At 40.1% G+C, this 116,867-nt stretch overlaps 2 protein-coding genes across 4 annotated transcripts; both read left to right on the top strand.

Annotated features, from left to right (window-relative positions):
* The first annotated feature begins 1,876 nt into the window (after positions 1-1,876).
* LOC116506146 (stimulated by retinoic acid gene 6 protein-like) lies at positions 1,877-37,016 on the top strand. The gene is given in 17 exon segments (XM_032213801.1): positions 1,877-1,896; positions 2,034-2,109; positions 2,988-3,088; positions 4,007-4,137; positions 11,423-11,543; positions 21,438-21,483; positions 23,029-23,154; positions 26,713-26,783; positions 27,786-27,897; positions 29,012-29,153; positions 33,318-33,393; positions 34,105-34,186; positions 35,721-35,931; positions 35,934-35,970; positions 36,856-36,905; positions 36,908-36,948; positions 36,951-37,016. Coding segments are annotated over 17 exon segments (1,509 nt in total).
* A 10,102-nt stretch (positions 37,017-47,118) lies between these two features.
* On the top strand, positions 47,119-111,626 carry LOC116505645 (stimulated by retinoic acid gene 6 protein-like). 3 transcript variants are annotated; one of them, XM_032212990.1, is made up of 13 exons: positions 47,119-47,574; positions 52,267-52,456; positions 62,711-62,789; positions 63,868-63,968; positions 65,941-66,071; positions 68,381-68,501; positions 74,338-74,386; positions 75,964-76,089; positions 89,123-89,193; positions 90,296-90,407; positions 96,562-96,637; positions 97,284-97,365; positions 107,645-107,725. In XM_032212990.1, exons 2-11 carry the CDS (start codon positions 52,332-52,334, stop codon positions 96,625-96,627), a joined length of 981 nt encoding a protein of 326 aa, XP_032068881.1. In that variant the 5' UTR covers positions 47,119-47,574; positions 52,267-52,331; the 3' UTR covers positions 96,628-96,637; positions 97,284-97,365; positions 107,645-107,725. The 3 variants fall into 3 exon arrangements, with proteins under 3 accessions (XP_032068881.1, XP_032068884.1, XP_032068883.1); XM_032212993.1 differs by lacking the exon at positions 52,267-52,456 and having other exon boundaries at positions 47,122-47,574; XM_032212992.1 differs by lacking the exons at positions 47,119-47,574; positions 52,267-52,456; positions 62,711-62,789; ... (4 more) ...; positions 75,964-76,089; positions 89,123-89,193 and adding exons at positions 107,503-107,551; positions 108,369-108,488; positions 109,435-109,598; positions 109,770-109,919; positions 111,064-111,626 and having other exon boundaries at positions 90,306-90,407; positions 107,645-107,762.
* Positions 111,627-116,867: the final 5,241 nt, after the last annotated feature.

Here is a 116,867-nt window from a genome sequence, read left to right on the forward strand (position 1 = left end):
CCATCCATCCATCCATCCATCCATCCATCCATCCATCCATCCATGAGTTGACCTGGACAGTGACCAATCAGTATAGATTTCTCTGAGTTACATTTCACCATACTATTTATGGGAAAGGCATTCTTTGACTGGCTCCTGGATGAAACTTGTCCAGTATGGTTGAATCTCTGGCATAGGTCTCATCTTTCTCAGAGCATCCAAACACCAGATCCACTGTAAAGTAGTGCCTCACTAGGGGACTATTATTATTAAGGTTGGTTTAGTCAGCCCAAGGCTTGGAATAAATTTCTAATAAATGAGTGTATGCTTATCATGGCAGCTATCTGATGAATAAATAGACCTTCCATGGACAACTATTTGTTGTTGTTATTTTTGTTGGTCATACAGTCAGATATTTAGACTGAAATTGATATTTGTGTCCACCTATTGAGTCCATCCCAAGGATCTGGGATAGGCAGATGCTGTTTGATGTATTAACACTATTGTCCCAGGATGTTCCAAGTAAGGCTGCATTTTGCAATTGACTGGTGTTGATTTTGTCAATGCTGATGGTGATCAAGTGGTCCTCCAGATGTTTAGGGATCGCACCCAGGGGATTCATGCTTTTTGCCACAGTAGTTCTATTTGCAAGTCTTAGTATTTTGTGATTTTCTCTAGTTCTTTCTCTTCTCTTCTGCTGATTCCAAGTAGTATAACATTTATTTTCTTATCAACAATTGTTAATTCTGTGGTGTCATGTGGCAGAGGTCTAATCAGAGGTGGTATTCAACAGGTTCTGACCAGTTCTGGAGAACCAATAGCGGAAATTTTGAGAAGTTCGAAGAACCGGTAAATACCACCCCTGACTGGCCCCACCCCATCTATTCTCTGCCTCCTGAGTCCCAGCTGATTGGGAGGAAATGGGGATTTTGCAGGAACCTTCCCCTGGAGTGGGGAGGGAATAGAGATTTTGCAGTATCCTTCCCCTGCCATTACCACCAAGCCACCCCCACAGAACTGGTAGTAAAATTTTTTGAATCCCATCACTGGTCTGAATGTTTGAATTCTAAAGACACAGAGCACTTTATCTTCTTCATTTACTATTTGTCTATTTTGTGGATCCACCAGTTTCCCCAAACCTCCTGAACTTGATGTTTCTAGTAGATTTTACTACATTTAAACCCAAACATTTGGCAATAAATAATTAGGTCATGATACTGCTTGTAGTCAGTTTGTGAAATTTTGTTGTTGCGACTGATCAAATTGTCAAATGTTTCATCTTTTTTACTTTACTACAAATGCAACATTTGCAGTTCTTTGTTACATGTTGAAATTTTGCCTTGAAGCAAACCTTTTTCTTGTGCCGCTAAAATAAAGCCTTTAGTTTCTTTCTTTAGCATTTTTCATCTGGATTTATAGCTTAGCTATGAAATGTGATGTTTAAATATGTTTCCAACCATAGCGTTTGGAGATCATGATTTATGGCTTAGTGTTGCATGTGACCTTTCAATAAACCACAGTAAAAATAAATCCAAAACTTGGCACAATATGAGAAACCAATTACTTTTCTTTTCTTTAGCTCTTTCCAATGGCATTGTCACATTTCAGTTTCTTGTGGTTTGAAGAAAAAATCATATGAAAATTATAGTGGAACCCTCTTCCCCCCCCTTTTTTTTTGCATTTTGTTTGTGGGCTGTTTAGGAACTAAACTGGTACTTTATTCTGTTTGGATATGTTCATCTTTTCAGATCTTCTGAGTATGCACTGGTTGTGGTCTTTTGGGGAATTTGGCCTTTGACACAAACTGTTTCAGTTCTTGAATTAAAGGAACTTGCATGCCCTTTTGTTCAGTGGCTGAATATTTCCTATACTTTTGTTCTATAATGTTATCGTTACTATGTATCCACTTCATGAACTGTAAATAAAGTAAAAATTATATTAAAATAAAATGTAAATTAAAATCTGGGGTTGCTTGTATATGAATAGCAGTTTATGTTTTAAAAATGAAACATACAAATAAAAATCTTGTATTTTTCATCATCTGTCTTTAACAGGAATAGCCAAATAAATGAGACTTGTAAAAGTTCAATTCAATCGGGCGTTTTTCTACATTATTCGCTGATTCCATCAGTAAGTAGACCAATAATCTGATAATCATTGACTACTTGGACTCTCCTGATTGATGAGTGCACCCTAAGATTCATTGGAGGAAGCCAATTTAGATGCATTTTCAAAGCTGGCAGCCTCTGGATGTGTAATCCACATGCAATTCCCATTATTCTCAGCAAAAAAGATCTGGCTGCAGATGAGAGGAGCTGTATTTTAATGAATGTCTATGTCTATTTATTTATTTGTATCCCACCTTTATTATTTTTATAAAAAACTCAAAATGGCCAACATATCCAATTCCCCCCCTCCTATTTTCCTCACAATGACAACCCTGTAAGGTGGGTTAGGCTGAGAAAGGGGAACTGGCCCTTTGCCAACCAGCTGGCTTTCATGGCTAAGGTAGGACTTGAACTCATGTCTTTTACATTTTAGCCTGGTGCCTTAACCACTTGATCTAACTGGCTCTCACATATGTAAGTACTGGATTGAAGATGGCTGCCTTTGGGATAAGGCAAAACTTGCATTTATCTACATGCTTCACTGGCCCAAGAACATGCTTACAAAAGCGCATATGGATGCTTGTGTTTACAAATGTGAAAAGCAGAGCTCTCCCACCCTACAGCAGGTGCAAGGGAAAAATGATAATTGATTTATCAAAGCCCTTAATTCTCTATCTATCCAAGGCACTAGGCAAGATAATACTTATTCTACTGGGTGGATCTGGAAGGAGATTTGCAGGATGACTACTTGCTCAGAATTCTGACCTAGTTTTGATTTACATTGGTTGGTGAAACATATAATCTCTGAATTGTTGGGTACCTTAATACTTTTTATATTGAAGATTTATTGATGCCTTCATTGTGGTTCATGATATACACTTTTTTTCCCTGTTCCTGCAGGTTGTCATCATTTTGATCCTGGCCTGTCTTGAAAAGAGAACAAAAAGATTTTGGTTTGATGACAAATGTCCCAAATGTCCAAGACACTGTGGGTTACTGATGTGAGTTGGACAATACTTGCTGGTCATTCCCAAGTAGCAGTTCTTTGGGGACTTGTAGCCTTTTGGAGGCAGAAACTGCAGCTGCCTAAGTATCCTTTAGGTCCTTGACATAAAAAAGAAAATGATTCAGCCAAATATCTCTTGCATATTTATATTTCGTGATGAAAAACAGTGTTAATTGTTCCAAAGCAGGCAATTTATTTATTTAGCATGGCATCGAAAGCAGGTAAAGAAAAAACACTTTCTAAGGCAATTGTGACCTCTAGTCTGACTCATCAATCCTAGTCAGATGGGAAGCCATCACTGGAACTGTAATCCAGCACATTTGAAGGACCATAGTACACATTGCTTGCACCCATTTACAGCACAAACAAGTGACAGAGACACTTTTTTCCTGCAGTGTCCCTGGATTGTTGCTTCATCCGATGTAAGATGAACTCCACTTTTTTGTTGCTGTACAAATTTTTAAACACAGTTTTCTTCCACATACCGATGCCATTCAACAAGAGCTTCAAGTTCCATAGAAACTGTTAAGCTTTGACTTCCTTTAACCTGGAGGGAAGGCAATAACTGGAGACAGAAACAATGGAGCTAAAATAAAGGTATAACAATTCAGTGTCCTTCGGACTCTCTGAGCTTGTTTATTTTCTTGCAGATATTTCATTACCCAAACTAGGTAACATCTTCAGTACCACTAGCCATGATGATGCTACCTAGTTTGGATAATGAAACATCTGCAAGAAAACAACCAAGGTCAGAGAGCACCTTCATTTCAACTCTGAGCTACAAATATTCAGCTATATTGGGATTAATAGTATCATGCCAGTGTAATTCTCTGCTAGTTCAAGATTGACTGGAAATTATTATACCTCTATAGTTTGGAAAGGATCTCAATGTCTTTTTTTCTTTATTTTACAGCCCAATGGACTCTGATGGCTCAATCAACAACCGATGGTCTTTGGGATTTGCATTTGGTGCTACTGCTGATAAAGTCATGTTTCTATTTCAGAAAGAGTACTTTCCAGAGGGACTTCCTGGATGGGCTAGAGGTAAAATTCATGATTAACAAGTGATAAGAGAGCATTAGAGAAACTCTGTCTCTTTGTATTCTCCCATTTTTTCTGTTTAGCTATTTTTCAGTCTAAGATTATCTTGCAGATAATTACGTAGTTTATTCAGGAGTATAGTGAGGGCTAGACTTTAGACCAGACATGATCTTCAAGTGGACAGATTATGAAGACAGTGGCAAATAGCTTCAGTTCAGCATTAGAGATATAATAAGAATAGGCAAAGCCTTCCCAGTATAAATACATAGCCATTTAAAATCCTCCTCCTTGAAACATTAAATATGTTTCAAGGAGATGCATTCTTATTTGTGACTGAAGATAAGGTCCGAACATCTCCAACATATCAAGCCATAGCTGTAAGCAAATAATATATAATTGGAGTGGCTTATGGGGTTCATGATAGGGAAATGCCAAAAATAGTGGGAAGAGTACATTACTTCTCCTTCTTAACTTTCCTTCTTTAAATTCCTCCTCCTAAAATAATGTTTCTTCTTTGCTGACTTTCAGGTTTAAAGCCTAATAGGCAATAATGATAGTAAAAGTAGAAAAAGACTTGTCAATTAAATATGTTTCATGGTGACTATATGGTTATGTTCATTGATTATGTCCTCTCGAATCATTTTTGACTCCCAAGTGATCACATACAGTAGATAGATCTTTTCTATGATGATCTGTCCCTAACTTGGTCTCTCAGGTCTCCCAACTGTGCACTCATCACCATTACGATCCTCTTTGCTACTGGTTGTCCTCTTATTCTCTTTCCTTCTATCTTTTCCAGCTTCTCTAAGAAGCTAGGTCTTTGCATAATGTGTCTGAAGTAGGATAATTTGAGCCTGGTCATTTGCACCTTGAATGTGAACTCGACATTTATTTGCTTGCTGATCTTTTTGCTGGCTTTCTTGTCTGTCTATGGTATTTGGTATTTTGGTATTTATTAGTATTTATAGGCTGTCCTTTTCCCTGAGGGGACTCAGGGTGGCTTACATAAAATGGGGAAGGGAAGGTACAGACAATAGACACAAAACAGTACATAAAAGTAAAAATAGTAAACAACATTCATTCATTATTCGGGTGGGGACAGATTATCTTTATCCCCAGGCCTGACGGGCTAGCCAGGTCTTAAGGGCTGTGCGGAAGGTCTGGACGGTGGTGAGGGTACGAATCTCCACGGGGAGATCGTTCCAAAGGGTCGGAGCTACTACTGAAAAGGCTCTCCTCCGTGTGGTTGCCAGTCGACACTGACTGGCAGATGGTACTCGAAGGAGGCCTAATCTATGCGATCTAATTGGTCGCAGGGAGGTAATTGGCAGGAGGCGGTCTCTCAAGTACGCAGATCCACTACCATGGAGGGCTTTATGAGTGACAAGTAGCACCTTGAAGCGCACCCGGAGATGAACAGGTAGCCAGCGCAGCTCGCGGAGGATAGGTGTTATGTGGGCGAACCGAGGTGCACCCACAATCACTCACGCGGCCGCGTTCTGGACTAGCTGAAGTCGCCAGATGCTCTTCAAGGGCAGCCCCATGTAGAGCACATTGCAGTATTCCAGCCTAGAGGTCACAAGGGCCCGAGTGACTGTTGTGAGGGCCTCCCGATTCAGGTAGGGTCGCAACTGGCGTACCAGGCGAACCTGGGCAAATGCCCCCCTGGTCACAGCCGTCAGATGGTGGTCGAAAGTCAGCTGTGAATCCAGGAGGACTCCCAAGTTGCGAACCCTCTCTGAGGGGTATAAAATTTGACCCCCCAGCCTGAGCGATGGAACACTGATCGAATTATTGGGAGGGAAACACAACAGCCACTCGGTCTTCTCCGGGTTGAGTACAAGCTTGTTAGCCCTCATCCAGTCCATAACGGCCTCAAGACCCCGGCTCATCACGTCCACCGCTTCATTGAGTTGGCACGGGGCGGACAGATACAACTGAGTATCGTCCGCATATTGATGGTATTTTATCCCGTGCCTCCGAATGATCTCACCCAGCGGTTTCATGTAGATGTTAAATAGTAGGGGGGATAAGACCGAACCCTGCGGCACCCCATATGTTAGGGGCCTAGGGGTCGATCTCTGCCCCCCCACTAACACCGACTGCGACCTGTCCGAGAGGTAGGAGGAGAACCACTGCAAAACAGTGCCTCCCACCCCCACCTCCCGCAGTCGTCGCAGAAGGATACCATGGTCGATGGTATCGAAAGCCGCCGAGAGGTCGAGGAGAACCAGGATGGAGGCATGGCCTCGGTCTCTGGCTCTCCAGAGATCATCGGTCAATGCGACCAAAGCGGTTTCTGTGCTTTAACCGGGTCTGAAGCCCGACTGGAAGGGGTCGAGATAACTTGCTTCCTCCAAGGACCGTTGGAGCTGGAAGGCCACCACCTTCTCGACAACCTTCCCTACAAAAGGGAGGTTGGAGACTGGTCGATAGTTGCTAAGAACAGCTGGATCCAGCTATGGTGTTCTAAGGAATTCTCTAATAGTCCACATATATTAGAACCCTATAAAAATGATCAAGGAGATTTGCAGAAGGCACAGGAAGTAAGATATAATTGTAGTCTCCTTTGCCTATGCACTAGCACTTTAAGGTACGTTTGGAGCAGAGAATTGCCCTCACACATAATGCTAATGTTTTTAACCATGTTTTCCTGAAGAAGTTTATTCAGCTAGTTCACCTATAATGTTAAGCTCTGCATCACATCAAGCCATAGATAAGCCATATTATGGTTTGGTGTATTATATGAATCTAAATGCTACTTGTCCATTGCATATGTTTATGAGTCTCAACTCCTTGTGCCAATATAATACCTTCCCATGTAACCAGATCACTATCAATAAAGTTTAGATGATCACTCCTTAGGGGGCTTGTAAGTTTATTAGGAACCCCCCACCCCCGGGTCCCAAAAGATTATGCAGGTTTTCAAGTGCTACAGAACTCTGCGTTGTTGTTGTTGTTAGTTGCGAAGTCGTGTGCAACCCATCATTGGGCAAGGTTCCTCCAGGCCTTCCTGTCCTCTACCATCCTCGGGAGTCCATTTAAGCTCATGCCTACTACTTCGGTGACTCCATCCAGCCACCTCATTCTCTGTCATCTCCTTCTTCTTTTGCCCTCTATTTTTCCCAGCATTAGGCTCTTCTCCAGTGAGTCCTTCCTTCTCATCTTCATCTGCCTTCTAAAGAGGAGTCAAAGTTGATCTCCTCTAGGACTGGAGGTTTGATCGCCTTGCAGTCCAAGGGATTCACAGGAGTCTTCTCCAGAACCATAGTTCAAAGGCCTCAGTTCTTTGGCGCTCAGCCTTTTTTATGGTCCAACTTTCACAGTCATGCATTGCAACTGGGAAAACCATAGCCTTGACTATACGAACTTTTGTTGGCAGGGTGATGTCTCTGCTTTTTAGTATGCTGTCTAGATTTGCCATAGCTTTCCTCCCCAGGAGCAAATGTCTTTTAATTTCTTGGCTGCAGTCCCCATTTGCAGTGATCTTGGAGTCCAGGAAAATAAAATTTTTCACTACCACCATTTCTTCCTCATCTATTTGCCAGGAACTGAGAGGGCCAGATGCCATGATCTTAGTTTTCTTAATGTTGAGTTTCAAGCCAACTTTTGCACTCTCCTTCTTCACTCATATCAAGAGGCTCTTTAGTTCCTCTTCGCTTTCTGCCATTAGAGTGGTATCATCTGTATATCTGACATTGTTGATATTTCTCCCAGCAATCTTAATTGCAACTTTTGATTCAATTAGCCCTACCTTTCTCATTATGTGCTCTGCACATAAGTTAAATAGGCAGGGTGACAGTATACAGCCTTTCTGGACTCCTTTCCCAATTTTGAACCAATCAATGGTTCCATGTCCAGTTCTCACTGTTGCTTCTTGATCCGCATATAGGTTTCTCAGGAGATAAATAAGATAGTCTGTTACTCCCATCTCTTTAAGAACTTGCCACAATTTGTTGTGATCCACATAATCAAAGACTTTAGCATAGTCAATGAAGCAGAAGTAGATGTTTTTCTGGAACTCCCTAGCTTTCTTCATGATCCAGAGAGAGAGAGAGAAATAGAAAGAGAGAGAAATACAGTAGAGAGGGAGAGAGAGAGTTAGTAGGTAGGTAGATAGATAGATAGATAGAGGGAGAGAGAGAGAGAGAGAGAGAGAGGGAGGGAGAGAGAGAGGAATACAGTAGGTAGGTAGGGAGAGAGTAGGTAGGTAGATGTTTCCAGGTGTATTTATCCATGTGCTGGAGAAGGAAATTGCTAACAGTCTCCAAAGTGAAGCATGGGAGGAGTCACAACTGGGTATTAACACTGGTTGCCCCGTGCCTGCTGCCGCTGTCAGCTGGAGGAGGAGGGCTACCTTTGGAGGCAAAGAACGAAGCATGTAGAACGCCCTTCTGTCACCGCGCTGTTGTCGCGGCGGTAGGGTCGTTTTTTTCTTAGCGCTTCGGACGCCGTGGATTTGCCTCCGCACTTATGTTGGTGCGGATAAGGGCATCACGGTTTTGTGGTGGAACCGGCTCTGCAACACTTCAAGGCAACAGTGTCCGACGAACATGACTTCTGGTCCTGACGGACAATGTGGCAGCCAAGGCCCACGTGAACAAGCAGGGGGGCACGTGTTCCAAGGCTCTCCAAGGCCTACGAGGCACGAGGACTCCAGGTTCCAAAGGGCATCACCGCGCACTCCACCAGAAGTGCTGCCACCTCAGCGGCCTGGGCCACCCAGGCCCCCATCGAGGAGATCTGCAGAGCTGCCGCCTGGTCCTTTCCCTTCATCAGGCACTACCAGCTGGATGCATACGCCTCCATGGAGGAGGCCTTCAGGAGGAGGGTTCTTCAGGGAGTCCTGGACTCTCGGGGGAGCTCAGGCCCAGTGATTCCCTCCCAAGGACATCTAGCTTTGGTATGTCCCAGTTGTGACTCCTCCCATGCCTCACTTCGGAGATTGTCAGTTGGTCTTACCTGAACTGCATGTCTCGAAGGTGGCGTGGGAGTAATCACTTCCCACCTGTTAGGGCACCCCGCACTAGAGGCCTGAGCTAGTTCAGTTTTGATCAGTCAGGGACCGAGCAGAAGGATGTGTGTGTGTGTTTCTCTGTCCCTTCCTTCCCATCGGTTAATCTGGGAAAGTCAGGAGGAGGAGTGGAGGTGTGGCCTCAAGATTTACCTCAGTCTCCGGGCAAAAGGGCTCTGTTAATACCCAGTTGTGAGTACTCCCACGCCACCTTCAAGATATGCAGTTCAGGTAAGAACAACTGAAAATCTGCAGCACCTAACTTTGTTTCTGCTGGCACAACATTTGATCAATGTAATTCTCATCAATCAGTTTTCCAAAAGGAAAAAAAAAGTTTTTGCTCTTTGCAAATCTCCCCAAAACGCCTGTTTTTTGCAGAAACAGGCCTGTTTCTTTTTTAAAAAGGCATGAATAGCCGGGGAGGAGGGGGCTTGCAGAGTGCTCCTTCAAAACAAGCAAAAAATGGCCCATTTTCCACAAAAACAGGCCTGTTTTTTGTCAAAAAAATTGCATGCCTACCCTTATGGAGGCTTATAGAGTGCTGCTGGGGGCTGGAGGGGGGAGATGGCCCATTTTTTGCTCATTTCTGCCCTCCCCAGCCCCCAGGAGCTCTCTGAAAGCCTCCGTAAGGGGATGCACAGCCATTTTGGTGAAGGGGGCAGGGCTTCGGGAGGCAAAAAATGCTGTATTCGATGTATAAGATGCACCCAGATTTTCAGCCTCTTTTTTGAGGAAAAATGTGTGTCTTATTGAAGAGACAGCGCCCGCAAGGATTGCGGGGGTCCCTTCAACCAGCGGTCCACTTTGCGATCCAATTCCTTAGACGGTTCCCCAATAAGACACAAAGGCTACTGTCTGGGCAAAGTGGCAAATTCTCTGTTCCTTCAGAGTGCCTTTTATTAGAAGAAAGCTAATTACATCGTCATCAGAAGGGAATGTATCAAAGGACATATATAATCAACAAATGGCACAAATAAACTAACAAAAGAGTTCACAGTATTCTACAAATCACATCCTGGCAAAAGGGAGGGCAGGAAGGGGAACAAAAGATTTACAGCTGAATGGCATTGAAAAGGAGATAGAGAGTTGTAAATCACAGCAGGGAGTAACAGGTTTTTGTTACATGAGGCTTGCAAAGTAAATTAGGTCAGAAAGATGTCTTTGGTGCGATGTTTCTCATTCCTGTGATAACAGATAAACACCCGGAATGAATCTTATCTGAAATTCCTTCAGGACTGTTTCTTTGATATGGCTATGGCAAATTTCCACTAGGATTCTTAATTCAGATAGCTTTTATTCTATCCTTTGATCCTAGCTAATTTACCTAGCCTGTTATGGACAGCCCTGGCTCCTACATCTTATACTCCAAAAAATATGGTAGTTTATACCTGCAACACTAAAATTATTTGTACCTTAAAGCTCATATCCAGTTGAAACCATATAACTAAGATAGCCATTTTAGATAGCCTGTGATGCAGATTTCTATGTCATATTTTTCAAGTTGTTGACTGTGCCAGACATGATACTCATTGAAAAAAGCGGGAATTACTGGAGAACATTATCTGGTTAAAAACATTTACTTATCATTTAAGGTTGTTCTTTGTTAAGTGGATCTGGTCTGATTAATAGTCAGCTTCAGTTCAAAATGGAAATATCACTCTGTCAAAAATGGAATGGTGATGATTGCTCTAGAGAAGTTCTCTTGAGGCTGAGATTAGAGAATGCGAAGTAAAGGTGATGGATATTAGCTACAGAACGCCAAATGCTACAGATCTCCTCCCCCTAGAGAAGTTTACACAAATCATCAACCTGTATACTTAAGACCAGCCCAATTTATATCTCCATAAGAACTTTATGACTATAACTTAACACTCTCCTCATACTGCTCATGATGAGATTTAGGAATATTCCTTAAGTGGCTTATTCTTCAGGCACTGGAGCCTTGAAACCACAGTGTATGATTTTTATGTTATCAGTGTTACAAAAATGTCTACTTTTACCTCATAAGCCCATTAACAAAATTCTCCTAGCGCACTGAGATTTCTTTTATTTGAAATATTTATTTTCTGACAAAAATACATAAGTTTCTCTAAATGATGCAAAAATGATTTTGTAGTCTATAACATTCAGCAACGTTTAAAGAGCTAATACTGTTGTTAACTCCATTGCCTTGTTGTTTCATATTGGTTGGTCAGTGCCTGTTATAAAAAAGTTTCTCAGTTATTCACTGTTCAACAATAGAATAAAGATATATTTATGTCTTTTCTTCTGCAGTATTTTGGATCCTCCTCATGGCTCTTGAAGTGGGCATCTCGTCATACCCTTTATTTGTCTGTCTTTTAACAAAATATAAAGTTGTAGGAACAGTCTTGGGATTTCTTTACACAGCAGCTTGGTAAGCAGAATTTTAATAAGACTCATGAATGAGAGTGAGTGGGGATCAATTCTTGATATACTTTACTTTATTGTCATTGTACGCATATACACAATATACACATACAACAAAATTCACATAACATCCAGAGACCAAGCCCAACACACATAATAATCTCCAAACACCCCCCCCCCCAAATTATCTGCCTCTAAACCACCCAAGCATCCACACAACAGACCAAGTAGTGCTGTCCAATAGCTCACTGATGGTGGCCCTTGAGTTCATTGTTGAGTGCAATTATAGCTGTGGGATAAAAGCTATTCAAAAGACATTTGTTAATTAATAGTTTTAATTGTTCTGTATCTTCTGCCAGAAGGCAACAGTCTAAAAAGAAAAATTACAATAAAGTGATACTATTTTTTCATACTAAAAATATTATCTAGAATTTCATACTAAAATATTATCTAGAAATAATAGATAATTTTCAGGCGAGTAGAACTGTGAACATTCTTCCAGATCATAACTTCCAGAAATAATCCCAATAAACTGTGAAGCAGAGATATTAAAGCATAGGTTAGCTTTTTAAAAAATTCAATAACTAAATTTCTAAATTTTACAAATTAGAGGGGGAAGGAAACCTTGAAATAAACAATTCTGAATCTCAGAATTTGATGTGAGCTTCAGAGTTGTTCTCAGTTTATAGTCGTTACAGATCTAAATATGCATAAGCTTTTTTTTATCTCAGCAAAATAACTGGAATAGATGGAACAACTATGCTGCTTTCTTGTTTGCTACAAAGGTAAAATCCTTAATGATTTATTTTAGAGACTTCCAGATCTACATTTTACTTTCCCTGCCCTGAAACCTGAGAATCACAGTGCCCCATTTTGGAGAATCAGCAAAGGGCAAACAGCTTTCAAGTTATGAACTAAACATTCATGGTGGGGGATGATGTAAGATAACCCTTTAAAGAGTCTAAGTTTTCTGATAGTCACACCTACCATTTTCTTTCCCTTTGCTCTTGAAGATAAGGAATCACCACATATTTAATCAACTTAAATTTGAGAAGCAAAGTCATCAGCACTTAATTTTTACAATAGTTACAATATGTACTTAACAAGAAGACAGGAAAAGGTATGGGGAATAAAAGCACTGGGCTAGAAAAAAGGAACCCATAAGTTCTAGTCTTCCTTAGGCATGGAGCCATTAGGGTAATTTTGGGCAAGTGACAATAGTTCAGTGCTACAGCATTATAGTAAATCACTTCCGAAAATATTGCTAAGAAAAGTTCATGGAATTGTCCACATAGTTGCCAGAAGGGAGGGAGAGAGATGGAGTGTGTGTGTGTACGGAAGGAAGGAAGGAAGGAAGGAAGGGAAGAAGGAAGGGAAGGGAGGGAGGGAGGGAAGGAAGGAAGGAAGGAAGGGAAGAAGGAAGGGAAGGGAGGGAGGGAAGGAAGGAAAGAAGGGAAGAAGGAAGGGAAGGAAGGAAGGAAGGAAGGAAGGAAGGAAGGAAGGAAGGAAGGAAGGAAAGAAGGAAGGAAGGAAGGAATAGATCCTCTAGATGTGGTCAAGTGAATAGCTTGCTGCTACGGTACTTAGAAGTCCTGCTATTAAATAGAATGAAGGCAATTGGGGCATTGTGGGTAACAAAGCCAATAGTTGAATGACATCTTAAATACAATTCATAAAATATATGGGCTAGTCCTATATGGTTAGGTTCTCCTCAAACTCATTTTCTTCTGGCTTGGCTGTGATATAGATCTGTGGTGTTTTTTTTCCTATTTATGGAACTCTTTATCTTCCCCCATGTCCTGCAGTCGGAATTTAGAACTCTGTAGTCAATTTCTCAATCTTTGAGTCTTTTGTTTGAATTTTCCTGCATATGTATTGTAAGGTCCTCGACTTGCGACTGGCCTTAAGTAATCGATTTACGACAGGCCGCAAGTCTTTGACCTATGACTGACAGCTCAGCAACCAAATCGCGCCTATTGGCTAAGACGCGCCAGGCTGGAAGCAGGCTTTTATTCTTGTTCTATTGGCTGCTGTGCTTTACAGTTCTTGTATAAATAGCTGTCAAGCAGAGCAGGGTGCTGAATTGTTTTGTAGTTACCTTGATCATTGTTCCGTTGCAATAAATGCTGTTCCTTTTACCTCAGCTAGTCTGTTGCCTTTCTGTCTGTCCAGACTTCTATATGTATTCTAAGCACTTTCCAATCTCTGGGTTCAAGCAAGTCTTTATTATTACTCTGTTTTTGATACACAAGCATGTAGTCACACTTTCTACATCTTCAACTATGGTTGCAGCTATTAGAAGACCTGACTGTAAAATTATGCTACCATATCACTATCACAATATTCAAGTATGCAGGAAGAATGACATCTTGGTAATCAAGACACTTAGTAGCTACCTGCCTAGTACTTCATTTGTTTTGCAAAAGGGTCAGAGAAGTACACATAGCACATATTGAAATGTGTGTGTGTGTGTGTGAGAGAGAGAGAGGGAGGGAGGGAGGGGAGAGAGAATTTTGCACATTACTAAGAGTTATTAAAGCAAGGAGTCATACACTCCTGATTTGGACTCCCATGTTATTTATCTAGAGAGACTACCAGTTGGCTCATAGTATCCCTGATGTCAGAGGACTTTAACAGTTGGGATGAGTAGTGAAAATGGTGTTGTGTGGAAGTGCCCCAAATCTATGTTTATAGGTGCAAATCTGCATGGCATGAATTTACACATTCTCCTCCGAGGTGGGTTCCGGCTGCCGCTACTGCTGGTTTGCTCAGCGATGGGCTGCGGGAATGCGTGCTATGCGCACATGTGCAGTACTATAAAAATTGCTTCTGCGCATGTGCAGAAGCAAAAAAAAAGATGGTGCTGCTATAGGTGCCGCCGATAGAACCAGTTCGGGGGCGTGGCAGGCCGAGTAGGCAGTACCTACTACCTACTCAGCCAAACTGGTCTGAACCGGTAGGAACCCACCTCTGATTCTCCTATGTTTATAACAAATATATACTGCCAATAAGAAAATCAAGATAGTTGCAGTGATCATATCCAAAGCATATTAATTATAACACAAATATCCAGATATTAGTAAATGATTTAGCAAATTGAATGGAATGTTTTAAGGAAAATGTTTTCTTTTTTTTCTTTTTTTTAGTTTTCACATAATATTTTTTATTTCCATTTCATTCTATACAATCACATGTTTACTGTGCATAACCGGAACATGTAACATTGAGTAATAAACACAGCCTTCACTTATATAGAAAATGCCCCCTACAATACAAACCCAATATACCACCTTGGCCCACCATACACCCTCTTTCAACCCCCTCCAACTTTCATTCTTCCTTCTTACATACCCCTCTACTACCTACTTCCCCTCCCCCTCTATCACTCCCTCTCTTCATCCATTCCCTCCCTTCCTTCTCCTCCTCCTCTCTCTCACCCTCTCCACCCTCCTTCTTCTTTCGCTCAACTCCTCCCTTCGGTTTACTTCTATTACCTTCCAATATATTCAGCTTGTTCTATTTTAACACTAACATTAAAAAGCCACAGTATACAAGGGCAATCATGTACTTTAGAATTTAACACATATTATATTTCCCCCCTCCCCCCTCCCCCCAGAACCCCACCTCCCTTCCCTCCCCCCAACTTCCCAGAGCTCATACACGGTATAACTTTTTAACAATCACAGTCTAAAATGTCTCTACATTGAGCTCAGCTTCTTACTGTTACCCAAATTTTAAACAATTAAGTTATTACTGATGTTAAGCATAAGCTATCTGGAGTTTCTTAGTCCCATATTTACTTTGTGTATAATCAATCCATTTTTTCCAGTCTCGTTTATATCTCTTGTTTGAATGTTCTTTGAGATATGCTGAAATTTTTGCCATTTCGGCTAAGTTTATAACTTTCAGAGTCCATTCTTGAATTGTAGGCAAGTCTTTCTTCTTCCAGTATTGCGCCACCAAGAGTCTTGCTGCCGTTATTAAGTACAGAACCAAATTAATCTCTGCTGCTGTAAAGTCAGTATATATACCTAGTAAAAACAGCTGAGGGGTGAATTTTATCCTTCTTTTGAAGATATTTTGCAAGATCCACCATATTTTTATCCAAAATGCCTTAACATTATGACATGTCCACCATATATGAAAATATGTAGCATCAAGAGAACCACATCTCCAGCATTTAGGCTGAACATTCGGATACATAGAGGCAAGCTTTTTGGGATCTAAATGCCATCTATAAAACATCTTGTAAAAATTTTCTCTCAGATTTTGTGCTTGTGTAAATTTTACATTTCTTACCCAAATTCTTTCCCATGTGTCCAGCATTATTGGTTCCTCAATATTCTGAGCCCATTTTATCATACAGTCTTTAATCAATTCCGTTTCTGAATCCATCTGTATTAATACATTATATATCCTCTTTATGTGCATTAAGCTTTGATCTCTTATTTGTTTAAACAAATTATCCTCAGCTTTTACAAAGCCAGTTTTTTGATCTATTTTCCACCTAGCCTGTAATTGGCCATACTGAAACCACGTTTGAACTACCTTCTCTTTTTTAAGTACCTCTAAAGTTTTTAATTGCAACACCCCTCTTTCAGTGATAAGGAGTTGTCTATATGTGGTTCTATCGTGTTTTTGTTCTATATTCATATTTTCAATTGCGTGTCTAGGAATTGCCCACATGGGCAATTTGTCACTTAGTTTGTGTTGATATTTTTTCCAGACCCGCAATAAAGCATTTCTTAAAATATGATTTTTAAAATTCTTATCCAATTTTTTGTTAAATAACAAGTAAGCATGCCAACCATATACCAAATCATGTCCCTCAATATTCAATATTCTGTCATTGGTTAAATGGATCCAATCACTAATTGCAGATAAGGCCACTGCATCATAATATAATTTTAAGTTAGGTAATTTCAATCCTCCTCTTTCATGTACATCTTGCATTATTTTCATCTTTACCCTCGGCTTCTTTCCTGCCCATACAAATTTGTTGATACCCTTCTGCCATTCTAAAAGATTCACATCTCTTTTGAGTATTGGTAACATTTGAAAAAGAAATAAAAATTTTGGTAAAATATTCATTTTCACTGCCGTTATCCTACCCAGCAAAGATAAATGCAGTTTCTCCCACCTTTTCATCTCCGTCTGTATACTATGCCAAAGTGGTTCATAATTATGCTTATATAATTTCCCATTTGAAATTAAAATATTAACTCCAAGATATTTAACTTTTTTAACTACCTCACATCCTAACATCGTTCCCAGTTCTTCCTTCTGTTTGGTATTCATATTTATAGCTAATATTTTGGTTTTTCCTAAATTAATTTTAAATCCAGAGACTTGACCATATTGATTAATCGTATTCATTAAGACCTTACTGGATTCCTGCGGTTGTTTCAAAATTATAACCAAGTCATTAGCAAAAGCGCGGACTCTGTATTCTTGCTGTCTGATCTTGATCCCTTTTAGAGCATCCAAGCCCCGTATCTTATTCAACAATACTTCCAAAGTTATAATAAACAATAGGGGGGACAAAGGACAGCCCTGTCTTGTACCTTTTTCTATTTGAAAGGAGTCTGTTAAACTTCCATTGACTATGATTTGGGCTTTTTGCTGCTGATATATTGCACCAACTGACTGTAAAAAGCCATCTCCTATCTGCATTTTTTGCAATATCTTCAACAAGAATTGCCAATTGACTCGATCAAAGGCTTTCTCAGCATCCAAAAATATGAATGCGGCAGGGATTTGATTGTTCTTTCCCAAGTATTCTAAAGCATTAATAATTAACCTAACATTGCTCTTCATCTGTCTGCCCTGTATAAAACCTGTTTGGTCGGTGTGTATCAGTTGTTGGATAACCACCATTAACCTATTTGCTAATATTTTAGTAAAAATTTTGTAATCTACATTAAGTAATGAAATACGTCTATAATTTTTCGGCTGAGTAAGATCTTGATCTTCTTTGGGTATCAACGATATGAACGCTGTCTTCCATGAAGGGGGCACTTTCCCTTCCGATTGAATTTTATTAAATAATTCTCTAAGAGGTTCTACCATTTCTAACTGTAAGTTTTTATAATAAACAGCCGTTAAGCCATCTGTACCTGGTGCTTTCCCTAGCTTTAGTTGTTTGATTACCTGCAGGATTTCCCCAGAGGTTATTGGTAGGTTCAACTTTTGCCTGTGTTCTTCTCTAACTAGGGGGATTTTCTCTTTATCTAAGTATTTATCTATGTCTAAACCCCTAATTTTGTCCCCTTTGTACAGTTCTGTATAAAATTCCCGAAATGCCTTTTGGATCTCTTCCTGTTGAAACACCTCCTTCCCTCTGTAACACAATTTGGATACATTTCGAGTTTTCCTTTTTTTCCTGATCTGATAAGCCAACCACCTGCCGGGTTTATTTGCATTGCAGAAAGTATTATGTTTAGCATATAATAAACTGGTGGCTACCTGGTCAGAAATCAGCATATCAAATTGAGATTTTAATATGGAAATTGCTTTCTTAGTTTTTGTATCACCTGGGTTCAGTGTTAATTCCAGCTCTTTCCCTTTAATTTCCTCTTCCAATTCTTTACGTTTTTGCCCTTGTTTATGCCTATGTATTTTGTTTATGTTTATCAATACTCCTCTCATATACGCTTTGCTTGCATCCCATACATAATCCATAGGTGTACCCTTATTCATGTTAAAAACAAAGTATTCAGATAACAATTTTTTACAATCATTGACATACTTTTCATATCTGAATAAATTTTCATTCAGCCTCCAAGACCTTCTTGCCTGAACTACCCTTCCCAGCTCCATCCAAACTGGGTTATGATCTGAAAGGACTCTCGCCGTAATCTTTGTCTTCTTCACCCTAGAAAGTAAATCATTAGTAATTAATATAAAATCAATCCTTGAAAAAGATTGATGTCTGTCTGAAAAGAAGGTAAAGTCATATTCTTCTGCATGCCTTTCACGCCAAACATCTCGCAGTTCGAAGTCGTCCATCATGTCAAAAAAGGATTTGGGTAACTTAGCTCGGAATTTAGTATTCGGGCGAGATGCCTTCTTATCTCTTTTGGTGTCAATCATGCCATTCCAGTCACCCAATAGTATACACGACTTAAAGTCCCACTGTACTAATTTAGCATGGAGATTTCTATAAAATCCATCTTGTTGTTGATTAGGAGCATAAATTCCCAAAAGCAATGTCTTTTTCCCTTCTAAGATTAAATCTAATGCGATATATCTTCCAAAGGGATCTGCTTCAATTAGCTCGGCTTTAATGTCTTTTCTTAAGTATACTACTATGCCATTTTTCTTTTCCATAGCAGAGGTCACAAAATGTTGACCAAATTTGGGGTTGATCAAATATTTTTGATCAGTTGATTTGATATGAGTTTCTTGCAAACAAATTATGTCGTTCTTAAACTGTTTGAGATAATGAAATATTTTCTTTCTCTTCTGTGGAGAGTTCAGTCCATTAACATTCCATGTCAAAATCTTAGTTGTCATTTTTGGTTCCCTGAAGCTTTTTTAGAGCCTCCCGCATGGCCTGTCTCACCTTTGGTCTGGCTCCTCCCACAGCTTCTGAGCTTGTTGCTGTAGCTCCTTGATCAATGGCCAGTGATTGTTGAGATTGTTGCGTTGTAGCTTGTTTTTCTGTTTGTCTGGTGGTCGTACGGTTAGGTCTTTGTTCCTTAACCCCTTGCACTTCCGGGAGGGAGAGATGATACGTTTTGTCTGGTAGTTGTGTAGTTTGCTGTTTCTCTTGTCCTGCTCGTGGTTTTTCTCCATATCCCGATGGTTCAGGGTGTCCCACCTTCAGAATCTTATGATAGAAATCTCGAGCTTTCCATACAGAGTTGAGACGATATCTTTGCTTGTCAAATGTAACTATAATACCAAACGGAGCATCCCATCTATACTGTATCTGACGCTTTCTGAGCTCTTCCACCAAAAAAGCATAATCTCTTCTGGCTCTTAGCATTTGAGGTGGTATCTCTTTCAAAACCATCAAATCCTGTCCGCCAATTTGAAGCTTGGTATTATAGGACTCTTGTAATATCGTATTTCTGGATTCTCTTGTAACAAAATATATTACCACGTCTTGAGAGAGTTGCTTTTGTTTTGCCGCCCAAGAATTAACAGAAAAATTTTGTCAATCTGCCAATCAAAATTGGATCCCGGTCTTCCCACCAGACAGTCAAAGGCCTCAGAAAACATCTGCTTTAAGTCCTCCTGTTTCTCTTCACACAGCCCCCTAACTCTTAATGCAAGTTCCATCTGCTTATACTGTATCATAATAATTTGTTTTTCAGCATTTTCAACTTTTTGTTCCACCTCTTCAGTTTTAGATGTCAAATTAGTTTTGGCTTCATTGAGAATCTCTAAGTTGTCTTCCATTCCAGAAACATATTCTGTGAGTACATCTACAATTCCCATCATATCATCATTCATTTTGGTAATCTTAGTATCAAATTTGTCATATAAGACTTTTATCTCATTGCTTATCTCCTTCCTTATTTCATCTCTGAACTCTCTGAGAGCTTCCAAATTCTGATCCCTTGATTCTCTGAACATTTCCAGCAAGAATTCTTTCGTTAGTACATCTCCACTAGGGGGCATAGAGGGTGAGGGCTGCGACTTTGTGCCAGGTATGGGAGACGTAGATCTCGGAATTAATTTCGCAGGGTTCATTTTTGATGCCATTATATCTTTGCCTTAATCACTTAATCAGATTTTGCTAAACCACTATGCCGTTTGGAGAAAAAGGAAAAAATCCTCCCTTTTTGCAGAAAGTTTTACGGAGGATTTCAAAAGGCTTGCATTACACCAAAACAGTTCAGCAAAACGAAACAAAAAGACAGAGAAAAACCCTGTTTGGAATGTCTCTGTGTCAACAAAGAGTCTTTGAGGGCTTTTAATTAGATAAGAGAGAATCTTCAAAGGAGTGAAGCTAATTAGATCATGGAAGGCTGCCAAGGAGTTAGAAATATACCATCATTGCAAATACGAAAGCTGGAAAATCGCCATCTTGAAAACAATTACACAAAAGAAACTTTATAACACTGAAGCTTGAGTTTTTCCTTAAAAAAAGCAAATAAAGTTCTCAAATATGAGCTCCGCTTGTGTTAATTTCATATAAAATAGTTTCAGAGCTTGTCCTAAGAGGGGGTTCTTTGGCCTTGTGCCGTGAATACAGCAGAGAAATCTGGCCGGAGGATGACTCAGCTTTGGTATCTCTCCCCCCCCCGTTTGCAGCAGAAAAAAAAAAGCTGCAAGCTTCAAGGAAAGTTCTTACCGGCTGGGCCCCTCTCTGCAATCTTCTTGTGTGAAGGTTGAGATATCTAAAGGATGTTTAATTAGATAACGGACCAGAAATCTGGGAGTGGCTCAATTAAGCCGCTGCCGACGGCCAAGTCCCTCCCCGGAAGTCCAAGGAAAATGTTTTCTGAGAACATGGGAAAATCAATGCAATAAACTATTAGCTCTTTCAGCATCTCCCTATTTTCTAAATTGCTGTAAAGATAGCAAGATCTAATGGGGGTGGGGATTAAGAGATGAAAGTTATATTGGAAGCATCTGCTAAGGAAGTCTTTAATGCAAGAACTTTACTATTGCCAATGAAGATCTGCATTCATGAAAGAATATCCTTTTCCAAACAGAACACTTCAATTGTATTAGAAGTTAATTCCTGAAATTTTCCAGTCAGATTTCACCAATAATATAAAAATTAAAGAAACGGTGGGAAAGTGATGAATGATTCTGATGTTAGATCTGATTTGAATTCAGTTCGTCAGAAATTTGGCTTAACAAGTAGTATAAATATGTATGTATGTAAGTATTCTATAGCTTCTACTGCCAATTTAGGAAACTAATAACTCCATATATTTTACAGGACAGTTGTTATGATCTTAGACATCATAGAGTGCCCTGAGTATGATGTAAGTATATATTTTTGACAATTATTACTGTTTTAGTATGGTGAAATTCCTTTTTTACTACCGGTTCTGTGGGTGTAGCTTGGTGGACGTGGCAGGGGAAGGATACTGCAAAATCCCCATTACCTCCCCACTCCCGGGGGAAGGATTTTGCAACATTCTCATTCCCACCGCACAACAGGTGAAGGATATTGTAAAAAAGTGATATTTGCTGGTTCTCCGGTCTATGCAAAATTTACATTCTCCAGAACCTGTCAGAACCTGCTGAACTTCACCCCTAAATTGCAGATTCACTTGAGGTGTACAGTGCATTAATCTAATGAAAGTTTAACTAGTCTGGTTAGCTGCTGGAAGAAAATTCCATGTGAGTTTTGAGCACCATGCACAAAAAATGTAAGTTAAGGTTACCCCTATAGAAAATCTATTGTGCTTTCTGTGCATGAGGAGCAAGTGACCAAACAAAAAGTACATGGATTCAGTATACTTAGAGAGGCAATAACATTGACAAAGTGGTAGAAAGTCATGAAATCTATCCCTGCAGGTGAGTTTTTGACAGGATTCAGCAAGTGAATGAGATCATAAATTCTGACTGAATTCCTGATACCAAACAACCATTAGTCAAATCCTCAGTGGCTAATAGTGAAGAACTTTTGATCTACATGAGTTGGATTACAACTTCCAACATCTATGTACCAGTAGTATGTCTTCTCTTACGTTGGCTGAAAGAAATGGGAGTTTTTAATCTAACCCTGGATTCAAGATTTGACAAAGCTGCTCCATATCCTTCCAGCATGTAAACCATAGCTGAGTTTACATAAAGACAGATCATTGGTCCATCTGCTTCCTATTATCTATGCTGACTGGCAGGATCTTTCCCATTAGACTATAACCATGATGGTGAACCTATGGCACGCATGCCAGAGGTGGCACATAGACCCCTCTCTGTGGGCACATGTACCATCGCCAGCTGGTCTTCTGGTTTCCAGCACACACATGCATGCCGGCCAGCTTGTCTTCACAGGCACCTGAGCACCAAAAAATGCCCCCCCAAACGGCCTGAAAATGGCCCCCAAACAGCCTGAAAAATGTCCTATTTCTTGGCCATTTTCTGGGCCAAAAACTGCCTGAAAATGGCCTGAAAACAGCCCCAAAAGTGCCAAAAAACAGGCATGTGCTCTGACCAGTTGGTCTTCGGGTTTCCGGTGCTCTGGCACACACAAAGACCAGCTGGCCAGCACTCATGCATGTGCCAGAAACCCAAAGACCACTGGTCAGCTTGTGCACCGGTCAGCTGGTCTGTGCATGCACACCCATTCCGGTTTGGGCACTTGATGCCAAAAAGATTCGCCATCACTGGTCTATAAGATTAGAATAAACTAGGCCTTTGTCACTTAATTGCGTCCTAAAGACCCAAGATTTCTGATATGAACTCATGATAAGCTTCAGCATTCACAATTAATTTACTGCATAAATTAAGTCAAATTTATACAGGGAAGGAAGAAGAGTGGATCATCTGCAACAGTTGATAATTCTGCTTTCCATGTATAGGCTGTGGGAAAACACCCTGGCATAATTGTGATGTGGCCATCCGTGCTGTTCCTGTTCCTTCTGCTAGGATGTTTTATTTTTAATTTTGTGAAAGCAGTGAGAAATTCATTTGTAAAGGAGCAAAATGTGAGTATTTACGTCAGCACTGATATCCTCTCTTTTAATAACTTCATTTAGTTTATTTGATTGTACTCCAATGAGATAAAAGTTCTTTAAACTTTGGTATTCAAACAATTGAATACCAAAGACAAAACTTGAAAAAGAATTGCAAAATAAGCAGAATATTAAATATTAAATCACTGATTTAAGAAATAAGAACATGTCTGGCAACCATATGCCTTTCCTACACACTATTTTAACCATTTAAAAGCAGTTAAAAATGTTGTTTCTACAACACTTTGAAAATGGAGATTATGCTACATCTGCCACATGTTTGGCTATTGGCTAGTTTCATTGTTTTTAATAAATGTTATTATGGCTTTATTTAGGCTTTATTAACTGTCTAGAGGAGTAGTGGTTAATTACCTGTTGTAAAGTTACCAATTTAACTAAAGTTAAAGTAATAAAAATTTCTCCTGCCTAAAATCAGTATTTTAAGGATAAAAATGGTCAAATTTGGTCAACAACTTCCACATTTTTGAAGATTTAATAGCTGACTTTCATAATCAGGTATCATCATGTCTTCTAAGATTTGACCATACTCCCCAATTCTTGACAGTTTCCCCAGCCTTATAGATCAGTGTTTCTCATGCTGACTGGAAAATTCTGGGAGTTGAAGTTCACATCAGAGATGGTATTCAGCAAGTTCTGACCAGTTCTGGAGAACTGGCAGCGGAAATTTTGAAAACCGGTAAATGCCACCTCTGACTGGCCCCGCTCCCATCTATTCTCTTCTTCCCAAGTCCCAGCTGATCAGGGGAAAATGGGGATTTTGCAGTAATCTTCCCCTGGGGTCGGGTGGGAATGGAGATTTTACAGTATCCTTCCCCTGCCATGCCCACCAAGCCATGCCTGCCAAACCATGCCACACCCACCAAGCCACGCCCACAGAACCAGCAGTAAAAAAAATTGAATCCCACACTGGTTCACATATCTTAATGTTGCCAAGCTTGGGAAACACTGCTGCAGACAATATAACCTACCCTAAGGAAAATTGGTGAGTCCATCTTGATTATATCTGATGGTTTTAAGATTTGCAAACCAATAAACCATTGTTTATTATAAAATGTGAATCATAAAAATGACCCTGAAATTAATAAGCCTTTTAATATATCAAACAGCCAATTTGGCCTAGTGATTAAAGTGCCAGGCTAGAAACTAAGAGACTGTGAGTTCATGATTTGCTTTAGGCATGAAAGCTGGCTGGGGGTCTCTGAGCCAGTCACTTTATCTCAGCCCACCCTGCTCACAATGTTGTAGGGAAAATAGGATGAGGAAGGAGTATTAGGCATGTTCACCACCTTAAGTTTTCATAAAAATAATAAAGGCAGGATATAAATAAATAAAAATAAAACTTTTCAATATTATAAGCTATTAATAGATAATCATATAGCAAGTAAGTATCAACATTAATCTCAGCGGAATAATTGGAGCATGGTGGCTCAAATGGTTGGGACACTGGGCATGTTAGCAAGCCTGCATTTAAGACTTGAGTGCTGCTGTGGGCAGGGCTGAGCGTTGTCCTTCACTCCAGCTCCTACTGGGGTCATGAAAAGAGTCGTGAACTGGGTGTCCCCAGGACAGTGGTGATGTCACTGGCTAATCCTTTCAACCCAGAAGTGCCTTTTGCACATGAGTGCAAAAGTTGAATAGTTTAAAAGAAAACATTGAAGTGCTTACGATTAAGTCTTGAAAGAATGTGTTTCAGTAACAAGTAGGTGCAAAGTTTTGCCATCGTGTGGTTGAAATATAAAATAATCTCAATCTTATAATCAATCATTACATTGATTATCTCTAAACAATAATAGCTCTATGCTTTTCTATCCTATGCTTACATTGCAAACATCATTGTAAGTATGCAAATGATAGGAATAAAGAAATATCTAGAATAATCAAGGGAATAATGCTTGTGTTAACCCATATTTTATATTTATATATTTATATAGTTATATTTTATAACAAGCATCAATAATAGCCTTGCGGCTAACTTAATCTATATCAAGCATGGGAAATAAGGAGTCCAGACAGTTAAATGAATTTATAAGCTTATTACAAGCTCAAGCTCTCTATAAGAATCTGAACTATTAACAAACCAAATTGGTGGTAGTAATCTGGCTGACCTCCTCCGCTCCTGCCTTTTCTCTGCCCTATGTATTCTTGGATCAGGTGCACCAGGCAGTTCCTCTTCCTCATCAATGATTGGCTCCAGCTGCATGTTTTCTCCACCAGAAGCCCCTGAGCTGTCCTGCTGAAAATGTGTTTGTGTCAAACCTCTCTCAGATGGCTGCTTGGAACCATTTACCAGCTCCCCTCTGGACATGCCTTTAACTGCTGACATCTGAAGAGCTAACTAGGGAAGCATCTGGGGAAGTCATTGCTTATAAGAGTCAATGGAGTTTAGGGTGAGGTAGACTTAAATCTCTCGTGGATATGAAGGGATTCAAGACCAATGATGCATTTGATGCTTCTTCCCTTGGGCACAGCCTGGTCATCTCCTACAATAAGTACACATTTTGCACTCAACAGTGTTCCCTGTTCATCTAATTGTAATAATCTTTTCCTGTGAAATTAATCCTTTTCTTTTGAGAGACCTTTTATCTAATTCTCCAGGCAACAAAGATTAATTAATTCCAGCTACTCTGAAATTGTTCCAGAACACTGGTCTTAATGTTGAGGCTGTATGCTGAAAAAAACTATCTTGAGGTACACCAGACTTAGTTTTCAAGGATTCGTCTTGGTGCACCCTGAAGTGCTGCCAATGCCCTTCTTAGGTTAGAAATTGAGATGCCCAAAATTGAAGTTAGGTTAATGTCAAATTACTGCTTAAAACTCCAGTTCTTCTCCTTCAGGTTACTACCATTAATAATGGCTGATGACCGCCACCTAAGCGGGAACAATCTCGTCAAACAAACACTGAGAACAATAGGGTTACCATCAAAATACATTGCATTGTTGAGACACCAACATGCCAAACATACAGTACATTCCTACAGAAACTGCAAATAGTCCTCACTTAACAACAATGCCCTAAGCAGATGGGCATAACAGATCGTAGCAAACACTGTGAAGCAGCAGAAAAGATGAGACACCAGTTATTGCAAGGGCTTCCACAGTTATAATCCAGTATTATCCATTCCATTGTTTTTATTAGGTGATATAATCACATCTAGAAACTTGTGGGTTCTTAAAAAGATCTCCACTCATTCTGTCCTTGATTTCCATTGCTGCCATCTTGGCTTTTGTTTTAAGGTCTACTTCCACGACACTTTCCTAAAGTCTCAGTTAAAAGCATAAGAAGTGTGTTAAATCCCTTGATATGCTCTGAATAACAATTCAACTAGGCACATTGCATTATTTGCAGTGGTCTAACCATGCAAATCTTTGTCCATTATATGCAGTAGCAGAAATATGGAATAATATTATGTGTCTAATTTGGGGGGGGGTCCCTTAAAATAAACACACATATATGCACATATGCTAGGTTTGTAATTCCTGATTTGTAAAGACACTTTATTTACAATATAGGAAAAAGATTCTTTTGTAGAAGAATACCAGTTGCAGTATGTTCAGCGGTTGCTGAAAAAGCCTGTGCTTGGGTGAGGAGACATTTTTTCTTTGATATATTCTGACAATTCTTTTTTCTTTTTTTCAGTACTAGGCTAATAGGCTTTTTTTGGTATTAGGCTAATACTAATATGAGCAAAATCCTAATATGAGCTCACATTCCATAAAATGATAAGTAAAGCATCTGGAATCTCATGAATCCCTAATGGTTAACCATGGCTTAAAGTTTGATTGAGTACAGCCATCAGATGCATGTATGCATGTGGGAATATGGACTGTACTGCTGAAAAGCTTACCCTAGAATAAACATGTTAACCTTTGAACCCTCAGGAGCCTCAGTAAAACCCATAATATCTTGCTGACAAAGTGTCATGTTTTGATGCTTTGATTCTTGGTGACATTCTGATGAAGAGAGAAATATTTTGACAATACTGTTTATAGGTAGTCCTCAATTAATGACAGCAATTGGGACTGGAATCATCACTGAGTCATGTTGTAAAACATGATATCATGTGATTGCATTGCTTAGCAACAACAATCCAGCACTCCTCGTTGCCAGCATTAAATTAGGTTATTAAGTGAGTCCCAAGTGGACCAAAATTAGACCAGCAGCAAATAACTGGTGTTGCTTTTGGTGGGATAGTGACTATGTAGGAGTGGCCTGTGAAGGGGACAATGTGAGTTACTTACCAGATCAACCTATAACCTTCCTACCAGCTTCCTCATTGACTTTGCTTGTGGGAAGCTGGCAGGAAAGTTCACAAATGGAGATAACTGTGCAAAAGTAGTTGGCCCGGGGGGGGGGGGGAGAGCATTGATTACCCATATCCTATTCATTGTTTTTGTTCTCATTCATAAATCCCCATCATCTACAATCCAGCCACATAGATGGATAAAGGCCCTCACAATAAGGGTTCTGTTCATAGAAGTAAGCAAAGTAATGACAAGAGTTTCAAATTTAGAGAAAGAAAAGGACATGCAAAGCAGCTGATTTTTTTTGTTACTTAAAACCCCTATATTTTATCTACCAACAGGAATCCCCAGAAAAACTGGTTTCAGAGAAAATTATATCAATGGGACCCCTACTTTAAATTCCCTGGCAGAATAATCAGCACAATTGTTGTTATGTTCCTATGTCTTTACATGGTAAGGCAGGGTCACGTGTGATGCTTTTTACAAGGAAGTCACTGCTGCTTTTCGTCCAATCAAATCACCTTTGAACTGAAAGCATTCTGGGGATCAGCTGTTATTTGTAGTCTAAAGAACAGGCATTGATTATTGAAGCTAAGCTGTAATGCATGCTACGTTTTGCACACTGAGCAAAATTCTAATATTTAATTTATCCCAAGTTATTGTTAATGTAGGCATATGAGAATATTACACTTTATTCTCTCCTCTTGTTCTTTTCAAGTGAAGCTATATGTTTATTCATGTGAATTGTACCTATTTTGACTCAAGGGTTTAACTGATTCTGGGAAAATACAATGGGACCTGCAACAAAAGCTGATGACAGGGCCCCCAACACCTTCATGTGCTCTTTGAAACATATATTTGAGACACACTCATGTGCAATTTAATTCCCTCTCACCAATTAGGCTTTAAAATAGAATATTTTCAAAGGCAACAGGATGAACTCCTGGAAATAGGAGAATGTAATTTATTAAAGGAAAGATCAATTAGAAATTAGTTTCTAGACAAATTCTCATATAGCTTTAATCTAGGATTGTTTTAGTTCAATGCATTGTATAACAATGTTGACAAATAGCATTGTAGTGCAATGCAATATATATATCCTCCCAGAAGCACAGACTCACTATGGGCAAATAATAGATGTAAATAATATGCTTGTTGATCAGAATGGTTGGCAGTTCGGCGGTTCAAATCCCTAACGCCGCATAGCGGAGTGAGCTCCCGTTACTTCTCCCAGCTTCTGCCAACCTAACAGTCCAAAAGCATGTAAAAATGCAAGTAGAAAAATCGGGATCACCTTGGTGGGATGATAACAGCATTCCTTGTGCCTTTGGTGTTTAGTCATGCTGGCCACATGACAATGGAGACCTCTTCAGACTTCGAATGTTGAGGGATTTAGCAAACAGATCTCCGCAATTTAAATTACTGTAAGTGTGAAGGTCTACAGGTCAATTGTGAATGCATTCTGAGCTAATGGGAGTCCCTAAAGGTATCTCTTATTATCTTATATTGTCCTATAATTTTCACTTCAGACTTTTTTATTCATCAATATCTTTCATTTCTCTCCCAGTTTATTGTGACAGAATATATTGTCATCAATTTATTAGTGACCGTGCTCAAAAAGATCTTTGAGTTCTTAAAAACAAATATTCCAGGTTCAGAAAATGAAACATGGATTCAAGGCTTTGAAGAGTTTATTCATATCTTTGAAGGTAAAGGCATAATATTTTGTGATATAACATTACTTTTTCATGGGTGGTATAGTGTACCAGTTGCATTGAAAAAGAGAATGACAAATTTCTAATAATGTTGTCCCTAAAGAAAAAAAACTGATATTGCTTGAAGAAGAAAAAAAACAACAGCCAGTAGCTCTTGTACATCCGTACTTTGTTTCCTTAATGGGAGGAGGAGCAGCTAGGTTGGAAAATGCCGTTTCTGAAGGGCTAGAACCTCAAATCTCTAAAATTGAACTTGAAGAAAAAAGAAACTTCTCCTTTGTGCAGAATCACCTTGCTTTTTGGAACCCAACATGGTTTGTTAAGTCGAATGAGGTAAAAGGAGAAGGCCACCATTTTTTAGTAGAGTAGAAAAATTGCTGTCATCCAATGACCTCTCAGGAGGAGATGTTATATTCTCCACTTGTCCTCCTTCCCAGAGGCTTCAGTTGATGAACAGGTAGACTATGTTACACAATCATTATTTCTAAGTGTGTGTGTTTTTGTATAAAATGTGAATGTCATACAAAACAACAAGTTCATAGTCCTATGCTCTGGTTAGAGATAGACAGCCCCCCAAATATAAGATAAATTAATCTCTTAAAAGTTTTCCCATCCAGATTTCCCACTGTATGAGCATTTTCAAGCTGGAAGATAGATGATGAATTCTTCTTTTCAATATTCATGGTATCAGGGAATTATTAAAATGTATATAGTATTTTAAGATGAATAGAACTTAAAAAGGTTGTGGGTGAAAGCAGGAAGATAGAGTATAGTATGAGATAATTACTCACTGGTACTAGAAATTTTTGCTGTTTAGGTGCAGCAATTAGGGTGATTTCTTTTTGTTCTTGCTAGATGACTAGCAAAAATCTCTCAATGTTCAAAAGAACTATTTCATTGGATTTCCTTCGTCTTTGAGGTAATAGTAAGGTGACCAGATTTTCAGATTGGTAAAGAGGGACACCATTGACCGGGGGGGGTGGGGTGTCTTGATTAAAAATTTTATATTTTGTCAAAAGGTCACCCCAGGACACTGAAACCAGCATAAATATGAATCTGTTGCCAAACAAAATTTTGATCACGTGACCATGAGGATGCTGCAATGGTCGCTAAGTGTGAAAAAATGGTCATCAGTCATTTTTTTGAATGCCATTGTAACTTTGGTCACTAAATGTTTCCCCCTCCTCGAGACACCTCACTTCTTCCTTCATTCCTCTTGCTTATCTACCTTCACCTTATCCGTCTTCTGCTCTTTCCCTCTCTTCCTTCTTTCTCCTTCCATCCTCTCTTCTTTCCTCACTCACTCCCTTCCTCCTTTTCTCTTCCTTCCTCCTTCCATTCTTTCAGCTTCATTTCTTTTGCCTATCTACCTTCTCTGTCTTTCTGCTCTTTCCATTTCTCTCTTCCTCTTCGCTTCTGTTCCTTCCTCCTTCCATCCTTAAACTTCCCTCCTTCCTGTTTCTTTGTTCTTCCTTCCTTCTGCCTATCTACCTTCACCTTCTGTGTCTTTCTGCTCTTTCCCTGTCTTCCCCTTTCCTTCCTCCCTCCCTTCTTTCCTTTCTAGTTCCATCTTTTCTTCTTTCCTCTCTCCCTCCCTTTTTCTTTCTTCCTTCCTTCCTCCTTCCTCTTGCCTATCAACTTCATCCTCTTTGTCTTTCTGCTCTTTCCCTCTCTTCCCCCTCTACCCCTTTTCTTCCTACCTCCGTCCCTCTTTTCTCCCTCCCTTCTTCTTTTTCTTCCTTTCTTCTTCCATCTTCCTCCTTCTCCTTCCATTCTTTCTCCTTCCATCCATCTTTTCTCCTTCCATCTTCTCCCCCACTCCCTTCTTCTTTTCCTTCCCCCCTCCCTCCCTCTTTCTCTCCTTCCCACTCCTTGCAACTGGTGGCGGCGAAATCGTAGTGATCGAAGGGTTTGATGGCTGGCATAATGAAGGTCTTCTTCATCTCCTTGACCTCCGCAGCGTCCCCCATTTTCCTCCCCTCCCCTCCCCCACCCACGGAGCCTCTTCCCCTCCCTTCCCTCCCCTTCCCCTACAAGGGATCTACATGGCTCTCCGGCCAGAGGGAGCCGTGGGAGGGGGGAGGGAACGGGCATCTGTCAAAACGCCGAATCCCATCTCGGCTCGGCTCGGCTGCGGCAGAAGCAGTGAGCGGGGGGGCGACGCTCCACTGGGAGTGACCTCTCTTTCCCCGCTGCATAGGGCTGTGGCGAAAGGGCTCAGGCGCCCAGTTTTCTCTCCCCCCTTCTCTCTCCTCGGGCGCTTTGTCTCGGTGCCCCAACGCTGAGCGTGGAATAGCGCAAAATAAGGGCCACTTCAGAAGGTTCCTCCGCCAGATCGTCTTCCCCGTGCTGCCCTCGCTCTGGGAAAGGAGCAGTGCTCCGGCGAGCCCTGAGAGATTCCCCTGTTCTCTTTCTCTCTCGCTCTCCCGGCCCTTCCAAGCCGAGGCGGCGGAGGCGGGAAGAGGAGTCCGAGTGGGAGGGAGGGAGGAAGGGGAGGCACCTGTCCTGCGGTGGGAAGCAAGGCGCCGCCAGCTGCTGGTGGCTCCTGTGCTGCGGTGGGAAGCGACTTGTGGTCACTGACCCGAGCTTCTGCCACTGCTGGCGGCGCCTGTGCTGCAGTGGGAAGCGACCATGAGTTGAAGGAAGGGAAGCAACCACGAGGGAAAGAAGGCAGCGGCAGGGGGATCCGCAGCTCGGTGGGCATCTCCTCGCGGGACAGAAATTGCTCTCTCTCGACGCCGCCCCATCCTGTGACTGCCACCATGGACGGGGACGAGGAGGAGGTGGAGGAAGAAGAAGAGGAGGAAGCGGGACGAATCCTTTTGAGCGGGGACGGGCGCGACCTGGGAGACACAGGGAAACTCCACAAAGGGGAAGACGGAGAGGAGGGCCATCTCCTCCCCCTAGTGCCTCCCGATTCCCACCGGTAACATTACTCACCAGTTAAGCAGCAAGCAAAAGACGAAATGAAATGGAGACTCGTGCAGCGTGCTAAGCTAAGCGGACTCCAGCCAATCAGTGAGCTGGCTGGGATGGAAAATTTTAAGCAAATAAAGGTAATAGAAATGGTAAGAGAGTAAGAATAATTCCCTGTTTTTAGCTTCACATGAAAACAGGGAAGGGAAGGCATGGTTTTGAATGGCTTTGATGATTAAAGATAGTTTCTGACCATTGTGTGTTCATAGTTACAATGGGCTTGGAAAAAGTGACTTGCAACCTGTACTCACAGTTATGTTATGACAGGTTGCAGAGTTCATAGTCATGAGATTGCAATTTGAGACCTTTTTTTTTGCCAATTTCTGCATCGACTCCTAGAGAATAAAGTGGGTGAAGAAGCTCTTGTCCATGCTTGATTCTGGGAAGCATTGATTGATCTTTCTGGGATTCAGAATATGGACTGATAGCCATGGAACTGACCAAAGACATCTTTTCTTATTGTTCAGGCCTTTCCTTATTCTAAAGTCACATTTATGTTGTAGTGTAGACCAGGAGTCACCAAACCAGTTTACATAAAGACTTGGGGACTTCAACTCCCAAAATTCTGCAGCCACCCATATTGTTAAAATTAAAGTTGCCAAGTTTGGAAACTCCTGGTATAGATAAACGAGAAGACATATAAAAACATTTACAACAGCATTTACATTTAATATGTTTGTTATATTAATATTCTGTCATTCTTTAAGAAGTAATTAGTGTTTTCTCCTTTTGACTTATTCCCCACACACTGTAATCACATGAAATAGATTGGTCTAGAGATGAGAGTAGGTCCATAGACACCAGTTTCTGCAGCTGAATTGGATTTGAATGTGCCCAGTTCTACCCCAATAGCTGACAAACCACATCTGACTAGCTAGAATTATTTAGAATGTCAGATATTTAGATCTACCCTAAACATTAGCATTGATGAATAAGCCTAGATCTATAACTAGATAATGAAAAACAAACATTATAACATTTCAAAATTCCGAAAAGATGCAGGCATTAGGAAATTAAAGAGTTTATGTCTCAATGTAAAAAGAAGAAACAAAGAGAAAAGAGATTAAATAATGTTTATAGGTTATTTGATAATATTGTATTTTACTTGACTATTCCTGACTATGGTGAGGAGTATTTGGAGGGAATCATCTCTGAATTAAGATTATGTTGTTTGTTTTATAGGAATTTGGATTGCTACTACTATTATTGCTTCTGTCACATGTTTTGGATATGTGTTTAACATCTTAGTCTGCTACAGGTACAGATATAGAAATCTTGTCTAGATGTAACATTGATGCTGTGATTAGATGATTGAAAATATCCAAGTCTCATTGGCCTGGATGCTGTTGCCAGGTTTTGTGGAAAGCCATAAATAGTACCATTATTCACACTGTTTTCCTTCTATTTACGAAGCTAATGGCATATCAGCATGCCTAATAGTGTATATTGGTGGGTGTGGGGAACACCATTATGAAATGGTGTTTTCATTCAACAACCAACCTTCACCTTCATGTTCTATGCAAAGTGTTTCATAATTGAAGCCTATTTGTTCAATTATACATTTTCTGTTAATCAGTAAATTTAGAATACATTTTATTTCTTATATTAATACATTTTTCAATGACCTGAAGAAGTAAAAAAAAGAAACATGCATTTTCTGCTTGGCACAAAATTTACACGATTCCCAAATGTTACTCATTTTTGATTAGTTTAGATTACTCATTCCTTTTGATTAGAATTCTGCCAATACTACCAAATACTGGTCTATTTCACATTCAGAACTTCTAGTTACCCTTATAGACTTCACTAAGTCTCCAATCTTTTAATACAAGTCATTCATGTTTTTGATTAATTGCTTTTTTATAGATATAAATAATTTTATGGAAGTGTTTGCATATGTGTATTTGTATATGTACATGTGTGCATCCATACATCTATGCATTTATATTTATATTTCTTTCCCTCCTAGAAAACATATTAAACTATTGAGGGCAGGCAAAAAGCACCTACTTGTGTCAGAATCTATGAAAGTGTCGTCTTCTCAAAGTGTGGTGAGTTTTCAGCACTCAAAAAAGAACTACTGATTGGGATTGTGGGATATAAGACAAAATATAGCATAAATAATTATAATGATCTTTTATTTAGGTTAAGCACTGGAAAATACGCATGGTAGAAAGCAAAGTAGTTTTTGAGATTAGCCAAAAATGTGGTAGTCATGGCCAAATCATGTTAATGTTTACATGTATAATGAGCAGGATGCACTGAGTTCAAAGACTAGCTCATAAAGTGCAAAGTGTAGCTCATAACCAGTGCAACTAATTTGATATGGAGGTGGTATTGCTGGAAAGCACTGTTTATCACCTGCTCTGCCAGAGTTTCAACCACTGCAATTTCTAGACCAAGTAATAATATAATTCTGAAGTTATCAGTCACTCATGCCAGATAGTTTTGATCCAAAAGGGGGCACATCAGGCATGGCTTTGATTTTTCCTGCAAGATCCTGAGCCACTTCTGGATGTGGACCCATGGGTGAATGTCCCCTGCTTATTTCGCCAAGAGAAAAGAACACACATCCCAGGATTGCAACACTGAAGGTTGTGATGGAGGTTTTTGGGATGTGTGTTTGTGCTGAGCTTGGGAAAAGCCTTCAGCATATCCCAGATTGCAAGGATCATTCATTTTTTTGGTGATCGGTAGGAAAATGGGAAGGAGGATTTTCTTGCCTGTCACCCTTTTCTCAAGCTCAGCACAGATGCACGTCCCAAAAACACTCCATCCAAGTCTTCAGCATTATAGTTCTGGGATGTGTGTCCTTTTCTCAAGCGACATTTGATCGCTTGAAAGGAACAGGCTGCACTTTGCTTCTAACATAAGCTCACACACTTGTTGTTGTGACTAAATTCTTAGGATGTTCAGTCTTTTCCAATACTTTTTAGGATGGAGAAATGGAGAAAACAAGACTGTTCGAGGAAATAAATGAAATGGCAGGCTTAACCCTGAAAAGAGGAAAGAATTGGATGAGTGCTTTTAGGCTTGGTGTAAAACTACAAATATGACAGGAATCTAAGAAGTGTACATTTTAAATTTGTTTGCCCTCCTCTGATACCAAGTCCCTTTCTTGTAATCAATTTAATAATAACCTATAATTAATAGATTGCTGCTGCTCTGTGTTTAACTGGTTTTCAAAACCAAACATTCTTGAGCCAAGATATCAGGATAATGTCAAGAACAAATACATGACAGGGCTATAGAAGAAGAGAAAACTAGCTTTCCTGCAGGGTGTCATTCATCCATATTTCGTTGGTCATCGTTCTCTTTTTGGGATTTCCTCTAATTTGAAATTTTATTTGGTAAAAATAAATGGGGTAGAAAGAAGTTGCATTTGAGGGTTCAGCATCTATTTTCTTCTCCCTCAGTCTGATCTAAGGCATTATGCTGACAGAATTGTTTTCTGTACTTATACAGATATAGTTCTGTAGTTATACAAATATAGCATGTAGATTTTCCTCGAAATATTGTATATTTTGTTTGTATGTTTGTGAATTCCTAACTGAGCTCTCCTATTCTTTTTACACCAACAGGTAGCACTGTCAAAGTTTATCTCTTTCCAATGCATACATAATGTGGGTATGTGAACACTGTCTTAAAAGGGTTGGAATAAGTTACTGGGGACTTCTAATTCTCCCTTTTGTTGACCAGTTGCAAATTTCTTTTCTAGGATACCTAATCATGCATTTGGTGCAGTGGTTATTTGGAATGATAGTTACGTATATTTTGATTTTACCTATGAAACATGGCAATGGATGGAGCTTTTAAACAAATGGGGAACTACAATGTAAGTGCCTGCAGTCACAATAACAGTTTGGTCTCCCTGCCTTTCAGAATTTACTAGGCTGAAAATGTGGGCATTATCCACATAATCGCCATGTTAAACATTATGAAGCCTAGAAGACAATCTGGCTGGTTGGGATTGGGGGAATTTAAGCAACTACTGCATCATCCCTCTCATTGCATGGATAAGAAGGAATTTATACATCCTCAAAAATATTTAGAGATCAGATAGTTCCTTGTTCCGCTGTTCTGATTACAGAAACATTTATAAGTCAGAAATGAGATGTTATATATTTGAAGTACCAATTTGTATGTTTGATACAGTGGTGGGTTGCAGGCGGTACGCCCCAGTACGGGTGCCTGCCGGAGCACTGGGTATCGTTGTGGTACAGTGCTCCAGAGGGCCCACCCGCCCGCCTGAGCTCCTTACCTGTATTTGAGCTCTTCGGCGCTTCTGCGCATGTGCACGGAGCAACACGGCACCTGCGTGACACTCCACCAAGTAGCTGGAGCATCGCAGAGTGCCTCGCAGAGGCATCACAAGAGGTAAGGATGCATGCATGTGCTGCGTGTACCGGTTGCAATGGGATCGGAACCCACCACTGGTTTGATAGGAAGAAACGCACAGTACAAACAAACACAAAAAACTGTGCCTGCATATGTAGTGCTATACTATGTTCATAGGATTTAATCTTTTTTTATACTTTTGAATTTGGAACTTGGATAGAATTGAATTACCAAGGAATTCATAATGATGAACATAAAAATTGGGATCCCAGAGTAAGAGGATGGTAGCAAAACACAATCCTTTCATATATATTGAAAATATATTGGTTTAGCTTGATTATAAAATGCAGTGTTGGTTTCTTCTTTGTTTTCTATCTCTCAGCCTGACATTTGTCATTGTCCTAGTGATCAAGAAGATACAAGTGCTTGCGGCGCCAGGTTTTTTCTCCAGCCGAAAATGTCACCGACTGAACAGTCCAAAAGCCTTTTGCACTTGATAACAGGTCAGTGCTAGAGTGTGATATGCCTACAGCTATTCTATGAATATAATTTCCTCCATTGCACGGCACCTGGGTTTGATAGGCATGGAAGCTTCCAGGTAAACATTTTTTAGCAGTGTCTTTTGGAAGGTATTATATAGTTCTGCAGGTTTTTACTTATTTTTAAAAACTGTTCAAAACAGATGTGAGATAAAGATGGGATGCGAAAAGTATTCATATTGAACAAATAAAAGCCTTATTTGGAAGCAATTACTCAGGGAAGCTAATCGAATTCACCTTCTAATTTTGCCGTTTGTTAGTCACTATGACTTGTTAGTCACTAGTCATTTTGGTGGGGAAAAGATCAATGGGAATAGGTTAAGTACAAAAATACAGGTTCAGAAGAACTATTTGGAATTTGTATTATGCTTTTAAGCTATAGAGAAAACAGGTTCAAATGCTTTTTTATGTTGAATATTGCATGAAGAAAACTAGGAAAGATTTAACAATATAAATTCTCCTCACTTCCTTTCTTCATCTAGTCTTATATCTTATTCTCCTGAAAATCTTTTAATATTGTGCCAATGTTGCAATTTATAGACTAATTTCAATTCAATGAAATATGTTTATGTGGTTTGCATTTATCTCTTGGTAACTGACTTGTGAATAATCTTATTCATTTTCTCATAGGCTCAGTAAAGTATTATAACTTTTACAAGTACAACTTATTATACTTCCTCAACTGAGCGCTAGGTAGAACTACTAAATTTTGGGTAAAACCCATTGGGAGAAGTATCTGCCTCCAATCCTAGCACAGCTAATGACTGAGTTTAAAAGCAAATTATCTGTTTCTTCCTCCATAGTTGGAGAGGAAGCATGAGATTTCTCTTGTTTTGCAGGAGAGGCTTCGTAAACTTCAGTTATTTTTTATTCTTCCATTCGGTGGTCGTGGGTTTAGCTTCCTGTCTGATGAGACTTGCCCGCGCATCATTCTTGGGTCTGGCTGGTTGGACGTGAATGATAGGCCAGTAATGCCAAAAGGTTATGAACAATGTGATGCAGGTAAGCATTTGAAGTACTTTGCAGAGGAGACCTTATTTACTTTTACATAACAGCATTGGATTTTCCACTCCTTAGCATCTTTGTTCAAGCCTTGGAGGGAGTGGGTGGGATGGGAGAACAGAAGCTGCATTCACACAGCAAAAAGAAATATTCATGATTTTTCTACAGGTTACACAGTTTGGATTGGAATGCTGTATCTGGACACTATCACACAAACCCATCCTTGTGTGCTTCTGCCAAATCCTTTGCGACAAACTCAAAGAGAAAAGGCTGTCTGCCGATTCATATCTCCTCTAGTGTAAGCCTTTGGAAATAGGTAAGCTTCAATCAGAGGCCACATGGCCTGTTGGGATGTTAAGCAATATAGAAGATAGGGCAGGTTAAAATAGAATCTTCACTTCTGGGGAAGAAGCTCTGAACACTGCAGATTGTTTTCATTTGGAGAACTCGTGAAGGTGGGCTCCATAACTAAACATTCCATTTCATCAACGGTTTGATGAAAGTTTGCACAGGCTTCTATTATGAAGATAAACTATGTCCATACTTTATTAGAAGTTTCCGTTTCAGGTATCTATGCTATCATGCACACTGGATTTCAGGAATAGTTTACTGAAGGTTATCTGTTCAGACATTTGTTATCTGTTCAGACATCACTACCTCCAGATTTTGTTTATCTGAGGATGTAGCGTTTTTTTGCAGGGTGGAGTTGTTAAGATAGTGAGATATAACACTTGTGCAAGACTCTAGATGATGTATTGATCTATTTCCTTTCTCCCCAAAGCTTTATATTTTGTATTAAAAAATACATAAACTGCAATTTTCCCCCCAATGCATTCCAAAATGCATTAAGATCAATTCTTTGGCAAAAAAGGGATGAACTGAAATGCAATGGCCCGCTAAACATGGCAAAAATTAATGCTGGTTTCCTTTTTTAGTTCCCAGACTGTCTAGCAAAGCCAGGATAAGATGGTTCCTGCTCTATACACTTCTGAATAACCCCACTATCCAAAAGATCCGGAAGCTAAAACCTCTCTCTTATTAAGTGGATGGATCAAATCTTTTCTCTTTTTGACAATGTGTGCTCAATATGCTAAGAGCATATAGGTGCCTCTGTGGTCAGCAACAATTTTGTTTGATCCAAGTTGTGATCAGGAGGGGCTTGCTGACATATTCATTTGTTTCCTAAATGAACACTTGCAGCATGGCAAGCATTTATTATGTTACTGTACTGTATTCAAGCCCAGTTCCGCTCTATGATAACTGCAGTGTGATTAGTATATGTGCAAAAAGGAAAATTCAGCATAACCCACAGCGGAGGAATGGTTGGCGAAGATGACAGAATTTGCAATGATGGAGAAATTAACTTCCTTAATTAGTGAAAACAACATCAACATTTACTGTTGATTGGAAACTCCTAACTTTTTTTTTTTTTTTTGCTTGGAACAGATGAAAAGAAATTGTAATTTATGGTTTTGATGATTAAAAATAATGATAAAAAGAGACATTTTTTCCTTGTAATCATAAACTAAGAGGTAATTTTGTATTGCTGCTTGTAATTACTGTAAAGAAAATTGGAAGCCACTTCTGTTTCAGTTCATTTTTTTGTTGCACCTTTGTCTCCTTCCTTCCTCCCTCCCTCCCTTTCTTCCTTTCCCCTCTCTCTTTTATAATTTATATTAATTCTTGGTAATTTTTATCTTTGTCTTAAAATATCTATTAAAATTATTGCTTTAATAGCTGTGTGTATCCCCAAGTTGGAAATCAGGCTGGGATTTTGTTTAGCAGACTTTCCAGAGAAAGCAGTAGGAATTTTGGTTCTCCAAAGCTGCTTTTAATGAATGTTACTGGGGGCAGCTTTCTGTTTGAGATAGAATAACATTTTGAACATCCGTTGACAGAATGTTTTGGGGTGAGAGGAAACCAAATGTGTATCTCTATCTGGGTCCCTTCTCCAATTTTGCACCATTAAATCCAAATTTGTAAGACCACTGTTCAAGTCCCCAACTACTATGTCTGTAATACCAGTGTGAAGCTGGAGACAGGCCTCATGAAAGTTCAGTATGAATGACTGTACTCAACAATTGAATCAGATTATACCCTTTTCTCCTTGGCCATTAATTTTCCATTAATTATGAGGAATGATTTTGAGTCCATATGGAAGAAGGCTCTGGCAACTAAAATCTCAGCTTTGCTCTTCTGTCCAGGTCTTTTACTTGGCATGGGAGATGATCACGCCAAAGCACTCATTAAACAGTATGTAGCAGGCACTGAGCGCCAGTGCACTATGCCTCCCTTATGGCACACTTAACTAACCTCAAAGTACCTAAACACCAAAGGGCTCCTATTCTGGCACAATGTCATACCTTCCCCTCATGTGTCCTTGAAAGCCGATACAGGAAGATCCCCTACCTAGAGACAGGCTCCTATAATTCTGACCCTGTAGAAGGAAGAGAACATCTCCAATTGCTGATACTATAGACACACTCATACTTGGCTCATCTCACCATTATTGCATAAATACCCAAATTACAGCTCCCTGCTACTTTCAGATAATAACCCTGCTAACAATAAAATGTTGCCAGGCTTTCCCCAGCAGTGCTTAAAATCTGTCAGATGACCTATGCCTTGCACTAGTCTAAATGAGCATTTAGTTATTCAAAAGTGCTTTGTATTGTGATAGATTCAGTTGGCCATATACTAAATTGTATGTTCCCTCATATTGATCTAATAGTTCTACACCTCCCTTTAGATTTTTTTAAAATATATTTTTTATAAATTTTAGCATTGTTTTTTCTTTCAATTAGATTTTGTTGTATCCCTTATACTTTTTAATCTTGTGTACCCCATCCTGCTTCAGTATAAGATCTATAAGGTCTATCACTGTATTAAAGATTTGAACTTTGAAGGAATATGTGCATATGCCATAATATGATTCTTAAATACAGAAGCTGTAAAGCAGGATCAGGGAAATTCAATATGCCATTCAGATGCTGTTGAAGATCAACCCCAATCCACTCCATAGACATGTCTAGTAATCATGGATAATGGAAGATGTCCTTCAGGAGTTTCTTTACAATGCAGAAACTTCCTAAATAGAGGTTATTTGCTGTGATGGCACAGTGGTTAGATGCAGTACTGCAGACCACTTCTGCTGACTGCTGGCTGCCTGTAGTTCGGCTGTTCCGTTCTCACTTGCTCATGATTGACTCAGCCTTCTATCCTTTCAAGGTCAGTAAAATGAGGACCCAGATTGCTGGGGGCAATATGCTGACTCTGTAAACCACTTAAGAGAGGTAAAGCACTGTGACAGGGTCTTATTTTCTTTTGATCCCTGAAATTGGGCTTATTTTGGAGGAGGTCTCATTATTTTTGAGATACAGGAGGCAGCAAGCATGGTCACCTCATGGCCACTGCTGTGTTGCAATATTTCCAGGGAAGGGCTTATTTTAGAGCATGCGCTCAAAAGCCTGATTGGGCTTATTATCCGGAGAGGTCTTATTTTTGGGGAACAGGGTAAATCTAAGTGCTATTGCTATTGTTATTTGCCTACAGCAGCTATTTCAACAGCCAATCTGTGAGGTGATAGAATGGTTTTTTCCCCCTGTAAGATAATTGGATAGTTGATAAGAAATAAATATACAACTATAAATTAAAATAGGCCCTCCTCTGAGATGAAGGGATCTGTACCCTCTTTGAATTTGCAGAAAACTATTCAGACATCAAGGGAAAGGTCGTGAATGACAAAGCCCAACTTACTGTACACATGTTGATGTTGTCTTTGGATGGTATACAATTAAAGAAAAAATGCTGTTTAATATCAATATACAAAAACATGACTTATTCCTGTCTCATTCATGTTCTGGGAATGAAATAAAAATATAATAGATGTAGGAAAGAAAGAAAGGAAGAAAAAAAAGAAGAAAGGGAAAAAATACATATCTGTGCGAAAGTTAGATGCAAGGGAAGAAAGGTCTTAGAACTGTTATGTATGTCTTATTTTCTTCTTTAAAAACAACTCATATGAACACATTGCTTTTTGGTTGTATAAGTCACTATGGCAAAAACTATGTTTTTAATTGGGAAATCTGGAAATAGTACTCCTATATATAATTATAATAAAAATCAGGATTGGGCAGGCTGCATTGGTAGGTCTCTAAAATCCCTAATATAGATCAGAAAGACCTTTATGGAGGGTCAGTTAATTCTCTAGCAGGGCCCTTCCTTTGCCACTGTAATCAAGCAAAGAATTGCAGAGAACTCTAGGGTGATAACTGATTTGATTTAAACTGGTATTTCTGCTTTCCCTTATGGGGAATGCTAACAGCTCCACCCTTTCAATTTGCAAACCAGGATTTCTTCCATTGATGGAAACTGAAGCTATTCTATTCTAAGGAAGTTGTCATGCTGGGAACCTTGAGGTTTGTGGACTTGCAAACCTCAAAATAATTTTCAGGGGTGGGGACTCAGGTTAATCATTCTTACAGTTATACATACCTCAAGCCAACAATAAAGCCACTTCTGTCTCAGTGGTCTTATTCATATATATATAAAAGCAAAAATCACTCATAGCGACATCACGAAATCTCCAGAACTGTAAAGTACTACAAATTTGAAATGTGGCACGTTCCTCTTGGCTTCTAGGTGCTTGCTTAGAAAGGATTTTTTCGAAATTACCGTCCACATCATTATTATTTCTTAAATTATCATTAGCATGCTATGAATCTAAGGAGTAGCTGCTAAGGACTCCCTCACCCAACCTGAAACTTGGACATGGGCATGGCCGGTGCATGACTCATCTGGCCTGCTGGCTGGGAATTTGGAGAGAAGCTGAAGAAGAGAAGGTGATAGATTGGTGAGGTTTCTGTGGGGCAAGTCTGAGGGAGAGAAGGGGATGGAGAGGCTGATGGTAACTACTCATTAATTTTCATCTGTTAGTTTTGATTTAGGTTTCAGGTTTCAGGTTTCGTTTTATTTATATGCCGCCCTATTCCCAGCGGGACTCAGGGCGGCTCACAAACCCAAGAGGGGAAGGGAAACACTAGAACTACAAATACAAGTATTTAAAATAACCAACAGACACACAATCGAGAGGGGAAGGAAACTCATCAACCTCAGGCCTGCCGACACAGCCAGGTTTTAACGGCTTTTCGGAAGGCCTGGAGAGAGGTGAGGGTCCGAATCTCGGCAGGGAGTTCATTCCAAAGGGCTGGCGCTGCCACAGAGAAGGCCCTCCCCCGGGTAGTAGCCAGATGGCATTGGCTGGTAGACGGAACCCGGGAGGCCAACCCTGTGTGATCTAATGGGTCTTTGGGAGGTAATTGGCAGCAGGCGGTCTCTCAAGTACCCAGGTCCAATACCATGAAGGGCTTTATAAGTGACGACTAGCACCTTGAAGCGTATCCGGAGACCAATCGGTAACCAGTGCAGCTCGCGGAGGATAGGTGTAACATGGGTGTACCGAGGCGTGACCCGTCAAAAGCGCGTTCCACAAAAGCGCGGTCGACGAAATCGCGTATGTGACGTCATCACAATGCGACGAAAAAGATCGAAAAATTGAAATAAAAATTAAATTACAGCAAGCCGATTCACATAAAGGTAAGGTTAGGTTAAGGGTTAGGGTTAGGGTTAGGTTAAGGGTTAGGGTTAGGGTTAGAGCGTTAGCGTTACGTTTAGCGTTAGGTTAAGGGTTAGCATTAGGTTTTTCGTTACGTTAAGGGTTAGGTTTAGGGTTAGGTTAAGGGTTAGGTTTAGGGTTAGGTTTAGGGTTAGGTTTGGGGGGTTAGGGAAGGTTTTAGCTTTATTTTTACATTTTTCGATCTTTTTCGATCTTTTTCGTCGCGCTGTGATGACGTCACATACGCGCTTTCATCGACCGCGATTTTGTCGTCCGCGGTTTTGTGGTAGAACCATACCGAGGTGCACCCACAATCGCTCGCGCGGCTGCATTCTGGACGAGCTGAAGTCTCCGAATGCTCTTCAAGGGCTGCCCCATGTAGAGCGCATTGCAGTAGTCCAGTCTTGAGGTCACGAGGGCATGAGTGACTGTTGCGAGTGCCTCCCATTCAGGTAGGGACGCAATTGGTGCACCAGGCGAACCTTATGAAGCCCGATCACATAGTTTCATAGCGGAGCACGGGTATCAGTTAGTTACCATCAACATGAAAGGGAGAGGTGGGCTATCATTGACAAGACAGTTCCTGAAAAGCAATCAAAAAACTTCTTCCACTGCTAAATGGGAGATAATTGTATTAGGAAATACAATGGCTGCAATCCTATGAGGTATTCCATTAAACAAACCCACAATCAGGTAAACTAAGAATTATATTAACTAGAATGCAAAACATCAAGACGACCCGATGTTAGGAAAGATTTATAGATTTATAGTGACCATACTTCCTTTATTAGAAAGGATCATATTTTATTTCAAAACCACTGTCCTTCAGATTTTTAAATTGAATCATTTTCTATCTCCTGCTCTTTAATCTTTCATTGTAATACAAGGTTATAAACAGAAACAATGAAAATTTTGTATCCTTTTGTATCCTTTCAGAGTTGCCCCTTTTGAGGGCAAATCTGATTAAATATCCTTTATCTTTCCCCAAGAAAATAAGATTACTGCATGTAAAGTAGAAAAAATGCAGCTAGTAATTTTATTTTTTTCCTATTTCTTCTTTTCCTATGCCCTGTCTAAAACAAATCTGGAATTTACTATCTGTGCAAAGTACATCTTGTACAGTATGTAACAGTGAGTGTATATGCGCTTTTCACTAGAAGCCATGAGATTTATTTCTTGATTTATCTGTGGCTCTCCAACTGTAATTCAATGGAGTTGCTGTTGTACAGATAAAATAGTTCACAGACTGGAGGGTACCTCTAGTGAAAGAAAGCTGGCAAGGAACAGAGAGAAAGTTCATATGAGGTGATTCTCTTCTGCACTTCAATGTGTTACCAAATATCCTAATATTTTGCAGTGTGGTGTCCTGTAGTGCTTACGAATTGTATAGCCTAAGAGTCTAATAATCCATTATTGAAAAAAATGATGTGACAAATGGGTTTCTTGAAGTGGCTAATTGATTTAGCAAGAGGATAGGCCAGGCTTGATTTTAGGTAATTCTTTAATGAGGCTTCTGAGCAAAAGTAAAACAAAAACATTTTGCTGATGATAAGTTTAATCTTCACAGAGTTTTCTTTTCCTTCCTTTCTTCTTGACCAAGGAGCATTCGACAGAGGAAGCTTGTCTGTGGTGGATTGTACATTTGCCTGTCACTTCAGCATTTCTGATTGAAAAAGAGGTGACATTTCTGAATATGTGTACATACATTTTTGATCTCTGCCAAGTCTCTGTTTTGACTTGCTGATGTCCTGATTCTAAGTGCACAACAAAGAATAAACAAAGTGATTTATTGATTTCTACATCTTTGCTGTTTGCTCTTTTGTGTACTACTGACAAAAATACTGTCAATCATAGCAGGAATGGGAAAGATCCGACTGCAAGATTATTTTCTGTAGAGTTCTTGGTATTCCCTTAGCTTTGTTGTTTGCTTGCAGACGTTTCATTACCTAACTAGGTAACACTATCAGTGCTATGTGGATTTCTCCTAGATAGTTCCTTGATTAGGGTGCTGTTTTCTACTTGAGTGTTTGGTCCATATTCATCCTCTGGGTGTTGGCTGCTGTGGGGAATGTGTTCCCTCTCTTTGTTTCCTCCTTTGTTTTTCGTCTCTTTGGAATGGGGTGAAAACATGGTTTATTTCTATTGATTCTGATTTGTCTAAATGCCAAGCTTGCAGGAACTCCCTAGCATTTTTGGATTTAGCTTGGTCTAAGATGCTCAGTTTTCCAATTGAAACTATGGTTGGATCTATCCATCTGCTTAAAGTGTTTTCATTGTATCTTCTGCATTCTAGTCTTCTGCCAATATGTTTACATAGTGGCTATTAAGAATTCTTACACTATAGGATAAGATAAGATATAGTCAAGATCTGTTAAGATATAGTAGCTAAGCGACAGCAAGTATAGAATGTAAAATATATGTAAAGTGATATTTTGTTATAAACAGTCAAGTATATATAAGTATGAAATAGTATACACAAATAATTAAAAAACAAGGGGACCACGAATATAAGATATGAATAATAGGAGGGAAAACATCAATTATAAAGACATACTAATACGGAACTGCTGTATGTTGAAACTTTTGTTCCTTTGTTGTTTTCATTTATGTTTTGTCTTGTTTATGTATTTATAATAAAAAGTTATAATAAAAAAATTCTTACACTATATATTGTTTTTTTCTTCTTGGACTCCTGACTCTTTTTTGTTTAAGATGTTTTGTGGGGTGAGTTTAGTTAGTTTGTAAAGTATGACTTACATAACAAAAATAATATTTAAAGATCTAAGGAAGCATTTTATTGGAGATGTAATAAGGATAATGCTTTTTTAAGGCGCATGTTTTTACAATGTCCTATTTTGGGAAAATAGGTTATAAAAATATAAGTGTGCAACAAATGTTAAAATTTCAAAATATTCCTATTACATGGAATTTGACAACTGGAATAATGTAAATGGATACTCCTTGCCCCTGCTATGGCCAAAAGACTGATACTGTAGCATTGGAAAGATAAATATATGGTCCATTCACTGAATGAAAACTTGATTACACTTGCCACCTATCAACAGATAGCTTGTAGATGTAGACTTTGTATGGACAAATATGAAATATGGAACTCATTGATACTGTAGATTAAAGATGAATGATATACAAATGTGTTAGAAATAAATACTGTATATATGTACTTTAATAATATTTAGATACGTCTATACAGAATTATAACTCTTATGGTATACTTTGCATTTTTCCTATTTTTTCACTTTTTAAAAATTGTTATTTGTGTTATGTTCCTTTTTCTGTTATTAATTTAAAAGCAATTAAAAAAAGATGTTTGAAATTCCTGCTTAAAGCCCATCCCTCTTCCTTCCAGTAGAAACATTTTTTTTTAAAAAAATGGTTTTGTTATAGTTCTGCAATCTTTATTTTAGCGCGCTGGAATGAGACTGTGTGTATGTTTTGATTTTTAGTTAGATCCGCTAATAAAAATAAAATAAAAATTTGTCCGTCCTGCCGAGAACGTCCACAACGATTTGTACGTGGCTGGGGGATGATGGGGTGTTGCAGCCGGGTACATCTGGAGACCGAAAGACGGTGCGGGAGCGTTTCTGTGCCCGTGGAGAAGCAGCCAGACCTTCCCACGATTCCCTCCGGGGATCAACTCGCGTTGAAATCGCAGCGGGCGGAGGGAAGAGGAAATCGCTTCCATCAAAGATACCCGACTACGCCCCGCTAGCTTCTTTCGGCTGACTGGAACTCCGCCCGAAGCGACCATTTGAACGTCAAGAAGGCAGCAAGAGCTTGAAGTTGCTAGCTAGGCAGGGAGCGCACCAACTTCGGATTTATAAGCGTGGCTCCCTTAACCCAACTTTAGAAAATCGGTCCGCGTCTCCCTTTGCAATCGTGCATCTCCTCTTCCAGCCTTTTTCTGCAAGACCATGGCCGACGACGCGTAAGTGGACGGTGCGACCGAGGCAGATCTGGAGGGGGGTAAACTCCAAAAGTTGGGGCGGTTGTCCGTTAGTGGGAAAAGCTGGGACGGAGAACCGCGTCGCGAGTTGCAGCCGCCCCTTTGCAAATCTGCTCCTTTGTATCTCTTGGGTTGAGTCCCCGCGGCCGGGACATTGAAGGCGGGTGGGGGTGGGGGGCTTCGCTCTGCTGTCGGGTTCGCGGCTGAGGGGGGGGGCAACGCGCTTTAAGGCCACTTGTGCATCTGAAGCAACAAACGCCTCATCCGGCCTCCCGTCCCGGTTAAAGAACGAATTTGTGGGACGGGGGGAGGTTAAAGAGAAAAGCGAGGGGAACAAAATAGCTGCCTCCCAAATCCACAAAGGGTGTGTAGTTAGATCTAGTTAAACGGTCAGCACGTCCTTACCGAAATAAAAGCGGAGGGGAGGATGTTGCTTTTCTCCCTGTCTGTCTCTCTGCTTGTCTCTCCCCCCCCCCCCCCGCTTGCGGGTAATTGAAACAATTCAGGGGAGGGGAGAGGCTTTTAACTCTTTCCTGTGTTTCCCCCTAATGGAGGGTACAGATGGTTTTTTTTTTTTTTTTTTAGGAAAAATGGAGAAGGGCTGTCAGAGACTTGGAGTTTTCCCCCACTATCAAAATACAGCACTATCTTAGTGTGACATTCGATGCACTACTACTATCTCTATTTTAAGTTTGACTATCTTCCAGGAAAATCCTAGGGTTGGGCCTTGGCCCATTTGCAGCAACCAGAGCATGAATAGGCTCTGGCACCCTGTTTTTCCCCTCTCCTTTTCTGTTGGGCCTCTTGATTGCTTAATTCCATTCTTAGCCCTTGATGAAGCAGGCTTAAATTTAGCTTCACCAGGGTTAAAACAGTGCCCCCCCCCAGTCTGGCTCCAAATACAATTCACAAGATCCTCAAGCTGATTAAAAGATTTACAAAAGAGTAATTTTTAGAAGAAAGTTTGAAAAACAAGTTATCCAATAGCGAAACCAGGATAATTTAAGGATAATAAGCGATGCATTGCACCAAACTCATTGAAGCCCATGAAAATTATGCTGTGAAAGAAGGGTACGGGTAGTTCTCGAGTTACGACCACAATTGAGCCCAACATTTATGATCCTATATGAAACATTTGTTAATGATAGTTAGTTTTACAACATTCCTTGCAACAGCTGTTAAGTGAACAACTTCAGATATTAAGTTAGCAACAAGGTTTTTAAGTGACTTTGCTTGTCAGAAGGTTGAAAAAGCTGATCACACGACCCCAGGACACTGCAGCACCAGTCATAAGTATGAGCCAGTTTCCAACCATCTAAATTTTGAAAAGATGGCCATGGGAATGCTGCAATTGTCGCAAGTATGAAAAATGGCCATAAGCCACTTTTTTCAGTGACACTGCAACTTTGAATGGCCCCTAAAAGAACTGTTGTACGTTGAGGACTACATGTAGCATTAGCGATAGCACTTAAACTTATATACAGCTCCATAGAGCTTTACAGCCCTCTCTAAGCAGTTTACAGAGTCAGCATATTTCCCCCAACAATCCGGCTTCTCATTTTACCCACCTGGGAAGGATGGAAGGCTGAATCAACCTTTAGCCTGATGAGATTCTATCTGCCAAACTGCTGGCTGTTGGTGATCAGCAGAAGTAGCCTGAAGTACTGCACTCTAACCACTACACCGCCCTGGGTTTTGTTATGCAGTAGATTTTCTTAAATAAATGTAAGCTCCCAGGGTCACCTATCCTGAGTTGGGCGGCTATGTAAATTTTCTTAATAAAATAAAATACCCATATTTCCCCCCATCACAGCTGTACACTCATACGTGGACAACCTCTCACATATAATTGAATAGACAGAAAAAAACTCTTTGATGGAAGAAATGAGGAACTGTCAAAATGCCTCTTTTCTCCCTGAGAATCAGATTAAAAAACCTTCTGCTATTATTATTATTATTATTATTATTATTATTATTATTGCCAGTGAAAGTGAAAACTGTTATGTGGAAGGGTTTAGTTGATGTTCAGATAGGACTGAGGAAGTTTGATAGGCTAGGAAACAAGTCATGAGCCATTCAGCTGTATTGCCCAATTCTAAAGTATATGTTTGAGTTTAATGCGTGAACCAAGCCCTGTTTGTTTTGCAATGAGAAGTAGCTCTGTGCCACTTTTACTCATAGATCCCCTCCAATGCAAATTATCTCCATTGATTGCTCTGCCATTGTATTTTGCTGAAAGCTTGATTGTGCCACTTACATATTGCATGCCATTTCTCCACCTTGAAATAAGTATGCGAATACTCCAACTAATATACTGGAGCTGTAAAGTTGGTATTAATAAATCAGTCAACCAATCAATCAAGCAACCAATCATTGATCTAGCTATACATCTGACAGCAGTGACTCTAGGTGGTTTTCCCTGTTAAAAACACTTTAGCAATCCAGACCACAAAGCTCAAGGTCAGAACAGTAATCTCAGTTTATAAAAACTAGTATTAAGCAGCTGAGCTCATTTCAGTTTCTGGCCCAAGTGCCTTGGGGAACAGCCTGGTGTTAAGGGCCTTACCAAAGGCTAACAGGAAGGGTGCTGATTCACATATTTTCAGAGGGATGTTATTCCACAGGGCAGTGCTACAAAAATCATGATTCCACATGAGTTCATCTGGTGAGCTAAGCAGAAACAATTTTATAATAATATCTAATGTTGAATCTAATGCTTCTGTCCAAATTACTTTGAAGTATAGTGGCATTTTGCCAAATAATTACTTCTTAAGATCTTGGAAATAAAATTTAATCAAATAGATAGAGAGACAATATTTAAGTATTTTGCTTTATTTTTAGTTTATAGAGGTTTTTCTGCCTTCCTCTCCCCATACCCTATTTCTCCCCTCTTTTTTCTTTTTCATATTGCTTTCTACCTATTAAATATATGAAACCGTCCCCACGTCTCTTCACCATATATTTTTGTTTTTCTATAATGAGTTAGGTTTCTTTTTTAAACCATACACATTTTTACAGTGTCTATAGATACAGTTGCAAGAAAAAGTATGTGAACCCCTTGGGATTACATGGAGTTTTGCATGAATTGGTCATAAAATGTGCTCTGAACTTCATCTAAGTCACAACAATAGAAAACCACAGTCTGCTGAAAATACTACACAAACATTAGATGTTGCCATGGTTTAATTGCACATAACATGTAAACATTCACAGTGCAGGGAGGAAAAAGTATGTGAACCGTTGGACTTAATAAGGAGGTTGACCCTCCTTTGGCAGCAATAACCTCAACCAAATGTTTCCTGTAGTTGCAGATCAGACCTGCACAATGATCTGGAGTAATTTTGGACCACTCCTCTTCACAAAACTGTTTCAGTGTAGCAATATTCTTGGGATGTCTGGTGTGAATCGCTCTCTTAAGGTCATGCCACAGCATTTCAATCGGGTTGAGGTCAGGACTCTGACTGGGCCACTCCAGAGGGTGTATTCTGTGCTGTTGAAGCCATTTTTGTATTGACTTATTTGTATGCTTTGGGTCATTGACCTGTTGCATCACCCATCCTCTGCGGAGCTTCAGTTGGCGGACAGACGGTCGTACGTTTTTCTGCAAAATGTCTTGATAAACTCTGGAATTCATTTTCCCATCAATGACAATAATCCGTCCAGGCCCTGAGGCAGCAAAGCAGCCCCAAACCATGATGCTCCCTCCGCCATGTTTTACAGTGGAGATGAGGTTTTGATGTTGATGTGCTGTGCCTTTTTTTCTCCGCACATAGTGTTGTGTGTTTTTCCCAAACAACTCAATTTTGGTTTCATCTGTCCACAGTATATTTTGCCAGTAGTGCTATGGAATATCCAGGTGGTCTTTTGCAAACTTCAAATGTGCTGCAATATTTTTTTTGGACAGCAATGGCTTCCTCTGTGGTGTCCTCCCATGTCCTCCATTCTTGTTTAATATTTTCCTTATTGTAGATGTGCCAACAAAAATGTTAGCATGTGCCAGAGATTTCTGTAGGTCTTTAGCTGACCCTCTAGGATTCTTCTTTACTTCATGAAGCATTCTGCGCTCTGCTCTTGCAGTCATTTTTACAGGACGACCACACCTAGGGAGAGTAGTAAACAGTGCTAAACTTTCTCCATTTGTAGACAGTCTGTCTTACCGTGGACACATGAACATCAAGGCTTTTGGAGATACTTTTGTAACCCTTTCCAGTTCCATTCAAGTCAACAATTCTTGATCATAGGTCTTCTGAGAGCTCTTTTCTGTGAGGCATGGTTCACATCAGACAGTGCTTCTTGAAACCAGTAAACCCCAAATAAGTGTGTGTTTTTAAAGGGCAGAACAGCTGTCAGCAACACATCCAATATCATCACACTGATTGGAGTCAAGGTTGGCTCACTCCTGGCTCCAATTACCTCTTGAAGAAGTCATTAGGCTAGGGGCTCACATACTTTTTCCTCCCTGCACTGTGAATGTTTATGTTATGTGCAATTAAACCATGGCAACATCTAATGTTTGTGTAGTATTATTTTCAGCAGATTGTGTTTTTCTATTGTTGTGACTTAGATGATGTTCAGAGCACATTTTATGACCAATTCATGCAAAACTCCACGTAATCCCAAGGGGTTCACATACTTTTTCTTGCAACTGTATATGATGTAACAATTATACTTCAGTGGTAGGTTCCGGATCCTGGTGCAACTGGTACAGTACAACAGGGCCCGGCGGCTACCACGTGAACATGCGTCCCTACCTCCTGCGACACTCTGTGATACCTCTGCAATGCTCCAGCTGCTTGGCGGAGCGTCATGCAAGTGCTGTACACTCCATGAGCATGCACGGAACTGCCAAAGAGCTTAAATACAGGTAAGGATGGCGGGTGAATGGGTGGGCACCATACAGGAATGATACCCAGTGCTCCCGGAAGGCACCGGTACGCCTGTACTGGGGCGTACCGCCTGCAACCCACCACTGATATAGTTCTTTAGTTTATAAATAATATCAACTTGCTAAGCTTTCTAGTAAGAAAAATCCCATGGTTATGCAATCACCATTTGTAACACCCCCTCCCTTCTGATAAGCAAAGTCAATGGGGAAAGCTGAATTCATTTAATATCTATTAACTTAATAGCCATGCCAAGAGTCATAAACTCTGGTGCAACTCACAACAGCCACTTAGTTAGCAACAGAAATTCCTAATTATGGTTATAAGTCAAGGACTACCTGTAGCTTCTCATCCTCTCTAAATATAAGAGAATCCAGATATAACTATTTCCTCTTTAACCCTGAAATTGATCAATGAAACCAACTTGATAAATCTTCCCTGAATGCTTCAGGGTGTCACTTTTTAATCCCTTCAGAAAGAACCCCAAATTTTTGTTCGTTTCTGTAGCTATAGGTCTTTCAAAACTAACATTTAAAGTTTAAAACAATAGCTTTAGTATATTCAATAAATAACTTGTGTCCTTTTGTTTATCCCTTCTAGAAAATCATCCAAGACCTTAGCAAAAAATTTTTATAGCTATTCATCCATTTCCTGAGAGTTGTGCACCACCTTTTAAGGAATAATTTGTATGTCTATATTTTTCTCCATATATCACAGTTAAATCCCCAAATCCAGAGTTAAATTCAAAATAATTTCAAAATTATCAGCTGAATCTTATTTTTGATCTGTAACTTCATTACAACATGCTTGGTCCATTTTATTGAGATTAGCTGTTTTATAAGCAACAGATTGGCCAAAAATACAACAATTTATAGAAATCTGCTCCATTCTTTATCCTGTGGCTCCCTCTAGTGTACAGCCTTCAAGGTCCCTTTATCATAAAAATCCTGAAAGAGATATTTCTCATTTGTGGGATAATTATTCTAATTAAATCAAAGCTATAAGGGAAGTCCTTGACTTAAAACAATTCATTTAATGACCATTCAAAGTTACAATGGCATTGAAAAAGTGACTTATGAACCATTTTTCAAAGTTACAACCGTTGCAGCATTCCCATGGCCAGGAAAATGAAAATTCAGATGCTTGGCAACTGACTGATATTTATGGTAATTGCAGTGTCCCGGGGTCATGTGATCACCTTTTGCAACCTTCTGACAAGCAAAGTTAATGAGGAGCCAGACTCATTTAACAACTGTGTTAGTAACTTAACAAATGCAGTGATTCACTTAACAACTGAGGCAAGAAAGGTCACAAATGAGGCAAACTTCACTTATCTGTTTAATTTAGCAACAGAAATTTATAGCCATATGTCAAGGACTACCTTCACTTCCAAATCAATCTGGGCCCTTAATCCATTATAACTTTTGAAATCTATATTCTGAGTACACTTTTGCTGTACAATCCAATACTACATATATTCCAAAGGTGTTTAAACATCTATCTTGCATTGCCTTCTGCTAAGGGGGAAGAGACTAACATGATGAATACAGGAAAATCTAGCTGATCTGAAGAGTCCTAAACTCTCCAACCATAATAAAAAAAGGAAATCCAAAAGTTGATTAGGAATCGAGGCTCAATCAAGCTTGATGTCCATAAAAGGCAGAGTTGCAAGATTGACCTTGAAGGAATCGTCATTCCCATCATAAGCTGCCGGCAGAATGGCAATTTCTACTGCCTGCAGTTAGTCCTCGGTTAACAACCACAATTGAGCCCAGTAAGTTATTGCAGTTGTTAAGCTGCAGAGTTAACAATGGTCATCAAGCAAGTTACTATGGTCAGTAAGGAAATTGTATAGTCATTAAGCAAACCATATGATCCCTAAGTGAACCAGGTTATCCAATGAATGTTGCAAATCCAAAACACTGAAAATTGTGGTTACAAATGATTTAAATGAGGCATTGCAAATGGTTTCAATGGTTGCCAAGCACCCACAATGTGATCATTATTCGTGGCCACGTGTGGTGTCAGTCATAATTTGGAGGACAGGTCACAAGTCATCTTTTTGAAGCCCTTCATAACTTAGAGCTGTCATTACGTGACCTGTTAATTAGGCTGCCCATTTGTCTGCACGCAAAACTGTTTCTTTCCAGAATTGCAAAGGATAAAGTAGGACTTCCTATTTTGTCCCTGTGTGCCCCACCCCTCATATTCATTTCACATGGGTGGGAACTGCAAGGGAGGAACCTTCAGTTGTTTAGGGACAGAATTTATTACATTAAATAAAGCTCATGCAATTATTTTCATCTTTCCCCAAAAGGAATATATTTGTTTTGATTTCTCATTTGTATGTCTAGAAACACATCCACATTTTTTATTTGTGGTTGAGTTGTGCCAGATTCTCCAGCCATATCTCAGCAGTAAATCACAGATTTTCTTGACATTTTGCAGCTGAAGGCACTGTTGCTCAACCTTGGCAAATTTTTAAGTCCTGCCCTTCCTTTGGCAGTAAAACAATATTGGCCTCTTTTCAACATTCTGTCATAGGAATGCTTTGCAAAACAGACTTTATTCTGTTTCTAAGTGGCATGAAAAGTTATTTTGAAATCATTATAATAGGAACTGGGTAAGTAGAAATCCAGGTGGAATTGATTTGGAGAACCAAACTTAAAAAAAGAAAGATATTCAAGACCTGTGGTGTCTGTTGGAAGTTGAAGTCCACATATCTCAAAGTGGCCGAGGTCAAGAAAGGTAATGGGAAGTGTTGGGATTAACTTTACAGTCAAGGCTAGATTAGACACTTTCTAATCAACTTGATTAGTAACATAATTACAGATAACAACATTTTGTTGCAATAGATTGACCATTGTAGTGCAAATATCATGACTGGAATCTCCTGATAAAAGGATGCAAACTATTCAAAAAAAGCAGACCTAACAAAAGAGGGGATGGAGTTGTATTATATATAAAATATCACTACATCTCTACAGAAATACACAAAGCCAAGGATGGAAACCTCCTAGAAATCATATGGGTCAATATAAAAGGAAAAAAAATGACACTGCTTGATCACCCAACCAACCAGAAGAAATAGATGAACTTTTGCTCATCAATTAACAAATGTATGTAGAAAATGTACTACAATAGTAATGGGAGACTAACTATCCTAATATCAACTAGGAGACAAACTCAGCAACAGTGACGTGCGGTGAGGTTTATGGCTGGTGAGGCACTGATGTCATCACAATCAGTTTTACAAACATTAAAACCGTACAAATTATCTTATCCAATATTGGATTGGCAGCAGTTAACAAGTTATGTTTAAAGTCTCATATCAGCATTCTTTAAACATACTGTAGCACACAAAAAAGTACATTTAATAGAAAAAAAGTGAAGTTATTATGGGTCTTACCTTTACTTATAAATGAAGTCCATCCGCCGCTCCTTCTGAGCAAAAATATCTATAACTTGTTGGTAGAATTTTTCATTGTCTTCTTTTAGTTTTAAAAGTCTTTCTGTCTCGATGGCGATCATGGCCAGGGAAGAAAGTTGTCCTTGATGTTGTTGCACTCTGTGGCTGTCACTTACTTTGCTGCTGCTGAGTCACAGGAAGAACGAGCGCCCTCTACTATGAGGCAGGAGAACTGCGTGCCTCACTTAGTCTGATTTTACTGGACCTAATTCTTTTTTTTAAAATATATATTCATTTTCAAAGCAAACATACAAATCCTCCTTCTTTACATACTGTAGAAAGTGTATCAGTTGGTTACAAAAGGCTTTTGTGCATCTCTTCCACCGTTATCAAATATAATTCATATTAAATAATATCTTAACTCAGATATTTATTATATTACCATCATCCTAATTCTTACTAATAGAGAAAAAGTGATTGATGAAGTTGCTGGAACCTTGGGTGAGAGTCAATGTTCCCTCTAATTTTTTTTCAGTGTGTGTGTAAAAGTATAGTGTTTGAGCGGCACATTTTCATGCCTGAGCACCTGATTTTTTTTTGGCCATAACTGCCATCAGAGCAGATGTTGGGGAGGGGAGCAAGAAGGAAAAGGATCCCCTCCCTCTCCCTCAGACCCCCAGGAAGGAAGGAAGGAAGGAAGGGGCAGGGACAGGAAATGAAATTGGAAAGAAGAAAAGGAAAGGAAAAGAGAAAGGAAATAAAAAGAGAAAGGAAAGGAAATGGAAAAGAAGGAAAGGAAATGGGAGAAAGGAAAGGAAAGGAAAGAGAAAGGAAAGGGAATGGAAAAGAAGGAAAGGAAAAAGGAAAGGAAATGGGAAAGGAGAAAGGAAAGGATGAAGAAGGGAGGGAAAGGAAAGGGAAAAGAAAAAAGAATGGAAAAGGAAATAAGGAAAGGAAAGGAGAAAGGAAAGGAAATGGAAAAGAAGGAAAGGAAAAGGAACGGAAAAGGGAAAGGAAAAGGAAAAGGAAAAGGAAGATAGAAGAAGGACAAAAAGGGAAAGGAAAGAATGGAATGGATTGGTACTGCTCAAAAATCACTCCGCATGTAGGTCACTCTGAAGTTGAACCGGGCAAAGAACAGAGACCACTGGATCTGGCGCTGGTTCAACTTGCGTGCTGTTGTCAGGAACTCTAGATTCCTATGGTCCGTCTGCACCTCGACTTGATGTCTGGCCCCCTCCAGGTGATGCCTCAAGAGCCGAGGTGGCACAGTGGTTAGAGTGCAGTACTGCAGGCTACTTCAGCTGACTGCTAGTTCGGCAGTTTGGCTGTTCAAATCTCACCGGCTCAGGGTTGACTCAGACTTCCATCCTTCCGAGGTGGGTAAAATGAGGACCCGGATTGTTGGGGGCAATATGCTGACTCCGTAAACCGCTTAGAGAGGGCTGAAAGCCTTATGAAGCGGTATATAAGTCTAACTGCTATTGCTATTACTATTGCCTCAAACGCCACCTTAATGGCCAGTAACTCCTTCTCCCAGATGGTGTAATTGCGCTAGGAAGGATTGAGTTTCTGTGAGAAGAAAGCACAAGGGAAAAGGGTACCACCAGGGGCATGAGCCTGCAGTAACACTGTGCCCACTGCGATGTCAAGACGCGTCCGCCTCCACCACAAATGGACGATGGGGATCAGGATGCTTCAGGATCGACTCCTTCATGAAGGCATGCTTCAGGGCCTTGAACGTGTGTTGTTCCATGGGGTCCCAGCGAAACAGCACTTTCTTCTGCAGGAGCTGAGGGAGGGGCGCAGTCAGGAAAGCGAAGCTGGGGATGAAGGTCCAGTAGTAGTTGGCAAACCTGAGGAGTCGCTGGACATCCTTTACTCGCCGAGGAGGTTGCCAACTGCGCAATGCCTCTACCTTGCTCGGCTCCATTGCAATTCCTTCAGGGGAGATACAGTGCCCCAGGAACTCGATGGTAGTTTGCCAGAACTGACACTTCTCCAGCTTTGCGAACAAACGATGCTCCCGGAGTCGTTGCAGGACCAGGCATAGGTGCTGCTGCTGATCCTTCTGAGAAGTCGAGTAAATCAAAATGTCATTGAGGTAAATGACGACAAACTGATCCAAGAGGTCTCAGAAGATATCGTTCATAAAATGCTGGAAGGCATTGGTCAATCCAAACGGCATGACTGTGTACTCAAAATGTCCGTAAAAATAAAGAACAAGGAAGCACTGAAGAACAAACTCCAACAGATATTGCTCAATTAGCTGAGAAAATAAAGCATCAAATGGAAGAGGCTGAAAGAACACGTTTGCCAAAGCTGAACCAAGTGAACAGGAAAGAATTGAGAAAGGTACTAAAAAAGGTCAATGAGAATGTGCAAACCATTCAAACCACTACATTAGCTGAAACAAACCAGCTGATGTATGCAGCAGCCTTCATAACCACCAAAGAATTGGGTTTGAAAATACAAAAGAACCAAAGAGGCAAGAAGAGGAAGCCTAAATGGAAAATTCGGTTGGAATTGAAGATCAAAAAATTTCGTGGAGACTTGAGCAACTTGAAGAACCTAAGGCAAGGTCAGCTAAAGAACAAAGCAGGTCAAAAGCAGCCTGGAAGCAAGATACGATTTGGAGAATAAACAGATTGTGATAGTAATTGAAGAGCTGAAGCAGAAAGTTCTTGCTGTTGCTGAAAAGATTAAAAGATATGAAAACGGAGTAACTCAATTCAAGGAAAACTCACAGTTTAAAGCAAATCAGCACCAGTTTTATAAGAGTTTAGAAAGTGGAGATGAAGTAATAACAAATGAAAAGCCTGATAAAGAGAAAGCTCTGAAATTCTGGAAGAATTTGTGGGAAAACAACAAGAAGCACAACAGAAATGCAAAATGAATCAAACACATTGAGGATTCTATTAAAGTGCATAAAATGAAAGATGTAAAAATAACAAAAGAAATGGTGCAAAGACAGTCAAGAAAAGTGAAGAACTGGAGTGTATCTGGACCAGATGAGTTACATGGCTTCTGGTTAAAGGCACTTACAAGTGTTCACAAAAGATTGGCAGCCCAAACGAACCAGATCTTAAAAACACATAAAATGATGAATGGATGACAACTGGAAGGATATTTTTGATCCAAAAAGAAAAAGAAAAGGATCCTGAAATCACCTGTTTGCCAACAACATACAAGCTCCTTACTGGTATCATTGCAAACCAAATTTATGGATACTTGGAAAGAAATAACTTGCTTCCTGTAGAACAGAAAGGATGCTGCAAAAATTCAAGGGGAACAAAGGACCAACTGCTGATTGACAAACTAATCCTAAAGAATTCAAAGAAAAGACGAACTAACCTGTTCATGGCTTGGATAGACTATAAGAAAGCATTTGATTCAATTCCCCATAGCTGGATCAAGAAATGCCTGAAAATCTTTGGCATCAGCAGCAACATACAAAAATGGATGGAAACTTCAATGAACCTCTGGAAAATGAAGCTTATAGCTAATGAAGAAGTACTGGGTGAAGTTGAAATTAAATGAGGCATTTTCTGAGGCGATTCCCTTTCACCCCTACTTTTTATACTCTCAATGCTACCACTGACAATCATTTTGAAGAAGATGAACTATGGATACAAATCTTCTGTCAGGGAAGATTTATGTGTATTCCACCAGGACAGAGTGGTCCTACGACTGGACCCCTCCTTTATACCCCATGTGTGCTCTTGTTTCCACCGATCACAAGAGCTGATATTGCCCAATTTCTGTCTGGACCCCTCTCATCCCTTAGAGAGGAAGTGGCACACCTTGGACATGAAGAGGGCGCTGAGGATATACCTCAAACGAACTCTGCCAACCAGAAAGTCAGAGGCCTTGTTCGTTTCCTTCCAGCTGGAGTCCCTGGGAAACAAGGTAACCTCCACCACTATAGGCAGGTGGTTGCGGACCTGTATTACAACCGCATACCAAGCACGAGGGCTGCAAACTCTGGAGGCTATTACGGCACATTCTATGTGAAGCACGGCCACGTCAGCAGCCTGGGCCTCGCGGGCCTCCTTGACTGAGATCTGTAGGGCAGCCACATGGTCTTCTCCCTTACCATTCATGAGGAATTATAAATTGGACTCCTTCGCTTCGGCGGAGGCAGCTTTTGGATGTAGGGTATTGCAGGTGATGCACAAGTGGGAGAGACGTCCCTCCAGGCATAGGGTTGAGCATAGACCTACATTGATATATACCACAGATGTGAACCCTCCCTAGATACGTGTGGGCTTTGGTAGGTCCCATCCTGGATACTCCTCCCCTCACTATGGAGAAAAGGTATTGGTACTTACCTGATACAGCTATTCTTATAGTGGGGGGAAAGTATCCAGCCCCTCCCTGAGTTATAATGTTTGGAAATGTTATGTTTTGGTTGTATATCTAGAGTGTTAAAGAAATACATGAGCAAATAAAGGTTTGAAACTACATCAATGTCTAAGAGTGGATGGCACATCGAGTCTGACAGAGTTGTTTGTTGAAACTGGGTATTACCTAGTGACTAGGGCGTGGTCTAAAGAGCTTATTGGACTCAGTCCAATCAACGAGGATGAAGTTAACCCATCCTGGATACTCCTCCCCCACTATGAGAATAGGAGTATCAGCTAAGTACCAACACCCTTTCCTCTCTCAGCTGCTATTTCTGGGATGCCACCAAGACAAGCGAGGTCTTGGGAGGGACTTTCCCTCCCCCTCCAGAGAGCCCTTGCCAAAAGACAGGAGGGGGAAAGCTGGTTTGAATGAAGGCAAGCGGGCAGTTTAGTGGCCTGCCTTCTTTGCCCAGGCGGGTGGAGAAAGAAAGGAGGCATGCAATGGCAACAGTCCTGCTGTTGCTGGAGCCGCTTTTGCTGAATCCGGTGCAGTGGCGGGACTCTTGCCATCGCTTAGAGCTTCACTGACAGCCGCTTCTTGCCATCGCCGCCATGCCGGAAAGAAGCCAGTCTTTGGAAAGAACCTTCCCTCCCCCGCCAGAGAACCCATGCTGGAAGAGAAAAGGGGGTGGGCTGGTTTGAATGCGGACGAGCAGGTGGTTTAGGGCCAGCACTTTCTTTGCTCATTCAGGCAGGCAGAGAAAGAAAGGAGGCTTGTGATAAAGCACCCCTGTCACCAAGGGTGAAGGGGAGCACCTTCACCCTTGGCTATTGCATGCCTCCTTTCTCCACCCACCTGAACTAGCAAAGAAGGCTGGCAACTAAACTGCCCACTCGCCCGCATTCAAACCAGCCCTCCTCCTCTCTTTCGACATGGGCTCTCTGGAGGGGACGGAAGGTCTCTCCCAAGACCTGCTTTCCTTACCCCGCAGCACAGTTCCAGGATGGCAGAATATTCTTTTTTTCACTGGTACGGGGGTATAGCTTCGACCTCTGCCTTCCTGTCGCCTCCAGTCCAGTCCCGCACAATCTCCCCGCCACCCCACTGACCTTGGGACACTCCCAGCTGCAGTTGGCATTTTCCTAGTGATCCTTCCTTGCTGCACCCCAGAGCATCACATGGCGGTGGCACATGGGTTGCTGACTGACCCAGGGCCCTCCCGGACTCCTGGAGAGGAAGGATTGGCAGGAGAAAGCCAACTGCTGCTGGCAACGGGCACAAAGGAGCAGCCGCCCAGCCGCTGCCATGTCCCGTTGCAGGCACCCAGGGTGGCTGTGATGTCCTGCCTCCATGCTGCCTCCAGCCCCATGCAACCTCCCTGCCAACTCACCAACTTCAGAACACTCTGCTGGATGGCCTGTCCTTTGTGTCCTGTTGCTGACTGCAGCCAGATCCGGGCAGGTGCTGCACCCCCAGAGCGGTCACATGGCAGTGGTGTGTGGGCTGCTGATTATCCCAGGACCTGCCTGGTTGCTTCTAGAGGGGGCAGACAGATGGGCAGCATTCCGCCCCACCTCCCAGGCCACCTGCAGTCTCAGAGCCTCGGCTGGGGGAGGGGCAAAGGAAGCGGGTGGGCAGGGCAAGCATAGTGTGGACGGGCATGGCAAGTGAGTGAGCGAGTGAGTAGTGACCAGATGGGCAGGGGGAGTGAGCATGGGGTTAGGGGAGGGAGTGTTCTGGTACTGGGCCTCCGGAAGAAGTGGTACGGGAAGGTACGCTAAATTTCACCAACCACCAATACTGGTGCGAACCGGCTGAAACCCACCCTTGGTTTGTTTCATTAATTAGGTCATGGGTTTATAAATGTCTGGGTTTATAGCTTAACTATGCAATAAAATATATCCCAACCATAGACTTTAGAAATCATGGTTTATGGCTGAGTGTGGCATGTGACTTTTCAATAAACTACAGTAAAAATAAATCCAAGACTTGGCACAATATGAGAAACAACTATTTTTCTTTTCTTTCCAATGGCATTATTATATTTTGGTTTCTCGTAATTTGAAGAAAAAAAATCATGTGAAAATTATAGTGGAATCCTATTTCTTTTTCTTTTTTGCATTTTGTTTGGGAAGGTTAGGAATCAAACTGGTACTTTGATCTATTTGGATATGGTCATCCTTTCAGATCCTTTGAGTAGGCCCTGATTCTGGTTTTTGGGAGAATTTGGCTCTTAACATGAAACATGTTTCAGTGCTTGAATTAATGAAAGCTGCATGCCCTTTTGGTCAGTGGCTGAATAGTTCTTACGCTTTTGTCCTTTAATGTTATTGTTACTATAAATCTGCTTCATGTAAATAAAGTGAAAATAAATGTAAATTAATAACTGGAATCCCTTGTGTATGAATGTCAGTTTGCAGTTTTAAAAATAAAATGTACAGATACAAATCTTGTATTTTTCATCATGTGTCTTTAACAGGAACCATTTGGATGGAAATGATACTTGTAAAAAATCAGTTGAAACATCTACTTTTCTACATTTTTCGCTTATTCCATCAGTAAGTAGACCAATAATCTAACAGCCATTGGATGCTTAGATTGTCCTGATTGATGAGTGCACCCTTAGATTTATTAGAGAAAGCATTTCCAAAGCTGACAGACTCTGGATGCGTAATCCAGATGCAACTGCTATTATTCTCAGTAAAAAAAGTTCTAGCTGCAGAGTGGAGCAATTGTTTAATGTATGCTTATTTATTTATTTATTTATTTATTTATTTATTTATTTATATCCCACCATTATTATGTTTACAAAGATAGGAATACCAATAGCACTTAGACTTATATAGGCACTTTACAGTGCTTTACAACCCTCTCCAAGTGGTTTGCAGAGTCAGCATATTGCCCCCAACAATCTGGGCCCTTATTTTATCAATCTCAGAAGGATGGAAGGCTGAGTCAACCTTGAGCCTGGTGAAATTCCAACTGGCAGCTGACAGTCAGCAGAAGTAGTCTGCAGTAATGTATTCTAACCATTGTACCAAGATGGTGAACATATCCACTTCTTCCTCTTATTTTTCCCACAACAACAATAACTCTTATGAGGTGGATTGGGCTAAGAGAAAGGGGCTGGCCCAATATCAACCAGCTAGCTTTCATGGCTACATCAGGGGCTCAGTGGTCTCCTGCTTCCTAGCCTGGTGCCTTAACCACTAGACCAAACTGGCTCTCATGTTTGGATTGAAGATGGCTGCCTTTAGGTCAAGGCAAAGCTTACATTTATCTACATGTTCACTGTCCCAAGAACGAACTTAGAAAGGAACATATGGGTGCTTGTGTTTACAGATGTGAAAAGCAGAGCTCTCCTACCCTGTAGCAGGAGAGAAATGATAATTGATAAATTATCATGGCACTAGGCAAAGTAAAACTTATTCTACTCGGTGGATCTGGAAGGAGATTTGAAGGATGAGTGCTTGCTCAGAATTCTAAAATACTTTTGATTTGTATTGGCTGATAAAACATGTATCAAGCTTGGAATTGCTGGGCACCTTAATACCTTCTATACTGAAGATTTAGTATCATTATGGTTCATCATAGTTCTTCTTCATAATATTAATCTTTTTCCCCCTGTTCCTGCAGGTTGTCATCATTTTGATTCTGGCATGTCTTGAAAAGAGAAGAAAAAGATTCTGGTTTGATGACAGATATCCCAAATGTCCAAGACGTTGTGGGTTACTGCTGTGAGTTGGACAATACATGCTGGCCATTTCTGAGTTGCAGTCTGTGACATACAAGTTTGGGGACTTGTAGCCCCAAACTGCAAGAAATTGAAGTTTCCTAAAGCTATCCTTTAGGCCCTTGACTTAAAACATAAAGTGATTCAGTCAAATATCTCTTGCATATTTATATTTTGTGATGAAAACCACATTTAATTATTCCAAAGCAGGCATTTATTTATTTAGCATGGCATTGGAAGCAGGTAAAGGAAAAACACTTTCTAAGGCAATTGTGACCTCTATCTGACTCATATCAACCCTAATCAGATGGGAAGCCATCCCTGGAACTGTAATCAAGCACATCTAGAGAGACATAGTACACTTTGCTTTGCATCTAACTACATCACAAACATGTGACAGGGAGTCTCATTTTTTTTCTGCAATGTCCCTATGACCTTGCCTTTACTTATCACCAGTTCATCAGATGTAAGATAAACTCCACTTTTTATTGCTGTACAAATGTTTAAGAACTCTTTTCTTCCTTATACCTGCACCATTCAAGGAGAGCTTCAAGTTGCCTAAAAACTGTTAAGTTTTGACTTCCTTTAACTTGGATGGAAGGCAATGCTAAGATAAAGGATTAGTAATTCTGTGTCCTTGGCACTCTCTGAGTTTGGTTATTTTCTTGCAGATGTTTCATTATGCAAATAAAGTAACATCATCAGTACCACTATCATCCGAGAGCACCAAGAACTCATTTCAACTCTGAACTACAAATATTTTCCTTTATTGGGATTAGTAATTTCAAGCCAGTGTAATTCTCCATTAGTTCAAGATTGACTGGAAACTATTTAACTCTATAGTTTAACAGATTCAACAGATTAACCAAATTGGAATGGACCTTGTAGTTTGAAGTTTGAAGTTTGATTTTATTTATATGCCGCCCTATTCCCTAAAGGGACTCAGGGCGGCGAACAACTCAAACGGGAAGGGGCACATACAAATACAAGATAGACATTTAAAACGACCAACAACCACACCTGTCAAGAGGGGAAGGGAACTCATCAACCCCAGGCCTGCCGACACAGCCAGGTTTTAACGGCTTTTCGGAAAGCCGGGAGAGAGGTGAGGGTCCGAATTTCCGTGGGGAGTTCGTTCCAAAGGGCCGGAGCTGCAACAGAGAAGGCCCTCCCCGGGGTTGTAGCCAGATGGCATTGGCTGGTGGATGGAACCCGGAGGAGGCCGACCCTGTGCGATCTAATGGGTCTTTGGAAGGTAATTGGCAGCAGGCGGTCTCTCAAGTACCCAGGTCCAATACCATGAAGGGCTTTATAAGTAATAACTAGCACCTTGAAGCGTATCCGGACACCGATTGGAAGCCAGTGCAGCTTGCGGAGGATAGGTGTAATGTGGGTGTATCGAGGTACACCCACAATCGCTTGTGCGGCTGCATTCTGGACAAGTTGAAGTCTCCGAATGCTCTTCAAGGGCTGCCCCATGTAGAGCGCATTGCAGTAGTAGGTCATCTAGTCCAACCCCCCCCCCCATGCAGGAGACCCTACACCATTTCTGGCAAATGGCAATCCAGTCTCTTCTTGAAAGCCTCCAGTGATGAAGCTCCCACAACTTCTGAAGGAAAGTTGGTTGCCTGTTCTCACTGTCAGAAAATTCCTGCTTATTTCTAGGTTGAATCTCTCCTTGATCAATTTCCATCCATTATTCCTTGTCCGGCCTTCAGGTGCCTTGGAAAACAGGTTGACCCTCTCCTCTCTGTTGCAGCCTCTCAAATATTGGAACACTGCTATCATGTCTACCTAGTCCTTCTCTTCACTAGACTAGCCATGCCCAATTCCTGTAACCATTCTTCATGTGTTTTAGTCGCCAGTCCCCTAATCATCCTGGTTGCTCTTCTCTGCACTTTTTCTAGTGTCTCAACATCTTTTTTTTTGGAAAGGGTCTCAATGTCTTAAAAGAATTTTTTTCATTATTTTTACAGCCCAATGGAGTTTCACAGCTCAATCAACAACCGATGGTCTTTGGCATTTGCATTTGGTGCTACTGCTGATAAAGTCATGTTTCTATTTGAGAATGACTTCTTTCCAGAGGGACTTCCTGAATTGGCTAAAGGTAAAACTCATGATTAACAAGTGATAAGAGAATAGTAGAGAAACTCTGTCTCTTTGTATTCTCCCATTTTTCTGTTTAGCTATTTTTCAGTCTAAGGTTATCTTGCAAACAATTGCAGATTGCAGACAATTAGTTTATTCAGGAGTGCAGTGAAGGCTAGACTTTAGAACCAAATATGATCTTCAAGAAGACAAGTTATGAAGGCAGTGGCAAATAGCTTCAGTGTCAGCATTAGAGATGGTAAGAGTAGGCAAGGCGTCCCCAGGATAAATACACAGCCATTTAAAGCCTTCCTCCTTGTAACGCTATGACATTAAATATGTTTCTAGGATCATGCATTCTTATTTGGGACTGAAGATAAGGCCCTAACATCTGCAACGTGTCAAACCATAGGTATAAGCAAATAACTTATAATTGGAGTGGGTTAGAGAGTTCTTGATAGGAAAATACCAACAAATAGTGGAATGGATAATTTACTTCTTCTTCACTTTCCTTCTTCAAATTCTTCCTTCCAACACAATGTTTCCTCTCTCCTGACTTTCAGTTTTAAAGCCTAATAGGTGATAATGATATTAAAAATAGAAAAAGACTCTTGTCAATTAAATGTGTTTCATGGTGGCTATATGGTTATGTCCATAGATAGATTGATTATGTCCCCTTGAGTCATTTTTTACTCCAAGACAGATAGGTCTTCTCTAGGATGATCTGTCTCTAACCTGATCTTTCAAGTTTCCCACCTGTGCACTCATCGCCATTATGACGGATGAGTCCATCCTCTTTGCTAGTGATTGTCCTCTTATTCTCTTTCCTTCTACCTTTCCCAGCATCAGAGCCTTCTCTATGGAGCTAGGTCTTTGCATAATGTGTCTGAAGTTTGATAATTTGAGCCTGGTCATTTGCACCTTGAATGAGAACTCTAAATTGATTTTTTTGCTGATACTTTTGCTGGTTTTCTTGTCCGTCCATGGTGTTCTAAGGAATTCTCTAATAGTCCACATATATTAGAACCCTATAAAAATGATCAAGGAGTTTAGCAGAAAGAAGCAAGATATAATTTTATTCTCCTTGTGGATACTTATCTGCATTGTCTGCCTATACACTAGCATTTTCAGGTACATTTGGAGCAGAGAATTGCACTCACTCATAAGGATAATGTTTTTAACCATGCTTTCCTGAAGAAGTCTATTGAGCTAGTTCACATATAATGTTAAGCTGTGACTTATAGGTATCCTGGCTAGATTTATGCATCATGTCAAGCCATAGCTAAACCATATTATGGTTTGGTGTATATGAATCTAAGTGTTACTTGTCCATTGCATATGTTTATGAGTCCCAACTCATTGTGCAATATACTATAGTCTCATGATAGTATAGATCACCATCAATAAAATCTAAATGATCACGCCACAGGAGGCTGGTAATTTTATTAGGACTCCCACCCCCAATGTCACAAAATAATGTGCAAATTATTAAAAAGAAAGAAAACAGAAAATAAACATTGAGGAATATCCAAACATTCAAAAATACCACCAGGAGACAGATAGGTAACAGTGAGAAATATTCAATTATTTAGAGTATTCAAGATAATTTGTTCCAATTTTTCAATGTTCCCAAAACATGAAACATGTCAGCTAAATGTGTATATCATAGAATAAGTTAAAACTTTTAAATATTTAGAGTGGTTTTTCAAACTATGAGAAGATGGCGTGCTCATTTGGATTAAGTAATTCAGAATACCTTAAGCTCAGGATCAGCTGTAAAATCCTATCCTTTCATGAATGATGCATAATTTATACTTACAACCTTAAAGTTATTTGTAGCTAAAAGCTCATGTCCAGTTGAAACCATATAACTAACACAGCCATTTTAGATAGCCTGTGATACAGATTTCTATGTCATATTTTTCAAGTTGTTGACTGTGCCAAACATGGTACTCGTTCAGAAAGCTGGAATTACTGGAGAACTTTATCTGGTTAAAAACATTTACTTATCAGTTAAGGTTACCCTTTTTGATCATACTCTCATTCACAAACAAAATTCTCAAAGTGCACTGAGATTTCTTTTATTTAAAATATTTATTTTTGACAAAAATATATCATTTTTCTAAGTGATGCAAAAATGGTTTTTTAGTCCATAAAATTCAGCAAAGTTTAAAGAGCTAATAACAATACATGTTGCCTAATTACTGTTGTCAATTCCATGTGCTTTGTTCTTTCATATTGGTTGGTCAATGGCTGTCATAACAGGTTTACCAATCATTCACTGCTGAACAATAGAATAAATATATATTTATGCCCTTTCTTCTGCAGTATTTTGGATCCTCCTCACGGCTTTTGAAGTGGGCATCTCCTCATACCCTTTCTTTGTTTGTCTTTTAACAAAACATGAAGTTGTAGGAGCAATCTTGGGATTTCTTTACACAGCAGCTTGGTAAGCAGAATTTTAACAAGACTCATGAATGAGAATGACTCTCAGAAAAGATGTGGGAACCAATTCTTGGTATAACAGGGGACATTACAATAAAGTGATTTCATACTAAAAATATTATCTAGAAATGACTTTTCAGGCGAGTAGAACTGTGGACATTCTTCCAGATCATAACTTCCAGAAATAATCACAATAAACTTCCAGAAATAATCACAATAGACTGTGAAGCAGAGATACTAAACCATAGGTTAGTTGTTTTTAAAATCCAATAACTAAATTTCTAAAAGTTACAAATCAGAAGAGGAAGGAAACCTTGAAATAAACAATTCTGAATCTCAGAATTTGATGTGAATTCCAGAGTTGTTCTGAGTTTACAAACCTAAATATGTATAAGCTTTTTTTGATCTCAGCAAAATAATTGGAATAGGTGGAACCTCTCTTCTGATTTCTTGTTTGCTATAAAGCTAGAATCCTTAATATTTTATTTTAGGTACTATTAGTACCTCCAGATCTACATTTTACTTTCCCTGCTCTGAAACTTGACAATCAAACAGCCCTTTTCTGGAGAATCAGGAAAGGGCAAAAGGCTTTCGGGTTATGAACTAAAGATTGATGGTGGGGGATGATATAAGATAATCCCTTAGAGGTGCTAAGTTTCCAGTAATCCAACCTACCATTTTTTCCTCTTTGCTCTTAAAGATAAGGAATCACTACATATTAAATCAGCCTTAAATTTGAGGGGCAAAACAATCAGCACTTAATTTATTGCAATAGTAACAATATGTACTTAACAATAAGTACTCTCAGGAAAAGGAGAGCCAGTTTGGTGTGGTGAATAAAAATATTGGGCTAGAAAAAATGAACCCGTAAGTTCTAGTCTTCTTTAGGCATGGAGCCAGTAGGGTGATATTGGGTAATTGATTCTAGTTCAATGCTACAGTATTATAGTAAATCACTTCTGAAAATATTGCCAAGAAAACTGCATGGAATTGTCCACACAGTTGCCAGGAAGAGGGAGGAAGATAGAGGGATGCATGTACGTATGTATATATGTATTGAAGGATGGAAGGAAGGAAGGAATAGATCCTCTAGTTGTGGTCAAATGAGTAATTTGCTATTAAACAGAATGAGTGGGGAGTGGGGCATTGGGGGTGGCAAAACCAATAGTTGTGGAAAATATCTTAAATATTTTTTTTATTGAAAATTTTAGAGAAAAAAACTTTTACAAATGTTTACCTCCCGCCCTGCCCTCCCCACCTGAGCCCCCCCAAACCCCCCCCCACTTCCCAGAACCAATACAGGGTATAAATCTTTAACAAAGATATTCTAAAATAAACTTAAAGAAAGTTAGTATCATCTTTCATTTGAGCTTTAACTCCTCTTTGCTAGGTTAACTCTAAACCGATTATATCATTCCTTGTTTCTTCAGTCATAAACTATCTGGAATTTCTTAGTCTCATATTTATTTTGAATATAGTCAATCCATCTTCTCCACTCCAGTTTATATCTCTTATTTGAGTGATCCTTGAGATATGCTGATATTTTAGCCATCTCTGCTAGGTTTGTTACTTTTAATGTCCATTCTTGAATAGTAGGCAAATTTTCCTTCTTCCAGTATTGCGCCACCAACAGTCTTGCTGCTGTTATTAAATGCAGAATCAAGTCAGTCTCTATAACTGTACAGTCAGTTATTATACCTAACAGGAATAACTGAGGGGTAAACTTTATCCTTTTTTAAAGAACATTTTGCATAATCCACCATATTTTTATCCAAAATACTTTAACCTTTTTACAAGTCCACCATATATGGTAATATGTAGCATCAACACAATCACATCTCCACCATTTAGGTTAAGTTCAGATACATGCAAGCCAGTTTTTTAGGATCTAAATGCCATCTATAAAACATCTTATAAAAGTTCTCCCTCAGATTTTGTGCTTGCGTGAATTTTACATTTCTTACCCATATCTTTTCCCATGTATACAACATTATTGGTTCTTCAAAATTTTGTGCCCACTTTATCATGCAATCTTTAACTAATTCTGTTTCCGAAACCATTTCTATTAATACATTATATAGTCTCTTTATATGCATTTGACTATGATCCCTAATTTGTTTTAGTAAATTGTCCTCATTTTGCACAAAGCCAATTTTTTGATATTTTTTCCATCTGGCCTGTAATTGACCATACTGAAACCATGTTTGAATTACCTTTTTCTCTTTTAATGCACTCAAGGATTTCAATTGTAATACACCTCTTTCTAGGGTGAGAAGCTGTCTGTATGTAGTTACATCCTGTTTTTGTACTATATTTATGTTTTCTATTGCATGTCTAGGAATTGCCCACATAGGTATCTTATCATTTAGTTTGTATTGATATTTTTTCCAAACCCGCAGTAGAGCATTCCTTAAAATATGACTTTTAAAATTCTTATCCACCTTTTTGTCATATAGCAAGTAAGCATGCCAACCATATACCAAATCATGCCCTTCGATATTAAGTATTCTATCATCTGTTAAATTAATCCAGTCACTGATTACTGATAAAATTACTGCTTCATAATGTAGTTTTAAGTTTGGCAATTTCAAACCTCCTCTCTCATGTACATCTTGCATTATTTTTAGTTTTATTCTCGGCTTCTTCCCTGCCCAAACAAATTTGTTAATGCCCTTCTGCCATTCTAGCAAATTTGCATCTTTTTAAAGTATTGGTATCATTTGAAAAAGAAATAAAAACTTAGGCAAAACATTCATTTTCACTGCTGCTATTCTTAGTCATAATTTCGTTGACTAAGATCTTGATCTTCTTTAGGTATCAGGGATATGAAGGCTGTCTTCCAAGATGGGGGTACCTTCCCTTCCATTTGGATCTTATTAAATAATTCCTTAAGGGGTGTCTACCATTTCTAATTGTAAATTTTTGTAATGAGCCACTGTCAAGCCATCTGTACCCAGTGCTTTCCCTGCCTTTAGCTGTTTAATTACTTGGATAATTTCCCCCGAAGTTATTGATTGATTCAATTTTCCCCTCTGCTCGTGTTTAACTATGGGTATTTTTTCTTTGTCCAGGTATCTATCTATATCTAAACTTTGTATTATTCGTGTACAATCCTATAAAAAATTCAGGAAAGGCCTTATGAATCTCATCCTGTTGATACACTTCCTTCCCTTTATAATGTATTTTCAATATATTGCGAGATTTCTGTTTCTTCCTAATCAAATATGCTAACCATCTCCTAACATCTTAAATATTTTTAATGCATGAAATATATGGGGCTAGTCCTATGTGATTAGGATGTCCTTAGGTAGTCAAATTCATTTTCTTCTGGCTTGGCTGTGTTATAGATCAAATGGCAAAATTGGTATGGGCTTTTTTCCTATTTACCCCAACTCCTGCAGCCTGAATTTAGAACTTTGTAGTCAGTTTCTCAAAGTTTGAGTCTTTCATTTGAGTTTTCTTGCATATATAGTGTAAGTACTTTCCAATCTCTGCATTCAAGCAAGTCTTTACTATTACTCTGCTTCTGATACATAAACATATAGTCATAATTCTCTACCTACAACCCTGATTGCAGTTGTTAGAAGACTTGGCTATAAAATTATGCTGTCATGTCACTATCACAACATTTAAGTATGAACTTATTAAAATCCAGAAATATTCTTGCTAGGTACAATATTTGGAAAGTATGAATCTAGATATAATATTACATGTCTTAGCAGCAAGAATTGTATATGCACAATACTGGAAAAATGAAACATCCACAGAAGATGATGATGTAATTAATTTTTTAAAATTAATTAATTATCCAGAAATGGATAGATTGACATTAAAAGTAAAAGAAAAAGAAGATACAGAGTATTTTTGAACATGGGACTTGCTTTATAAATGGTTGGATAATAGAAGTAGAAATTAGGAATGGGAAGAGTATTATTGTATTAAAATAAATTGATCCACCCAATGTGCTGTTCACTAAGCATTTATGTATGTAATGTGAAAATATATAAATAAACTGTTAAAAAAAATGAACCTATATGCAGGAAGAATGACATCTTGAAAATCAAGGCAATTGTCCTTGTAGTTAATTTGTTTTGTTTTGCAAAATGGTCAAAGAAGTGTGTTTAGCAAGTATTGGTGTATGTGTGTGTGTGTGTGTGTGTGAGAGAGAGGGAGAATTTTTTTATACTGCCAAGAGTTATTAAGGCAAGGGGTCTTAACAACTTTAATTTTAGATAAGATAAGATGATAAGATAAGATAACCTTTGTTCTCATTTTTTACTATAAGCACACTGGCAGACATTAAAAATGAAATTTTGTTGCCTGCTCTCGAAAGTATATATCTACCCACACACATACATAACACACACATGTGCTATATACATGTAGATATTTAGACACATGCATACACACATGTATACATATACACATACATATACTGCTGTCTTTTGAATACATACCTTCCAGGTATACATGAATACCTTCCAGAACAAGGAAAATAAGTAATGAAGAGAATGTATAGCATCCCAGACAATACTGTGGACCCTGCTCAAGCAGCTGGCTCATAGTATCCCTGGTGTCAAAGAACAGAAACAGTTGGGATGATCAGTGAAAATACAGAAGTACAGAAGTCAAAGGGAAATTAAGTTCATAGCCAACATATACTACCAATAAGAAAATCAAAATAGTTGTAGTGATCATATGCAAAGCATATAATTATAACACAAATATCCAGATATCAGTAAATAAGTTAGCATATTGGATGGAATGTACTAAAAAAAAGATTTCTAAGAACATGGGAAAAATCAAAGCAATAAACTATTGTAACTCTTCCACCATCTCCCTATTTTCTACATTGCTGAAAAGGTAGCGAGATCTAATGGTGAGGATTAAGAGATGAAAGTTGCATTGGAAACACTAGCTTCTAAGATAAAAAAAATAGTAAAGAGTTCCCTGAAGATTTTACTCTGCTAGTCGTTAGTTGATTTTTAGGGGAGAGCATTCATCTTTCATTCCAGGCTATTGAGACAGCACTGTCTGAAGAAGATTATCATGGTCATATGGTCAGCATGACATCATGCCACAGTGCAGAGCATCCAGTGAAATATGGAGTGCTGTTATCTTCCCATCAAAGTGGTGCCTATTCATCTACTTGCATTTACATGTGTTCGAACTGCTGGGTTGGCAGAAGCTGACGCAAGTGACGGGAGCTCATTTTGTCACATGGTGCTAGGGTATAGATCTTCTTTGGTGTCTTTTAAGCAGCTGAACCACCATGCCTGTCAAGAAAGGGGTATGGATTGCCTTTAACTTTACCATTGCCAGTGAAGATCTGTTTTCATGCAATAATGTCCTTTTCCATAAAAAACTTTCCAATTGTATTAGCGATTAACTCCTGAAATTTTCTAATCAGATTTCACCAATAATATAGAAATCAAAGAAACAGTATGAAAGTGATGTATGATGGATAGAGCCAAGGTGGTGCAGTGGTTAAATGCAGCACTGCAGGCTACTGCTAGATCAGCAGGTCAGCGGTTCAAATCTCACCGGCTCAGGGTTGACTCAGCCTTCCATCCTTCCGAGGTGGGTAAAATGAGGACCCAGATTGTTGGGGGCAATATGCTGACTCTCTGTAAACCGCTTAGAGAGGCCTGAAAGGCCTATGAAGCGGTATATAAGTCTACTGCTATTGCTATTGCTATTGCTATGTTGAGGTTGGATCTGATTTGACTATGGTGCATCAGAGATTTAGTTTAACAAGTAGTAAAAATATGTACCATATGTATCTATTCTATAACTTTGGCTGCCAAGTTATGAAACTAATAACTCCTTGTATTTTACAGGGCAGTTGCCACGATCTTCGACATTTTAGACTGCCCCGGTGATGAAGCTGTATGTATTTATTTTTGACAATTATTACTGTTTTATTATGGCAATTGGAGGTTCACTTAAGGCAGGGATGCCAAACTCAATTTCATTTAGGACTACATCTGAGTAGTGTTTGACCTTGGGAAGGGCTGGGGGATGGAGTGTGGCCAGCTCGAGGTCATTCATTGAGGCTCCGTTTTCAACGGGGCTTAGTTTTCACTGGCAGAGGGCTCCAGGAGGCTGTTGCAGTTGAAAATGGAGCCTGGGTGAACCATGTGTGGTCTTTCTGAGCCTTGTTTTCGCTGTCAGAGGCACCGAGGGCCAGTTTTTCACTATTTCCAAGGCAGGCCCTCTAGCCAAATCTAAGCACCCCATGGGCTGTATCTGGTCCACAGGCCTTGAGTTTGACACCCCTGACTTAAGATGTTCAGTCCATCAATCTAATGTAAGTTTAGCAGATTACTGGTTTGCTGCTGGAAAAAAAAAACCCTGAGCACCATGCACAAAAAAAAAAGTGGTGTGAGCTAAGGTTAGGCCTATAGAAAATCTATTGTGCTTTTTATGAATAAGGAGCAAGTGCTGAAACAAAAAGTACATGGATTCAGTCGGTTCCTCCTCCCTACAGTGGGGGATTGGCTTCCGAAAGTCAAGCCTCAATAGGAAGTGATCAGACCATGACAAGGGCAAGACCTTAATACTCCTCAACTCTAGATCATGCCTCCACTGCTCCGAAAGGAATACGAGGTCAAGTGTGTGACCCGCTGAGTGAGTCGAACCCCGGATTACTTGGGTCAAGTCCATGGCTGTCATGGAAGCTATGAACTCCTGCGCCCCATCAGAGCGTTCACCAAGCGTAGGCAGGTTGAAGTCCCCCAGCACCATAAGCCTTTATGCATAAGGAGCAAGTGCTCAAACAAAAAGTACATGGGTTCAGTATACTGAGGGAGGCAATAACATTGAAGAAGTCATGGAAAGTCATGAAATCTCTCCCTACAGGTGAGTTTTTGACTGGACTCACTGAATGAATGAGGTCATAAATGCTGACTGAATTCCTGATACCAAACAACCATTGGCTATTAGTGAAGTATTAGTGAGCAATGTCTCTGAAATGTGTACAGTTGTGCATGTACCTATCCTTGCCTTCCCTGGATCCAATCTTGGATCTACATGAGTCGGATTGCAATTTCCCATGTCTACCAATAACATGTCTTCACTTATGCTGGCTGAAAGATATGGGAGTTTTTAATCTAACAAATCTTGAGGATTCCAGATTTGACAAAGCTGCAATATACTCTTCCAGCATGTAAATTTGTTCTCCATAGTTGAGTTTACATGAAGACAGACCAGTAGTCCATCATCTTGCTATTATATGCTGACTGGCAAGATCTTTCCCATTAGACCACAAGATTAGAACAAACTTGGTCTTTGCGACTGAATAAAGTCTTTCCTCTAAAGACCCAAGATTTCTGGTATGAACCTCAAGACAAGCTTCAGCATTCACTACAATTAATTTACTGCATAACTTAAGTTGAATGTACACAGGGAAGGAAGAAGAGTGGCTCATCTGCAACTTTGTGGGTAATTTTGCTTTCCATGCATAGCATTTTGGAACGTACAGTGACCCAATTCTGATGTGGCCATCCGTGCTGTTCCTGTTCCTTCTGCTAGGACGTTTCCTTTGTATTTTTGTGAGAGCAGTGAGAAATTCATCTGTACAGAACCAAAATGTGAGTATTTATAGCAGCACTGAAGTCCTCTCTTTTAATAACTTTATTTAGATTATTTGATTGAACTCCAATGAGATGAAAGTTCTTTAAATGCAATTGAATACCAAAGACAAATCTAGAAAAAGAATTGTGAAATAAGCTGAATATTAAACCAGACTCACTGATGTAATAAACAAGAACATGTCTGGCAATCATATCCCTTTTTTACTATTTTGGCCATTTAAATTAGTTAAAAGATGGTTCCTTCTACAAGTCTTTGGAAATGGAGATGATGCGTCACCTGCTATCTGCTAGTTTCACTGTTTTTAATGAATGTTATTATGGTTTTCTGGATTTATTTAGGTTTATTAACTGCCTAGAGAAGTACAGTTGTGATGATCTACAATCACAGTAAAATAAAATGAAAATAACTAAAAATTGCCCTGCCTAAAACCAGCATTGGAAGCATAAAAATGGTAACATATCAAATTGGGTCAAAAATTTCCACATTTTTGGAAGACTTAATAACTGATTTCCATAGTCAGGTAATCTCATGTCTTCTAAGATTTAACCATACTCCCCAATTCTTGACAGTTTTCTGAGCCTTATAGTGTTTCTCTTTAAAAATATATTTTATTCATTTTCACATTCCATTTTACAATCACTTATATACAGGGTATTTGCTATAAGAAAAAAAATATATAAAAAAAAATAAAAAAAAATAAAAAAGAAAACACAACTCATCATTCACAACCCCACCTGACACTTCCATCCTCCATACACCCCATCTACCCCCTCCAACTTTCCTTTCCTCCCTCTAACGCTCCCCTCCTACTTCCCTTTCCCCTCAAACCTTCCTTCTCCCCTTACTCCCAACATGCCCTCCTTGCATTCCCCTTACTCCTTCCTTACTCCTCCCTCCTCTTTCCCTCTACCTCCCTCCTTGGTGTATTCCTTTATTCAAGTGTTGTTTATTATAATCTGATAAAAAGTAAAATAAACCAAGGAAAAAAAAATATAAAGAAAGAAAAGAGAAAAAAAAGAAAAAAAAAGAACAACCGTATATAAGTGCATTCTTGTTCTTATTGAGACCCTGTTAACACCCACCCACCCACCCCCCATAAATCCCCATCCCTACTCCTCCCGACTTCCCAGGGCCCACACCTGGCACTGCCTTCTATCTAAAGTATCTTATGTTCGTATGGATTAAAAATAAAAGTAATATATTAAAGGAAAAAAAAAACCCAGAAAAAAAGGGAAAAGAACAAAGAAAAAAGAAAAAGAAAAAAAAGAAACTCTTTGTGTTAAGCTCAGCCCCCCATCTTTATATATGCTTAAATAGTGTAAGTCATTCTATCTATATTTTATTCTCGTCTCTTGCTTCTTTGTTATTTACCCCGACTCTCCCATTCCTCTTCCTTAACCTTGTATTCAGATAAACATTTATCCAAATTTGTATAGACATCAATATACAATCTAACTCAAAAATAATCCCTTCTAGTAAAATTTAAGCAGCGTGGATCATTCCACATATTCAAATATTACTTTACAGAAGAATAATCAAACTTTCCCTTTCTTAACCTTAATTTCAAACAATAATTCAAAATAATCTGACCAAACTTTCCCTTCTTAGTAAAATTTAAGCAGCGTGGATCAAGTATTACTTTACACAAAAATCAGTTTGCATTCTATCTTGAAATGATCCCGACCAGCTTTCCCTTCTAATAGGATTTAAACAACGTAAATCATTCAGTATATACATTCAGTATCACCCCACCAATATACGTAAATCATTCCGCATGCATTTTACCCTCATCCCTTGCTTCTCAAATATTTGCCACTATCAAATTTATGCAAACATTAGTTTAAATTCTAGCTCAAAATAATTTCACCAAGCTTTCCCTTCTAATAAAAATTAAATAGCATAGATCATTCCACATATTCAAATAATAGTTTCAGCAAGAATCAGTTTACCTTCTATTTTAAAATAATCTCTTCAAACTTTCCCTTCTAACAAGATTTAAACAGCGTAAATCATTCTGCATGCATTTTACATATATACATTCAATATCACCCCACCAATAAATTCCGCTTTTTCTGCCGGAGAGAGGTCACAAACCCCCATTCAATCCACAACTTTAGTGAATAGTTTAGAATGTCTAAATCCTCAAACTCCGCTTTTCTGCTTCTCCGAGGGAGGGAGAGCTACCCCCTCCATCTTGCAGCCATGTGGTATGTTGCTTGCCTTCTCCTTCGGCTTGTCTCTCTTCTTTTCCAAGTGAATCAGGAAGTCCCGCCTTCAAAGTCTTGTAATAGAAATCTCGAGCCTCCGAAACAGAATTGAGACGAAGTCTTTGATTCTCAAATGTGACCGTAATGCCGGCTGGGGCCTCCCATTTATATTGAATCTGATGATTTCTAAGCTCTTTAGTTAAAAAGGTATAGTCCCTTCTTGCCTTTAACATCTGGAAAGGTATTTCTTTGAAGACAATCAAGTCCTGGCCATCGACTCTCAAATTATTATTGTAAAATTTTTGCATGATCACGTTTCTGGATTCTTTTGTGGAGAAATATATAATTATGTCCCTCGGGAGCTGTCGCTATTCCGCTACCAACGAATTCTGGTAATAGATTTTCCGAATCTGCCAATCAAAGTTAAGTCCCGGGCTTCCCACCGCATGGCTGAGGGCTTCAACAAAGGTCTGTTTCAGATTCTCTCGCTCCTTTTCGCGGAATCCTGTGACTCTTATTGCGAATGCCTTCTTATTAAAGTTTATCATAACGAGCTGTTCTTGAGTGTCTCTAATTTTTTGTTGTAATATTTGAATATTAGTAGTCAAATTAGAATTAGCCTCTTCCAAACTTTCCAATTTATTCTCTATTTCAGCGGTATAATCTGACAGGGCAGACACGGCTGCAAACGTATTCACCTTCATTTGGTCAATTTTAGACTTTAAATCACCATATAGCTCCAATACAAATTCCTTAATTTCTTGTTTAAAATCATTAAACATTTGAAAAAAAAATTCCTGTGTTAAGAATTCTCCAGTAGAGGGCGTAGGAGACAAGGGCTGCGATGCCAGTGTAAATTCTTTAAGCTCATTCACAGATTCTTTAGGCACATTTGTAGAGAGACGCTTCGATTTTGACCTGGGTGCCATTATAAATAAACAAATAAACAGTGCTTTCGCTCCCCTCTGTTTCCCAAAAAACAAAACAAAAATTATTTTGTTAAGGAGCGGTCTGCAGGAAGGTAAAACCGGCTACGTACATCCCCTATCAGTCACCAACGGAGAGAAATCGCCATTTTGAAGTCCGTTTAAACAAAGAAGCCTCTAAGACAAATGGTGCTGGTATTTACGATAGTAATAAAAGCATAAATCTCACAGGGGTGGGACCCGCCCGTATTAATCTTAGCTTCAAACAACTTTGCTTTGTCCTGGGGGGGGGGGGTCGCCTGTCTAGGGCTGCAAAAAAAAGGCAGCTGAGAAGAACTGGCTGGAGATAAAGGCTCCGCTCACGCTGGATCTAATCTCTGTCCACAGCCAAAAAAAAGGAGAAAGGCTGTGAATTACGAATAGACCCTAGCACACAGAGCTACTCCCTGCCCCTTTATGCCAAAAAGGGGTGATATCTATGATCTTATTTAGATATACAGACCAGATCTCTGAGAGGAGCTCGGTTGAGCCCTCCTCGGCGACAGGCTCCTCCCCCTGGAATCAGCCTTATAGTGTTTCTCATGTGGGCTGGAAAATTCTGGAGGTTGACCACAGACCGGTGGCTCTGTCTATTGTAAATGTGTTTTTATTTTCCATTTCTTTTTCGTACAGTCACATATATACTGTGCATAACCGGGGCCATATAACATTAAACAATAAACACAGCCATTCCTCTTGTCAACAATACCCCCCAAAATAGAAACCCAATGTACCTCTTCGACCCTCCATACACCCTTTCTTTCGCCCCACTCCAACTTTCCTTCTTCCCTCCATCATTCCCCTCTACCCTACTTCCCCTCCCCCTCTACCACTCCTCTCTCCCAATACACTCCCTTCCTTCTCCCCCTCCCTCCAGTCCTCTCTCCCACCCTTGCTACCCCTCTTTCTTCTATCCCTCTACTCCTCCCTTCGGTGTATTTCTACAATCTATTAATATATTCAGCTTGTCCTATTTTTACAGTGGAATTAAAGAGCAACAGTATACAAGTGCCGTCACGTAACTTTAAAATCTAGCACATACCATATATCCCCTCCCCCTCCCCCTAACACCCCACCTCCCTTCCCCCCGACTTCCCAGAGCCCGTAAACGGTATAGATTTTTAACAAACACAGTCTAAAATATATTGAGACAAAGGAAATAAAAAAAGAAGTTAATAACATCTCTGCATTGAACTCAGCTTCTTCCTGTTACACTAACTTTGAGCAGTTTAGATTATTCCTAATCTTAAGCATAGGCTATCTGTAATTTCTTAGTCCCATATTTGTTTTGTATATAGTCAATCCATTTTTTCCAGTCCCGTTTATATCTCTCATTTGAATGGTCTTTAAGATATGCCGATATTTTCGCCATCTCGGCTAGGTTTGTGACTTTCAATGTCCATTCTTGAGTTGTAGGCAAGTCTTCCTTCTTCCAGTATTGCGCCACCAACAGTCTTGCTGCCGTTATTAGGTGCAGAACCAAATTAGTCTCTACCGCTATAAAGTCAGTACATATACCTAGTAAAAATAACTGAGGAGTAAACTTTATCCTTCTTTTAAAGATATTTTGCATAATCCACCACATTTTTATCCAAAATGCCTTAATCTTTTGACAAGTCCACCATATATGAAAATATGTAGCATCGAGAGAACCACATCTCCAACATTTAGGCTGTACATTCGGATACATAGAAGCCAGCTTTCTAGGATCTAAGTGCCATCTATAAAACATCTTATAAAAATTTTCTCTCAGGTTTTGTGCTTGTGTGAATTTTACATTTCTTACCCATATTCTTTCCCATATGTCCAACATTATTGGTTCTTCAATATTTTGAGCCCACTTTATCATACAATCTTTAACTAATTCTGTTTCCGAATCCATCTGTATTAGTACATTATATATCCTCTTTATATGCATTAAACTTTGATCTCTTATTTGTTTAAACAAATTATCTTCAACTTGGATAAAACCAGTTTTTTGGTCTATTTTCCACCTGGCCTGTAATTGGCCATACTGGAACCATGTTTGAACTACCTTCTCTCTTTTCAATACCTCTAACGATTTTAGTTGTAGCACCCCCCTTTCCAAAGTAAGAAGTTGTCTGTAGGTGGTTCTATCCTGTTTTTGTGCTATATTCATATTTTCAATTGCATGTCTAGGAATTGCCCACATGGGTAACTTGTCATTTAGTTTATATTGATATTTTTTCCAAACCCGCAGTAAAGCATTTCTTAAGATATGACTTTTAAAATTCTTATCCAATTTTTTGTTGAATAACAAGTAAGCATGCCAACCATATACCAGATCGTGTCCCTCGATATTCAGTATTCTATCGTTGGTTAAATGGGTCCAATCGCTAATTGCGGATAGCGCCACTGCATCATAGTATAATTTTAGGTTAGGTAATTTCAAGCCTCCTCTCTCGCATACATCTTGCATTATTTTCATCTTTACCCTCGACTTCTTTCCGGCCCATACAAATTTGTTGATACCCTTCTGCCATTCTAAAAGATGTGCATCTTTTTAAAGTATAGGTAACATTTGAAAAAGAAATAAAATTTTTGGTAAGATGTTCATTTTCACTGCCGCTATCCTACCCAACAAAGATAAGTACAATTTCTCCCATTTTTTCATCTCTATCTGTATACTCCGCCATAGTGGTTCATAATTGTGCTTATATAATTTCCCATTTGAGGCTAAAATATTAACCCAAAGATATTTGATTTTTTTGACTACCTCACATCCTAGCATCCCTCCTAGTTCTTCCTTTTGTTTAGTATTCATATTAATAGCTAATATTTTTGTTTTTCCTAAATTTATTTTAAAACCAGACACTTGACCATATTGATTAATCGTATTCATTAAAACCATACTAGATTCCTGCGGTTGTTCCAATATTATGACCCAATCATCCGCAAAAGCGCAAACTCTGTATTCTTGCTGCCTAATCTTGATCCCTTTTAGACCATCCAAGCCCCGTATTTTATTCAACAATACTTCCAAAGTTATAATGAACAATAGTGGGGACAAAGGACAGCCCTGTCTTGTACCTTTTCCGATTTGAAAAGGATCTGTTAAACTTCCGTTGACTATGATTTGGGCTGTTTGCTGTTGGTATATTGCTTTAATTGACCGTAAAAAGCTATCTCCTATCTGCATTTTTTGCAATATCTTCAACAGAAATTGCCAGTTAACTCGATCAAAGGCCTTCTCAGCATCCAGAAATATGAACGCAGCAGGAATTTGGTTATTCTTTCCCAAATATTCTAATGCATTAATAATTAGTCTGACATTACTGATCGGAAGAAGGCGGGGCTTAGCAGTGAGAAGACGGAGTTTCAGGCCATTCCTGAAATTCCCCTATTCCGGAGGAATTGGATGGATCGTTTTCGATCCTAGCTGTCCTGAAGAGACAGTGAAGGTTTGGGGAGATCCAGTGACCTCAGAGACGTTCGCAGGTCTCAGGGGGGCTCGGAATTCAACCCCTTTTGCCAACCCTTTCTGGATTAGCTGTATGCTAACCGAAACTGCAGGTAGCCCCTAAGAATGGTAGAAGTGATTTCAACTGGTAAGCTGATTTTATTACTCAAAGAGAGATGGTCCGCATTAAAATCTAAGCTAATTGAAACCAAAGAACAGAAGAATCTAGTGGCGAATTGTTTTTTTTTAATGGATTTATGGCTGGTAGTTACCCTATTTCTTAAATGTTTTGAATGCTGTTTACGTGGATAAAGGAAAGTTTACTTTACTTCAACACTCCCTCAGGCTCTCCTTAAGTGGGCTGTAAACCAATTTGCTATAATTTGGCTTCTTATAACTTGACACTTTTACTGCTTGGCTGTGTTGGTCTAAGATCAGATAAGATTGCATAGCTCCCAGCATGTCCTTACTTGCAAATATCTTCTGCGTCACATCATGGCATCTATACTTGCTTCAAGTGATTCGTTTCAAATGATTTTTTCCGCTTTTCAAAAGTTGTTTGACACATATGAAAAATCTGAAAAAAAAACTGGACTATCTGTTGTTTTTAACATTAAAATATGAAGGAAAGAGTGAGAACGTTGAATGTTTGAGTGCTCTTGGAATTCAAATGAAGAATGTCAGAAAGGAAGTCTCTCAACTTACTGACACGTCGGGCGTCTGGTCTACTTCGGAGGCAGAAAGAGAAAGAGATGTAACGCTTGAAAGAGGGGCAGTCATACAGAAGATTTATCTCAAAAGACAGATCGCAGGAGGAATGAGAAGCATTAAAGAATCTATACTTTATGAAACATTATTTGCAGAATTTTCGATACCACCCTTGAAAATCAAAGACAAATTGAGTGGAACAAGCCAAGGACAACGTTATTACACCAGAGGCACCCTAAGCAAAAAGGTGCGAAGATATTTCTGTTTGGACTTGCTTATAAAAACGTTTGGGGAACTTGTTTTAAGAATGGCAATAGGACTAAGGAAGTTTTGCTATTGGAGAGACATAGGCTGATAGATTGAAGAATACAATTGAAAATTAGCTAAATCTAATTACTCTTATTTGTAATAGATATAACTGAATAATAATTGATATTGATAGTAATGTATATAATGTGGAGTTGATATGATAAATAATAATTGGATATGAGAAAGGAAGGTTGGAAATATTTTTGGATTATATACAAAGGTTATTAATCACAATAATTATCACTATTAAAAAATAAAATAAAATATATACAGTTAAATGTTAATTAATATGGCGAAATGTTATGATATATGATATAACTACATAAAGAAGGGAGAATGATAATAAACTATACTGCATGGAAGATGGAATTTTTGGCATTAAATATTATGGATGTTCAGCTAAAATAGGATATGAGGATTTGATGTTAATAGAGGATTTTACAAACAAGTAAATGAAATGTCAGCAGGTGTTATGGATTAATTCTTTGGCATAGTTAAGGATGAAGGATGTTCAAATAACTGTAGTCAACTAAAAGTGGAGGTATAATGATGTTAATATGGTAAACATTTGAGTTAAGATATTTGAATTAATATGAATTAATGGAAGAGATGCACCAAAACATGTTGTAACCAGCTGATATACTTTATATATATATATAATATATACCTGTGTTCTTTTTTTGTTTTTGTTTTTGTTTTTTGTTTTGTTTTTTCTTCCCTGCCTTGTCTTTTGTTCTTTTTGTCTTTTTTTTATTTTTTCTTTTCCCACTGGTGTGGGCATGTATTGTTTAAGATTATTATTTTTATTAATATTTTAAAATAATAATTACAGTCAAATGAAAATGGATATATGATGATGGTGATATGTATGAATATTTGAGTTAAAATGCTCGAGTTAACATGAGTTATGTTTGTTGACTGTGGAGGGGATGCACGAAAGTTTATTTGTGACTGACTGACACACTTTCTATAGCATGTAAAGAAAGATGTTGTACTTGTTTTAAATTAAAAATTAATTTTTTTAAAAATAAAAATAATAATAATTAGTCTGACATTACTCTTCATCTGTCTCCCCTGTATAAAACCTGTTTGGTTGGTATGTATCAATTGTTGCATAACCACCATTAACCTATTTGCTAGTATTTTAGTAAAAATTTTATAATCTACATTAAGTAATGAGATAGGTCTGTAATCTTGATCTTGATCTTCTTTGGGTATCAAAGATATAAAAGCTGTCTTCCAAGATGGGGGCACTTTACCTTCCGTTTGGATTTTATTAAATAGTTCTCTAAGAGGTTCTACCATTTCTAACTGTAAATTTTTATAGTAAACCGCTGTCAAGCCATCTGTGCCTGGCGCTTTCCCTAACTTTAGTTTGGGGTTAAACAAATATTTTTGATTGGTTGATTTGATATGAGTTTCTTGCAGACAAATTATATCATTCTTGAACTGTTTAAGATAGTGAAATATTTTCTTTCTCTTCTGTGGAGAGTTCAGTCCATTGACATTCCATGTCAAAATCTTAGTTGTCATCTTTGGTTGGCTGAAGCTTTTTTAGAGCCTCCTGCATGGCTTGTTTAACCTTTGGCCTAGCTCCTCCCATGGCTTCTGAGCTTGTTGCTCTAACTCTTTGATCAATGGCCGGTGATTGTTGAGGTTGTTGCATTGTAGCTTGTTTTTCCATTCGTCTGGTAGTCATACGGCTAGGTTTTTGTTCCATGGCAGCTTGCCCTTCCGGGAGGGGGAGATGGTGCATCTTGTCTGGTAGTTGTGTAGTTTGCCATCTATCTTGTCCTTCTTGTGGTCTTTCTCCAGATCCAGATGGAGCAGGGTGTCCCACCTTCAAAATATTGTGATAGAAATCTTGAGCTTTCCATACAGAGTTGAGATGATATCTTTGCTTGTCAAATGTAATTATAATACCAAATGGCACATCCCATCTATACTGTATCTGATGGTTTCTGAGTTCTTCCACTAGAAAAGCATAATCTCTCCTGGCTCTTAGCATTTGAGGTGGTATTTCTTTCAAGACAATCAAATCCTGGCCGCCGATTTGAAGCCTGGTGTTATAGGACTCTTGTAGTATCATGTTTCTGAACTCTCTTGTGGCGAAGTATATAACTACATCTCAGGGGAGTTGCTTTTGTTTTGCCGCCCAAGAATTAACGTGATAAATTTTATCGATCTGCAAGTCAAAGTTGGACCCCGGTCGTCCCACCAGACGGTCAAAAGCCTCTGAAAAAATCTGTTTCAAGTTCTCCTGTTTATCCTTATGCAACCCCCTGACTCTTAATGTGAACTCCATCTGCCTGTACTGTATCATAATAATCTGTTTTTCAGCGTTTTCAACTTTTTGTTGCACCACCTCAGTTTTGGATGTCAAGTTGGTATTAGCTTCATTAAGAACCTCTATGTTATCTTCAATTCTAGAAACATGTTCTGTCAGTACGGTTACCAGTCCCAGCATATCATCATTTATTTTGGCAATCCTAGTATCAAATTTATCATATAAGTCCACCTTAAACTCTTTTAATTTGTCCTTTATCTCCTTTATCTCCTCTCTGAATTCTTTGAAGGTTTCCAAAAAAAGTTCTTTCCTTAGCACATCTCCAGTAGGGGGCAACTTTGTGCCAGGTATCGAGGATGTGCTTCTAGGAGGAAGTTTCCTCCCAGGAATTAATTTTGATGCCATTATAAGTCTTATCTATGGGCAATTAATCAAGCTCTACTGGCTCGCTGTGCAGCTTATGAAAAAGAAAAAAGGGTATTAAGTCCCCCCTTTGTTAGCTCTTTAGGATTTTTCAAAGGATTTCAAAAAAAAGAAAAAGAAGAAAAAGCATTGTAACGAAGCAGCTCGGCATATTCAGTCCATTTTTGACTTCTCTGTATCAGAAATATATATTAACAAAGTTGATAAGAAGAAAGTCTTGTAAACTCTTCAGAGAAGTGAAACTAATTAATGAGAAACTGCTGGCTGGCTGTTCCTCCCTTTGAACTTTTATCACTGCTTTTGCAGAAGAATTAGGAATGTGGCATTGTTACGAAGAACGCACAATCACCATTTTAGGAGCCAATTTCTTTTAAGAAAAAAAGAAGAAGCTAAGTACACGAAGGAAGCTCTTGTAAAAAATGAAGCTAGGATTAAAAAAAAAACAGATAAGGTTCTCAGATACGGACTCTGCTTGTATTAAATTCAGATAAATAGTTCAAATATTGTCCTAAGTGGAGATATCTTACTTTGAGCCGTGAAGAAGACGGCTAGGAATTTCCGGCACGGAGATAATGATTCAGCCTCGGCTGGCCCCCCTTCTCTTCGCAGCCAAAAAAGCTGCAAACTTCAAAGGAAAAGCTCTTGCCAGCTGGATCTTCTCTCCCCATCTTCTTTGCCTGAAGAATGAGGTACCTGCCAGATGTCTAGGCAGATAACGCAACCAGAAACCCGGGGCAGCTCTATTAAGCTGCCGCCATCAGCAAGATCCCGCCCAGGAAGTTAGACCAGTGGCTCTATCATCTACAAGTCATTGGTCTCATTTGAGACTGATGAGTCTGCATACAGACAAGGGGTAAATTAACTGGCCCTGTGATGCAGCTGTAACAAACTGTAGAGATGATACAGGTATTAGTTTTTAGAAGAAGCTCTCCTATTCAACCATCTCATACAATATTAGGCAACATGGTATCAATAGTATAGACCTTCAAGTTTCTAGTTTCTATTATCTCCAAGGACTTGAAATGGACACCTAACATTAGAACCATCATTAAAAAGGTACAACAAAGAATGTTCTTCCTGCGTCAACTTAGAAAGCTCTGATGCCTAGGGATCTGTTGATAGAGTTCCACAGGAGAATTATTGAGACTGCCATTTGTACCTCAGTAATTGTCCGGTTTGGCACAGCAACCAAACAGCACAGGTACAGATTTCAATGGATCGTTAGGACTGCAGAAAAAACAATCACCATCAACCTGTCTTCCATTGAGGATCTGTATACTGCACAAACCAGAAACAGGGCTGAAAAAATATTAGACCCCTCCCAACCTGGACATAATCTATTTCAACTTTTTCCCTCAGGACACCACTATACAACCCGATTTAAAGATAGTTGTATCCTCTCCCTCACCCCACTGTGCCACTCTGCTGAATATTTAATTTCCACAGCACTGTCTCATTTCTCATCTTTTCTCATCTTCTCATCTTTCCTACTATCTTCTCCTATTGTTTTATTATGATTTATCAATTGTTGTTTGTAACTTATGATTAATCTTTATGATTTATGATCTATGACCTATTATAAATTATTGTTGTTGATCTATGACCTATTATAGACTGTGAGCTTATGCACTGAAGGCAAATTCCTTGTGGTCTGATCATACATGGCAAATTCTCTCCTCCCCTCCCCTCCCTTTTCCCATCTCCTCCCCTCTCCTCCTCCAAAATGTTCACCTTCTGCATTCTTTCAACAATGCCCTGAATAAACAGGCAACATTTATATGACTTTATTCTTTTTTGATATTAAACATTCCATAATACAGATGGTAGCAGCAGAAAAGATGGTAGCAGAAATTATTGCATGGCCTCACAGTTATAATCCAGTCTAAACATCCATTCTAATATTTTTATTAGATCTTATAATCACACTCAGAAGCCTGTGGGTTCTTAAAATAAGCTCTGCTCATTGTGTCCTTGATTTCCATTGCTGCCATTTTTGCTTTTGTGGCTTTAAGGTGTTCTGTACTTCCATGAATTTCCTGAGATATGAGTTAAAAGCGTAAGACTATATTTTTTTTGGAGTATAAGATGCATCTTCCCCCCCCCCACTGAATACAGCCATTTTTGGCCTCCTGAAACCCTGCCCTGCATCCCATTTTTGTGAAAAATGGGTGAAAAATGGGCCGTTTTTCACAAAAGGGGGAGGTTTTGCCTTCCCCCACCCCCCCAGAAGCACTTTGCAGGCTTCAGCAGGGCTGGGGGAAGGGAAAAATGTCCCCGTTTTGGTGAAAAACAGGGGCGTTTTTGCCTTATCCCAGCCCTGCTGAAGCCTGCAGAGTGCTCCTGGGGGCCAGGGAAGAAAAAACTTTTTTTTTCTTACTTACCTCTTCAAAATCGTGGTGCATCTTATACACCAGTGCATCTTATAGTCCGAAAAATAGGATACGTAAAGTGGCTTGATATGTTCTGAATAAACAATTCAACCAGGCACATTGCATTATCTGCAGTGAGTCTACCCATTCTCTTTGTCATTTATATGCATTAGCAGAAATAAACCTGGGTTAATATTATGTATCTAATTTGGGTTTTTTAATCCCTAAAAGTGCTCTCTGTCTCTCTGTTTCTGTCTTTGTCTCTGTCTCTCCCCCCCTCTCTCACACATTGTTTGTAATTCCTGGGAATATGTGTAAAGATGTTTTATTTACAATACAGGACAAAGATTCTCTTATGGAAGAATACCAGTCGCAGTATGTCCAGCAATTGCTGAGAAAACCTGTGCTTGGGTGAGGATCATTTTATCCTTGGAGACATTTTTGCTTTGATGTATTCTGATAATTCTTTTTTCTTATTTTTCCAGTGTCAGGTAATTGGCTAATACCAATATGAGCAAAATCCTTCTGCCGATAGCTAGGCTCATATTCCATAAAATGATAACATTAGCTGAAAAGCATCTGAAATCTCTAATGGATCTCTAAATGGTTAACAAGTGTATTCTGGTTTAAGGTTTGATTTGATTGAGTATAGACATCAGATGCAGCTATACCTGTGAGTATATGGGCTGTACTGCTGAAAAGCTTACCCTAGAATAAACCTGTTAACCTATGATCCCTTGGGATCCTCAGCAAGACCCACAATATCTTGTGTTGTCTTGAAGCTTTGATTCTTGGTGGCATTCTGGTGAAGAGAGAATTATTTTGAAAATGCTGCTTATAGGTAGTCCTCAACTAATGACTTGGAATTGGAATTGGAATTTGGAATTGGAATTTCCATCACTGAGTCATGTGGTTGTAAAGCATGATATCATGTGATTGCATTGCTTAGCAATAACAATCCAGCACTTCCCATTGCCATCATTAAATGAGGATTGCAGGTTGTTGAGTGAGTCTCAAATGGACCAAAATCAGGCCAGAAAGCAAGGAAGATGTGGCGCAAATGCAGTAGGCCTGGGGTGGCTTTTGCTGTGTGGGTGAATATGTATGAGTGGCCCATGGAAGGAGAGGATGAAAGTGACTTACCAGAGCAACCTGCAAACTTCCCTACCATTTCTCCATTGACTTTGCTTATTGGAAGGTGGGAGGGAAGTTCACAAATGGAGATACTGTGAAAAATAGTTTAGGAAAAAATAAAGCATGTTGGTCACCCATATCCTGTTCATTGTTTTTGTTCTCATTCATAAATTCCCATCATCTATAATCCAACTACATTGAGGGATATAGACCATCACAATAAGGGTTCTATTGATAGAACTAGGCCAAATAGCAATGAGAATTTTAAATCCAGAGAAATAAAGGAAATGGATTTTCTTCTATCACATGCAAAGCAGCTTTGGAGAATGACCTGGTTTTTTTTGTTACGTAACAGCCCTATATTTTTATCTACCAACAGGAATCCCAAGAAAAACTGGTTTCAGAGAAAGCTATATCAGTGGGACCCCTACTTTAAATTCCCCACCAGAATAATCAGCACAATTGTCATTATGTTCCTATGTCTTTACATGGTAAGGCAAGGCAGTGCATGATGCTTTCAGCAAGGAAGTCACTGCTGCTTTTGGTCCAATCAAATCATCTTTGAACTAAAATGCATTCTGGGGATCAGCTGTTATCTGTAGTCCAAAGAACAGACATTGATCATTGAAGCTAAGCTATAATGCATGCTATATTTTGCATGCTGAGCAAAATTCTAATATTTAAATTATCCCAAGTAGTCGATAATATAGGCATATGAGAATACTATACTTCTCCTCTTCTCCTTCTCAAGTGAAGCTATACAGGTAGTCCTCGAGTTGCAAATGTAATGGAGCCTGACTATTCCATTTCTACCTCAAGGATTTGTAGGAGTGAATCTCATACCTTGAGTGAGATCACTCCCTGCTTTCTGCCCACACATTGGTTAATCAAATGTGTGGTTTGTTAAGTGCTCATGAGGTATCTCAGGGTGGGGAAGCTCATTGGGGGGAGGGGGCTAGTGATGGAACAGGCCTCCCAAACCCACCATCTTATGCTTCCCCCTCCCATCCTGCCATGCCAGACTCCCTTACCTTACAAGATCTATCTCCTTTGTGCTGCGATTTCTGTGCCCTTGAGAGGAGAGGAGATGGAAGCTCCTGGGTGCTGTAATATTGTGTGAGTTCAAGCACCTATCCTCTTTTGCAGAAACTGAGTGCTTGAACTCTCATGAGATCACAAACCTCAGAAATTTTCATTCTGGTCATAAAAAGTTTTTGCTGTGCCTTTATCCTGCTCTTTTCCACCACCACCGGGACACTTTTCGCCCAAACCAAGACTTTGACAAAGACTGGAATCTTTGCTTCCTTGCAAATGGGGGATTTAACAATGGAGTCATCCGCTCTATTTTTAAGCGCCCCTTTTGCAAGGAAATGAAGATTCCAGTCCACGTCAGTTCTCCAAGTAAAAAGTGTTTGGGTGCCTATAGGACACTTTTGCTTGCTCAAAGCCACAATGGACCAGGAGGCTGAGTGAAGTGCCAGTCTCACAGCCATGAGGTGAGGCAGGGTGGTGGAGCTGCCCTATGTACCTGGCTCCCACTTACATCAGGGCTCCCACAGCCGCAGCACACCACTCAGCCTCCTGCTCTGTTGTAGCCGTGAGGAAGCAAAAGAAGTGGCCAGTGGCCACGTGGGCTTCTGCTGCACATGGCTGCCAGTGCTGCTACTGCAAGGCAGGTGTAGGGACTTAGATGGTTTGGCTGTGGGGGCTCTGAGGTAAGCCAGTGCAGGGTATGTGGGGCAGCTCCATCCCCTCTTGCCTCGTGGCCATGACACCATGAGCAACCAGACTGAATGAGTGGCCAGCCGGCTGTCCAAGCTCTTAAGTAGGGCTTTTTCTTTGGGGGGGGTAGGGCGTATATTAGGAGCATATGTAAAACATGCTAGGGCTTATTTTTGGGATAGATCTTATTTTGGGAAAATGGTGAATAAGAGGATAAACTTCTAGAAATAGAACCTTATTTGTTAAAGGAAAGATCAATTAGAAATTAATTTCTAGATATATTCTCATAGAGCTTTAATCTAAGATTGTAGTAGTCATGTGAAATGCTATTTGTTGTACATTAAGTTCATTCATCAAGCCAAGCAACATTTGTTTTAAACATGCTTTGCTGAATAATCATATTTCTTGTATTTGACAATCACCATTACTTGGCTTTATGTAATAGTTAAGACACAAACTATATTGTATTTTAATATTATATCTTGTATTAATATAAGCTATGTGAACACAACAAAGCCAAGTTATTTACTTGAAGTAGCACAGAAACAATTCCTATAGAAAGATTCTTCCTGCCCACCAACCACGATAGTCTGGGGAGATTCAGTAATTATGATCCTCAATTAGCTTGTGTTGCCACATCTTTTCCTGTCCTTGGTCAGGTTATATGGTAGAAACAAGGCAAAAGGAAAACAATGCCTTCCCCTTTCTGCCTGTTGTGGACCACAAGGGCAGAATGAGCCTATCTGGAGAGATATAGGTCTCATGACATGTACAACAAAAATTGGCACCCAAACTATCTTTGTAAACTAGTCTTTAGAGTATATTAACAGTAAATAAAAATAAACATTAGAGTTGAAGAAAGGATGAGGCTCTAGGATGGGAAGTATGAACAAAGGAACATTTTCTCTTAATCAACAAAGGAAATTTCATCTAAGATGATGATTAATATGGTGAATTCAGAGAAGAAGCTAGCTTTGCATGATTTGCCCTGAGCATAACCGAAATAAAATCAAGAGTGATGACAATCAATCAAGTTGCTCATTACTTTTAGAGGTCTGCATGGGTTGCATCCCTTCCTGTGATCTGGGAAATACTGGGTGGAGGCAGCTAAGATCTATTTCTTTCTTTGTCCATAGTGAGTCTGTGCTTCTGGGAGAAAAAAATAAATAAAACGTCTCCAGCAAATTCCTCCCTTGCTATTGAACCTTAACAGATGGGATCTATTCCTGTTGAGGGATTTAGCTAACAGATCTCCCCCAACTTAAATTACTGTAGGTGTGAATGTCTACTGGTCAATTGTGAATGCATCCTGACCTAATAGGAGTCCCTAAAGTTATCTATTTTTATCTTATAATTTTCACTTCAGACATTTTTATCCCTCATTATCTTTCATTTCTCTTCCAGTTTATTGGGCTTGAATTTATTGGGATCAATGTAATTATCCAAAAACTCAAAGACCTGCATAGTACGTTAGAAAAATCTCCAGATTTCAGACGTAAATCATGGGTCCAAGTCATTGAAGAGTTTATTCGTGTCTTAGAAGGTAAAGGCATAATATTTTGTGACTATAGCATTATTTTTTATGGGTGGTGTAATGTACCAGTTACATTGAAAAAGAGAACGACAAATTTCTAATAATGTTATCCCTAAACAAAAACCTGATATTGCTTGAAGAAGAAAAAAACAGCCAGTAGCTCTTGTACATCCATACTTTCTTTCCTTAATGGGAAGAGGAGCAGCTAGGTTAGAAAATGCCCTTTCTGAAGGGCTAGAACCTCAAATCTCTAAAATTGAACTTGAAGAAAAAAGAAACTTCTCCTTTGTGCAGAATCACCTTGCTTTTTGGAACCCAACATGGTTTACTAAGTTGAATGAGGTAAAAGGAGAAGGCCAACATTTCTTCAGTAGAGTAGAAAAATGGCTTCTCATAAGGAGATGTTATATTCTCCATTGGCCCTCTATACCCACTGCTGTAAGGGCTCTGAATGCAAAAATATGAATTTCATACAAATAAAATAAATAAGTTCATAGTCCTGTGCTCTGGTCAGAGATTTACAACCTCCCAAAATAAGATACATTTCTTTCCTTAAGTTTTCCCATCCACATTTCCTACCGTGTTACCCTGTTTCCCTGAAAATAAGACCTCCCCGAATAATAAGCCCAATTGGGCTTTAGAGTGCATGCACTAAAACGAGTCCTTTCCCAAAAATAAGACCTCCCTAAAAATATTGCAACACAACAGCAGCCATGAGCTGACCATGATTTCTGCCTCCTGCACTCAAAAATAATAAGACCTCCCCAAAAATAAGGCCAAGTGCTTATTTTGGGGGTCAAAAGAAAATAAGACCCTGTCTTATTTTCGTGGAAACATGGTAGCATTTTCCAGCTGGAAGGAAGAGGATGTGTTCTTTTTTCAATATCCATGCTGGCAGGGAATAATTAAAATGTACTGTATATATTTTAAGGTAAATGGCAATTCTATTAAAAAAATTGAGGGATGAAAGAAAGAAGATATAGAGTAGTATAAGGTAATTACCATATTTTTCAGAGTATAAGACACATCTTTTTTCCTCAAAAACGAGCCTGAAAATCTGGGTGCTAACCAAAATGGCTGTGTATACAAAAATTGCATGCATAGCCTTATGGAGGCTTTCAGAGAGCTTCTGGGGGCTGGAGAGGACAGAAATGAGCAAAAACCAGGCTGTTTTTGTCCCCCCAGCTCCCAGCAGCACTTTACAAGCCTCCATAAGGCTATGCATGCAATTTTTTTTTTACCAAAACTGGACCCATTTTTGCGGAAAACGGGCCAATTTTTACTAGTTTTTGCCCCCCCACCCCCACAGGAGCACTCTGCAAGCCCCCCCCAAGGCTATTCATGCCTTTTTTTAAAAATTAAAAACGGGCCCATTTTCGTGAAAAATGGGCCGTTTTTGGGAGGTTTGCAGAGTGCAAAAACTTTTTTTTTCCTTTTGGAAAGCTCTTTAACTGATTGATGACAATTACATTGATCAAGTGCTGTGCCAGCAGAAACAAAGTCTTAAGGTGCTGCAGATTGTCAGCGATTTCCTTCTCCAGCACATGGACAATTATACCTGCAAACATCTACCTACCTACCTACTTTTTCTCTCTCTCTCTACCTACCTACTGTATTTCTCTCTCTCTCTCTCCCTCTATCTACCTACTTACCTACCTACTCTCTCTCTCTCCCTACCTATCTACTGTATTTCTCTCTCTCTCTCTCCCTCTCTCTCTCCCTCTACCTACCTACCTTCCTCAAAACCTTAGTGTATCTTATACTCTGAAAAATACGGTACTTACCTGCTCCAGAAATTTCTGCTGTTTAGCTACAGCCATCAGGCTGGTTTATTTTTGTCCTTACACAATGACTAGCAAATGTTCAACAGAGCTATTTATGTCAGATTTCCTTGGTGTTTGAGGTAATAGATACTCTTATACTATTCTCTGTTAGATAGCTCTATGTGGATACAATTCTGGTAGCAAAATATAATTGCCTTTCAAAACCTATGGCTGTAGCATTGACCTGAAAATGAGTTGTAAGGAGTTTTTAGCTTATCAGGATTTTTTTCCCCTTAGTAGGTTTCATTCCCTAAAAGACTCAGGTGTTTGTTTGGCCTTTCTAGCATGAGTAAAGTGTTTAAAAATGATTGCAGCAACAGCAGAAGAGCAAATAAAGGCAACAGAAATGATAAGGGAGTTAGAATTGTTCTCTGCTTTTATCTTTGTGTGAAAACAGGTAAGGGAAGTCATGATTTTGGATGACTTTGATTACAGGTAGTCCTTGATCATTGTTCATTCATAGTTACGATGGCCTTGGAAAAAGTGGCTTGCAACTGTACTCACACTTATGACTATCACATCATCTCTGTACTTATGTTACCATTATTTGGGTGATTGGCACTTGGCTTACATTTATGACTTGGTGCAAAATCCTGTGGTCATGGGATTGTAATTTGAGATCTCTCTTTTTTTTTTGCCAATTTCTGTAACAACCCGTAGGGAATAACAGTGGTTGAAGAACCTCTTGTCCATGTTTGCTCCTGGGATGTGTTGATTGACCTCTCTAGGATCCAGAATGTGAACTGATAGCCATGGAACTGATGCAGGACTTCTTTTCTTCTCATCGTTCAGACCTTTTTTTATTCTAGAGATAGATTAGAAAGTTTCAGGTTTAGAAAGTCACATTTATGTTATAGTGTAGACTAGGGCTCTCCAAACTGAGCAACTTTTAAGACTTGGGAACTTCAACTCCCAGAATTCCACAGCCACCCATGGTGATAAATTTGCCAAGTTGGAGACTCTTGGTCTAGACAAATGAGAAGACATACACAAACATTTACAACAACATTTACATTATTTATATTTGTTAAATTAATATTCTGTCATTCTTTAAGGAGTAGTTAGTGTTCCCTCCATTTGTTTTATTACCCATGCTGCCATCAGGTGAAATATATTGGACTAAGAGATGACAGTTGGTCCACAGACACTAGTGAGTTTCTACAGCTGAGTGTAGAATTTGATTTGGATTTAAATGAATCCAGATCTACCCCAATAGCTGGCAAACTACATCTGATTAGCTAGCATTGTTCAGAATATTAAATAATCTATCCTAGACATTATTATTGGTGAATAAAGTCTATATCTAAAACTGAATAACAAAAAACAAAACATTATAACATTTCAAAATTACAAAAAGACACAGATAGTTAAGAAATTGATCAGTTTACCTGTGTCCAGATGTTACCACTATTTGGTAACAGTAAAAACAAATTGAAAAGAGACTGAAGAATGTTTATAGACACTTTGGAAATTTTGAATTTTACCATGACTACCTCACTAGACCGTGGTGAGAAGTATTTTGAGGGCATCATCTCTGAATTAAGATTATATTTGTTTGTTTTATAGGAATTTGGATTGTTACTACTGTTGTTTCTTCTGCCACATGCATTGGATATGCATTTAACATCTTAGTCTGCTACAGGTACATATATAGATTATGTAACTCTTGTGTAGATGTAACATGGATGCTGTGATTAGGTGACTGAAAATATCTATGACACTGTTTCCCACTTTTGTAAAAAGTCATGAATAGTATCATTTTCATACCGTGTCTTCCATTATTTACAAGAAGCTAATATATCAGCATGGATAACGATGGATAGTAATGGGTGTGGGGAAGAGCATTATGAAAACGGGAAGATTGTTCTACTTTCATAATTCAAGCCTATTTGCTCAATTATATGTTTTATCTTGGTCAAGAAATGTATAATATATTTTATTTCTCATATTAATACATTTCTCAATGACCAGCTGAAGAAATATGCATCTTCTGCTTGTTACAAAATTCACATATGGTTCCCAAATGTTGCTCATTGTTCCCTTTTTGGTTGGAATTCTGCCAGTACTACTAAATAATGGTCTATTTCACATTCAGAACTTCTTGTTACCCTTAATAGACTTCATTAAGTCTCCAATCTTTCAAGATAAATAATTCATATTTTTGATTCATTCCTTTTCATAGGTATCAATATATTTTATGAAAGTGTTTGCATTGTATATATATATGTATGTACATGTGTGCCTTTATGCATATATATAGATTTATATTTATATTTTTTTGCTTCTAGAAGACAAATTAAATTGTTGAGAGCAGGCAAAAGGTACCTACTTGTGTCAGAATCTATGAAAGTTTCATCTGCTCAAAGTGTGGTGAGTTTTCAGCATTCAAAAAATTACTACTGATTGGGGTTGTGGTCTACAAGGCAAAATAAAGCATACAGTAAATGGCCTTTTATTTAGGTTAAGCCAGTGGTTCCCAATGTGGGGCTCACTCCCCACAGGGGGGCACTTTGATTTTTAATGGGGGCAATTTGAACCTTGTTTTAACCAAGTTTAACCGGGGATGCCTTGCAGGGTCAAGCTGAGGAGTTTGCTCAGTTTCTGTCGGACAAAATCGCTCAGATTCGGACAGACCTGGACTCCATTTGGACAGAACCAGCAGAGATGCCAAGGGAGGGTCTTGCTCAGACTTTCTGGAATGAGTTCCAGCTTGTTACCCCCAATGAAGTGGACAAGGCCATGGGAGCGATGAGTGCCTCCACCTGTTTACTGGATCCGTGCCCCTCCTGGCTGGTTTCGACCAGCAGGGAGGTGACACGAGGCTGGCTCCAGAGAATCACGAATGCGTCCTTGTTGGAGGGATCCTTTCCACGGACTCTTAGGGAGGCGGTGGTGAGACCCCTCCTCAAGAAGCCTTCTCTGGACCCAGCTATTTTTAAAAACTATCGTCCAGTCTCCAAACTCCCTTTCTTAGGGAAGGTTGTTGAGAAGGTGGTAGCCCTCCAACTCCGACGGACCTTGGATGAAGCAGATTATCTAGACCCTTTTCAGTCTGGTTTCAGGCCTGGTTACTCCACCGAAACCGCTTTGGTCGCACTGACCAATGATCTCTGGCGGGCCAGGGACAGAGGGCATTCCTCTGTCCTTGTACTCCTTGACCTCTCAGCGGCCTTCAATACCATCGACCATGGTATCCTTCTGCGACGACTGGAAGAGGTGGGAGTGGAAGGCACCGTTTTATGCTGGTTCTCCTCTTACCTCTCCGGCAGGTCGCAGTTGGTGTTGGTCGGAGAACAGAGGTTGACTCCTAGGCCCCTCAATTATGGGGTGCCACAGGGGTCGGTCCTGTCCCCCCTCCTATTTAATATCTACATGAAGCCACTGGGCAAGATCATTCGCCGGCACGGGATTAAATACCACCAGTATGCGGACGATACTCAGTTGTATCTGTCCGCCCCGTGCCAACTCAGTGAAGCGGTGGAAGTGATGTGCCAGTGCCTGGAAGCTGTTAGGGTCTGGATGGGAGTGAACAAACTCGCACTCAATCCTGACAAGACCGAATGGCTGTGGATGTTGCCCCCTAAGGACAGTCCATCCAGTCCGTCCTTAACCCTGGGGGGGAAAATTGTCCCCCGCAGAGAGGGTTCGCAACTTGGGAGTCCTCCTGGACCCGCAGCTGACTTTGCAACACCACCTGTCGGCTGTGACCAGGGGGGGCTTTGCCCAGGTTCGCCTGGTGCACCAGTTGCGGCCCTATTTGGACCGGGAGGCACTTCAGACAGACACTCATGCCCTCGTCATCTCAAGACTGGATTACTGTAATGCGCTCTACTTGGGGCTGCCCCTGAAAAGTGTTCGGAGACTGTAATTAGTCCAGAATGCAGCCGCGCGAGTGATACTGGGTGTGCCAAGGTACACCCATATCACACCTATCCTCTGTGAGCTGCACTGGCTGCCCATTGGTCTCCGAGCACGATTCAAGGTGCTGGTTATCACCTTTAAAGCCCTACATGGCCTAGGACCCGGATACCTGCAAGACCGTCTTCTGCCACATACCTCCCTTAGACCAATAAGATCGCACAGGATGGACCTTCTCCGGGTGTCTTCAGTGGGACAATGCCAGCTGGCGATGCGTAGGAGTAGGGCCTTCTCTGTTGCCGCTCCAGCCCTATGGAATGAGTTGCCTCCAGAGATCCGGGCCCTGCCCACTCTCATGGCCTTTTGCAAAGCCATTAAAACCTGGCTTTTCCGGCAGGCCTGGGGCTGTTGACCCCTTGATTGAGGTCCAGCCCCCTTTCGATTGGGTGTTTGTTGTGTTCCTTTCTTTTAACTTTGTTTCGTCCCATTGTTTTTTTTTTAAGAGCCAAGGTGGCGCAGTGGTTAAATGCAGCACTGCAGGCTACTGCTAGATCAGCAGGTCAGCGGTTCAAATCTCACCGGCTCAGGGTTGACTCAGCCTTCCATCCTTCCGAGGTGGGTAAAATGAGGACCCAGATTGTTGGGGGCAATATGCTGACTCTCTGTAAACCGCTTAGAGAGGCCTGAAAGGCCTATGAAGCGGTATATAAGTCTACTGCTATTGCTATTTAAAAAAAAATCTTTTAATTTTTTTCATTTCTGTAAGCCGCCCAGAGTCCCTCGAGATTGGGCGGCATAGAAATTCAATAAATGAAATGAAATGAAGTTAATGGCCTTTTAGGCTTCCTCCATGTGAGTAGAGTTCACTTTTTGAGTGAAGTAGGAATTATATGTCACTGGGGGTGGGGCATTAGGATTTTAGAGATGCTTAGGCGGGGCATGGCCAAAAAAAGTTTGGGAACCACTGGAAAATATGCATGGGAGAGAGCAAAAGAAGTTCTTAATGTTAGCAAAAAATGTGGTAGGACCTGAAAAATACAACGTGCCCAAAGGATGTTAATCTTCATATGTATAATGAGCAAGGTACACTGAGTTCAAGAGTAGCTCATAGCCAGTGCAACCATTTTGACATGTAGACAATGTGATATTGCTGGAAAACAGAGGTGGATTGCTCCCGATTCAGCCCAGATCGGCTGAACTGGTACGAGTGGCAATGGGAGGCTCCACCCGCCCACCTCCCTGGAATCTTCTGAGCATGTGCAAAAGCATTGCATGCACATGCACATGCGAGCATGCCCGAACTGGTAGTAAGAAAATTGGCAACCCACCTCAGCTGGAAAGCACAGTTTATCACCTGCCCTGTCCGAGTTTTGACCAGCTGCAATTTTTAGACCATCTTCAAAAGCAATAATATAATTCTGAAGTTGCCAGTCAATCAATCAACTCATGTCAGATAGTTTTTCTCCGAAAGGAGGCACATCAGGCATGACTTTGATTTTTCTTCAGATGGTATTAGTACTGCATGATTGTCCAGGCTCAGTTGCAGTTATGGGAGGATCTTTAAGTTGTGAATTTAATCTTTGAGTGGAAACATAACTTTGTAATTTTCTGACATATTTCTAAAATCCTGAAGTCTAGTCCTCAGAACCACAACAACTCTACCTTGTCCAAATTCTGCTTCAGTTATCTGCATCCCTTTTCATCCCTCTCAAATTAGGAGCTGTCTAGATACCTAGTCTTGAAGTCTGAGAGAAGTAAAAATAGAGTCACAAAAGTGGATAAAGATAAAAGCTGGCAATGGTTTAAAACTAGAACTTTAAAATAAACTGAAGGCAGAACTGAAAAACCATCAAATGATTCAAATTGTAGATTGTAGAAAGAAGTAGAAGTGGAAGAAATAGTAATTCTTATATTCAATTCATGCAAGAAGATTGCACCATCTGGTTATAAACAATGAGATAACATAGTTGGCAAAGTAATTCACTGGAACATCTGTCAAAATTATGTGTCTGTAATGAAAAGTTAGTAGGAGCATATAGTTGAGAGAGTAGTATAAAACAAGTAGGTTAAAACATTGTACAATCTGATTATAGCAACACTAGGTGTAACTCTGGCTGGAAGGAAGAAGGTTTGAATAAGTGACAATACCAGGGGATAGTCCCTTACTCAATTGGGCTTACAGGAAAAATATTCTTGCAGAATTTTTTGATTTTTGATTTTATTGGAAATTTATATGCCGCCCTTTTCCCTGAGGGGACTCAGGGCGGCTTACAACAGTGAAGGGAAGGGAGTGCAAGACAAGACTTAAAAAAAAAAGGAACCGTGATTAAAAGAAAATTGGTCATAAAAACACAACATTCACTCAACATTCGGGCGGGGTGAGAGTAATCCTATCCCCAGGCCTGACGGGATAGCCAGTTCTTAAGGGCTGTGCGGAAGGCCTGGACTGTGGTGAGGGTACGGATCTCCACGGGGAGGTTGTTCCATAATGTCGGAGCAGCAACTGAGAAGGCTCTCCTCCGCGTAGTCGCCAGTCGGCACTGACTGGCGGATGGGATTCGGAGGAGGCCTACTCTGTGCGATCTGATGGGACGCAGGGAGGTGATTGGCAGGAGGCGGTCTCTCAAATAGTCAGATCCACTACCATGGAGCGCTTTATAGGTGGTAAGTAAGACCTTGAAGTGCACCCGACGATCAACAGGTAGCCAGCGCAGCTCACGGAGGATTGGTGTTATATGGGCGAACCGTGGTGCGCCCATGATCACTCGCGCGGCCGCGTTCTGGACTAGCTGAAGTCGCCGGATGCTCTTCAAGGGCAGCCCCATGTAGAGCACATTGCAGTATTCCAGCCTAGAGATCACAAGGGCTCGAGTGACTGTTGTGAGAGCCTCCCGGTTCAGGTAGGGCCGCAACTGGCGCACCAGGCGAACCTGGGCAAATGCCCCCCTGGTCACAGCCGACAAGTGGTGGTCAAAACTCAGCTGTGGATCCAGGAGGACTCCCAAGTTGCGGACCCTATCTGAGGGGAATAAATTTTGCCCCCCCAGCCTGATTGGTGGAACGTTAGCCAAATTTTTGGGAGGAAAACACAACAGCCACTCGGTCTTTTCCGGGTTGAGTACCAGTTTGTTAGCTCTCATCCAGTCTTTAACAGCCTCAAGGCCCCGGTTCATCACGTCCACCGCTTCATTGAGTTGGCACGGGGCGGACAGATACAACTGAGTATCGTCCGCATACTGGTGGTATTTTATCCCGTGCCTTCGAATGATCTCGCCCAGCGGTTTCATGTATATGTTAAATAGCAGGGGGGACAGAACCGAACCCTGCGGCACCCCATAGGTTAGGGGCCTCGGGGACGATCTCTCCCTCCCCACCAACACCGACTGCGACCTGTCCGAGAGGTAGGAGGAGAACCACTGTAAAACAGTGCCGCCCACCCCCACCTCCCGCAGTCGTCGCAGAAGGATACCATGGTCGATGGTATCGAAAGCCGCTGAGAGGTCGAGGAGAACCAGGATGGACGCATAGCCTCCATCTCTGGCTCTCCAGAGATCATCGGTCAATGCGACCAAAGCGGTTTCAGTGCTGTAACCGGGCCTGAAGCCAGACTGGAAGGGGTCAAGGTAGTTAGCTTCCTCCAAGGTACGCTGAAGCTGTAAGGCCACCACCTTCTCAACAACCTTCCCCAGGAAGGGGAGGTTGGAGACTGGACGATAGTTGTTAAGAACTGCTGGATCCAAAGACGGTTTCTTCAGGAGGGGCCTCACCACCGCCGCCTTAAGCGCGGTGGGGAGGTGTCCCTCCCGAAGAGAGGCGGTAACAACCGCCTGGATCCAGCCTCGTGTCACCTCTCTGCTGTTGGCAGTCAGCCAAGAGGGACACGGGTCCAGTATGCAGGTGGAGGAACTCACAGCTCGCATAGCCTTGTCCACATCCCCGGAGGCAACATCCTGAAACTCAACCCAGAGATGGTCTACCAAGTTATTCCCCTGTGTCCCGGCTGGATCTGCAGGGGTGGAGTCCAGTTCCGATCGAAACCGAGCAATTTTGTCCGCCAAGAACTGACTATATTCCTCAGCCTTACCTTCTATTTTTAGAATATCCTGCAAATGACCAATTGTCTGCAAGGAGTATAAATCCTTCCATTCCCTACTGTCCTACCAGAGCTGAAGAAATTGGAGAAAATCATGAAGTGATTTTGAAGATCTGAAAACTGAATTTGAAATATTATGGCATAAACCAGTCATGGTGGTTGGGTATCAGCACACTGGATGCCATACCAAAAAGTCTTAGCTGGCTCTTAGAAAATCTGTACATTGACAATTTTTCTCTGTCAGTTCCAAAAGACTTCATTGCCTGGATCCACACATATACTATCTATATGTTAACCTGAATAATATTCTAGGGGGCCACTGGATGGTTATCAGCAGTTGCAATAACGATGTTCTTATTACAAGGTAATACCTGACATAGGCTCTTACCTGTGTCCAGTTAGACTTACTTTGAGTCTTCTTCCAGCAGTTCTCCAGGAATCTCTCCTGGCACTTCTAGAGCTGCTTAATAAACCAAGGTGCACCGCAGGATTGGCACACAGGGAAAGAATGCATAGCAGTGATATGACCCAAGGCTCCATTCCAGGCAGAGATTAGGGCCTCAACCAAAGCGCCCAACAGCTCCTCAGAGAAAACCCCAAGCTCTCCACTGGGATGGTCTAATTGTACAGACTCTGCTCCCTAAACAATAGACAGACTAAGACAACAACCCTGCACTGCTGACCTGATGCATTGCAATACATCAGCTCAGCAGTACAGGGTTGTTGTTAGGTTGTGCCACTTAACTGATGGTCCTGTCACCAAAGGCTCTATATAAGAACAATTTTTACTTAATATTAACAAATTCTGGAGACCATCCAGAATTTTGGCAGGTTGTTCCAGAGTGAGGACTCAAAGACCTGAGCAGAAATCCCTCAGTATACTTTTGATAGCGCCGAAGAATTAAGAACCAAGGGCCTCCAGATCTTAGCAAGTTCAATTACTTCAAAGCAGTCAATAGTAACAAAAGCCATCAAAAGATTTAGGAAAACCAGTGTGGTTGGGGACACATCACCAAGATGATCACATTGGGAAATACTCTCTGGGTATGCAGGGCAAGTGGTCTAGGCTAACTTTTATTAACAATATACTTTTGTTTTTTTTTAATAAAAAAGTTTTTTTTTATTTTTAGACAAACAAAAAACATACAGACATAAACACACACAAAATAAAAATCCTTCTCCAATGACTTACAGTGTGTCGATTGGTTACAAAACTTTTGTGCTTTCTCACAATAGTCTTCACTTGCAATTTACATAAAAAATCATATCATCATTCTAATATATATGTATATAATTGTTATGGTTATTAAACATTCATTTGACTATAGCTATTATTGCATCATTTTATGTAAAATATTCTAAATTTAAGATACATTTATATTATGGCATTTAAATAATCCTGAATTCAGTCAATAATATTACATCTTTATATTCTATTCTATATATAATTATTTATCTTTTATAACAAAGCTTTTAAGCATCCTCTCCATATTCCTCACTTACAATTTATATAAAATTTCATGTTATCAATCTAGTACACATATATGCATTATTATTAATAATAATCATTTATTTAGCTATAACTATTATTACTTTATTTTATACATAATACTCTAAATTTAACTCAGTTTAACTTATTTTTTATTCTAACATTTCATTTCTTCATCCTGTATCCTTCCAGTAGTAGTGCAGTCCTATATCTCTTGCCATTTGTGATATTTGTATTCTAATTGTTTTCTTGATAAATCTTATGTGGACTTCTCTTGGCACCTTGTTGTTCCTTGCATATTTTGTAAAGACTCAAAACCCTCCATCTGTTCCTTCCATCCACTTGCCTTTGGTTATCATCGTACTTCTGCCAAAATTTATCTCATTGTTTCTGCCAGAATTTCTCCTCTTTCTTCTTCCATGTTTTGGGGTTTGAGATAGAGTTCCAGTTCGTTAATGTCTCCTTTCAACATTCCACTTCTGTCATTTCCAACCATGCTCAATTTGCTGTGAATTTTCTTATCACTTTGTTCATATTTTTCTTCAATTTTTTAAACTCTATCTTCAAATTTCATCATCATTTTATAAATGTTCTCAACTCTTCTCTCTATTTTGTCTGTTTTTTTGTTCTATGTTCTCCATACTCTTTTCAATGTTTTTGTACTTATTTGTATTTTTTGAATTTCAAACATAATCATTTGCAATGTTAATTCTTTTTCTTCTTCATGTTGCACCATTCTTCCAGGTTATAAATACTCCACTAAGACATCCAAAGCTTTTTTGTTAAGTTTCAAGCAAGTTCACTATAATCCTTCAAGTCAAGGTTTTCTCTTCACTCCAGTCCAGCTATTGACAGTACTCCAGAAGAGCACCTTCATAAACAATATTTACTCTTCCCATTATCTCTTTCAATAAACAAAATCAAGAGCCTTGAAGTATTAGATATGAGTTGAATGTTCAAAGGAAATTTAAAAAATGATGTTTCCAAGCCTCCAGTCTCTAGATGGCAGTGTTGTTTCTTTTTCCTCTGCCTCTACCCCTCTCTTTAAATTCCGCACTTAAGAAAGAAAAAAAGTGCTTAAAAGCAAACAATCCAACTGAGCGTTGTAAAAAGAAAAGAAAAGAAAGACGATCATAATCTACAAATACGAAAAAAGAGGAAAAATAGAAGAAGAGGGAACAAAAAACCAGTCCAATTTAAAAAGTGAGAAGCATTTGTAAAAGTTCCATTCATAAAAAAAGCAAAATTAAAAAAAGATAACACACTAAGTTTAATACAGGCTTAATTCACTGCTTGCTCTCTTCTTCTGTCTTCAATTTTAATTTTACTCTAAGTCTTTTTGTGTGTTTTCTTCTCTAATAGTAAAAATTTACCTCACCATTTCAACACACTCTCTCTCCTGCTTTTCTTCCATTCAGGGGCTGTCCCAACTTTCTGCAGCTTTAATGGCTGCTTCTCTTTTGCTGGAAAAAAGAGCTTCTCCTGGATCAATCAGGGACTTTGCAATGTCCCTGAGATCAGCAGGACGTGGCCTTCCCTAAAACTCTCTCCACGGGATGGTTTAGGTCCAAAAGGACCATCCAGCAGCAGAGATATTGACAGCAATCCTGGAGCTCCAAGATTGCATGTCGTGTCGTAGCGACGTCATCCCCGCCCCTCAATATTTTTTTGTTTTTGTTGTGGCTATAACTCTCAGAATGTCCAGCCTTTTCCAATACTTTTAGAATAGAGAAATGGAGAAAACAAGACAGTTCAAACAGATAAAAGAAATGGCAGGGTTTAACCCTGAAAATGATAAGAAAAAGTTGGATGGGTGCTTTTAGTCTTGGTGTTAAATTACAAATATGATACCCTGTTTCCCTGAAAATAAGACCTCCCCAGATAATAAGCTCAAATATTGCAATAGAACAGCAGCAGCCATGAGATGACCACGCTAGCCACCTCCTGCATCTCAAAAATAATAAGACCTCCCCGAAAATAAGGTCAAGTGCTTATTTCAGGAGTCAAAAGAAAATAAGACCCTCTCTTATTTTCAGGGAAACACAGTAAGAATCTAAGAAGAGGGTGAAAACACACACACAGAGAGAGTTGCTGGATTTAAGATAATTATGCAAGATAGAACAAAGCAAACAAAGAACTTTATGAATATATGATATGAATAGGTATAAACAAATACATTTTGAGTCCTGAAAACAGATCTTAGGGAAGTTTTGATTGAGCAAAGCTAGCTTGACCAAAACCATGTTATAAGAGATTAACACATACTGATATGCAGCTCAAACATACCACAAGATGTACATATACTGTAGTCAACTAGAACTGAAGGCTCCTCTTCCTAAATGGAAAGATAGAGAAAATTGAAAAAAAGCCTGGTTCCATTATTGTTTCTTCAGATAATGCAAGAGACTTGTTCATGGCTTTCTTTTGACAAGCTCTTGGAAATGGGAATATTTCAGAGCTAGCCTGTTTTCCACTAGATTGTACCAGTTTTCCCAGTGTAAAAGTATCCATTTTATAAGTCTCTTTGGAGATTAATTCATTGGGTAGCTATTAATCAATTAATCATCTGAAATTTGTTTGCCCTCCTCCAACACCAGGCCCCTTTCATCTAATCAGTTTAATAGCCCATAAACAAATAGACTGTAGCCGCTTTGCCTTTAACTAGTTTTCAAAACAAAGCACATTCTTGAGCCAAGCTGTCAGGATAATGTCAGTTACAAATACAAGACAGAGCTATAAATAGAAGAGCAGAAACTAGCTTTTCTGCAGAATTCATCCATATTTCTTTGGTTATTTTTCTCCTTTGTGGATTTCTTCTATTTTTGGAATTTTATTTGGGTAAAAATAAATGGGTAGAAAGATGTTATATCTCAGGGTTTTGCATCCTATTTTCTACCCCTTAGACTGATCTAAGACATTATGCTGACAGTATTGGTTTTGTAAGTTATACAGAAGTAGTTCTGCGGTTGTACAAATACATCTTTTAGATTTCCTGGAAATATTGTATATTTTGTTTGTATGTTTGTGAATTCCTAACTAACCTCTCCTATTCTTTTTACCCCAACAGGTAGCACTATCAAAGTTTATCTCTTTCCAAGTTGCATACATAATGTGGGGTATGTGAACACTGTCTTAAAAGGATTGGAATAAGTTATTGGGAGCTTCTAATTCTCCCCATTTGTTAACCAGTTGTAAATTTTCTTTTCTAGGATATCTAATCATGCATTTGGTGCAGTGGTTATTTGGAATGATACTTATGTATATTTTGATTTTACCCATGATACATGGCGAATGGATGGAGCTTTTAAACCAATGGGGAACTGTGATGTAAGTGCCTGCAGTCACAATAACAGTTTGGTCTCCCTGCTTTTCAGAATTGACCAGGCTGCAAATGTGAGCATTATTCACATAATCAACTCTTGTTGAATAGTATCAAAGCCTAGAAGATAATCTGGCTAGGTGGGATTGGGGAATTTTGAGCAGCATCCACCTCATTAGCTGGATAACAAAGAAGGGATTTGAACATCCTCAAAAAAATATGTACAGAGCAGGTGATTTTCCTTGTTCTGCTGCTCCAATTGCAGAACTATTCATAGTCAGAAATGAGATGTTGTATCATTTGAAGTACCATTTGTTAGTTTGATAGGAAGAAATGCATAGTACAAATGACCCCAAAACCTTGCCTTCCTTCATATGAAGTTCTGCACTATGTTCATAGGATTCCACCTTTAATCTTTTTTTTTATACTTTTGAATTTGGAAATTGTATAGAATTGATTACCAAGGGATTCAAAATGATGAACATAAAAATGTTGGATCCCAGAGTAAGAGGATGGTAGCTAAACACAATCCTTTCAATATTATATATATTTTTTTGATTGGTTTAGTTTGGTTATAAAATGCAATGTTGTTTTCTTTGTTTTCTATTTCTCAGCCTGACATATGTCATTGTCCTAGTGATCAAGAAGATGCAGGTGCTCGCAGGTGCCAGGTTTTTTCTCCAGCCAAAAATGTCACCGACTGACAGTCAAAAGCCTTTGGCTCTTGATAACAGGTCAGTGCTAGAGGATGATATATCTACTGCTATCCTGTGAATATAATTTTTCCATTGTACAGCACCTGGGATTGATAGGCAATGATGCTTCCGATAAACATATTGTAGCAGTGTCTATTGGAAGATACTCTAGAGTATCTTTTTTCCTTATTTTTAAAATGACTGTCCAGGAAAAGATGTGGAAAAAAAGAAGGGATGTGAAAATGTGAGACAGGATTCATATTTACACAAATAAAAACATTATTTGGAAATAATTAATCAGGGAAGCTAATCTAATTCAGCCTCTAATTCTGCCATTTGTCAGTCACTATGAGATAATCTTGGCAGGAAAAAGTTAAAAGATCAATGGAGAAAAATTAAGTACAAAAATACAGTTTCAGAAGAACTATGTGGTATTTGTATTATGCTGTTTCAAGCTATAGAGAAAACAGGTTCAAATGCTTCTTCATGCTGAATATTGCATGAAGAAAACTAGGGAAGATTTAACAATATAATTCTCATCACCTTTCTTTTTATCCTAGTCTTTATCTGTTGATTGGTTTATCTTATTCTATAAAAAAATCTTTTAATATTGTGCCAATGTTGCAATTTATAGACTAATTGCAATTCAGTGAAATTTGTTCATATATTTGCATTATATCTTGGTACACCAGTTTGTATCTCATCAACTACAATTGGTGGGACTTGTAAATAAACCTTATTCATCTTCTCATGGGCTCAGTAAAGTATTATAACTTTTACAAGTACAGCTTATTATACTTCCTCAACTGAGTGCTAGGTAGAACTACTGAATTTCCCTTTTTGGTAAAAGCTCATTGGGAGAAGTATCTGCTTCCAAATTCGAACAGAGCACAAGACTGAGTTCAAAAGCAAATTTATCTATTTCTGCCTCCATAGTTGGAGAGTAAACATGAAGACTTCTCAGTGGTAGCCTCTTGTTTTGCAGGAGAGTCTTCGTAAACTTCAGTTATTTTTTATTCTTCCATTCGGTGGTCATTGGCTTAACTTCCTGTCTGATGAGACTTGCCCGCAGCATCATTCTTGGGGTCTGGATGGTTGGACGGATAGATAGGCCAGTAATGCCAAAAGGTTATGAACAATGTGATGCAGGTAAGCATTTGAAGTACTTTGCAGAGGAGACCTTATTTACTTTTACATAACAGAATTGGATTTTCCACTCATTAGTATCTTTGTTTCAAGCCTTGGAGGGAGTGGGTGGGATGGGAGAACAAGAAGCTGCATTTAACACGCAAAAAAGAAATATTCATGATTTTTCTACAGGTTACACAGTTTGGATTGGAATGCTTTTTCTGGACCACTATCACACAAACCCCATCCTTGTGTGCTTCTGCCAAATCCTTTGCGACAAATACAAACAGAAAAGGCTGTCTGCCGATTCATACTCCTCTGTGTATACGCTTTTGGAAATAGGTAAGCTTCAATCAGAGGCCACATGGCCTGTTGGGATGTTAAGCAATATAGAAGATATAGGGCAGGTTAAAATAGAATCTTCACTTCTGGGGAAGAAGCTCTGAAAACTGCAGATTGTTTTCATTTGGAGAACTCGTGAAGGTGGGCTCCATAACTAAACATTCCATTTCATCAACGGTTTAACCTTTTGCACAGGCTTCTATTACGAAGATAAAACTATGTCCATATACTTTATTAGAAGTTTCCGTTTCAGGTATCTGTGCTATCATGCACACTGGATTTCAGGAATAGCTTTCTGAAGGTTACGTGTTCAGACATTTGTGACAACATCACTACCTCCAAATTTTGTGTATCTGAGGGTGTAGCATTTCTTTGCAGGGTGGAGTTGTTTAGATAGTGAGATATAGCACTTGTGCAAGACTCTAGAGATGTTGTATTGATCTATTTCCTTTCTCCCCAAAGCTTTATATTTTGTATTAAAAAAACCTAAACTGAAATTCCCCCCAAACACCCCCCCCCAAAAAAGAAATTCCAAAACGCATTAAGATTAATTCTTTGGCAGAAAGGGATGAACTGAAATGCAGTGTATATGATATAGAGCAGTGATGACAAACTTTTAAGACATCGAGTGTCCAAACTGCGTGCATGCATGCCCAAACTGAAAGGACTGTACATGCACATGCACAGACATGCACAGCAGAGACCCAAAGACCAGCTGGCTGTTGGGAGGCGGGGAATGTCAACACCGGCAGCACGGCAAGAGGTAAGATCTTTTTCTTTCGTGAGCTTCTGTTTCGTTCTTTGCAGGGAAACAGAAGTTCACAAAAGAATCGTCACAGAGATCTGACCTGGGGTGGCAGTGCACGTGCCAGCCGAGAGTACTCATGGATATAAAGTCCCAGAACCTCTCATACAGTACTCACTTGAGTATGTTGGTCAGTAATAAACAAGGGAATGATCTGGAGAATGTTTATTTTACTTATTGATATCCCGCCATTTTAGTCTTAGAAATAATTCAAGATGGCAAACAAATCCAACCCACCTTCCTCTTCCAATTTTCCCCTATGAGGTGGTTTGGGCTGAGAGAGAATGACTGGCTTGCTAAACACGGAAAAAATTAATGCTGGTTTCTTTCTTTTTTTAGTTCCCAGAGTGTCTAGCAAAGCCAGGATAAGATGGTTCCTGCTTTATACACTTCTGAATAACCCCACTATCCAAAAAGCCCGGAAGCTAAAATCTCTCTCTTATTAAGTGGATGGATCAAATCTTTTCTCTTTTTGACAATGTGTGCTCAATCTGCTAAGAGCATATAGGTGGCTCTGTGGTCAGCAACAATTTAGGTTTGATCCAAGTTGTGATCAGGAAGGGCTTGCTGACATATTCATTTGTTTTCTAAATGAACACTTGCACAATGGCTAGGGTGACCAGACGTCCCGCATTTGGCGGGACAGTCACGCCTTCCCATAATTTTTCCCGCGTCCCAGGCTGTTCTCGAAAAATCCCGCTTTATTTTGGCGCTCGCAGCTCACTCGCTCCCCTGCCCATCACCTGCCACTAGCGGCTAGCTAGCTCGCTCTTCCGTAAACTTCTAAGCCAGCCCAGCCTGCTGTTGGCTGGGTGGATGGAAAACTTTAAGCATGCTGCGCAGTCTCCATTTCATTTAGCCTTCGCCGTTTGCTTGCTCCACTGGTGAGTAAGTAATTCCGGCGGGATGCTTTGCCGCTTTGGGTGGGCGGCGGCGGCCTTTAGCAAGGGAAGGCTAGTGGAGGAGGTGGGGTGGGGTGGGAGGGGGGAAAGCCAGTCCTTGGCCTCCCTACCCTGAGAGAGAAACCCGGGAGAAGATGCGGGGAAGAGGGGGGGATTCATCGCCGTTGGCTGGGTTTGCGGCCAGCCAGAGACCTCTGGCAAACTTGCAGGTTGCGCCTTGCCCTTGCGCACGGCGGTGGAGATTGCTTTGACAGCCATGCAGAGCCTCCAGCTGGGTGAGCTCTCCGGTGCCCTGCGCTTTCCTGCCTCCTTCCATCATGAACCGGGTCACAGACAGTGACAGGTGGACCGGTCTGTGATGGCAAATGGCTGTGGTGTTGGTGCTTGGATGGGGAGGAGGAGGAGGAGGAGGAAGAAGAGGAGGAAGCGGTGGCCGAGCCAAATCCTTTTGAGAGGGGATGGGCGCGACGTTGCCAATCATGCCCGTCCCTGTTTCCTCGCCTGCCCACCCGCCCGCTCGCTCGCTCATTTGGTTTCCTAGCCTACCTGCCCGCTCATTCATTCCGTTTCTCCCCCTGCCTGCCCGCTCGTTCATTCCATTTCCTCCCCTGCCTGCCCACTCGTTCATTCCGTTTCCCCCACTGCCTGCACGCTCATTCATTCCATTTCCTAGCCTGCCTGCCTGCCTGCTCGTTCATTCCGTTTCCTAGCCTGCCTGCCCACGTGTTCATTCCGTTTCCCCCACTGCCTGCACGCTCGTTCATCCCGTTTCCTAGCCTGCCTGACCACTCATTCACTCCTTCATTCCGTTTCCCCCACAGCCTGCCCACTCGTTCATTCCATTTCCCAGCCTGCTGCCCGCTCGTTCATTCCATTTCCCCCACTCCCTGCACGCTCGTTCATTCCGTTTCCTAGCTTGCCTGCCTCCTCGTTCATTCCGTTTCCCCCTGCCTGACCACTCGTTCATTCCGTTTCCTAGCGTGCCTGCCCACGCATTCATTCCATTTCCCCCACTGCCTGCACGCTCGTTCATTCCGTTTCCCCCACTGCCTGCACGCTCATTCATTCCATTTCCTAGCCTGCCTGCCTGCCTGCTCGTTCATTCCGTTTCCTAGCCTGCCTGCCCACGTGTTCATTCCGTTTCCCCCACTGCCTGCACGCTCGTTCATCCCGTTTCCTAGCCTGCCTGACCACTCATTCACTCCTTCATTCCGTTTCCCCCACTGCCTGCCCACTCGTTCATTCCATTTCCCAGCCTGCTGCCCGCTCGTTCATTCCATTTCCCCCACTCCCTGCACGCTCGTTCATTCCGTTTCCTAGCTTGCCTGCCTCCTCGTTCATTCCGTTTCCCCCTGCCTGACCACTCGTTCATTCCGTTTCCTAGCGTGCCTGCCCACGCATTCATTCCATTTCCCCCACTGCCTGCACGCTCGTTCATTCCGTTTCCCCCACTGCCTGCACACTTGTTCATTCCGTTTCCTAGCCTGCCTGCCCACTTGTTCATTCCATTTCCTAGCCTGCCTGCCCGCTCATTCATTCCGTTTCCCCCACTGCCTGCCCACTCGTTCATTCCATTTCCTAGCCTGCCTGCCCACTCGTTCATTCCGTTTCCCCCACTGCCTGCCTGCTCATTCATTCCATTTCCTAGCCTGCCTGCCCACTCGTTCACTCGTTCATTCCGTTTCCCCCACTGCCTGCCCACTCGTTCACTCGTTCATCCCGTTTCCTAGCCTGCCTGCCCGCTCGTTCACTCGTTCATTCCGTTTCCCCCATTGCCTGCCCACTCGTTCACTCGTTCATTCCATTTCCTAGCCTGCCTGCCCACTCGTTCATTCCGTTTCCTAGCATGCCTGCCTGCTCGTTCACTCGTTCATTCTGTTTCCCCCACTGCCTGCCTGCTCGTTCATTCCATTTCCTAGCCTGCCTGCCCACTCGTTCATTCCATTTCCTAGCCTGCCTGCCTGCTCGTTCACTCGTTCATTCCATTTGCCCCACTGCGTGCACGCTCATTCATTCCGTTTCCCCCACTGCCTGCCCACTCGTTCATTCCATTTCCTAGCCTGCCTGCCCACTCGTTCATTCCGTTTCCCCCACTGCCTGCCCACTCGTTCATTCCATTTCCTAGCCTGCCTGCCCGCTCATTCATTCCGTTTCCCCCACTGCCTGCCCACTCGTTCATTCCATTTCCTAGCCTGCCTGCCCACTCGTTCATTCCGTTTCCCCCACTGCCTGCCTGCTCGTTCATTCCATTTCCTAGCCTGCCTGCCCACTCATTCACTCGTTCATTCCGTTTCCCCCACTGCCTGCCCACTCGTTCACTCGTTCATTCTGTTCCCCCCATTATCTGCACGCTCGTTCATTCCGTTTCCTAGCCTGCCTGCCCGCTCGTTCACTCGTTCATTCCGTTTCCCCCACTGCCTGCACGCTCGTTCATTCCGTTTCCTAGCCTGCCTGCCCACTCCTTCATTCCATTTCCCCCACTGCCTGCCCACTCGTTCATAAGAGCCAAGGTGGCGCAGTGGTTAAATGCAGCACTGCAGGCTACTGCTAGATCAGCAGGTCAGCGGTTCAAATCTCACCGGCTCAGGGTTGACTCAGCCTTCCATCCTTCCGAGGTGGGTAAAATGAGGACCCAGATTGTTGGGGGCAATATGCTGACTCTCTGTAAACCGCTTAGAGAGGCCTGAAAGGCCTATGAAGCGGTATATAAGTCTACTGCTATTATTCTGTTTCCTAGCCTGCCTGCCCGCTCGTTCACTCGTTCATTCCATTTCCCCCACTGCCTGCCTGCTCGTTCATTCCATTTCCTAGCCTGCCTTCCCACTCGTTCATTCCGTTTCCTAGCCTGCCTGCCCGCTTGTTCACTCGTTCATTCCATTTCCCCCACTGCCTGCCCACTCGTTCATTCCATTTCCTAGCCTGCCTGCCCACTCGTTCATTCCGTTTCCCCCACTGTCTGCCTGTAAGATAATAAATGACAGTAAAAATATAAAGCATAATTATTCGTTTTCTTTGCCATTCTTATATTATTATTATTCCATTTGGAAGGTTATAAGGTATAGTTTAAAATGCTTTGTTTACCATCCTTCCTACCTGCTAAGACACCACCTCGTTTTCTCTTTCTTTTCTCCCTCCCTTCCTTCTCTACTTCCTTCCTTGTCTGTCCCCTTCTTCCTTCCCTTACCTCTTCCCTACTCCTACCCTTTTTCTTCTCCTTCCTATCTTTTCTCCTTCTCTTTCTTTCTCTTCCTCCCTCCTTCCTCTTCTTCTTTTTCTCTCCCTTCTACCTACCTTCCCTTACCTCTTTCTTCTTCGCTTACCTCTCCTCCACACTTCTTCTTCCTCTCCTACTTCGTATTATATTTGTAAATTGTAGTTATGTTGGAATAAAAAAAATATTATAATACTATTTTTGCATTGTATGAAAATTTTTGTTGCTCCGTATAAAATTTTTAATCAAGCCCCCCCCCCTCCCCCAGTCAAAGGTGTCCCTCTTTACCAATCTGAAAATCTGGTCCTAGCTTGTGTGTATCCCCAAGTTGGAAATCAGGCTGGGATTTTGTTTAGCAGACTTTCCAGAGAAAGCAGTAGGAATTTTGGTTCTCTAAAGCTGCTTTTACTGAATATTACTGGGAGCAGCTTTCTGTTTGAGGTAGAATAAACATTTTGAACATCAGTTGACAGAATGTTTTGGGGTGACAGGAAACCAAATGTGTGTCTCCATTCGGATTCCTTCTCCAATTTTGCACCATTAAACCCACATTTCTAAGATCAGCTGTTCAGGTCCCCAACTATGTCTCTAATACCAGTGTGAAACTGGAGACAGGCCTCAGTGAAAGTGCAATATGGATGACCGTACTCAACGATTGAATCAGATTATACCCTTTTCTCCTTGGCCATTAATTTTCCATTAATTATGAGGAATGATTTTGAGTGCTTATGGGAGAAGGCTCTGGCAACTAAAATCTCAGCTTTGCTCTTCTGTCCAGGTCTTTTACTCGGCATGGGAGATGATTAAGCCAAAGCACTCATTAAACAGTATGAGGAGGCACAGAGCACCAATGCACCCTGCCTCCCTTATGGCACACTTAACTAACCTCAAAGTACCTAAACACCAAAGGGCCCCTATTCTGGCACAATGTCACACCTTCACTGAGGTGATACAATGGGGTTTTCCCCCATCTAAGGTAATATGGATGGTTGATAAAAAATAAATATACAACTGAAAACTGAAATAGGCCCTCCTCTGAGATGGAGGGATCTGTACCCATCTTTGAATTTGCAGAAAACTATTCAGGCATGAAGGTAAAGGTCGTGGATGACAAAGCCGAACTTACTGTACACACGTTGATGTTGTCTTTGGATGGTATACAATTAAAGAGAAAATGCTGTTTAATACCAATATACAAAAACATGACTTATTCCTGTCTCATTCATGTGCTGGAGATTAAATAAAAATATAATAGAGATGAAGGAAAGAATGGATGAATGAATCAATGAATGAAATAAAGGAAGGAAGGAAAGAAAGAAAGAAACATATTTATGCCAAAGTTAGATGCAAGTGAAGAAAACCTTAAAACAGTTCTGTTGACATGTTGTCCTCAGTAATCTTTGCTTGTCACAATTGGAAGAAAAATGTTAAGAGGTTTTTTAAAAAAATAAAGCATGTTCTAAAATCTCCTCTGAATGGGGGAACTTTCCACCAAACAGTACCTAAGAATCATGAGAACTGTAAGGTAGTCCTTGACTTACAATTGTTCATTTAATGATCATTCAAAGTTACAACAGTCCTGAAAGAAGTGACATGATCGTTTTTCGCACTTACGACTGCTGCAACATCCCCTTTGTTATGTGATCAAAATTCAGATGCTCGGCAACTGGTTCATATTTCTGATGGTTGCAGTATCCCAGGGTCATGTGACCTTCTGACAAGCAAAGTTAATGGGAAAGTCAGATTCATTTAACAACCAGGAACTAAATTAACAAATGCAATGATTTGCTTAACAACTGTGGCAAGAAAAATCATAAAATGGGGAAACTTACCATGCCTCACTTAACAACATACATTTTGGGCTCAATGGTCATAATTTGAGGACTTTGTGTATTTCTGTTGACCACATGTTTACAATAGGAAAATGAATATTTTGGATTGATTTTGCAAATTTAAAAGATAGTGTTCTTGAGAAGGATGTGATGAAGAGCAGGAGGGCGTCTGTAATTCTGCATTCCAAATCGGTAATA

Source organism: Thamnophis elegans, chromosome 3 (genome assembly GCF_009769535.1).
Source record: "Thamnophis elegans isolate rThaEle1 chromosome 3, rThaEle1.pri, whole genome shotgun sequence".
In the NCBI taxonomy this organism is placed as follows: Eukaryota; Metazoa; Chordata; class Lepidosauria; order Squamata; family Colubridae; genus Thamnophis; species Thamnophis elegans.

Coding starts and splice junctions, on each gene's coding strand:
- LOC116505645 (XM_032212990.1), top strand. CDS start 52,332: ATGCGTCCCTACCTCCTGCGACACTCTGTGATACCTCTGCAATGCTCC. Junction 62,790..63,867: donor ATTTTTCGCTTATTCCATCA/GTAAGTAGACCA, acceptor CTGTTCCTGCAG/GTTGTCATCATTTTGATTCT. Junction 66,072..68,380: donor ACTTCCTGAATTGGCTAAAG/GTAAAACTCATG, acceptor TTTCTTCTGCAG/TATTTTGGATCCTCCTCACG.